Raw genomic sequence first — 140,223 nt, 5'->3', positions numbered from 1 at the left:
TTGAAGCTGGGATAAAACAAAATGGTTCCCAGGGGGTGGCCCACTGTTTGTTATTCATGTGGGTCTGAAAACAGCAACAGTAAATCCTCTAAGTTGTTGTTAAGCTGGGGATATTACCATATGTGTGCCATTTCCATAGACTGACAGCTCCCTCTGGATCAACTGGGGACTATTGATCTTGCAGCACTCCATTTCAAGTTAATTGTGCTTGAAATGAGGTCCACACTCCCAGGCATACCTTTGTTTGAAAGGTGGATATTCATTTTTATTTGGCAGGATGTTGATATCAAAGATACAGGATATATTCCATATTTAGTTTATGTTTATCCTGCAGAAGCTATTTCTCTTGCAGTGATTGGTAAAACACTCAAACACTGATAATAGGCAGAAGAACGCCAGCGCTTGGTTTTAGTCGTGTGATTTTCTCAGTTGTGATTGGACAGAAAAAATGCTCCTCCTACGTTGATAAAGTAGGCAATAGAATGACCACAACATCCTTTTCATCATACAGTAGAAAACATCAGGTCCTAATGCTCTTTCCGTGAAACAGAGGGAGTGGAAAGTCAAAGTTTTGATTTTTCTATTGACCAGTCTTGGAGAAAAAAAGGATGAGAAAGATCTTTTAACTTGATACAGAATCATGGATGATTCTGGGATAATTTTTTTTGATACTGTATAATAGTGAAATATCAACATACAGTAGACACATTAATTCTTTTATTTTGGGTGGCAGGTTTATTTTGGGTTAAAGTGACAATGTGCGCATTTGCTTTATCAAGTTTTATGTTTTATTGATTTGTTTTTTCTATCTAAAAGAGTTTGGTATAGGTATTTATTTGTGCGTAAGTGTTTTTCATTTCCTATTCAGATCTGTATTGTTTTTGTATTTTTTTCTTTTGTCATTGAAGTAAAATTCTTTTGTGTCACACTACTTCATGCAAAGAAAGCAGACTTTCCCACCAACTGGCCAATGCACAAACAAACACTTGAGCCAGCATTTCATCTACTCATTTGCGATCATTATTCAAAGAAAAAGGCTTAACAGGGAACCTTGAAAGCTACTTATGCAAGAGTTCTTAGGATTTTTCTTCACGTAGCCTTGTTTCCTTTTAATTCCTAATCACAGAGAAATTGTCTGCCCTGCAAGCTTGTGCCAGATTCACAGGAAGGTGAACTTTGCTGCTGGAAAACACCAAAGAAACACTAAAAGTTTCACAGCTTTGTGGCTACTGTACGTACAGTATAATCCCTGTCATGATTAAGTGCAAATCGGATTAGCATATGTGGCATATGTGTGTTTTTACAGCTGCTTTTGACAACCCAACAGAAACAGAGTGGGAGAGGTAGACTTCCAAGGAATGAAGCAAAGTACGACCTCATTATGACAAAAGAGAAAGTGGCGAGGTAAGCTGTGTTACAGCCCAAATACTGCCACTCTCACTGATTAAACCTCTCAATCTCAACTGCATCATAATCCTGCCTGGAACTCATGAAGGATTCTCATGATTCTTTAAAAGGAGAAAAGAAAAAAAAAAGCATACAGAGAGGAAACCAAACCAGTGTCTCAATCTGAAGACCATTTTAGAATATTCCCTATGCTCGTTTCTCCAAGGCTAAGAGCACTTTGTTGGGATGAGAAAGGATGCAAATTCCATCTTCCCCAGTAATCACTCCCCATACCAGTCGGACTGATGCTGGAACCAAATCTGTTTGCAATATCAGATCACAACAAATAAAAGGTGTGTAATGGAGGACATTAGAGGGGCCACAGTATAGAGGCAGGATTTAATTTGCATGGCAGATTAGCCCTCTAGTCCCACTAGTGGGGAGACAGCCTCAGGGGCAAAGTCACCCCTTTTCTCCTTTCCTCCATCTCTTTTATTCCTTTATTAATAGGATCTAGTCTCTTCAAATCCATTAAGTCAATTGAGCAGGCCCATATATAATCTGATTTCAAATCCAGCATGAAAATGCTTAACCAGTGGCCCTGGCTCCCTGCTGGTTTTCTTCTTCAGGGTAATGTGAGGTCCTGTGAGGGAGGAAAGCGATTAGAAGAGACACAGAGAGGGGTTTTACAAATCTCTGTCCACGGAGAAGATGCAAGAAAAAGAGCGATTATTTATGGAGTGTTGCTTTAGTATTGAGAAATTGGATAATCTTACAAAGTTGATGTTTTTTTCTGCTGGCCACTGCAAACCAATGTACTGCATGTGCATTTTACAAAAGGGCATTTATTCTGTATACTAAATAAAAAATTGTAACATCTTCCGGGCTACCTATTTCCAACTCCCAGTGGATGAGAAAGAGGTTGAAAGAGCAGGAGAGAGAGAGAGAGAGAGGGAAAGCGCGGCTGGAGGCTTTTTGGTCTCTGCACTCTGCGCACTGGCCTGACTGGGGCCAAGTTACGCCTCAGTGCCCCGGCGAGCCTCAGCTTTACACAGGCAGACAAATACACACACACACTCACAGCTGGGGTTACCAGTTATTAGACAGCAAGAGGAGAGAGCCAAGTACACACTTTCACAAAATCATGCATTCATAAATACATTTACACACCCTGAACTCTTCTCTCTACAACACGTAACTGAGTGACATGAAGTGAGCAGCTTGACAGCTTGAAACACTGCATAAAAGGAACAGCGATTACAAATACAGAGGGCTTGTAATGAGCTGCAAGAGCTTTCTGTGTCAAAATATTATTGAATATATTTGTTTTATAAAAAGAAATAGATTTCCAAAACACCATCTTTGATAATAATATGAAAGATCAAATCTAAAATCATTTTGTCATCATTTATCCGAGCTGCCTCATGTGAAATCATCATCTGCGAGGGACTGTAGGATGTCCTCTGTATTGACTTTGAAAGTTCACCTAAGGTCTGCCAAATGTATGATATCCAGCACTATCGGTGCATTATGAATCTTGTGATGTCAACCTTGAATTACATCTGTGTAACCCCCCGCCCAAATCCACATCTTATTAACATAGAAGGCAACAGCAGGAGCAACAGTTCATGCATTACTACTCAGGGGAAGGTTAGCACCATGCATCTCAAACACACACACACACGTTCCCCAGTGTGATTCACTGGGAAAAAAAAAAAATCACACAACCCTGCAGATCAGAGCTGCTCAGCCCGCCTGCTCTGCACACGGGGCCCCTGACAGAAGCAGTGATGTTTGAGATGCAGGGAGCCCTGAGTTTGTCCATCACTGATTAGTAAAAACTCCAGCTCTTCCTGCCCGGTTGTAGCTGATGCACTTGTCTGTGTATCTTGACACAAGCTCTGAACAAGCTTATTTTTACAATAAGACACAAGTGAACATACACAAAGGCACATGTAAACAAAGACACACACACAAAGACACGTGCATGATAGTCATGCACACACAGACAAATGCTCTGCAGTGTGCAAGAGCTGTTGTTTAATTTGTAAAACACTGCCCAGCAAAGCTGGAGCAAAGCAGGCAATTACAGGCTCTTCTTCCTGAGCACTTGACTGTATTCCTTTAACCTTTACACAATGATTTATGTCAAAGGATTTGTGTCACCTTCGCAGTGGGGCCTTCACACATAGCTTTTCAAAACACACAATGGGGAAAAAAAACTCAAAATCCTCCTGTGAGGATTTGGGAACTTATATAACTCCCAATTATCAAAACTTCTTCTTGCAGCCTTTGCAGGCCTCCCATCTGTTTGTATGATTCACAAAATATCTACAGTGCCACTGAAGAGTGTATAATGCCTGTGTGCCCACATGACTGGTGAAAACACTCCTGCTCTTTCTGCCCCGCTGATTCGTGCTGCATAATGGGGGTCTTGAAGGCTCTGGGCTCAGAGTAGGCCTGCCTAACAAAGCCTTGGTGGCTTGCAACAGACAGGAGAGTGTGTTTGCGAGCCAGTTGCCAAAAACTAATTTTCAGGAGGTTTTCTGTGGGATGCAGTGGCAGCGGCATGACAATGTGAGGTTTAGATATCTTGGTGAACGGGGAGGGCTGGGGTTGAGATATGTAGGTCTTTTGTGAAGGTCCAGAGAGTTGGTTCAAGAAGAGGAAGTTCACAAATTGGTAGTTCTGAATAAATTTCTAAAGTAAGTAAGGTTTGGTATTTTCTTCTTTTTAACTTTTTCATTTGTTTCATTGCAATTTATACATTTCCATCACCTCATCAAGAAGTTTTTGATAGTAATTTCAGAGTAACCTCACTAAGATATCCGCTTTGACCAATCTGCCAAAGTAGTCTCATATTTATTTCATTCACTCTGTGTCCATCTCTCATGAGTATTTTTATACTCTATCCCCTCAACACTCACTTGCTCCACAGTAATGTACCTGTTTACCTGTTGGGTGGTCTTGAGCTGGGCTAAACTAAAGCCCCAGTCCCTGCAATCTAAGTGTAGAGTAGCTGCTAATCCGATTTCAGGAAACAGCCAAACCCCCCCCCCCCGCCTTCCACCATCCCAGCTTACCCCTTCTCCTCAGAGAGGGGTGGAAATGAAAGAAAAATGACTGACAGTGAAGGAGTTGGAGGGAGGGGTACTTAAACTGGAAGTTTGGTTATTGGAGTCTTTTTCAGTGGGTACTTAAAAACTTCAGGACTACATAACCACGGCTCTCGTATGTATCTGGCCCTTTAATAAGGTGCGACACTAAGAACATATTACCTGCTGGTCTCCCCTCTCAGTCCACTCTGCCTTCTCTGGGACGTTACCGAGGCCAAGCATAAAGCTGTGTTTCATGGCGCTGGGGCTTATCTGGCCTCTGAAAGTATGTGAGACATGCCAGGAAACAAAGAAGCGTCTCTTAGCCCACTAGCAGGGTGAGCATATCCCTTTCACAGGCCACACATCTCCCTGGTTTTACTTTATATGACAGGGCCATGGTGGTTCTCACTGGAGAGGGTCTGTCTATGGACCACCACTGCTGGAGGATAGGCAAACATCAACTCGGTATCACTCTCCAACATATAGGGCGTTTTATGTCTGTCATCCATAAACATGTCATGTACATAGATCTTATAAAAACAGAGTATGAAGTATGTATGTGCTGTAAACGTATTTATTTGAAGCTGCAGAAATGACTAATACTTAAATGGTCATGGTCTAAACACCAAGGCCAAAAACTGAATTTTAATAGACTCAAGTTGAAATTTGAACAAATAACTAATCATAAACTGGTAAGTTCTGGTTAAAATGTAGAGATTATTCAGATTTCTAAGCTTCTTTTAAATGTTATTTCCTCACAACTTCTTATTTGTTGGAATGATCTATGTACTTAGCAAAGGACCGCAGTGAAAAACATTACTGAATCATTAACGCAAGTCAAATTAACAATACAGTAACAGAAAACACTCCAAGACCTACATTCAAAATGTAACTAAAGTAAAAGTATAAGCATATTTGCAGTGAAATCTAAGTAAAAGTACACACTCTAAAGAATGGCTCCCTATGGATTGTTAAATTGTTCATGTATTGCCCTGCCTAAAGTGTTTTAAGGTGCAAACAATCTTATTTTACAAGCCCAGCTTAGAATATTTTTCAAAGATAAAAACATATTCTACAAAGTTACTCGTAACTATAAACACAGAGGAGAAAAAAATCAGTGAAATGTAAAAGAAAAGACACATACAATGGTAATACTCAAGTAAAACAGTCAGTATCCTAAAAAATTTCAGACAGAACTTGAATAAACTTAATGCACTGATCTACTTTCCACTGCTGCCCAAAGAGTATAGATTGTAAGATGATTGCTTAGGTGCATCCTTTTGCGTGACCCATACATACAGCTTCCTCGTGAGGAGAGAAGTGGGCCAGAGCAACAGTCTATGTTGAGGCTGGAGACAGACTCTGCTCACCCTGAGGAAAGCATGTCCTCAACTGGCCAAACATGAGCAGTACAACCCATAAAAACTCACAGCCTTCCCACTGTTGGTACAGACACTGCCCAGATAGTATGAAACCATGTACTTTATACAAATAAAAAAAATTGTTTTGATGCATTTATTTCTCAACACTTTTATTTTGAAGCGATGAAAAGAAACAGGATATTAGTATGGCAGACAAGTTGCCCTGAGTATCTGCATACAGGCGCACAAGGCAATGTCATAATACTGACATGAAGAAATCTGTTGTAGTATATTTGTAGCAACACACACACACACACGAAAATACACACACTTACACAAAGAGTGGTGTTAGGACAGCATTGTGTGTGACATGAGGGGATCAGTGTCACTGTGTCACAGCTGATCCCTGGTGTACTGTAAGGCAGCAGAGACCCTCGGGGCCCTCCTTTACTGCCGAGAATACAGCAGTCCATACGGCATCTGTCGTACCCACTGGCACACAAGTGATTGTGTGTGTTTGTGTGTGTGTGTTTGCGTGCGTGTCTGCATTTTTACATGCATGCCTTTGTATGCACATTTCTGTGTCTGTTTGTACATGCATGCTTTTCACCCTACACCCACCATACACACTTTTTTCCTGCTCAACCTAACCTGCCAGCCACCTGCCATTGTGGCTACCTACCTGATTAACCCCATTCTCCAGAGTTCCTCCTGTGTTTATTTGTCCCGTCTTTAATGACAGGTCACTCTAGTTGCAGCCACTGATGACCTTGGTGTAGCACTCCTGCCACGGAAGGATTGCTCCATAAATGGTCAGTAAAGACTACGTGTCTGGGGGTTAAAAGCCCCCACTGTCACAAACAAAGGTAAGTAACAGTGACTAGGTTGTGATTGTGGTTGGGCCTCTGTTCCTTCTGGTACAACTCTTTCCTCAGGTTCCTTTTAGGGAGAGTGAGGCTTTATTGTCTGATTCAGAGAGTTACTTGGTGCTGTAAAATCAATAATTTGCTTTCTCTTTATAGGCTAGAGTGAGAATTGAACACCATAGAGGTAAAAGAGAAATAATTTATTTTGTCCCTTGTTTGTTTTTGCAGTATTTGGTTAGAGTGGAACCAGTGTTTTGTGTGTTCTTACAAAAGTTTGGAGTCTGAAATGAATTTCTAGTCAAATGGGGTTTTTAGCTCCAGAGAGAGCAGTGTCGGTTGGTCCACACTTTGGTCCAGACTGAAATATCTCAACAACTACTGGATTGATTGCCATTCAATTTTGAGAGATCCATATTCCTCAGCCGATGATTTTTACTGACTTTGGTGATTCCGTGGCTTTTCCTCTAGCGCCACCAGCAGGTTGACATTTTTGGCTTTCAGTGAAATATGTTTACAACTACTGGATGGATGCATGGCCCACACATTTGCATTCTCATCAAGATGTTTATAATGACTTGGGTGATTCCTCAACCTTTCCTCCAGCATCATTATCAGGTGAATTGGTATATACTAACGACATTCCCATCAGCCTCAGCTGGACTTTGCATTTAGTAGTAATTGGCAAATGTTAGCACACAAACACGCTAAACTAAGATGGTGAACCTGAATTTGTCGTGTTACTTCAATACTTGACTTATCCTTAAATTTGAAAAATTTGATAAGGCTTTGGCAACTTTGTGGAAGGACATATAGTAATAAACACACAATATACAGTATATGGTGAATGTTGTGCAGCTCATTTATTAAATCAGCGACATTTTGACGGTTTCAAATTCAATAAACAATGACCAAAAAGGCTAACCAGTCATTAATTTAACCACTGTGTCTTCTTTAGAGCGACTGAGAAAAGTGCTGATCTGACACTTCTATAGTTGCTGTGAAGAGAAGCCTCTTGAAAAGGCACCAAGGAGCTTGGTCCATTCCCTGGGCAGACACAGACAGACTGCTCCAGATTAACTGGTTTTCTTAATGTCTCCTCTCTGGTGAAGTTTCTTTCAGGGGGCTGAGAGGCAAACAGGCCCCAGTGAAAGGCTCACTCCCCATTAGTGGAGGTAAATGGCTCTTCTGTGAGCAACCGGTTAAAGCAGGGCGGGATAAAGGGCCTCTCCACACACTTCTTCAGCCAGATTAGAGAGGGGGCTCTTGTCTCGAGCATGTAAAATGTTTATATGCGCACAGGGGGAGCGCTCTACCGTAGGAACCTCAGAGTGTCACTTTTGCGTTTATCATCAGGAATTCACGAGGCTCTTGTCATCAGCAATGAAACAGCTCATAATGATGAAACTCTACCTTACATTTAATCATGCTTTTAGTGCAAGCTAGACCTTGAAGCCTGCTTGGATGCTATTATAACTACTGCTTTAGGAGTAAATGTTAGAAGAAATAAGTTAATTAATGCCGTGCTTTTCTCCGTTTGACGTGTTCTGCCAACACGCATAACATAATTCTTGGAAAACATGGGAATGGAAAGATTTCAAAACAAAACACTGTTTTTGATAGTTTACCACATATTTTTATTAATGTCTATATGATATTACTTTAAAAAACTCACGATTTTTCAATACATTTTTTCCATTCCACTTTTTCAACTCAAACTCTTCCTTACTTCTTGGGGGGGGGGGGGGGGGGTTACTGCACCTAATCGCAGGCTCATTGCTTCCTTGCCAGCTACCAGCCCCTGATTGCATTTCAGCCAAGAAGTAAATACTACATGCTCAGTTACCAGTTGAAATCAAGCAGACAGATGTGTCTGCAGCCTCAGTAGACACTCGCTGGACCCTGCCTCTGTCTACCTGTGCCACAGAGTTTCTAGCCAAGTCAGCTGCTGTTGATCCATGTTGCTGAGTAGGTATGCGTGTCTGCGTGTGTGTGTGTGTGTGTGTGCGTGCGTGCGTGTGTGTGTGTGTGAGAGAGAGATGAGAGAGAGAGAGAGAGAGAGGGAAGGTAATTTAGCTGACTTTTTGAGAAATAAACTTGGAATTCAGATCTAAGGCACTGAATTTGTAAGATTCTCGAGGCCACATTTAAAGTGACAAACTCCACCTCCTTTTAATCGATAAAAAAAGAACTCAAAGAAATACAAATAGCTTCAGATTTCTAGCCCCTCTCTGCAGAATCCATCAGGGCTGTTTGTTATGAAGAGTGCAGAAAGGAAGAGAGCAGCAGAGGTATGTTTTGCAGAGAAAGGGTGAGAATACAATAGCCCTCCTTCCAACGGTCTGTAACCATAGACTCTGTGGTTAATATAATAAAGTCACTGCGTGCAAATAAAGAGCCACTGCTCAGCTCATCTTACAACTACAACAGCGGCATTATACAACTCGGCTCTGTTTTGAAGCACATCACCAAATGTTAGAGAGCAACAAACAGAGCACAATGTACATTATCTAACATTGAGGTAATACCCTTTTTTATTGTCTTTTGTAAGAAAAGCTGACGATGAATTTGTATGACTGATGTGACTGTGTTGGAAAGTTTGATTTAATATTGTCTAAGGTTTCTCAATGACTGGCCGTAGACCGAGAGTGTGAACTTTTACACCCATATGCTGTCAGATCTGAACCAAGGAGCATAATCTGTCCTAAACCAATACTCAGTGTCACTTTTATTAAACTTTTATCACAGACTTTAATTGATTGTTTTGTTAAATTTAACAAAAATTAACTAAATCACTACCTAACCATGCTTTTAAAAATAGGTTCATTTACATATTTAACATTCAACATTTTGAAAGAAGTAAAAGATCGAACTGTATGAGACTGACTCACTGATTTCTTCATGTCTTTTGTATCAACTTGTCAGGACAGTTTTTTTAAACGGATTACTATACCACAATGCTGGACAGACTAGCAATAAAAAAAATAAAAAAATAAAAAATAATGAAAAATCAGAATACATGCTGGTAATTAACCTGCAGGATATTGCAACATTTGTTTAAATTATTAAGACAACAGTAAAGTGGTGTTCCTTTTAATGGTCTACATATGACACTGCAGCAATTATAACAGAATTAATCTAAAATTAAACAGGACTGTTTGAGGTAAAATACTAAAACTTAACAGTTGTGAGATTTCCTGGATTTTTCTTTAAATTAAATCTTTCCCTCATAAATGCTTGTCTGTATTGTGTCAAAAGTTGCATCCAGACAAAGTTTAATGGAGCCTCTCTTTGCAAATTTCAGGCCTCCCTGTTGCCTAAGGTTGTGACCCCGCTTTTTATTTTTCCCGGGGCTGTTGGGTTAATGAAGTAACAACAAACTGCGCCTGCAGCTAATTTGGAGTGGCACTTCCTGGCCCCTCCTGTCTCCACGAAGACGTATTTCATTTTCTCTTATCTCTGCCTCAGTCATGTGGCTTTCCGCATGGACGCCCATGTCTCCCCCAGTTGCACGACTAATGGAAACTTCGTTAATGTCATTAATCTGCAGACCAGGACATGAACCAAACACGTTTAACCTGTCTGGGCAGGCCTCTGCCACTGAAGCTGTAGTGACTGTCCACACACTCTGTACTTGTGGCTCAGTGTGACATGTAACAATAAGAGATTCTCTTGTCCACGTCAATTTGAGCCGCTGTAAAGCCATTTCAAACTATCATGGAACTAGCAACCCACATGGCAAAGCCTTGTATAAAATTCATGTTCTAAAGTTGGTTTTAATTGATATCAAAATGTCTTCAGGAAAATGTCCAATGGATGCTTTCTGAGAAGATCCCTGCATCCCTGAGTTGATACTGAATATCTATCTTTTCTAATCAGCCTCGCATGAGTGAACAGGGTTTTCTTTTTTGATGACAGGACTCTCACTTCCACCATGCACATTTAAACAATGGTATTGTCAAAAGGCTGCTTAATGACTAATCGGGTGGCTGTGATTCATGCCTCATTCATGCCTTATTCACACATTCCACCAGCTCCATGAATGGACACTCTCAGCCGCACATGTCATATACTTTCATTCATAAAGAAGAAAACAGGAGAGGGGGAGCGAGGTTGAAAAAAAAGGAATCTGTCTGGTAGGATGGGTAACCCAGGGGACATTTTCTTTTGTGTGGCACTCAGCTTATGGGGCCAAATGCCAGCAGGCTTACCTCCACACTGTCTGTCTGTGTGTGTCCCCCTTTCCTTTGCACACAGTAATTAGGAGGATCTTAATGGAGAGGGGGTTTATTAGTGTCTGAGGAAGGCTTTAAACGTCACTTTAATTAAGGGGGATTCGGCAGACAGCTTGTGTGGCGATGTCACCCGTTTTATAAAATCCTTGTTTGGGCACAACAGGAAAATAGAAGTGGGTCTTTAAAAGGAAAGGGGAAAAGAGGTTTTGCAGAGGAAGGCCGTCTAGACCTGCGGTCACACACAGAATGGATAGTCTGACCCTGGCTGAGCATTAAGATGACGGTCATTATCTGCCAAGAAATTCCACGTGTGCATGCGGGGAGCAACACCACCACCACCCCCCCTCCCCCTGAAAAAAATCAGCCACATAAACCGTCCGCCCCTTTGAAACTGTTTCATTCAAAAGATAACCTCACTGCTAAAATTTTGGGGGGATTAATTTATTCTCAGCATATCCTATGGCCATTCATGCAGGATATAAAATCCTAGATTATTTCCTGCTTGGTTAACCCGCATCCGGCCAGTCCCTCTCACAAAGCCATTCTAATGTTGCCATTAGTTATGCTCCTCTGGTGGCCAAAAGATTGATCCCAGAGACTTGGAATCCAATAAATGTGTACATGAATGGCAGAGGGAGATAACACATTTCTCACAGATAGAGCGAGAGGCCGATCAGTGCTGAAACATGATTGGAAAATGATGATTAACGATATAACATTTTAAAACAACCTCAACATTAAATTTCGGCATTAAATTCTTCAGTAGGCTTTTCTTTCCTCGTCCTTTTGTTTCTTTTTTATGATCTTATGTTTAATATATTATTCGCACTTTTAAGACTTTGTGTAAACACCACTATTAGCAGCTGACAATTTTTAAATAAACTTAAACACTGACTGAAAGGCTGGAATTATATATTTCTTTACATGTTTGCAAAAAAATGTTAATTTAATTAGTTAAGCATGTTGCAAATGTTAAAAAGATTTAATAAGGATTTTTTTTAATGAGATTTCACTTGATGAGAAAAAGAAAAGAAATAAAGGGAAGCTTCTATGTCAAAACAAGAAAAAAAGGAAACTACCATCCCAATGACCACAAATCGGCATGTACCCACTCATAAAAGTAGTGTTGTCACAGACATCATGAGGCTATAAAAGTAGAGTCTTCCACAATAACTGCAGCTGCTGGGAGCCTACAGAGGGGATCTGATAATGGGCCTGAGGGGAAACGACAACATGCTCAGGGACCAGGGATTGTCTGGAAGACAGATAAGAGGACACAGGAACAGGTTATCAGCTAGTTTATGAGGTGTCACTCAACTCAAACACTCACCTGTTCTGCAGGAAAATCATAGAATCACAAACAGGCATCCCATTGACTCGTGCAGGGATCTTGCTGTTATGGATCATTTGAATCGAGACATCTTCTACACCTTTGAAACTAGGTCTCATACCCAATGTTTAGATTCTTTTATTTAGAATTTGCTCTATTTTGTTTTTTTTTTTAAAGTAAAGGTATTTTACAAAAAAGCATATTTTGTGTTGTTTACATAGTGGGGTTTTATGGAGCAATCAAAACTGAAAATGGAAACCCATCTGACATTCTGGCTTCAGCCATTGTGTTAACTGAGAAAATGCCTCACGTCTAACATGATCAAATATTGATGCTGCACTTCAGAACAACTCAGCGCAGGTTCTTGGGATTCACAGGAAATATCACGTCCATCGACAAATGTTTTTTTTTTTTGTCTAACAATGTTATGATGTTATGAGAAGAAATTGTCAATTAGATGTTTAGGTTTTCTGCTCGTCACCTCAAGATATATAGATGCACAGTCCAACCCTGGCTCTATTACTCAGCTGTCACAATGAACTTTATTGACTAATTTCTTAATTGGCCCTAACGATTCACTAATTCAGTAATTCTTCTGTTGTTTGGGGACCCTAAAACACTGAACAACACACAAGCATGGAAATATCATCTATTTAAAAATTGGCCTAATGTATCTAAATGACACCTTTATAATTTTATTAAAAACAGTGAATTATTTTGGACTGAATTTACATTGTGTTGCGCAGTGAAAAAAGGAATTAGGTGAGAGAGCTGCTTGACTGAGACAAATGGCAGCTGACCTGGGAGTACACAGAGGTGATGTGCCTTGTGGCACTACTGGACAGGTGCTCTCAAGACACTTCCTGTGTAGGTGGAGAACAGTCGTGAACGGAGAAGTTAGTTTTGATGCAAAAAGAAAATTCTTTTTCCACAACGAAATCATTCTAAATAATAAAAGACAATGCCAGGCTCTCTTTTCCAGTGACTTCTTCCATATATGATATCGTTCACCTCATCATGAATAATTAAAGAGTATTTTTTGTTATCATCTTTTAGCAGCTTTTCATAATGTACAGGGATTGTATGCTTACTGAAATGGTTCATTGCAAATAATTTCTAAAAACTTTACTTTGTCATATCACTCACGGTGTACTATAGTTTACTTTTACATTAGATAACATAGTTACATAAAATGCTTCACAGTGCAGACCACGATGCCACTAAATCTCAGGGAAATGTTCCTTTCCATCAAAAATAAATACATAACTCAGCCCAACTGTAAACTGATCAACTGCATGGGTACGTTCTCCAGATTTTTTATCATAACTCTTTCACCCACATAAGTGATCAAAACAAATGACAATCTCTGTGCAAAGAAGAAACGGAGCCCGCAAAAAGGAGTCTGAAAGCCATTTCCACAACAGATGTTTTTACAGAGGGGTGTCTTCTCTCCACTGAGCAGTCTCACACATGAGAGACCCCCAAAAGCTTCAGAGAAACGTCCAGAAAACCAACATGTAAATTTGTAACTGCCATGTCTCAGACTGGCGGGCCCTTGCCAATTTTATTTCTTTAGAATAAAAAAAAAAACAAGGAAAATGAGAAATGTCCGAATGTACATATCAGCATGGACGATTTAAAAAGGCAGAGGGACAGAATTAGAACTTCAATATCACAAAAAGACAACAGACAACATTGTTATGTGCTATCATGAAAAGATAAGTCGCTATTGATCCAGGTTGTGGGCAAAAGCTGCACTATTGACAGGAAGACAGAATACATCGAAGGGGCAATATTTCATACATTTGGCCTGTTCACTCCATCACTGTGAGAGGGTGTTTTTCTGGGCTGTATATAATAACACGTGTGCTCTTTATTTCCCTCAGATCAATGGTAATGCGAGGGGGGCCACATAAGATGGATGCCACGGGCAGGTTAACCTATCGACTGCTGAACAGAGACACGAAGGCCAAGACAAGGGACTCCAACCCATTTACTGAGATGAACCTAAGCCAGGTGTGTTTTGAATCGCCCTGCTTATTGCATCCATTTTTTGTAGTCTAGTGCCTAACAAAACTTTACTTCTGGAAAAATGCAGCACAAAACGTAATACTTAAAACGTACTTTTATAGGTTTATCTACTGTATATACATCTCTAAGGTTGTGTCAGTGTTTCTCTATTAAATATATAATTGTTCAATGTGATTTAGTGACAAATATAAACATTGGGCTGCCTGGTGACCACTTCCTGGAGACAGGACAGGAGGCAGACGGGAGGGCAGGCTAGCCCTCACAGGTGGCCCGGATCTGGATCAGGTCGGCCTCGCCCTTGGACAACCAGCCAGCTAATCTCACGCTCATGCTCCAAGTCTCTTAAAGTCACTAACCTGCAGCTCTTGATAAAGTAAAATGTAATTGAAAACATATGCCAACTTTGATTTCACAGGTGTTGTTAATACTGTACTTTTGTAAAAAAAAAAAAAAAAAAAAATCTGCACAATAATGCTTTGAATCAAACGACCTTCAAAACCAAGCAGAGAGAGGTGAAATGATTTGTAAGTCTTATATTTGATTAAAGATGGGCGATGATTGTGAAGGAGGTCTTATATTGTAAAAGTTTCAATTAATTAAACTGCACTGTGCTTGAATTCACTCTGTAAATGCCCCTTTTGTAACGCCTTGGAACAGATATGTTAAGTGTGTAAAATTTTTAACAAATTCTCTTTCCAAATAATGTGCTGATCCCATCTCTGCAGCACAGGTGATTCAACTGAAAAATATCAGATAATTCTGTGCCTTTCTATTGTGGATGCAATGCTACACATTCACTGAGAAAATATAATAAAATCTAAATATGAAGTCACTCTGGCTGAACTGCAAATCGAACGTTAATAGAATAATACTGTTCCGACAGAAAGCTCTGAGCATTATTGTCTAAAGTTAGGTAAGGGGTAATTAATTTGGCAGTAAATCATTCAGTGTTTTGGTGGCTCTGATGAGAATTGTAAAATAATTTTTTTTTTTTTTTTTTTGCTCAGACATCCCCCCAGCCAACCCCCCATCCCCACTGTCTGTGTGAAAATGGAAATCTGTGCCACCAGTACAATATCCACATTATGTGCCCTGACTCAACATTGTTGAATGACATGCTTGATTGTACCCCAGCATATAGGAACAGAAATGTGTAAACATACCATTAGCACATATTAAGGTTACTCTTCCACTTGCAGCAGCCTGCAATGTATGAGTTTATAAGTTTTGAAATGATTTCTTCTATGTTTGAATAAAATACCTCTTAGACATTTGTAGAGCAATCTTGTTCTTATGCCTAAAAGCAGAGGACATACAATCATTTCCAAAGTCAAACTTGTATTAAATACATTTTATCATTAATATGCAAATATATTAAGTCATCTATTTTACTGACACACACATGCACTTAACAGTCACAAGGATATCATATTTGTTTGTGCCTCCCTCAATGGAAATTATAATAATAGTGTTGCTTGCGGCTAAAGGTGCAGTATTGATAGTATATGACATTTGTATACATTGATTCGGCTTATTGTATGTGTTTATATGTGATTATACAATGATTATACAGCTGGATGGCTGCATGTTTCTCTGGATGTTTGTTTCTTGTGTTGCAGCAATAGCAGGAGAGCAAGACAAATTACCCCAAAGAATATTTGAACCTTTTATCATTAAATAGTTCTATCTTCAAAGTGAGGAGGAGATATTTGATTTTGTTTTCATTTTAGTGTAATATAATCTTAAATTTTCTCTTTTGCTGTGTTTTTACACATTAATTTATGTCTCGCTCGCTCACTCACACAGAAGCATGGACTTATACACCAACCGCTAACCACTGCGTGCACAAAGATGGTAAGTCCTCGCTCAAAAAGCCAAACCAGAAAAACTGAAGTCTGACCAAACATAAATGACTATAGCAATTGGAGTTGTTGTCCCCAGATGGGACTAAAGTAAAGCTATAAGATAACAACCTTCCTCCACAACATCAGCTGCACTTACTTGCTGATAATGCTGACAAACCAAATTTAATCACGGAAATGTTGCTCCTTTACTGGTGAACTAATCACAACTTTTGTGTTTTGATGTTGAGGTGTCTTATAGAATGAATTGGGCTGTTTTAAAAATGACAATTAAAGTATTTCACCCCAATATGCTGTAAGCTATTGCAGATCTGATATTAGCAATGAATTTCCTTTGTTGTTTGGTTTCTACTGGAGGGTCTCAAGAGCAAACCCTCTCTCAGACAAGTGGATGAGGTCCTGCTGTCACTAATAACTCAATGCTGCCACCTAGTGTTGGGACACTTGTTCCTTTTAAAAGAAAAAACCTGAAACCCTAGTGTCAGATCTATTAGGTCTGTCAGCATGAGTTTGTATTTACCACTGAATTGGAGAGGAGGAAAAACATGATTACATACAGGACCCAGGGTCGCTTTGAGAGCACTCAATGTTGTTTGGGGATAAATGTGACACTACAGTTAAGATTTTACCTTGCTGGTAAAAGTGTAAGCAAGTGTTGCCTGAAGATTGAGTCTCTACAATTTTAACACAAGCGTGAACATAATATTACAGTATATTGATGTTACTCAGTGTGTGCAAGAGTATTAGTATGTGGTATATGGCTTGGAGGCTGTTCTCAGCTGTTAAGACACATGGAGAAAAATAGAGATGCTCTCTTCTGCTGTAGATTTTACCCCCCCCCCCCCCGATACCTCAGCCCCACCTTTCTAGCCATGAGCTCAGGGTTGAAACAGAGTTCAGCCAAGTTGAGAATTGTTCTTGCTTGTTTTATCAGTAGCGTGTACCATATTTCCCAATGAAATACTACAGCCGGCAAGAGATACTGCCAAGGGAGCAAGAAAACAATTGAACGGGCATTAATGATTTACATGTACATATCTGCTATAATACCAACACAGGCGGAGGTAACTGAGAGCAGCATCTGATGGAATCATCGATGCTGCCTCAGATAACACCTTGATCATCAACTATGTATGGATCTGGCAAAAGATTTAAGATAATGTCCAAGTGAGAGTCGACTATTTGCTGGCCTGATGTAGGCTGGGCCAGTGTTGAGACACTGAGTCAGAAACCCAAGATGGGTCACATTTATTGAGAAGGTCTTAACCAAACGTGTATGATTAACTGCAAAGTCTTGGTTTTCAGTGGAACATAAGTAAAAAGGGAAGGTGATCTCCCAGAGAAAAATATATAACCAGAAATGAATACATGAAATAGATTTCACTTTTCTAGCTTACCAAAACAGAGGCAACCGGTTAATAGTTTACTAGTCATTTTTTTATTGCTTTAAAATATCAAAGACATTGTTGTACTCACAAAAAACTTTATATGTTAGGTGTATGATCCCTTTCATGAGTTTGTCACGGGTATGATGTGTGATATGGCTTAATCACAGTTTTATGAAATATGAAATATTGTTGACAAAATACCTAATTTCTATGATGTGGACAAGTGTTACCCATATAATAGCTTCAATTTTAATAGCTAAATTTAGTTCATGCAACATTATTTTAAAAAAAGATTTGGGGATGAGAAAATGGTTTTCAGGGCATTGCAGATGTCCATTAGTCCTAATAGCACTCTCCTTTTTTGGTCCATGTAATGTAGGGCATCAACTAACAGTTACTTTCATTGTCAATTAATCTGACAGTTATTTTCTCAATTAATCGGTTAGTTGTTTGGGGTAAAAATGTAAGAAAATTACGACAAAGGTCCATCTAAGTTTACCAGAGCCCAAAGTGATGTCTTCATATGCATTGTTTGATGATAGAGGAGCAGGAAAGAGCCAATTTTGGGCATTTTTGTTTTAAAAATGACTCAAATGATTAATCGATTAGCAAAATAGTTGCTGATCAGCCACTTAAAAAAAAAAAAAGTTCTTCAGAAACATGTTTCAGTTGTGAAGGAGTTTTTCTGTCGATCCACCGATCAACTCATAGGCCAGTCGTTTCAGCTCTACTGTAATGCTCCAGTGTCCAATCGTAGTATTGAAATTGTGCATGTTAGGGTTTATGGCTTTTGTCTCTTTTACATTTAAACTAACACATGTCTTTGCTGTTAAAAAAAAAAAAAGTTCATGTTCCGTACAAATCCATGTTCAATAACAACATATACAGACATTCATGACAGACAATAGCTGCATTTGACCAGGCTGTTTACAATCAGAGGAAATGACGTGCCAATGTTTTGAATCGTGCGGGCTAACGAGCAGCACGGATAGAAAGCCTGTAACCACTGCACCGACCAGCCTCCCCCTTCTACATTTGGGGAAAACTTTGAGCTTCATGTCCCCATAATTTCTGCCACAGTAAGATTTATTCCATTAAAAGTCGCTCCGATATAAATAGCCGAGGACGGTTTGGCATCGAGCGTTAACCGTTAGCTAGCAGTTGTCCGCTGACAAAAACCCACTTAGCTAGCGCCAGATCGCTAACAACCTACCGTTATTTCTCTCAGCGCATATGAAGATGCGGGTTTAATGTCGTTGCCGATGAATAGACACGGATAATGTCGAGAAAATACGTGCGCGGAACAACTGGCTGCACGACGCGGGCAATAGCACACGACGATAGCTTAGCCCTAGCGCTAGTAATTAACCATTAGCGGATAACCAACGTCCGAGTAGCTGTAATGCTAACGCTGGGTTACAAAACCAACGTAGCAAGGTTGTTCTGTCGCTCTACGTGAGTGTGATGCAAAAGAATTGTTTGACACTAGTTACATAGATAATTAAGGTAACTTTAACATTAATCAAGACGAGAAGTAGCTTTCTCAACGATTTTAATGTTATTTAGAGCTGCACCCTGGCTAATCTTTCTTTTTCGGCGATCTTTGCTGAAATTAATCGTCTACCAACAAATGTTAGCGGTAAAAAGTCATAACTGGCCACTACTTGCGTCTTGTCGCGACAGCAGTTAGGCAAGATGCTGCGGCGGCAGCAAGCTTTCGTAAGAAATGCTTTGGTAACATCTCTATGTCTGTCTGAGCTGGCGGTGCACCATATTTGGTGCATGGATGACAACTGCTCTGTCTGGTTATTTAAGGTTTGCAGTCACTGCTGCTCATAATAATACCCTCGACCATCTGCTGTGCCCCAACTCCAGCACTTCCTCCGCTGCGCAGTAGGAGAACGCAATGGACCTCCACAAAATTATCCACAGTGCGATGCACGAATTTATTCAGACTTACATTCCTGATGCAGATCTCAGGTAAACAATTCCCTGGCTTTTTTCTTTTTTCTTTGCATCCTTACAGAAAGGTCTAGTTCAGTCAGTTTTGCAGTAACTTCTTTTTTACCATTCAATGCAGCACCCTGGATGATGTTCTTCTGTCTTACATTACTGGAGTCCTGGAGGATCTTGGCTCCCAGCAGAGTGTGGAGGAGAACTTTGACGTGGAGGTCTTTGCAGAGATGCTAGAAGCTTACATACCTGGCTTTGCTGAAATTGAGAGGTAAACAGACAGCCACACTTTTTTCTCTATGTCAGTGATAAACAAGACCAGATAACTAGATTAGTCTGTCATTTGTTGTTATTAAAAAGGTGTTTCATTTTATTTTGCAGTGTAAAGGTCTGTGAAATGATGTTCAGTCTGGCATCGAAACTAGCCACTGCTCGAACCTCAGGTACTGCCTTTATTATTATTTCTGGTACATACAGTGTTGTGGCAGTCTCATGCTTTCCAAATGTTTCTTCATTTTCATAATATTGCCAAAAGAGTCATTAAAAAAAAGGAATTTTGCTTGGCAGTTACGCTCATTTTAGATGAGGATCATCAGTCTAACCTTTATACTATTGTGTGCTGATGTTCATTTGTTATTTTCCTTTTTAGCTGATGAAGAAAACAGTGTGCCTAAGGCAAGGACACATGATATTTCATTGAAACTCACAACCCTGCCCAGTGAACCTCCACCAGGAAGAGAAACACAGTGCCTTAAAACACAGACAGAGGGCGCCACTGCCAAGGTGATCATTTCAGCACCTTATTTTCCTCTTCTTCATGTGTTTGAATTTTTGAATTGGATCGTTCTGTGTCAGATCAGACAGAATCCAGGAAAGTGGATTCTGTCTGATCTCGGATTTTGTTCAAAGTATGTCTGTATTATATTTGGGTCCCAGAACTAAGGCCTATAAAACATCTTTGTTCAATTACAATTTTTTCATTTTATTTTTTGGCCCTTTAAATTTTTTTAATGTTTGCACTCGCCTTATCTGGGAAACCACATTTGGGCATTAATATCTTGAAAAGTATTCCTAGCTAGGGATGTGCATGATTAGTCAACTAAACAATTAAATGTTGCTACCCTTGCTAGTCGGCACCAGAAATACAAGTTGGTTACACTAATTATTAATATTTTATTAATGTACAATGCCGGTTAACTGTTGCATCAAAGATGTTACGCAGCTGGCCGCCACTAGCCCCAGCAGACGGCATCCCCAGATGTTGTTAACAAGCAAGGTGGAAAGTGGAACAGAAGACATCCAGTAAAACCAGCATGGTTTGGCAGAATTTTGATCTAGAAAGTGAAAATAAGATTTTATTAAGGCTGTGTCAGAATAAACTGGCATGTAACCACTGAGATGGTGCTGCAACACCCTTACCTGATTTGACACAGAACGACCCAATTACTATAATTTAACTTCTGTTCCTTGGGTGTCCTACTGTTGATTATATTGTTTTAATCCATCTGAGTTAGACGTAATATAAATGTGTATATGTCCAGCTACCAGTGTCTGAGTGGGAGGCCCAGGAGCAGCACCTGCTGGAGATGTTTCCCAAGTTTAGTCTGTCCGAGGCTCGTAGTGCCCTGTCTATTGCCAAAGGAGACATGGAGGAAGCTGTGCGCCTTATCATAGAGGGCGATGTCCAACTCAGCCCCACTCCTCTTAATGTGAGTCTCTGCAACACATTGAAACACTGTCAGTGTTTCATGTCAGCCACTGCCTACCTTGTGGATGTTTACAGTCTGTTTTGATGATACCCTTTTGACACAGGTAAACCATGGGAAAAGTATTTCCTCACTGGCAGACCAGAAACTTAAAGAGAGCATCCTTGAGAAGTGAGTGAGATTGCTATTATACTGTGGTGAGCAGAACTGGCCTCGCCTCTTTGTTTCAGTGTTTATGGCTATGTTTCATCTCCACAGGTACATGCTGGTGGACAGCGAGGATGACAACAAAACACACCGGCCTGTCGCCCCCAAAGATGTAGGTCTCTGGTTCAATTCCACGTTCACAATGTAGCTTTATCAAATGTGTTTCATACCGTAAAACTTGTCCATTCTGGTGTGATTTCTGCAGGCTCCAAAGAAGCTAGTGCGTTACCACGGTAACCAGGTGGTAACCACAAAAGGAGAGCGCTATCAACTTGTGAAGAAAAACGAGTCAGAGGACATGAAGAAGACATATGTCAACCTCAAGCCTGCACGAAAGTACAGATTCCATTGATGATGAGCACAACACTGTAAGAGCAGCTACTGACAATATTGTTTACACTATTATTAATTTATTGAGTCCATTTAGCCTGAATTTGTTTTGTTTTTTTCCCAAAGTAAAGGAACATTTACTTTATTCGTTAGTTAGTGTCAGTGGCTTATTTTTTAAAAAATGTTACCATTATATGCCTTTGTTAAAACATAAAGTTACAGTGTTTCAGTCGCATCACTGTTCATTTCCTTGGAAAACTTAAAATTTTGTGATATTTTGGTGGGGATGTTGTAACTTGTGTTCTAGTTTGTGTAACAGCCTAACCTATCTACGCCATCTCAGCAGGACTGTTGCACTGAAATTATAGTCCTTTTTATAACCATTTAATTTTTTTTTTACATTTCTGCTCCTTTTTTAATTTTCATTTTTTCTTGCTATTTTTAATTTGTATTGTTTTTAACTTAGTACAATGTAGATTCATAATTATTACATGAAATTATAGAGATGAATCTGTTTTAATTTTTGTAAATAAGTTCTAGTGGTGCTGTTAAATTTTTTCTGGACATTACAAGTCTCAACTTTTTTTTTAATTTACATATAAAAATCATTGATGCCAATTTTATTTAAAGTTCTATTTTTACATCATACGGGAATAGTGCTGTGAAAATGTTTGGTCAGGCCTTGTGTTCTGGACAATTTGTTGTGCTACAAAATGTTTTTGAGATGAAACTCTCGTCCGAGACGTATAGATTTTTTAATGAATATTAGTACAGTGGGCAGCTGCAGCAGTCGTCACGTAAGGGTATGATATATGGTCTCTCTTGGTTGGATACCTTTAGGGCATGCTAAAACCGTCCAGTATATAGTACGTACAATTCACCTACAGCTTTGTTTACTTACAAAGACTATAGTGTGTACAGTACTGAATGTCAGTTACAGAATCTGGCCTGCATAAAGCAGGATAGCTGAGTTATATTGCTATCTTTGCTGAACAAATCAGTTTTTATCTCAGCCCATGTTCCAGATTTGAGCAAAATTATCCAGATAACTTTGGATAATGGAGGAGGTTATATGCTTTTGAGGCAGTTGAGCATCACCTTATTTGTCCTCTTAACAGGTACATAAGAGAAAGACCGTAGTCCTTTTTTGTTTTTATCACCTTCTATCATACCCCTTCGGACAAATAAAGGGTTTGTGATAATATGCAAATTTTTACACTACATAAAGTTATTTTTGTTGTCATTTCTAAAATGTTAAAACAGATAAACGTATAAAAAAAATGTAAAAATTGACACATGATGACTGGCTCAAAGCCAAATGTCAGATTTAACCTGTCACTATGACCCGACAGACCTGAAAGTCCAGGCAGCCTAAGAGGATATGTTAATATTTGTCTGTGACGCAGCTAAATTAGCTAAGTGGATTAAACAAGGGGTACACTCTTTCACACACCTTAAAAGTAATATATTACTCCACTATAATGGAAAGTGCTATAACTATCAATAAAGTCTTTGTGAATTATTTTTCCAGCACAACAAATTCAATTTTCAAGGCGTGCACTCACTATTACAGCACTATAGATTATGGCATAATGAAGTGGAGGACTGTGGTTGCCCCATAAATGTCAACCGAAACAAGCTGCTGGAGGACTTGATTTTAAAGTTCATTCCAACAGCATTATCCTTATTTTTGATATAGACGTTTAGATTTGCAAAGTCTCAGATCATGCATTTGTGAGGAGGCGCTGTTGTTCGCTTTCAGGGTCAGTTTACATGATGTTACTGAGGTTGTCCTCTATCATTGCTCCTTTCATCTCATTTGTATTGTGTGAATGTTGCCTCACTTGTGATTGTTGGTTGTGGATTTTTTTGATTATGATTGGATTCCTCTTTCTTCGCAATTGTATATTAGGATAAATGGATTGGTCAGTTTGCTTTTTTTTGTTTTGTTTTTTTACTAAAATATACCAGCTGTTAATTTGTGTTCCCCTCTGCATCCATTCGGAGCAACTATAAGCAATTGTTTTTAATTGATGGTATAATATAGTTTTCCTGAGTATAGGTGTAACACAATCAAGTGTTGAAAAGATGTTGTTACTGATACTTGTCCTTATCAGCAGCAATGTTGTCTTTAATTAGTATATGATGGTGTTACTGTAGAGCATGGATTGGATTTACTGAGTTTTAACCCCTCGCTTTGAGAAACCGCTGATGCACAATTTATAGTAAATAAATACTAATTTTTGTAGACTACCATTCACATTGGCTTGTGTGACTTATTCACTCATGTTACATAAGGCACTAATGCAAGAGCATCGTGGTAGAACATTATACTTCAAAGCTACGACTAGAAGAATTCACCACATCAATTAAGCAGTCATTAAAAACTCAGCAGTGTAGAACTGTACAAACAAACTTTAATCAAAGGAACAATGTGAGCACATACTGTATGTTCAAAACAGAAAACCGGCATCCATCAATTAAAACATGCTTCAAGCTCTATGAACCCTCGTCATTCACACCTTTAAAGCTGTTTAATGCCAGAGTGAAAACAAACATTTGACCATAAAATAAAAGTTTGTTTTTTTTTTAAATCGAGTTTTTGCAACGTTTAGTGCCATACCCAAGTTAAGCAAGGCACATAGAGTAAACAGGGTTAATCTAGCAATAGAAGAGAGATGAGACAACAGTTTTACATAAAGTAAATTTCCTTTACAGAGCAAGTAGCACTGTTCGATCATTGTACAGAAATACATATGCATATTATCGGCGATTTTAAAACCTTAATGAGACAGAACAAACCCTTTGAAAACCTGGTTACCTGGTGAATTCAGTGCTTGGATGTTCCTATTTTATAGTACACCACTGACTGATTCATCCAATGTCACAGGCAAACAGAGCTCTCTGAATATGAAGATACCCATCTACTGGTTTGTATGTGGGTTTTGCCACGTGCAGCACAAGATATGAAATGACCCCCCCCCTTTTGTTTAATGTACATTTTGACAACAGAGAGCACTTTCAACTTGCACGGCGGCAGCCATGTTTCAAGTTGCCCTCCCGTTAAGGTCTTCGAAATATGGCTGCATGAAAGTAAAAATGAGTGCATTTCTGAGGATTGTTAACCAATAGTAATCATTAGAGCAAGCTGAGGTTTCCAACTGGAATTAGACTTTTGTACACACTGCGGTGTAATTTAATCTCAGATCTGCTGCATTTAATACAACATATTGAATATTTGTAACGCAGACGTATAGTGCATGGACCAGATACATCAAGCTAAACACACGACTGCAACTTGAACACTAGATCGTGCATTATGTTGCACTGCAATGGCTGATACATAAGCTACATTCCAGTAAATGGCCCTGCTAGTTCAGTCAGTTAATAACATTTTAACAATATCATTTAAGCTGTCCACTTAAAACCATTTTCACACTCATAAGAGTTTTAACTATCATATTCCCAAGAAAACATCACCTGTGGTTACTCTGAAAAGTTTCCCAAAAAACAGTTACTTGTATTATCTTTTGATTCTTAAAGTTGACTGTATTTGAAACTAAAATTGCAGTATGTAATTCATTTACAGAGCTCCCTGACCTATTACTGGTGCACAGGATAACAAATCCAATAAAGTCCTTGAAATATAAATCAAACAAGCGAGAGCATAAATAAAACAAAAAGCAATCACTCTGCAAAAAATAATTTAGCTGCAAGCTGTCACATATTCCTTCAGCTGAATATATGAGCCCCCTTTTTGCACATCCATTCATATTTTTGATCATATGTCATCACTGTTTTTAAATCATTGTATCCTCTGTCCTTTATTTCTGTGCCTGTGCTGTCTTCTTTTCAACAGAAAAATTTTGCCGATTACTCCCTGAAACCATGTCATTAGCAGGCGTAGAGATAATGTAGATTACACAGATAAATATTCCAAAGACACTTAAAAGACCTGCCATCTTTAGAGATATAAACCAAATCAGCTGTAAAGCTGTCTTTGTGATAAAGACAGAGATCAATATGGTCATTCCACATTTCCTAATCAAGCCACAACTGTGTTTTTACATGTATATGAGAAATGTCCTGTATTTAACTGATGTCTACTTTTTATCTAATACCCTTTGACACATCCATTAGTGGTCAACGTTTTTTGAGGTTGCTCCAAAAGGTACCGATCTCACACATTTACTGACTGAGTGAGCGAACACACCCAAATACCCACTGGCTTGGATTGTGAGACTGTTGACAGAACACAGAATCATATACATATATCTAGACTTGAACCAAAAGATAAAAGACCTCTTCAAGTAGGGCGAATTCCCATGAGTTAGTCGGATGTTTCTTCTGCAATTGTCGTATTTGCAATAACAATGGCACTCGGTGATGACTGAAGCAGAACGGTTTCAAGATGGCCGATTATTGCCATGCACTGATACACAGCTCCAAAGTCAGAATGCGCATTTCACACCAGGCAGTCTCACTCTCACACGCAGTTACCGAAAGCAGTCTAGTTAACAGTTTTAAGGGCTCTAACTGAGATCCTGGTCGTATCGCCCCTTGATCATCGTTTTCAGTAAAGGTCCAACCTACAGAAAAAACAACGTATTCTTGGTTAGGATAAGCTGCTTCATATAGACATATTACATTGTTTTACTGGTTGTCCCACACTGCATATATCTTTCCTTTGTACTAAATCAGGTAAGCCATAAATATTCGCAGTAATTGGGTTGCTGGAAGGGTCAGCATGCCCCGAGGATTTCATCTAACAGGCGACCTAAATATGGATCTGATCTGATGTTCTAGAAACCGGCAGTGTGACATTCATGTGCAACTTATGCAATCAGTACACCAATGATATGAAAGAGTTTGTATTGTTAAAGAGGATATAAAATCAAATGCTTTTACCTCATGTGGGTCCCCAAGTGCTTCTCCCAGCATCTTCTCAATATTTCTCATGATGGCCACCTTCTGATGAGCTCGCAGGGGGTATTCTATCCTCTTGGGTGTGGGGGCGCCCTGAACAAATGAGTCAGACCGGTGAGTGGTCATGGAGAAAATACAAACATGGGAAAAAAGTTAAAGTAAACAGAGTCCTAGTGATTCAAATATACCTACTTTGTACCAGAAGTTTACAGTGATCGTCACTCCGCCACTCAGCAGTGATTCAATGTGATGCCACCTAAAGAAAAAAAGAAAAAAAAATACAAATAAATAAACTCAATTTAACATTTTTCAGCTGGCTTTCAAAAACAAATTCTAGTCTAAAATCTTAATATTTTTCACCATACCTCTGAGGAGTCATTTGTTTCTGAAAATAAGTTCATATTTGGGGATTGGCCCAGAAACGTCTTAGTTATGTTCTCGGTAATGGTGAATAAAGCTGGACTTTTGCAGATTTGGGCTTAGTCACCAAACCAGTATCCGTATGGCTTATTCTAGAACCGAAGCCTGTGCAAGTAGGTTTTTCATTTCTAACGTGCTCATTAAGTTGGACCCCACCCACTAAACAACTTAAAATCGTCACACACACACACCGATGACTATTATGACTATTTTTTTTTCTTATCATTTAAGAGTAGTCTAAAATAACACCAATACACTGCACACGTTGTGGGTTCATGCTCAGCACATGAGCTTTATTATAGTTATAACAATTATGACTGTATGATAGTAACTTTTGACAGCATAAATGTCTACCAAGTCTAGGCCAGTCAATAAGGCACAGTAAACACTCAATAATAAAAAATAAAAAATAAAAAAAATCACTGACAAATAGTTTTCTAACGACATACTGAGCTGTTTGATAAAGAGCATGAAAACACATCAGCTGGCAGTGCATCCAAGAAACTAAATGCCCAAGAAATAACCAGCTGATTTAGTATTAGAGCTTTTATTTCTAGTACGTTTCTAAGTATATAATGGAAGTATATATTCTTTCTATACACAGGCCACATAGATGTACTTCTTACCAATACATAGGGATGTAGAGCACATCTCCTGGGCCCACAACAGCCTCATAGCCAACAACATTTTTAAAATTGGGAAACCTCTCATAGTCAGGCTTATCAAAATCGACCTGTAAATGAAAAATATGCAATCATTAGAAATCACACTGCTCCTCAAACAACAGTATTTATTAACGGGAAAAGACATTTAATTCCTCCCTACTTTTCAGACATTTGATGAAGGTAACTGAACTGAACTCATCTAAATCATTAATATGCTATTAGATAAATAAAGTTCACATTATCAAACCTAGGTGGACTTGTGCATATCTATGGCTTACTTGGCTCTGTCTGTCACAGGGGTGATGCACAGGGTATGGATAGAGGCACTCAAACTGGTCTGGAGGGAAGAGGATGCATCTCTTATGTCCTTTGATCTGCGCAAAGAAGTTCTGCTGCTCGTCGTAATGTGCTGGTGTCACATTGCCTATGTTGAGAAAATATTAACAGAAAATGTCATGTGGAATACAACAAAAGCAAAAGCATCTATCATTAGAGAGGTGACCTGTAACACCTAGACCTGGCCTGCAGGCATAACAATTTACAGCAGAGACTGCTGTGAAACTCTGTGACTACTGTCAAATTTCCTACCCTCCATGCCTATGAGCAGCAGGTTAGATGTCAGCTGTCCCCAGTTTCTCTTGGCTTGCTGGTTGTTGATCCAGTTCCAGTTGAAACCGAGGAAGTCAACAACAATCTTCTTCCCTACTGTGTCATTCAGGGTCTGCTGCAGATATACTCTTGAAATTCATAAGAGATGTGCAAAATGTAAGAGACACTTTGTTTTACACTCCAAGACCTGAAACAAGTCGCAGTGCAGCTAATTTTCAAAAGCGCTGTAAATGTGTCTGCAGGATATAAGCTTGTTTACAAGGTACTTCTGTTTCAGTAGTTTACAGCTCCTTTAAACTGAAGAACAACATGACATTGAAGGAGGTGAACAGTGTAAATTCAAATACTGTAGATAACAGCCACTGTCAGAGTCAGTTCACTTTCGTAAGTGATCTGTGCGTGTGCGGCCGAGCCAAGTCAGGTTACAGGAACAAGCTTCTACCCTGACTCTCCTGTGTAACTGCTTAGTCATTTGCACCACTTCCCTGCCCTGCATTATATTTCATGGGAGAAAACACCCTTCAATGTCAACACACCTGCAGACACACAATCACATCCTGATGCTCGGGTCACTGTTGGAGCTTCAAAGAGTTTGAATTACGTTTGTTTAGACTGAGCACAGCCCAGGCAGGGTTGATATAAACATAGCCTGCATCATATATTCCAGTTAAATACAGCAGTGCAGAGCTTCAGCTAAAATATCCTTATAATTTAATCTTACCTCTCCTCGCCTCCCATTTCCTCCGTTTCATGCATTTTATCCACAAATTCGGAGAATTTCATTTCCATTCTTTGCGACTTGGGGACAAAGTTCTCAAAGTTGGACATTTTTTTCTCATCATAGTAGAGGAATTTGTGGTTTTCTGCGATGTAAACAGAGAAGTCTCCATTTCCAATGTTCTCCTGGAGGTATGCAACGTCCCATTTGAGAGCTGGATACACAAGGTTTGTATCTGTTAAAACCACCGGTTCCTGAAAACAGATAAAGGACATTTCAAAAACAGTAATACCAAAAAAAAATTGATATGTATTTCAAGTGAATTAGCCTATACAGTTGTAAAAACAAGTAAGATCTCTCTAAGTAATAATGCACTAAGGCATAACTGCAGGACATCTCAAAGGGCGGTATCACTGCTTGTTGACACTAATTTTAAAGTGACTGCTCTTTGTGGTATTTTATAATTATTTTATCATCTCACGATCATACTGTAAAATGTATTTGCTTTTCAAATCTACAGTTGCATAAAACTGCAATTAATAATTTTACTCTAACATAATCAACGTTATAGCATTTAATTACCCTGCAGAAATGTACGTTTTATTAGGTTTACATAAACCGTTACATTTGCCGCATTGTGCATCATCTTAATTGTGTCACAGTAGTCCCCCACACACACACACACAGTTTAGTATTTATGTGTGTGTCCTGGATAACCTTTTAACCGAAGAGGAACATAACCCCCAACACGCAGCAGCGCAGTGCACCGAAAGCGCGGTGTATTGGCACCGGACACACTGAGTAGCGAGGGCTACGTGACTGACTGAACGTAGACCGCTGAGCGCGCTCCCGCTGCCAGCCTGTCTGTCACTGCACCGGTTCTCGGTTTCACTTTCGCCGGAGGTTAAAAAAAATAAAAATAAATAATAATTTAAAAAAAAACCCCAAAAAATAAAAATAAAAAAAGCAGGTTTGAAAAGCCCAGTGCCGTGGACTAACTTCGGCGCGTTCGCATGCAGCGACTCTGGGCTGCGGCGTCCTCTTGCACTTTGCTTCTCCGCGGCTGCTTTGAAACGACATGCCAGTGATACCGCGGGTATCGGGCTTCTTTCAAAAACGTATAAAACGTGTCTAAACGTCTTGATACGGGTTTGCAGCCATACCCTCACACCACCTTGTACGTCCACAGGGTTCACGGTTTCCATAGGGATGTCGGCGTTACCTACTACAGCTACAGTATGGACAAGCCGCATTTGGCCTCTACTCGTGCCAGACCAAAAAAAAAAAAACAGTCGGTTTTTAGCCTGTTTACATTTCTAAATATGCACCCATGCAAAGCATTACTACTGTAGTGAATAAAGGGATATGTGGGTTTCTATCTTCCACTTTTATGTTCAGCGATTTGATCTTAATTGTCATTGTGCTCTGAACAATGTCAACCTGTGTAGCAGCTCTTCAGCAGTGTGCAGCATTTAAAAAAACAAAACAAAACAAAAACACAGTCAAGTTCAATAAATAAAAGCAAAATATATACAGAGGTAAAAAGGGACCTAAACAGTACGGTACAGTGGTGAAGTAGCAGCATATGGGGTGGTTTGTGTGTGTCGGTTTGGGTTATTGCTCACGGCAGTCAGTGTTTTCCAGTTTTTGGCAGTGGGGGGTAAACAGAGCTTACAGACTATGTTCTGCTTATGCCTGTCCTGTATCTTCTTTTGGGGGGGGGGGCAAACAGACATTGTGCAGGGTGGGTTGGGTCTTTTATGATACCGCTCGCTTTCTTTTGTAGTCGACCAGTGTAAATATCCTTCAGAGGTGGTAGTGCAGTGCCAATGACATGCCGCAGATCCCTCTGGTCTTCCACAGCACAGCTGCCGTACCACACTGTGCAGCGGCAGCTCGGGAGGCTCTCATCGTCGGCACGGTAAAAAGCTTACCAGCAGCTGCTGTGGGAGGTGGGACTGTTTTAACCACCTAAAGAAGTATAGTCTCTGCTGGGCCTTCTTCACCTGGTCAGAGATGTTTGCAGACCACATGAGGTCTGCCGTGATGTATACTCCCAGGAATTGCCTCAGTAATATGAATTAAATTAATAATAATATCAATTCCACATGACAACAAATTATTATTATTCTGTTACCCATGGCTGATTTTGTTGCCCATCATAACCTTTTTTCTCTGCATATTCCAGGTCTTGGAAGCAGACATTAACTACTCAAGCACTGAAAATTGTATATCTCACACAAGACATTTTAGTGCAAATTATCAATCTCAAAATATTTTTTTTCCCCTCAAAGTTTCAAAGCAATGCAAGAAAAAAGTTCCAATTTAGTCAAATCAGCACTAGTTGAGCGTATCACTGCATAAAACAACTTTAAGATATTGGTTTTGAAATTGCACTGAAGAAATATTCTTTCCTTAACATCTTACAAAGAAGCTACAGGTTCAATTGTGTGTAAGAATGTTTTTCGCTTCACTTGAGCCACATTTGAACACCACAAAGTTCAAATGTGACACGTGGGATTATATTAGAAGATTGTTGTTTTACTATTTTTGTAAACCATTTCTCAAGAGCCGAAATTTGTCATAGGTTAGTGTACAATAGTCTTTAAAAGCCGAGCAGAGAAAGGGAACTTAGTTAATTTTGAGATGACATCTCTCTAATCCTGTGTACACTAATAATGACTAAACAGAGCTGAATGGTTCACTTCCGCTAACGCAGAATCTAATTTGCTATGGTGATACACCTTTTTGGTCTATGTCCTGGTGAGAAACACTTGAATGAACAGGGAGGCGATCCACCCTGCTCTCTGCGAAAATGCGATGCCAAGAAAACAAGCTGATTCTTCTCCTAACCAGAAAACACACAAAGATACCTGTTAAGCTGTTGTTTTATCACGAGTCAGGGATGCTCACCATGTTATGTCTAAGCTTCTTGTTGCATCCAAAAATATCTCAACAAAACCAAATGCGTCACAGTTTTCCTCCAAGTCTTCCAGAGTATTTCCAAAGTAAAAATGGTTAAAAAAAAAAAAATGTCTACAAAATTCACAAGACAAACATGTGCTTTAAGACAAATTAACTTCTAGATATCCCTCTGCACAGATTAAAAATTCTTATGAGATAAAGCCATTAGAATCTTTTATGGTGGAGACTTCTACGGATGCCATGTGTATGATTACTCATCGCCAAATCAGGAGATATCTGTATTGTCCATGTTAAACAAGCAGAGAACCACTCCTGGGAAAGGCTCCACCTGACACAGACATTTAATAAGAATAATAAGAGACGGAAGGAGATTCTTCTCCCCAGGTGAATAAAATACGGTCATGCATTTATTCCTCTTGTGCATCAGAGAAGCTTTTCTACCAGCCTTTGTTCACTGCTTCGTGAAAAAGTACCACTCTTAAATGTAATTATGTCATCCATCCAGAAGGTTGTTACCTTCTCAGTTTGACTACGTGCACATTAAAACCCACACGTAGCCAGCATTTCAGTCATACTTGTCATGCTTAGGCAACAACTTACAGCTGTCTCATCAAATGAGGGGGGGGGGATCTACATTAAACCATATACAGTAAAAAAAAAAAAAAACTGCAGTTCACGGATCTCTATTGACCACAGCTCTGTGTTTCTTTCATTTCTGAGAAAGCCACAGTGATATCTGCAGTTGTTTCCAAACAGATGTCAAAGGCAAACTACCTGATGTGACAAAACTGACTGGATCAACCTTGAGCTTGAATACCAGTGGGCTCTGCAGTTTCGTTATGTTGTCATTCCCCAAAGTAATCCTTTTAGTCATTTTGAAAGCAAAAATGCCAATAATTTGTTGGTTCCAGCTTCTCAAACGTGAGAATTTGATGCTTTACTTTGGAAAAACATTTTTAAACTAATATGTTTGGGTTTTGGACTGTTGGTCCAAAACAGGATATGTGGAAACATCACCTCGGGCTCTATGGTATTATAACAGGCATTTTTAAAATGTATATTCCAACATTTTATAGACTAAACAAATAATCGATTAATCGAGAAAATAATCGTTAGTCGCAGCCCGAATATAGCTACAATTTATTTTCACTTAAACTTCCTCAATAAGATACTGTTCAATTACGACTGTTTTGGCCTAATATAGTTTCCAGGCTGCAGCTTCTTGAGTCTAACCTTAGCTACATCTAGGATTAATACTGATTCATCCAATTGAAAAACTGATATTAAAAAAAAAAAAAAAAAAAAAAAGGTCTGCGATCCTCTAACTGATCGGGCAGGCAGGGTTTGCAAAAAGTTTCAGCACGCAAACTTGTCAGGCTTACCTCGTTATTAATCAGCATCTCTGCTCTGGGGTCCGCATGAGACAGTCTGGGAATGGGTTTGGTGGGGAAAGGATACCTTCGGAGCTGAGATTCATCCCAGCCCCTGCTCTGGACGCCGGAGCAGGCGGCGCCGCCTTCGCTCGCCGCCGGATCAGCCTCCACGACGGTCGCTGCTGCCATGGTCGTCGACTAAACGCCGATGGGCTGCCTCCGTCCTCCTTACAATGAAACGAGCAGACTGGCTTTTTCTTCCGGATTTTCACCCCGCTAGGCTACAGAGTCGGCAGCGGGAATGTCATGCACGCTCTCCCATTCAGACTTATTAGACGACCACGGGGGGGGAAACGTGCGCGGTCCTGCCGCCCGCAGTAGGTGTAGGTGTTTACACACCGTTTTATACACGGTCCGTGTTGCACACCGTGTTGACAGCCAGAAAACAAACGACACAAACTAAAACAGCCAGGAATACACTTCGAAAATTTATGTCCAGAATATCGGACAGCGACACCTAGTGCACTGGGCGACTCAATGCCCGCGTTGTGATAATTAGCCTCGACCACTAGAGAGGGCGATTGCACTTGCTTTTGCGGTAGTCTTTCAGAAAATTGATGGTCGGACAGGCAATGAAATCATCAGAGATACATTTTAAGTCAGAATAATATGTCATTCTTTAAATATGATATGCAGTAAATAGTGTTAAGTATTAACATCATACCGTTAAGATTTTTAAAACATTTGCTTTCAATGGACTGCAACACTAGAGAATGGTGAATAATGCTAAGCAGTGGTGGAAATGAATCATTTGTAAAGTAAAAAAGTAAAAAATAAATAAATAAAGTATTGACTTTATTCTTCTAGTCCACTACATTTCAGAGGGAAAAACTGCACTTTTTATCCTACAACATTTATCTGACTGCAACAGACTTGGCAGATAAATATTTTTCATGCAAAACATATGACTATCTTATAAGGTACGAGTAAAATGTCCTATAGTGTAAAGTGTAGTTGGAATCAGCTGCAATTGCACCAGCTGCGGCTTTAAAATGCTGCTAGTATCTCTCTGCATGAATGATAATAAACCAACAATATAATGTGGAGGCTATATATTAATATAGCACTCTTATAGTGCCCATTGTACATAATAAGTACTTTTCCTTTTGATACATTAATTAGATTGTGCTAGTAATACTTTTGTAGTTAAGAGATTTTTGAATGGTATTAGCTGGTGTCAGTGGTATTAGCTGCTTTATTTAAGTAATGATATAGGAAGTATAGAAAGTACCTTAAGCTTAAGTAACATTTCAGAGTACTTCTTCTAAAACATGCCACAAAGGTCCCTGGTTGGACTCAAACACGCAACACTGCAGTTCACCGTTTTGCCTTGGCATGAAAAGACATCCCAAGTGACATCTTTAACATAGTGGTTTCCTCCATCTAGAAATCAGAGTAATTGGCAGGGAAATACACATACTAAATGCTTATTTTAGAGTCAGAATTGTATTTATTGGGCAAATAAGTGGGGATCTCCAGGTCACATTACAATATAAAATCATAAACATCATAGACATAAAAATAACAATTTCAATTGGGAATTTGGATTAGAATACAAAAATGTATAAGAAAAAAGAAGTAGACCTTTAAGAAATAAGTCAACAACAAAATAAAAATAGAAACACCGATTGCACTGGAAGCGATTCACACATTTACGGGCAAGGGTTGAAATTTTATTGAGAAATTAACTAAGATGTTGACCTTGGGTACAGTTTTGAGGCACTTGCATGAGTATTTCCATCTTGCTACTTACACTGGACTTCTAGTCCACCACATTTCAGAGGGAAATATTGTATTTTCTACTCACATCAATAACGTTACGACATTTATTTCACAGCCATAGAGACAGATTACATAACACGCCAAGATTTTACATACAAAACATATGCCGAGTTTATAAAGTATGATGCATTGTTATAGATTAAACTACACAGCTGTGTGTAAAGCAGTAAAAGTCAGCTCCACCACAACCAGCTTCACCATTTCAAGAACTCTTTACATGTGAATGCATTAAATGATCCAATAATATAATAACTAATATAAAAGTGGCAGGGGCTATTCTGTAGTTGTCTTTGTCTTTCTCTCTACCAGGAGATATGGTAATGAAAGACTGAGCAAACACTTTTGAAATCCTGAGCCAATATTTAACTATCATCATAGCCTCAGCTTTACTGCATTGATCGCTGGGCGATCATTCTTCATTAGATAGCAGATAGCAATTCACACTGTACCTTGCACAGTGGACTGATCAGCTGACGGAGCCTCACCTTGATCATTGTTACTTTGTGTTTTTAACCTCTTGGTGACAGCTTTTTAAAGCCACAGACATATCTTTAGCTCAAAAATACAAAAACATTCACTAAAATGTTTGCAAAACCTGACAAATCCGGTATGTTTTCTCCTTGGGTCAAGCTTCATCAGCAGACTTCCACCTCAGGGACTATTTTGGGCTCCCTGGTGAGTTCCCATGCCCTGTGTTTCCTGTGTAGATCGGTGGGTTGAGCTGAGCTGAGCTGATCCCTCTGATGCTCTGCTCCTCCCCATTCTTTGCAGATACCCAAAGCCAGGAGGTTGACCACCCTGGTGAGCCCCGAGAAGCTTGTATCTCAATCCTTCTGATAGCAACAAGCACATCCACCACTGCTGTCTTCTCCCCAATAGATGGACCGCTGTCGAAACAAAGACTCTCTTGAGTGGCTACAGTTACAATGCAGCAGTTTCCTGATGAGTGAATGCAGCTGATAACTGCTGCAAACATCCAGTTTATTGCTTAATTATTGCATTAGCTCAAAGCTAATGCAATAATTACTAACAAATCAACATAACTATACAGCACAGATTTCAGAGTTTTGTCTTTCACTTGCAGAGTGTACGGTGGACACCCCGTTTATCTGTATCGGCCTTCCCTCACATTAATTCTGACCCCTCGCCCCTCCAGGTGTTGTAGGTCCAGAACCCCTAAGCCATAAATCATATTAGTCAAGGATCCTCTGAAGCATTATAAGTGGTTTTCCTAGCTGTCAATGATTGTATTATCACTCACTACCTGAGAAAACCAGCCCCCTTTGTGTGATTTTTTTTCTCTATATTATCTATAAGTTGTAGTGGCATGTTGCAGAGCCACACATTTAAACAGAACACTTTTTAATTATAACAAAACACTCCTTTTCACCTCTAACTCAAAAAAACAGTTCTCTTTTAATACTGCCACTACTGTACAGTAAAAAACATGTACACTTTTCTTTCAGTGATCTCTGGTGTTTCTGCAAGAGTTCAAATTGATTATTTAAGAGAGAGAAAGAGAAAAAGTGAGAAAGAGAGAAAGTGTCTGCTTAAAACTCTTCCTCTGTGGTGTGTCACCTTTCTCCCCGTCACCTCGGGCTCAAGTGCTATTGCAAATTGGACGTGGCAGGGCCAGCCTGAGAGACGAAAGTTCAGAACCCTCGGTCAGAGGTCGTGTCTCTCTCTGGGCGGGGAAAGAAATTGTGTGTCTGAGTCACGATCAATGTCAGGTGCTGTTTCACACACCATTATAACATGTGCACCATTCAGTTCATGCTTCTGATGTTAGGTCTCCAGGTTAAGCGCAATATTATCCTCATATTCTGCCTCCCAGAGCAATGCCGTCTCTTTCGTCTCTGCTGCTGATGCACAGCTCATCTTGACCGAATAAGCGAACAGTGTCACAGGTGTGTGGAACTGCTGAATTTTAAAACAGCCAAACGTGCTTTTTTGTGCAGGTTTCCCACACATTAACTGATTGCTTTGTCAGCAGGCTTTCCCGTGTGTGATTATTTTTACATGTGAGTGTAAGTAGGAAATTTACTGCTAAGAGTGAACCACTGCATAAACCATGACTCAGATAACTAATCAAAGTCCAAATAAGAAACGTGGCATTCTGCACACCGAGGTTAAAGTGCCTTTGCTAACTTTAATCCAAATTGTACTGTATGTCCTCGTTCTAATTTTTTGCATTACATTTAAAATATTGTGAATGAACATTTCGATGTGCCCCCGTTGTACTCCCAATCAAAGTAAATTGCAGAACTTCCACAGGGCCGCGGGGCAAAAGCTTGGTATGCTGGTTCTTTTGTTGGTAAGAGGGTTTTGCTGCATGCCAGGCAGAGCAATCCAGCCAACCCACAGGGGTCATCAGAGGAGGGAGGAGTTTTGATTATCATCATTATTTGGTAAATAAGATGTCAACAAGGTGTTTCCTTGACACTTTATTGTGTAAAAGGAGGAAGGTGCAGAAATGAACGCCCCCTTCTCAATGAGACCTCTAATCTCCTCTTTCATGTCCCATCTCTTCTGAAGGGTTTCGGCTTCAGCTGCCATGTGCTGGTCTGCCTGGGCCTGGCACTTCTTACTTGCAGGTGGGGTGAGTATCCTGGCAAGCATGTGTTTATAAAACCCACTTGTTTGGGCACAATACTTGAACTAACTTCTTTTGAGCGAACAGTGTGAATCTGTGCAAAGCCTTTTCCCAAAGTCCTTTAGAAGGCGACAGCCCATTGAGAGTCGAAAAGAAGGGATTACCTTCCTCGACAGTGGCGCATTTCCGAGAGAGCTGATTAGCTCTGCATTCATTGTTAAATCGAGCAAAGGAAGGCCCTAGAGGAGTGAAAGGATCCAAATAGGTGGGCCCAGAAATAAAACAGCCGCAGGAAGCCCTGTACAGGCAACCCAAAGTTTTCCCAACATTTCTTTTTCCCATCCCTAAGGAGGTGCGGCGTGAAAAAGGAGATTAGCATACAAAATTAGAGGCGGGATGATTTTTAAGGGCAACTTGCCTCATGCCCTCCACCCCCATGGCCCTACTCTGTCTGGACAAAGTTAATTAAACTAGTATTAAACAGTAAAGAAACTTCCAAGTGCTTGGGAGTTAGGGGGCTCTTTGAGGATTACCATGATGAGGGCGAGAACGGGAGGTATTTGTTGAGGCGAAATTGAGAAAGATGTGATGGAAGGAAGAGTACGCTGGAAGGTTTTCCATTGTTGTTGCTTTGGCCCAGAGTATCCTAACCCCAGTGTTAACAATGAGGAAAAAATTAGGTTGTGTTTAATGCAGGCCATCAGGTAATACTGTCACAAAGAGATGTTAAAGGATGAGCACTTTCTTCAGGCTGTATGATATATAAGATTGAGGGATTTATTATTCTTTCATTACATTTTAATAGAAAGGAAACCACAAAGGCAACTAACAATCAAGCAAAACTAAGAAATGCTGTGCAATAAATTATGAATGTACAGTACAAAGTGCTTCATTTTATATACAATTAAATACATCAAGAGGGCAGCAAAGGTCAGGGCGAGCCAGACGACGGGAGAGCAGACTGTGTCTAATAATGTGAAAATGTTTCTAATAAATTCAAGACTTGGCAGTGATGGCTGACAGTCTTTAGCATTCATGGGAGTACAACCTGACGCTTTCTTGAAAACTGTGATTTTTAAAAGCTAATTATGCCATTGCTCAAAAGTCAAATCATCCATCACTCCAGAAATGATAACGGTTTCCTTTTTCCCAAAGCTTTTTGCGTAGATTTGAAAATAAATAAATCATGTTGTGGAGAATTTTTAAGTCAGAGAAAGTCTCTTCAAATGCCCGGTGACTTATCAAAATGTTGTAAAAAGTATAAAAATATATCTTAAATACATTTATACCAAAAGTTGTAAAAACCTCCCCTTCTCATGGGCTCTATCATGTGGCTTTGTGCACATCCCACTGTCTTTAACGTTTAATACAAAATTGACAATGAAGATGGTTGGGAATAGTTTTTTTGCTAAGTTTTTGTCCATAACACACATTATCTGAGCCTGCACAGAGAGTCTGGGTGTTGACGGGAGCTGCAGCGGTACAGCAGGGGAAAGGTGATGAAGATGCTCAGTGCTTCTTCCTCAGTCTGAGGTTCTTTCGGCGGCTGCCGGCACTCTCATTCCTTTCCCTCTGACCTCCTTTCTTTACACAAAAGTACTTGGTCACTGTCTTTCTGCACTGCTCACACTTCACCGCGCAGCACCAGTGGAATTTACAATTACAGCTCGACACCATCTCAGCTTTGCGCTCCTCCACAGCCAGCCCGCACTCTCCACATAGCCTCTTGCAGCTCCGTTTCTCCCATTTGCTCAGGTTCTTGCCCTTCTTGAGGCACTCGCGGCCTTCGGTGCCTGGCAGGCCCAGAGTGCGGTTTTCCAGGCAGTAATCGGGGGAGTCCTCGAGGTGGACCAGCTCCTTACGAGAGATGGAGCTAAAGGTCTCAGCGATTGCCCCCCGGCTGGCCGCACTGTTCCCAGCTCCTCGGAGGAGATCCACTTTCAAAGCCCTGTGGTACTTTTCCTTCAAATAGTTCCCCACCTCCCTGAACTCTGGCAGCTGCAGCCAGCAGGTCTGCGTGGTGCAGCTCCCTGACACCCCGTGGCACTTGCATGTCCTCTGCATGGTCCCTTTAACAGCCTGGAGAGGTAAAAAGGGAAGATTCATTTTACATTACAACAGTGTTGAAGAATAATATGTTTTCATATGAAAAATATGAAAAAATATGTTTTGCATATGAAAAACGGTGTCAAAATATAAAGAAAATGATTCTGTAGTTGTATTTCTGTCTATTTAGGTATAAATGTGCATAAGAGAGTGTGTGTGTGTGTGTGTGTGTGTGTGTGTGTGTGTGTGTGTGTGTGTGTGTGTGTGTGTGTGTGTAAAAGAAAGGATGTCCATTGTCTCTTGACTGATGTGTAGTCGAATTAACTGCATGTATTCTCAAAGTTTTCTAGTAAAGTAAAAAAGGGATGAATACACTGAAAGGAAGAAATGATAGTTTCAAGGTCCATTGCTGAGTTTCTTTGTCGTTCCTCAGTGTCTCCTGACTTTACCCGACGCAAACAGCTGTCAGTTGAAAAGGAACGTTTTCTTTTCGTGAGGAGGGGATGAACTTTCTGCTGAGGTGAGGCTGAATCAAAGTTTCACATTGAGTCCAATTGTGCCCCCAAAAGAAATAGGAGTATTTATTTAGCATGTTCATTATCAACATGTTTTCTAGTGTGAGAAGACCCAATGGAGAGTCCCATTGAGTGGAGAAATGAAAAAGGAGTTTTTCTCTCTTTCTATCCCCATTTTTTTCTGTTACAATGATGCTCCAGGTGCCATGGGGATCCTAGGGCCCAACAGGGGGGAGCAAAGGCACCACAAACAAAGAGCATTTCAGCTGCACGCCTGTGGTCCCCTCAGTCTCCCCCGGGGCCAAACAAAGACCAACATAAATGTGGGATCCTTATTGCAAGAATAAAAACTAAACACTTATTTTAAAAAGCAGTACAATACAGAATGCTGTGCAATGTCTGGCGCCCCAGGATCTCTAATTAAGCCTGCACCAGTGATCCTGAGATTCTTGAGCTGAGGTATTGTCATAAGGGGCATTCAGCACTGGTAAATAGGCCCTTCTGGTACACCGAGCACACTGTTATTATTGGGGACGAGTGGCACCTCACTTATAGCCACGTCAAAGGGATGCTTGGGTGGCACACTCAGTGTAATTCTGAGCGGGGAAAAATTATTCAAAAGGTGCTTTACACTGTGCAATCAGTTGGAGGGCCGGGAGGGATTCCCAAAATTTCAAGCAAGGCGCCACCCAGTTTTAAATACTGTATGGCTCAAATCAAGGTATTAACATCTCATAATTGTCCTGCATGTTATAGTAGGGGCTCATCTCTGATGGAGTGTATTAGGAGCACCTACTGTACCTTGCGCCCGGCCTCGTTATTATGGAGATTCATGGCTGCCCGTGCATCCTGCCCAGTCTCCAAGGCATCCACAAACTGTTTGGAGATGGCCTCCCCAAACCCAACATTGTCACTGCAGCCACCCCAGAGCCAACCATGACCACCTGGGAGAACGTGAAAGAATAAAATCATCTGTTCTCATTGCTATTCAAAATGTACCCTCTGACATGTCAGCTCCGCTGTGGGTACTTATGCACAGATTTGTGTCCGTATCTTACCCCGTTGTCCGTTCCTGCTGTCATCGCAGCCACAGTTGTCGAAGTCTCCAAGACTGCAGTTCCTGGTTAAAGTGTACATGACTCCAGCAGAGCTGATGGCATGAACAAATGCTGTCTCCCGATTCGCTGTCAACAGACAGACTCGTTAACTATCGCATAGATCACTCATTGTAGGTTATTTTATCACCACCCCCTTCTCTCGGTAAGTTTAATTACCTGCATAACAGGTCTCAATTGACATATTACATATTTAGGTGTACTTTTCATGTATAAGTGGCTTGAAAAAATTTGACTTGATCAGTCGGTTTCCCATAGTCTGCTCTAAAAATTTAAACCAGACTGAATGGTATTTGCATTTCTAAACTGTGCCTAAATTAAGCTGATTTTGTGTTGCCTAACACATTTGACTCTTTGTCTTGTGAATCTCTGTAAATGCTTTCATAAGCTGCAAACAGAGGCAGTTCTTCTGGGGGATGTTGTGAAATGGATTAGTGTGTTTGTTTTGCCTCTAGTGACCGTGGCTGCTGTAACTATCCCAAAGGATGATGAATGTCTTTGTTTTGACTAAGCAAACATCTCCATTTCACAAAAGGACAAAAAAAAAAAAAAACTCCCCCCGAGAGATATAACAGAACTTGAAACACAGTTAAGAAACACTTTTTGAACATCTTTGACAATCCATTAGCCATCTTTCCCATCCAGTTCTGGAGCCTCTCTCTGCAGAGATGTTGTTTGAGCTGGTGTTTGAGGTGGGCTGGTCTCTGGGGAGTCTGGACTTACCGCTGCGCAGGCTGCTGTGCGTGGACAGCTGCAGAGCTCTCTCAGGGCAGTTCCAGCGGTCCCATGCAAACTGGTATTTGCACTCCTCTATGCCACTCTGAGCTCCTGCTGCCACACTGCTGGAGTAGATCAGGTATGCCTTCGGCAGCAGAGACAGGGGAAATATTAAGCCCAAAAAATAATACACAGGCACCCCACGCCATGCGAAAACGACAACATGATTTAAGAAGATGAGATGGTTCTGAAGCATCTGGTGTGATTTGATAAGCAGATATAGCCGCTTTATGAAATGAAAATTAGCATCATCTTCAGCAGAGATTTACCTGATGAAAAAAAATGTGAGACAGATTCCACTTCAAGAGAGTCAGTAGTCATAGATCCAACAAAGTGTGAGAGCACTTCTGGGATTTCTGAGCTGACTCTGGGTTCACAAAATCAAATCTTGTATATGAAAGAAAACTAAGAACAGTGGTATGAATCAGTGTCAGCGTCTTTCACATTTGTATCTTCGTACCAGTGTCAGATGTTTTATTCTTCACCTCGAGATAAGTCTCTGTCGTGTAATTTCCTTGACCGGGACAAAAAGGCCACAAAGGAATACTTTGGAAGTTTTAAAATGTGTCTTACCACTAGCCTTTTCAAGAATTAAAAAATATATCAACAAGTCCTCAACTTTTTGGAGATCGGGATGAAACTTATTGTCAGTGTTATGACAAAAAACAATCTGAACTAATTCAAACAATATTTTACTTTTTAAACTCTAGTGAATACAATGCATTGCAGAGCTCTCTTAAACCAGTATGGTCTGTCCTTGGCTTTCGCCCGCCACTCCGCTACTTGTTCAGGCCGTGCGAATGATAATATAACTAATATGTCTCAAGTGGCCTTTGGCAAGATGGAGTACCACCTCTTTCACAGGGGTCTTGCTCACTAATGATGACCACCCACTACAGCAATGCCTGCCCCCGCCTCTTAACACATTCAACCCACAGATACACAGAGCCTCTGAATAAGGTCAAGTGTGCGGAGGGGGAAAGAAAATCACAAAGGGCCAAGAATATCACTGATATATCATTAGTGCCATTGTCGCATACAACAGGCACCAGAGCTTGTCCATACACTTAAGGTATCACGAGGGAAAACAGGCCGGCACTGACAAAAAAAAAAATGCAGAAACCATGTCTTCCCTCCTTCGCTCTTTTGGGGGGGGGGAAAGGACAGGGAGAAAAGATCAAAAGAAAGTTAGCTTACCTTGGGTCCAGTCATCAAGAAATTATTCACTGACCTGGAAAAGGAGACAGCTTATTCACTCAGGGAAGCTCAGTGTCCTTCACAAATTCCTCTGCTAACATCTCTCATTAGTGCGCTTTGTAACATGTTAAACCGTGACACCAGTGGGCATCCAAACCTTGGTGAACAACATGCTGCTGACTTTGTAGAAAGAATCTAGAAATATATGATATGAAGCACACTGGGGGCAATGTCTATGTTACTAACACTTGATTAACTGAAACTCTGGGTTGCCAGGTTGTGTAAAATCCCACTGGCTGGTGTTTATCCTTTTTATGTGGACATATACAAAGGATCTTGATCCTTTTTATTTGGAGATGACTCAGTTATAAATGTCTGTAGTCCATTTATTAATGCTCATGGGTTTCTAATAATAAGCCATCCAATCTGCTGTTATAAATGTTAATAAGTTATTAATAGATAGTTTGAACCCATCAAGTCTGCAATTTCATGTGTTGCTAAGTTGTAAATAAATGGACTTTGGTCCAAATCATCTGCTGCCCTTTTCTAAAAATAAGCATTCAGATGGTCAAACCAGCCAAAAGGAGTTTTAACAACCTGCCAACCCAAGAGTTGTTCTTACCAATGAGTACAACTGATCTGTATCACTTTACTGAATGATTTGGTCACCATTAAGAAAGCCATTTGTCACAACTTGTAAACTCTTTATTGCCTTATTAAATAGTGGTACTGGTGTAATTAATCAAACAATCCAGTTACCATTTCTGTAAAAAAAAAAGCAGGGTGCTAAATTAAGTAATTTACTAATTTCCACTTGCCAAAGAAGAAAGAAAAATAAAGAATAGAGAGAAAAAAGAAATAATATTGCGTAATAAATCAAACTTACCAGCAGCAGCACGACCTCATGTGAGCCAGGAGAATGAAAATGTAATAGAAAACCTCCAAATGCATGAACATCCTGACAGGTGAGGGGGGTGACGGTAACTCTGAGCCCGTCCAAAGCCTGCAGAAAAGTCTAACGATGGAGAGGCAACTGAGCTACCAGTACATCAGACTAGACCAGGGCTCCCAAGATTCAAGGAGGGGGCTCTGAAATGGAGCTGCTCTCGTCCCAACAAGAGATTATCTGCTTAATTAAAGATTTTCCCCCTTCTTACTCTCTCGGCCAATCAGAAGTATTGCACCAAGGAGAGACTGAAATGATCAAAAGGGCACCCTGGGCCTTCAGGGCCGGGCAACGGTGGGTTCCCTGCCTCCATTCAAGAGCAGAGGAAGATCTGTTTAATCCTACGGGGAAAGTGTAACACTGATCCCCTGAATTTCTGGTCAGGAAAAAAAAAAAATGTTTATTTAAGCTATCTAACGCGCAGATGATTGTCGGGGATTAGTGGAGGATAGTCCTCTGGGTGACGAACTGTTAGTTTGATAGGACTGTAAAAAAAATAAATAAAAATCGGTCCATACTATTTGTTCTTGAGGAAGTAATTCGTGCTTTAACAAAAGTTTGATTGAATCAGTGATTATCATCCTGAAACAAAGGGACTATAATCAGACGGAAGACGACGGGGCTATAACAGTCTCGAAAGTGGCATTTGGCCGCTTCATTTCAAACTGCTGCATTAAATGTACAAAATCGGCGACATATGTATCGGAGCATAATTCATTTCCACAAAGGGGGTCAACTGCATGTGGATGCGTGGCTGTTCCTCAGTATAATCATCAAGAAATAACATTTTACACTTTGCCCAGATCTACGCAGCTACTGGATGATGATTCCATGAGGTTTTAAGTTATTACATCGGACAACTGCAAATTAAAAAAATTGGTACAGTGTATGGTAATCAGAGGTCTTTGTTCCACTTGTATGAGAACTTAATGAGGAATCAATAATCAGTCTTATAGGTAAATTCCGTATGGGATACGAGTGTTTTGTGGATTTCACTTCACTGAGACTTGGCCTACCAGATGATATTTTTTCCGCATTTTTTTCTCGTTTTAATGCGATATTTTAATCATCTAAACTTCAGAATAAGATGACTTTCATTTGTTTAGGTGCGTCAGGGGAATTTAAAAGACATGCGATTCCCCCATCAGACCATAAAAGGTGGATTGGGACGGAGTGAAGGCCTCGCTATTGATCAGATACGGGACATTTGCATCGCTAATCCAGACCGTCCCTACCCAACACTGGATGAAGGGTTATTCCCCAGTAACCCCGTCTGACCCGCGGGTCCCTCTCCTTTGGCACCGGCAGCCCTTTAGCAATCTTCTTGTGTGCATATTAGGATTAGAGAAAAAGTGATTTGGAGCGGGGAGGGGACTTCTGAGGGATGTTTTTGGATTAAGATTTAAGGAGGAATGACAAGTAAAAGGAGACAAAAGCGGGATCCATCCTGTTGTTTTAGTTCTTTTAATACGGGATATGAGTCCCTCACAGAGCCCATCACCAGTGGGACTGTATTTCATTCAAACAAGTTATTTCCAATAACCAATAACTATATCAGCAAAATTCCATTATTATCTTAAGTAGCTAAACTATTTGCTCTAAATGAGAAAATTAGCTGATCTTGTAGCTTTTGCACGAATGAAATCGTCTGAGCAGGAATGTGAGTGAAAGTAACTGGACATGATAGGAAGTTTTTATATATAAATATCCCATATATATATTTATATATATATATATCCCAAGCAAATGTGTGCATTACAAACTGCTTGCAGCAGCAGGACCATAATCTAAGTTCACAAATCCAGGTTGCACAAGTTTGCAAGTGCCAAGCTAACCACAGTGAAGTGTCTGAACTCTGACTGGCTGTGGGACCACACTGAGGTGTTACATGCCGTGAAGAGGATGGCCTGACAGCCGGCAGCCAATAGACAGAGGGCTGATGTCACTGTCGGGGCAACAGAGATCAGCACTGGTGGGACCACTTACAGTACATTTGGACCGGACTCAGACTGGTGGCTGCACTCTGTAGCAGGCTGCGGAGGTTTTCTGCCAAAACCGCCAACTCCAAACCAACAAAACACATTTAATACTTTACCCACAGAACAAAAGGGGGGATGCACGGCGTTGGCTGTGCTGACTTGCCATAAAATAATTTTCCAGCAGAGGGACCAAGTGCACAGAGCCTTTCAAATGGCTGAAAGATGAGCTGATAACAAAAATTAAAGCCTCTTTCTAGGAGATTCTCTTTTTGTTTGCCCACCTCTGACCAAATCATGCTCAAATAGTGGGGGCCGGCACGAATTTGCTCAAGGGCAGTTCAACAGGCCGGTTACATGGTGACAGGAAAAATTTGAACTCAGCCCACCTGACCGCTCTGCTGCTCCCATCAAGACATACAAACATGACCACAGCGATAACTAAAAGAAGTCTGCAGAAGTGGAGACGTAAAGCTGCGAGAAGTACTGTGCGGTATCTACAGAAATCTGCCCTCTAGGAATCCTCAAGGAATGTTCAAACAATATCTGCACACTTTTTAAATATGTACGGTGATGTCACAAGTGCAGCGGTCTCACAGCATTGTTAGATTTGGGTGAGACAAGTGAGCAGAGCATGAACAGCAGAGGTAGATCCCAATCAGTACAGGCATGTAGACAGGAGACTTTCAATGAACAAGCACGAGATATCCAGAAAGGAGAGGGAAATGCTAGAGTTGCTGCGGCTCCAATATGTCAGCAGCAAGATGAAGATAAAAAAAAACATTCAGAGATCCTTAACCCGTTTGGCCAACTCATGGGGGATCAGTATAGAAATGTATGTCGTGCAGACAGGCATATCAGTAAAGACGCCAAGGTCACCAGAAATGTCAAATACCACATGTCACTATACAGCACTAAGGGAAGGTGTATAAAATAATAGCCAATGAAAAGAGTTTTTCACATGGTGAAGTGATATATAAACTCATGTGCTTTTTGGACATTCTTCATATGAGATACATTTTCCATATGGATTTTTTTTTTTCTTTAGAAGTGCTGTTGTCAGATAATTTCTGAAAATACTTTATGTCACAGTGCATAGTTTGTCAACAACGATTTCTGCGTTATGTGTGCAGTTATAATAGAATCTACATTTTCCATTTAATAACTAACCAACAAGTTGCTATGATTTTTGACAGTAGCTTCTTTTTTATTTTTTACATCACAATTTTTTATTAAGCACCTTGTTGCTTCTGAATAGTTCTCTATATTATAGTCAATACAATAATTTAATAATAGTTTGTTATCACTGATAAAGAATGTAACAGGAATGGTATGTTCATATTTTTTTATTCAGTATACGAATAAGGAGTATTACAGAATTCCAACAAAAACAGCAAAACATATTTTGTCACAAGTAGAAAATTTGGTTTATTTATGGTACATATTGTGGGCAGAAACATTCTTTGAAAAAATGTGCCATTTTTTAAGGCATTCAAAATTCAAGAAGTTAACACTGTAAAAAGATTGTTGCTCTGTAAAAGAGGAATTGTGACAGATATTACAAGAGTATAATCATAAGTTTGGATCTTGTTTTAGGAGCAAAGTCTTTGTTTGGTTACACAAAAGTTCAATCATTGTAAAGCATAACCTTTTTTTAGGATTTCTTTAAAAGGTCCCTCTTTTTCATTATAAATAAAGGGATTACAGTTTCTCAAGTTTTCCTTCAAAACAGACACTGCACAGCTGTAATTAGACAGAAAATTTAAGCCCTAATTTAGTTCCATAACTTGAACTTTTAATTTTTTCCAACAGGTGTGCAACCTTCATAAGGCATTTGGGCAAGAGTCCTGACATATGTTTCAATAATATCACACAGCTCAAAAAGTAAATGCACCGCCTAAACACACCTCATTGGCCTTATCTGAGGGAGAGGGAATCCTCATATGTGAGTGTATTTCAAAGTGATAAAACAAATGCCAATAGTTCTCTCTTTTCAGATTAAGAGTGAGAAAATCTGGTTCTACGTTTCAGTCCGGAGGTGTCTAAACAAAGAGGGTTAATGATGGAGTCTGGGCCAGCTTCACTACTCAACCGGAGGTATACACGGCTTTACACGAGAGAACTTCTTATCAATCCCCTTTAAGAGCCCCTTGTACATTTGGAGACGGTGGGTGTGAAAGCATCCCAAAAGTACAACACACCTGAACTGTATTAAGCCAGGGATACTCTAGTATGATAAAATGGGGCCTTGAAATGTTGGCCTTGAAAAACAGCAGCTTCTGTTTCAGTAAGACTACTAGCTTACCAAAAATAAAGAAAACCTTAGCTTAAAATAGATAAACAAATATCAAGATTAAGCTCCACTCCCTGTGGAATGAAACAAAGCACTGCTGACAGAAGTTAGAGCGAAAGGCCCTCAGTCTTGCTCGTACAAAAACCTCACTGTTAAGGGTTTCAATGAAGCTTTCAAAGTGCCAAAGACTATTAATAAATAGTACATTAATAAATAAGAGATACGGTAAATTGTCCTGTAATTACTGCTTTTACACACTGCTCACACAGACGTGTTTGGCTGTCCTACTGCTTTCAAAAAGAGACCTAATTCCCAATTAGTCTTTTTCATTGACTTTGTGCCTGTTTCATATTATGGATAAAAAAAGCTGTGCTTGCACATGTAGCCAAGTCTCTGGCTGTGGCTAATAGTCAGTGAGGACACTTCAAAACTTAAAGGAGACCCACACAATATATGGAAAGGTCTAAACTCTTTAAAGCCAGGATTAATCTCAGGAAGAGGTTTAACTTAGAATCAGAAGCATGGTAATCACCACCCCACCACTGAAATGCTGCTATACCTGTTGCTACGGTCTGTCTGGTTTGACATGTCTGTATCATTTGCAGAGTTTTATAGCTGGTGTGACTCAGCCACTTTTGTTGCTGCCATCACCCGTTCGCTGAATGCGAGCAATGATCAGTTCCTTCGAAACCCTCTTGCAGTCCTTGGCCAAGCCCAGGAAGCACATGAGGTCTATAAAGGCAGTGGTGAGATTGAGCTTGCAGCCAAACTCACTGGTGGCGTAGTCAAAGGGGAATGTGTGATGGTAGTTGTGGAAGCCTTCCCCTGAAAACCGAAAAAGAAAAACTTAGTGTTTTGCCGAATGTTACACAAGTTCACAGGCATAACTTGAATAAAAATATGCATGGCTACAAAAGAGTAACATACTTTATTGTGAGGCTGGTAACAATCATATGGTACATTTACAATCTCTCAAACAGTCCCAGGCAGCAGGGATGCAAAGTGGAGAGAGTGAAGTAGAGACTTACTTTTGGATCTGAAAATCTTGAAGGCTGACTGTCACATGATGTAATTTACATTACACTACCAAAATCAGATTTGCTAAATTCGTTTTTGCAGTCATTAGGGTGCTGTTTGGTTGTCATGGTAACAGCACAGATGTTCCCACATAAATCCAGAGACCATCTTGCGATAGGATCACACCAGCCGTTAAACCCGCCAACATGTTGACGTTCTGACCCACGAGTACTCAGTAGTTATTACATGAGTATTCAGCAGTCATGGGATGGCCCACACCCATCTTCCAAGTCAGCCCTCATTTTGATCTCAACTACACACCTGTAAAGTTTCTGTGATTGTATCTTTAACAGTTGTGACGCTATTGCGGTGACAAAATCTGTCCACAGATGAAGACACCTGCCAAAGTATTCAAAACCGCCTCTGTGGTAGTTCCCGCTGCAGTAGGTGTTTCCAGGATTACGTTTGCCACGATGACACGCGCACACACACACACACACACACAGGGTGAAAACACTGCCAGCCACACTCCTGGTAATTATTCGAGTTCTTTTCATCTTTTTTCATGGATGAATAAACACCACAAATAGTGAGCAAATACGTCGAAAAAAAAAAAGAAACTGTGGTTCATGAAAGACAAAAATATGACGACTGTGAATCCCATGGAGAACGGTAGTACAAAACATCCAATCGGCAAGTCTAAAATTCTGCGGCCGACACAGGTAACATTGCTGTTAGCAGGTAATATTGCTGCTAAAGTTACAGGCTGAACTCTGTAGAACATGTTGGATAAACTTGGATTTTTTTTTCAGGGCTTTTTGGGATCAATTCCAAAACTCTAGCGCACTACTTTTCTTCCAGATTACAGTGGCAAAGCATTCTGAATATATTTCAATTTCTGATTCGCAACTCTGGTACCAAGTGGAAAACAATCCAGAGGGCTATTTTTGTGTTGGGGAACACTGAGGTTATCATCAGAAACTTTCAAATGTGAATTTAAGCGTAAAATGCTTCCAAAACGAGCAGCCGCATTCTTTACTTCTCCATTTACTGACAACTTGTGTACTACAGCTGCTCTGGCTGATTAGGAACAAGGGAGTAACATGGGAAAAATCTGTTGGAACCAAGCAGCCTGACACAATAGATGGGACTTAAAAGAAGGTGAAACGTACATCAGAGCATAACTGTTTCAAGTAGTTTTTTTCCATTTCCTCTCACTGTGCATTGCTCAGTGCCGTTTGCAGCATCGTACTCCCGTGGTGTCAGCCACCAGAAATAAAGTCTTGACTCATCAGAAACAAATATACCAAAAATAATATCAAGATCCAGCTCTAAAAAATGACTAAATACACACTCTAAATTTCAAAGCTAAAACTGTCATAGCCAGGACAAAATACACATCAGCCACTGGATTAGCACATTGTCCCGCTACAGATGCCAGGCTAAATCAGCTTTGAGAGAGCCCCCACTGTGGTCGACTTGTCAAGACCAGCATTCAAAATGTGATGAAAAGATTATTGAGATATCCCTCAGGCAAGACAGTAAATTACACAAAGATGTTTATGCACTCACAATACAACATAAGCACATTACTGCAGGACAAATAATAGTGAATAATCAAGGTGCTGTTTCCTTACCTATGGCACTGAAAGCAACCAGTGGGTTTTCCCTCGGGTTAATGGTCTTGTCATAAGGCCTGTTGCCCCATATGTGTGCGGCGCTGTTGACCAGCCAGGTGGCATGGAGCATTACTGCGTACCTCAGGAGCCCGGGGATGAAGTATCCCACAAACAAGGGTTCACCCCAAAAGTACCAGGGCACCAAGGTGGGCACGACGAAGCAAAGGATCACCACAGAAAGCTTATAGTGCCTGAAATGAAATAACAAAGATCCATTCTCACTCAATGCAATCTGAGTCTAAATTAAAAAAAAAAAAAAACAGATTTTTAAATAATGTAAATGATTTTTTTATGGTTAAACTGACATGTAATCATTTTTTTTCTAATGGCAAAGGTTACACGATACATTCTATAATACATATAATCCCACAACACACTCTAAATGGGGGTGAAAAGCACTGTTGCATCTCATTTGTTTAATTCACACAATTTGATTGCTAAAGCAACATCAAAATCTGTACCCGCGTCACGGTAAACGGTCCCATAAAGGCCACAAATTTAATCCTTCACTGTTATGAGAGCGATTATAAACATATTAACAAGGTTAACTCCAGACAATTTGCACATTAGTTCACTGTACACAGTTGACATGGCCTTCTGATTGGGTTGCGCTTGCCAGTGTTAATCCCCTTTGCCTGAGAGCACAAATGAAAATCTGGGACTGCTTCCAGAAGAGTAGAAATGTTGACAAATGACCAGAGAGTGGACACTGCATGGGCTCGCTGTGATTCAGACCCTGAAACCATCCCTTATCAGCAGATCTGCCACTAAGAGGGCCACATCCTGTATAGCTTGAGCCGGAGGGGAAGTGACTTTCACTGGCAACACAGAAAGCTACTAACAAACCCTGCAAATACATTTATATGTAACTGTTCTGCATTAACGATATATTCAGTAGTGTGACATTCATATACCACTTGGGCCAGTAAAGGTGTGAAGGTCGAGACAATCGATAGATAAGGATTGTGCCCTTGACATCTCATGGTGCGGGTTCATGGTCTGTCTCTGATTAACGGTCAGTGACATTTTTATTATTATCATTTTTACTATAACTGTGACCATGATCTTTTTTTCCGAAGTGGTTCTATTTCGATAACTTGAACCACAAATTTGTTTTGACACTGAGATGTGAAAAGGAGTATCAACATGAGAAACCGTCCCAGTTCGGCAAGCTAGTTTGTATAAGCCTTTTGCCTGGTAACTTGAAGAAAGACATAATGTACGTAGTATTAATTTGCTAGTTTTATTGCCATAATCCAGGTGGCATTCCGTTTCCCCCCAATAAACATATTTTGCTAATGCAAAATAGCTGGACAGGAGACGAGTTTACTGTGAAACAATGATGACATAGCAGCCCCTGAGAATCCAGCAAGTCTCAGTAAGTAGTCAGCAGTGACAGCAGTGCTCACCGTCTCTGAAACATGACCACACGGTCTGCCTTCAGGTCCGACAGCTCCAGTTTCCGTCCCTTTTCGATGACATCGGGATGTTTGCGAACCAGCAACCAACCGATGTGGGCGAAGAAGAACCCCCGCGTTGCGTTGTGGGGGTCTGCGTCTGTCTCGGAGTACTTGTGGTGGACACGGTGGTCCCTCGCCCACTCATATATGTCATTCTGCTCACACAGAGAAATGCAGAGGTAATGAGGATGACATGGGGAACCCACAGATATGCATGGAAGTTTTAGATCATCAGATCAAAGTCAGGGATCATATGGTAACAATGCATATCACTCAGATTACATACACAGTTATGTGGAAACCATACCTTGCCACTTTCTTTTTGATAGTAAAGGTAATGAATATTAAACAAGATCCCAGCCTGGTATGTTTTACGGCATGTAGAAATACACTGCTTTAAGTAAAACTTTCTAATATGTTTAAATTTGTGAAACTTCCGCCTTCAGCAGGTGAATGTAAAAACAGCCTTCCATTGTCAAAGCCTGCGTATGCATCATTCTGCACAGTGAATCGTGGAATATTTACTTTTTTTTTCCCGGTTTTACCTGAAAGGCCATTGAGTTGGCGAGAGCCAGGAAGACTCGCAGGGGAAAAGAAGCCTTATAGGACCTGTGGCTCCATAATCTGTGTGCTCCAGCAGTCACGCCGAGAGCACTGATGAGGTAGCACACTGCAGCTGGAAGAAAGACAGGTGGAAAGGACGGTTACCTTGGGGAAGCTGTCACCACTGCACTGAGATTAATTTTACACCCCTGAGAGCAGAGTCAATGGGACACCACGTTCTTTCCATTACACCCAGGCCTCTTTGTTCTGAGAAAAGTCGTCTATGTGGGGAGATGGGACGGTGTGAGCGCGCAGGTCTGCCCTCACAATTTTGTTGTTCTAAAACTGCTGAATGTGTTCCTATGTGAAGCCCAGACAAGACTACCCAGGATTTGAGAACCGGGGGCTTCTGACTGGCAAAGAGCATTCTGTTGTGGTGCCACGCAGCTCACAATGGGATGTCTATGGGAATGGCGATTGTGCTTTGTCTTCCCCAGTGAAATAATATGCAGCTCAGCATTGCAAAGAGAGGGGAAAATTATGCAGTGCCAGAGTGGAAACAAAGTTGAGACTGTTCAGGAATTCGAGTCATGCCTCAATAGTCTACATATATATATAAATAAATATATATATATATATATATGTTGGACACAACTTGTAATTATTCAGCTATCAGTATGGCTACTACCTCTGAAACTCAAATACTTCTGATTTGGGACATGCAACACAGTCAAATGAAGTCCAAATAGTTAACAGTCAGCCACAGGTTTGAGCTCTTAAAAGAAGGGACAGAATAGATTTGCAGGCCTACAAGCACGGATGTGTATAATGAAATGTACCAGGCCAGAGTGACTCATTCTCCATTACTCCCACTGACATGACCCCTCAGGCGGCTTGTACCGTAGTTAGCAATGATCACACAACATCAGCACATTCTGTTCAGTGACTGTGGCCCGAAAGCAGGAAATACCAACAAAATGCTGCAGAGCTAAGCCTGCTACTGTCTTTACTAGATACTTACTCCATGCAAGAGTTAAACCCGATGCGGAAGGAAGGACAACCAGTCCATAAAGCGCACCGATATGAAGGAGGATCATCAGAATTATATTTCTCCACACCAGGACCCTCGGCGGCTTGGGACCCTCTTTCTCTCTATAGGTGTCGTCAAAAACATCCTCCACCGTCGATGTTTCTGCCATGGCATCGCCGTTCTGCTGCTTGCCGGCGTGATGACTCCTGGTTTCCGTTTCGGTCATTTTGCCGAGGGGGGTTTCTGTAAAAAGCGGTGCGCAGCAGGGTAAAAGGGAGAGAAGTTGCTCAGTTAAAATGCGCACAGCAGGATGCAGAAACAGAGAGAGGGGAAGGTACGGCGGCTGGCTGTGTACATGCGGCACTTCGCGGTTTAACTCTCCAGCTGCTGCGCCCTGGCCCGAATAGTGGCTGAAGACGTGCCAGTCTGGCTCTAGTGGCATACTTGGCTTAAAATGCCCGTGGCATGGACACATGGTAGGTATTCCCGCCTTATTGGCACATCCCAGAGCCGATCGTCCTATGCCGCCGCACTGTGCGACTTTCAACCGTTTGGGCCACTTACGTTTGACTAGATACCACTTTTCACCACCACCGCTCGTCCCAGTGTCATGTGCCGATTCGCGGCGCCCAAGGCGGCATTGCCAACTGGACCAAGTGGGCGGCTGCCCAGGGGCCGCAGACCCCCCCCAGGTGCCCCAGGAGCCCACGCTTCGCTCCATATTATTTGGGGCTCATAGTTTGACTGATCGCAAACTTGTTAGAAGTTTGCACCACTTAAGTACAGTGTCATATGACGGGTCATCGATCCTCCAGCTGGTCATGTAGCGGGACCTTGTGTCAAAACCTACTTTTAAGACCTAAATTGTTTTAGTTTAAATTGTGGCAACTTCTTGCAAAGTGTTTTATCAGAATGCTTCCATTTTTGTGTACAGGCAGCGATTTACACACAGAAATCTGACTACTGTAAGGCTGCAACCAATATTTTTTTTTAATCAACAGGTCTCGCAATTATATTTCTTTAATAATCAATTGTTATAGTCTATAAAAATGTCAGAAAACAGTAGGAAAGGCCAATCCTTATTCCCTGAAGCCCAAGGTGGCATAATCAAATGGCTTTTATTGTCCTACCAACAGTCAAAAACCCAAAGCTGTTGAATTACTGTAATAGAAAACTGTGAAAACTAGCACACGAGAAGCTGGTAGCAGTGAACTTTTTTTTAAAAAAACATTACTTAAACTCTTAATCAGATGTCAAGATTGATCCCAATTATTTTTCTGTCCCGACTAAGCGAGTACTCTGGAGAACTGGTTGGCCTCTGGGTGCCTGGGGAAATAATGAAACTGCCATGTACCGAGGTGGTCAATAGGGACCCAACAAACGTTTGCCCCGGGCCCCCCTCCCGCTAGGAGGTTAATCCGGCCATGTGTGCGCCCGCGGTTACCGTGCGAAACAGCGATGCCATTTTCCCCGTGTCTCGCCGCAGCCGTATGCCAATAAGGACTCGCCAAAAAACCGCTGGGGAGTGGTGTGTGGCGGTGGAAGAGTAGTGACGCACCGTTTTTCGTTTGCCGTTGGCCGGTGCAGCAGCGGCTACATAACAGTCAGTCATATCTACCACACTCGGCGTCTCTCTAAAAACGTTCATTTAAAAAGTCTCGTGTTTCTAGCGGCCGCTTACTCCGGTCAGACCTACTCACTGTGCGCTTTCCAACCGCGTTTCCTTACAGAGGAAGACACCCAAAGCCGCAGGGGATCCGGGCGCTTTGCGAGATGCAAAGATGAACGGAACGAAGATGCGGTGCGTTGATCCCCGGTGTCTGAAGTCCTATTCCGAGGTGGTTTTAAAGCAGCTGGTCGATGGGCAAACTGATGGCATAATACCCCATTGGTTGTTTGCTTAACTGATGTTAACCGCCCTCCGTTTTTTTTTTTTCTCTTCATCACCAGTAAGTCTTATCATGTGAGGAATCTATAGCTGTTGCCCAGTCTTTCATGTCCAGTTCTCGATCTGAATATGACTCGTTAATCTGATGAAACATTTCAGGAAGTTGCAAACGCATGTCAGTTTATATGACACCATGATCTTATGCTGCAATAACAGTTTTCAGCATGACATAAGCCATCAGGAGATTTGCTGTCTTATGACTGTGCCCCTAACCCCCACTTACATGTCACCCATTTCCAAAGAGATGCAGAGACTGTGGAGTTCAAATGCGATTTCGTTGTTTTTCCAGCTGCACCTACCAAATTTAAAGCAAGTCTAATTTGGGATGGTTATGAAATCAAAATTAAAATTATTTTCCTGTGACCTCTGACATCAGCAGTGCTCTCAGGAGCAAAACTGGGCCACTCACTCTGTCTTTGGGTGCTGACATCAGCAGTTCAGATCGAGATCCAGCAACCGCACAGAACCCTCACCAGACAAGTAGGCATGAGGTCGCAAATGTTCGATGTTGACAAGAGGCTTTGAGAAGATGGAAAATACAAGCACACAAAGTAGTTTCATAAAGCACAAGATATTTCACAAGATGTTCTCTGACATCAGCAGTCAAAGATAGAAAAAGGCAGAAAACTTGTTATAGAAAATGAGAAAATAAGTGGGCGTCTGGGTGAAACTTTGCAGCTAGGCTGATTACTTGGATTTCTTGCTCCCAAGCGCAAGACACCACAGAAATGTATTGTGAACAAAACATTTCTTTCAAATGTTCAATTTTGGTAAAGCCTTCCAGAACAGAGAAGCAGAGGGGAGTAAAATATGAAACAGCTCACTGATATGAGCCCCAGAACTTTGGTAGTTGTTGTGTGTGTGTGTGTGTGTGTGTGTGTGTGTGTGTGTGTGAGTGTGTGTGTGTGTGTGTGTGTGTGGGGGGGGGGGTGGAGAGAGTTCATTTGCCCCGATGCACTGCTTACCTTGGCAAGGCCTAGATGATTTTGTGCACAAGAATCATCATCCCATTACTTCACTCAGGAGATAAAAGAACATCCAGGCTTCAAGCCAAGTGACGCCTTGTCACAATCTATGACCTCAAATAAATGATGGTTACCTGATGGTATGATGGTAACAAAACTGGGGCACTTATACTGTACACACATTATGTTATGACCTTTAGTGAACTGGATTGAATGGGATGAACCTACGCAGGAGTTATGCAAAGGCTGTCTGAAGCCCATGTTTCCTGGAGGGATGCAGTCACGGAAGTTGTAATGGCACCACCTACTGCACAAACACAGCTACTGCAGGGCAGACAAACAAAAAAAGCCGTACAGCAGGGGGTGGGCACAATAATAAGAGCGTCTAATATAATATCGTGAGATCTAATGTGACAGCCTTGCAGTAAATGTAGCCTTTGTGAAGCTTAAAGTGGACGAAGACTGTTTAACAAACTTTATAGACCACAAGACAAATCAAAAAATAACTGACAGATTTAATCGATAATCAAAATAATCATTTGTTGCAGTGCTACCACACAATCATGAAGGGAGGTCTAATCAAGAAAAAAAGTCAAAACATCTTTGTAGGTGTAATATTACTGTAGGTGGTTACAAACATTTCCATTATCATCTAGCATATATACATCATCACTCAACTCCCTGTTACCTTTCTAAAGCAACCAGTGTTGTTGGTGAAGGGTTCGAGGCCACCTTTTAACAAAAGAATATTTGCTACCTCTCAAAGAGTAGAACCAGTTCACAGTGAGGAGTATGTGGGAACATGTCCACTGGCACAGCCAGAGTTGGAGAGAACGCTTCTCCTGTGAGTTTTTTCTGCAGGTCGGGTGCACAACAAAGCTCCCTGAAGTTCCTCATAGCCTCGCCGTCTGGCTTACAGGAAACATAGACCAGACGGCGGATAGAAGGCTGGTTTCGTAAAGCTCGCACCACTTTGTGGTGCATGCCAGCCCGAGCAGGGTTTACCACAGCTGTAAGGCCTCCACCGGCAGAGCTCAAATTAGACAAGAGGCCAGGGAGCACCACCTCGGCCTTCCCAGGGATAAACTCACAGTTCAGTACATTATTGAGAGCTGCATTGTGTCTGGCATCTTCTACTGCCTGCTCTATGAGCTCTATACCAATAATTCTGTCCACTCTGGGGGATATAGTAATGCCAATAGCACCTGTCCCACAGCACACATCTAGAAAAGTACCACCGCCTTTCGTTCTTCCTCCACCTCCCTCGGTGTTTGGGACGCACAGGTCTCTCACTGTGCCATAGAGCACCTCAGCAGCAGCCTGGTTCACCTGAAAAAAGGCATCAGCAGAGATGCGGAACTTGAAGCCCAGCACCTGTGGAGAACGAAACAACATAGGAACAGAGATTAAAAAACAAACATCATGTTGACATACATGGATTTTGTGCTACCTGCTCTTCTCTGTCTATCATCATCACAAATTCAATACTTATAGGGACAATCACCAGTTTTACATGCAGAAGTTATGTCACACAGAGACTGAAATGGGCAAATTTAAGTACTGCTGACATGTTACATTCTAAATTATGAATTGATTGATTTTTCTGCATATTAGTTGATAACAGCTTTAAAGGGAAATGTCATATTGTTCCAGCATTATTTTTACTGCTGATAATTGGTTGATTTTAGGGAAACTGTTTCTTCCACTCTTTTTCTTAAGCATTACATCGCTATAAATGCAACTATTAAATTAGCAAAAGAGCAGAAATATCATCACCTTAAAAATAGATAAACCTATTTTTCACCTGAATTTGTGTTGAGACAAAAATGTACAAGTAATTAATTATCAAAACAAGTGCTTCAAAATTTCCTGCTGCAGCTGGACAAAAGATTATGAAGTTGCAATGCCGATTTGTCAAGGCTGTATGCTATGTCAAATAACTTAGATTCTCTGTGATTTTGCCCTGATGGTTTATATTACCTCCTCGTATATGTGTGGCTGACCATGCAAGAGTTGGTAAGGGGATTCCTCATGAGTGCAGCGAGTCATGTTGCTCTCCTGGAAGAACAGTGAGTCCAGCTGGCAGACCGATCCAGGGCCCCGCTTGAAGTAATCCACCAGGTCGGCCTTATGGACCGCAACCTCCTCTGGGGTGAGTGTCTGGGGATGAAAGTGCACGATAGCCATGGTGTGGCCCTCTGTGTTGGTCCTCACTGTGACCTCTCTCCAGTGACCCCCAGTGTGGAACAGCAGGCAGGGTTCCAGGGAAGAGAGGCGGATGAAGTCCTGGTAGCATCTGGCTACTAGTTTATGTTTCTCCGGCATGTTGAGCAGGTGGTCTCCATTGACGCAGACAATGTTCCCTGCCCTGCCTGTGCCCACGTAAAATCCAACTGTCTTTGGATTTCCATCCACTCCCCTGTTGACAGAAAATGTAGACTTGTTGCGGTAGCCATCCCTAACTGGCGATGGCAGAATAGGCAGGACAGGGAAGCTGAGTTTACCTCTCATAGGTGATAAGGACTGCGACTGGAAGCTGCCTGATAGATACCCGGAGAGCTGAGACAGTATCCTTTCCTGATGATTTTGCTTGAGCTCAAGTTGCTCATCATAGCTCAGCCTCCACAGAGGGGTGACCGCATCAGCCAGCCTTTCCTCCCAGGACAGGTCATCAGTCCAGGGAGGTTTCTTGGGATTTTTTCTCCACCGTTTCTTTGATGGTGGTTTCCCCAGGTCGGCTAAAATGGTGTCATTAGTTGAAAAGAACAGACGGGTCTTCCTAAAAGAATACAAAATCTTGCGTTTCACAGAAAGGACTGACTTGCCGCATGTACCTGCCAAAGCCATTTCGTCTTTCAAAGAAGTAGCTACTATGGCTACGAACATAAATAATTAACCCATTGACTTTAGATGTCAGTGTTTAAAAACGCGTTTTCAGCCGTGTGTTAATGGACAACATGCTGTCGGTTCAAGTCAAACTGTTATGACGTGTGAATAACGAGCCAACCACCTACTTTACGTCATCTCCGTGCGCCTTGGGGCAAGTAAACATTTCCGCTGTGTCGCGATGGACTCAAACAAGGACGAAGCGGAGCGGTGCATCAAAATTGCACTAAATGCGGTCAGAAACAACCAGCCAGACAAAGCCAGGAAGTTTCTGGAGAAGGCACAGCGCCTCTTCCCGACAGATCAAGCCAAAAGTACGTCGAATAAACGTCTGTTTCGTCGTTGGTTTTATGTCTGACGGCGGGCCATCGCTTTGAAACTGAATCAGCTAACGTTAGCATAACCGTCTTAACGTTACACCAGCAGCTCCTAGCCGACACTGGTATTTGTAGTCTTTTCCTCCCCAGCCGCAATCTTTCTGATATTTGGTTACTTATTGTCTTAAAATTTGTACTTCTTGATTCGCAGTTAGGATTTACATCCTCGACGTCGTCGGTATCCGCTAAAGTGCTAACCGTTAGCTAACTGCTGTTGAATTAACGGACTGGTAAACATGTGGAATCTTCGAATAATACGGCTCTTATTTCTTTACAGACTTATTGGAGTCGCTGGCGCAGAATGGAAAGCCCTCAGAGGAGAATGGCAGTCCTGTGAATGGAGATGGACCCACTATGAGGCACCGCAGTCACGGAGACGACGCTGATGTGTCGGCACAGGGTGCCACAGACTCGGCCAAATCCTACACCGCAGAGCAACTGGACGCTGTCAGAAAGTCAGTGCACATGTGGATCTGTTCTTTGGTTTTAGTAGAGCTGGTTGACGCTGACAAAATTGAATGTCACTACGTGTTTTACTCACTACTAGAGCTGCGACGGTTAGTCCATTACTCGCATAGGCGGTCTACAGAGAATTACTCGAAACCTATGTTGATAATCAATTAATAGTGGAAGCTTTTTCCAAGTACAAACTCCAAACACTATCAGGTTCCTGCGTCTAAAATTAGATGATTTGCTGTTTTTATTTGCCATTTATGACAGTAAGTTGAATATCTTAATAGCTTTTGGGCTGTTAGTCAGACAAAACAAGCAATTTAAAGACATCACCGTGGCCTTTAAGAAATTACATGTAGTTTGTAGCAATTTTCAAAATTCCATAGATTAATCTGTTAATTGAGAAAATAATCATTGGCTGCAGCCCTACTCAGTACCCTGATAGCAATCAATAATGTGAAGGTATATTTTATAGTATATTCAATCTAACCTAGGGGTTGGGGATATTAGTACTCTCAGGGTATGTTGACCAAGCAGGTGGGAGCACTGATTGTTAATGGCATTCAGCTGGAGCAGTCAAATAACTTAATTTTAGTTCGGCTTTTAACACGAAAGGAGAAAAATGCTTCTTTTGTACTGTGATTATATGACAACCACAATCCACCATGATATTTCAGACGGTAAATAGAGTTGAATGTAGTATACATAATTTTTGTTAAAGGATTGAAAAACAAGCATTTTAAAATCAGTCTACATATCGTTAAAATGCCTTTGGTCATAGAGGAGTATTTGAAAATTGCAAAATCAAGTGCACAAAATGCATCGAGATTACTCTTTTCTTTCTGCTGACAGACCGCTCGCTGTGTGACCGCAGTTGTCTGATGTTTATGGAGATCAGACAACATTCCTAGAGTACTATAAGAGCGAAGAAGAATTATCATATGGTTAGCTCATAAATTTATGAGTGTCTGTTTGTGTCATTACTTACAGTTAAATGAGGATGTATCCGTATGTTCTGTTTCCAGTGTTTTCGTTGGTTTGTTTTTCCCGCAATCTGCTAACCATCTCTTGTGGGTGGGTGTTTTGTTTTGGGGGTTTTTTTCACTACAGGATTAAGAGTTGTAAAGATTACTACCAAATTCTGGGAGTTGAAAAGACTGCCTCTGAAGAGGATCTTAAAAAGGCTTACAGAAAGCTGGCTCTGAAATTTCACCCAGATAAAAATCACGCACCTGGAGCCACAGAGGCCTTTAAAGGTATATTAAAAGTACTCTCCACTGCTGTTCTATGGAGAATATGTAAATATAAGTTTACTAAGTGTGTGCGTGTGTGTGTGTTTCAGCTATTGGTAATGCCTACGCCGTTCTGAGTAACGCTGAGAAACGAAGGCAGTATGACCAGTATGGCGAGGAGCGATCGCACCCAAGCAGACACAGACACCATCGTGACTTTGAAGCAGACATTTCACCTGAGGACCTCTTCAACATGTTCTTTGGTGGAGGCTTCCCATCAAGTAAGTAAAGGCCAGATGAATATAGTCAGTCAGGATGTTGTAATTTGTGAGGTACTATCGAGGCCCAACAGTATTTTGGTTTTCATTTGATATAAGCCACCAGTTAGCCATCAGCAGTCGGTGGACCTTGTGTCGCCATCACTGGTAGTTTTTGTGCTTTGTCTCGAACCATTGGCTTTACCAAGCCCTTATCAGCGATCATTGTCTGATCGCATCAGAGAGAGAGCTGCCTAGCTGGCTGTTCAGCCGTATGAATCTCCTTCTTTTTCAGCCGCGCCTTTTCTTTATAGCTCCCACAAGCAAAAAACCACAGGCTTCCCGCAGGCTGGTGCCAGTGCAAAGCAAGGCTAACTTCATAGTGCTGTTATCTAAACTCCAATATGGTTGGGTATTTGTTCTGTTTGCCTATCTGTGATGTTCATTGTAGTGAAAATACAAACTTTAGTTATTTCCTCGGTAATTACAACATCCATTGCACTGCTGTATGATGTAATGTATACGCTATTTGGAGTGAACAGGCTAATACCAAAGGTGGTGTCTTGGAAATGGATCAGTCTGTGTGAATTAATTGGTTTGCTTGACCAGCATTTTTATAAATTAGAACTCTGCCTGTAAATAAAAATCGTCATTACTTGGTTTGAAATCAGCTGTAGTAACTGATTGGACTGAAAACCTGCATTCTTTTAGGCCTTGTTTTCACATGGCTTAGAGTCACAGAACTACTGAGTGGCACATTATCTTTTTTTAATCTTTATTTGGTTAAATTCCTTTTAGGTAACGTACACGTTTACAGAAATGGAAGAATGCACTTTGCACATCATAATAGGCAAGAAAGACGAGAACAACAGAGAGATGTAAGTTCTGTCTGTCATACATCATTTACACTTGAATTTTATACCAGCTGATGCATTGCTGTGTCTGTAATAAACACTAATCAAATGGTTTTCTGTTTCTCTCTGGACAGGGAGGTCTGGCTCTGTTTGTCCAGCTGATGCCCATCTTAATCCTCATCATTGTTTCTGCTCTCAGCCAGATGATGGTCACCCAGCCTCCCTACAGCCTTAGCTATCGCCCGTAAGTGCTTCGAACACGCAGAGAGCTCTCTGAGTTTGTATGAAAATGTCTCGACATCTATCTCACTCTGTTATTACTTCTTCTATATGCGTCAGGTCAGCGGGACATATCCACAAAAGGCATACATCCAACCTGAAGGTGCCTTTCTATGTGGGCGACCGTTTCAATGAGGAATATTCGGGGAATAACCTGAAGAATGTTGAGAGAAGTGTGGAAGAAGACTACATCTCCAACCTCAGAAACAACTGTTGGAAGGAGAAGCAGCAGAGTAAGTTTCCAGTAGGGCTGCACATAGCAAATATATTCGTTATCTATTAATCTGCCGGTAATTTTCCTGTTTAATCACTTAACCATTTGGTCTATAAAATGAAAGAAAATAGTGAAAAAAGCATATCACAATTTTTCAGAGCCCAAGTTTACATATTTAAATGGTTTGTTTTGTCCTACCAGCAGTCCCAAACCCAAAGCATTTAGTTTTCATCATAAAAGAAAAGCAGCTACTGCAGCTGCACAGAATGCCACCTTGATTTCGGCTGGAAATACAATGGCACCACCTTTTGAGTTCATTACAACAGCTTCTAAAGGAATCTATTAACATTTGAATTGTATGATTTCATGTTCATAGAGTAGCTGACCGAAACCAAGTGTACTGACGTACTCTCCTCTCTTGCTTTCAGAGGAAGGCTTACTGTATCGTGCCCGTTACTTTGGGGATTCTGAGTTGTACCAAAGGGCACAGAGAATGGGCACACCCAGCTGTTCCAGACTATCTGAGATTCAGGTTATATTGGATGGCTAGAAACCACTTGCACACACATGGGTAAGTTGCCACAAACATCACAGTGGCATTAGAGTATAATTGCTAATGTGTACAATACATGAACTGCAAAGACTTAAGTGTTTCACATGTTTTTGATTGCCAACCTTCCAGACTGCTGTTGCCATTCATTTTAATCTAATACAGCGCACATTTAGTCAGCTTTATTTTGTTATTACTGAATTTTTTGGTTGTATGTGCATGTGTAGGAATCTAGTTAAAGTTTTTGCACTGCAGAGTGACTGCTGCATAACTATCATGGATTCTTTTTTTTTTTTTTCCTTAGGTTCGTCGGTACTTGAATCTAATTAGAAGAAATCGGTCGGAGCCCACTCAAATTGGAGTATATTTGAACAGCAAACCAAGAGAATCAAAAATGCCTTACATGCAGTGGGCAGCAAACCTCATCAAGGAACCTCTTTGCAACTTGGTGTAGATTGACTTCCTGTAGACCTGTGAGAAGCGTTGAGTTGACTGCTGACATTTTCTTACACTAGTGTCTTCAGGAGGGTGAGAGTTCGCAGGGCATCACGGAGGAAAGTAAGAGCATATTTGAACAGTAACAAAGCTGCTAAGATTAGCTTTCTCTGTCCCAATCTTTTTGTTTTCATTAAACATTTTGAGAAACCCAATGGCCTTCTCATAGACAGATGTCTGAGCCACTCATGAGAAAAGTGTGTAATTTTTATAGTTCTTACCAATGTAAATATTCATTTTACTTTTAACAGTGCAGGGTTTATTGAAGTGAATATGTACTATAATGTTATTATGTGGATATCGCTTGTAGTCTGTTGGATCATAAGTACTGAAAATCATTGCACAAATAAAAGTGAACCATATTTATTAAATTAACATGCTAAAATTGTATAAAGTTTCTTTGAATTAAATTTGTCCAATGATTGATGGGTGCCTATTTTCTTTTTTAAAACACACAACGCACATTCTCTCTCTCGTGTACTTTTATAAAAAGTTGATCTGTGTCCCAAATTCACACTGTGGACTACTTCCAAGCAGCTTTTGCGTATAAAGTGTGTTCACACTGGAACAGTGACAAAATGAAGAGTGTGTGTGTGTGTGTGTGTGTATGTATATATATGTGTATGTATATATATGTATATGTATATATGTGTATGTATATGTATATATATATGTGTATGTATGTGTATATATATATGTGTATGTATGTATATATATATATGTGTGTGTATATATATTATTTATATATATATATATATCTAATATATATTATATAGATAGATAGATATATATGGATATATATAGATAGAGATATATATATAGATATAGATATAGATATGTGTATATAAACACACAGCCAATTTGTTGAACTTTTGGTAGTGGTGAGACAGCCCCAGAAAGATCTTGAAAAATGAAAAAATATTACATTTTCGGAGAAGAATGGATAAGGGACACAGCTATTGATTGCTAGAAAGTTAGAAGAAGATCGCGACAAAATATAATAGAAAATAATTTATTTTTTCAAGTTCTTCCAAGTTGTTAAAAATACAAAGCACAAGTTTCAGGTGATAATATTTGACTATCAAATACATAAGCCATTCCATCAAGGGTATGACTTTACATTCATAGGAAAGAAACTGACCCATGTTCAAACATGAGTCTTCACTGTTGACTCACCCGCAACCGGGTGAGTAGCTGCCATGAGACATGAGTTGGTTCCAGGGAACCCTTTGATACACACGTTAATTTACCAACAGAGACACATACGTGCTATTTCAGGACCATCTTGTCAGTGCCATTTGACATCTGTGTAGCTCCGTTTCACGCTCCACATGAATTTAGTTCAGCTTGTCAGGGACAGGAGCGCTTGGTCAGCAGCACTCCTCAATCAGCAGCTCCCCTGAACAATACAGTTTTCTTTTGATAGCTCTGAAGCCCGTACTCAGCCTCAGAGTGGTTTGGTGCCCCAGAGATGTTGCAGGTGTCTGCAGGGACTTGCTCCCCTTAAAGAGCTTTTGAATCTTTGGCCACAATCCACTGGCCTCAAGTCTCAGCACCAGGGTCACATGGAAGGTCGGGACCAGGGTGGCATCCACTGCTATTTGGTCCACGGTACATAGGGAGCCCTGATCCCCCCTGTCTACACACAGGTCGATGAGCGCTCCCCTGAGGCCGCAGGGCTCACACACGGCCAGGTGGAGCAACTCCTGGCTGATACTGTGTAGTAGACAGTCAGGTAAGATGAGTTTGGAGCAGCCCAGGATGTGTGAGGCGTTGTTGAGACTTTGTGTCATGGTTGCTACAACTTCTGTGGCTAAGGTTTCCTCCAGGGGCTCCCAGAAGAAACTGCTGTCTGACTCCGATAGAGACATGTCTGCCACAGATCCTAAAACAAAAGAATACAGCTTAAAGTCTTGTCTGGTAGTGCAGTACTCACACTAAACGTTTTATTCCGTTTTCTGGTGATTAAAAATTTGAGCAGGTTATAAGTAAAAAATCTCTGTCTCCCCCTTTGTACTTTGTCAGTTCATTTTCGCTTCTTTTCCATGTGCAGGTTAACAAACTAATTAAAAAAGGCTAAAATGCTTCTTAGTCACTATTTGCATCAACCCAAACAAAAAGATTAATAGGGCTTGCTCAGACAAAAGCCGGCAACACTCACCAGTTTCACTCCTGCAGCCCTGATCTGCTGTTACCCTCTGGTTGATCCCCTTCAGCTCGGCCAGCCTCTGCAGCAGGCTGCCCCAGGACAGCCGCTTCGAACCCCTGTCTTCCGCTGGGGAGGGAGGAAAGCTGCCGTCCAGGGAGTGATTGCAAGAAAGAGACATCTCTACAAAACCAACCCCAACACACAAAAAAAAGATGGGGGATTGTGCGACACAGAGGTGCGGCGGTGTCCTGCGACCGTTGGGGCCCCGACCTCGCGAGCCAGACCAGCTGGAAAACACTGTAACAATGGAACAAAGCAATAAATACCCAAGCCGGGACGCCCCGCCCACTGCATTTGTTAACCAATGAGGTCGGAGCTCACGTCCTCAGTTCTCTACCCTGCCTGGTAACATTTTTGGAGCCTTTGATGAGGCAAAGGCCAGGCCTCCCGACCCCGCAGGCGCCTGACCCCCCGGCCAAGCTTCTACACAAGTTTATGTCTTTCTAAAATAATTCGACCCTCGAATGTGGAGCCAGACAGCCAAACCGAGAGGGCCAATCAACGCCCGTCTGTAAAACGGCGTGGGACAAACAGACAAACAAAACAAACAAAAAAACACACACACACACACACACACCGGTTTTGGACAAAAAGACATGATGAAAGAGCTGTGGAGTCATTGCTGTGCATGCCTGCGCAGAGCGACACGTAGCGCACGTAGGCCTCGTGTTTTTTCAGTAAATGATCGGACGCGTGAGTGCTGACCATGAATTTTTGAGCCTTTTTTTTTTTTTTTTACATAAAAAAAAATCAATGCATCCAAAGTAGGATTCTGTTTAAAAATGTTAATTCAAGTCTCTGTTTACGATCCGGACGGAAACTCAATATATTTCGGCTTCAGATACAATTAAATTTGTGTCATTATTGACTTTTGAGATCATACCCAAATACAAGGTATCGGAGAGCTGTGGCCCTCCACTTTCAAAATAAAAATTAAAAAAATGATTACAAAAGCTTGATTTTCTTACCAGAGGTTGTTGTACTTACTGCGATGTATCCAGCTATTTAGACTACACGTGTTAATTGTTTCGCACAGAGACAATACTTTTGTTAAAAGTGTGTTTATTTTGTGTGTGAGAGTGGCCGTGGTTTTGTACTCGACCGCTGTGATCATTTAAATGCTTTTAACCATCCTCCAAACTCTCATCTTCTCATTCCTGTTAGAGACACTGAATCCCAGAGATTCCCAGTTGCGGCCTAGCCAGTCCCAACTTTGGGAACAGCTCCTCTGACTCCTCACTTCAAGCATGTGCACACACATAGACCATCCCCCACCCCTAAAACTATCACTCTTGCCAATATTTACAGTGTTTAGTTTTGCTTTTTGCATTTAAAGGATAATTTAAATTAAGTTGTATTTCAGTACCATTTCATATAGTTCATTGCGCTGAACTCTTACTTTGTATGCCAAGTTTGGTTTACATGGGAGTATATAAGCCTATTGTATGCAGTTCAATGGGGTGCTGGTCAAGCGCAGGCTATATAAAACATCCAAAATGAATGAGGATTGCTTCACACTAACGCTCAGCTCCTGACCCACTGAGCAAAACCAATTTATTTGATCATTTTTTTAAGGAAAACTATCTCCGATACCTGTAAAAAAAAAAAAGTTCTAACATTCTATAAACCCACTTATCAAAACTTGTTTATACCGGTAAAACTGTTCTATATAAGTGGAAGAAGATGACATCTAGAATATTTGCAGATGGATTTTGATGGATTTTTACTTACGTGCCACAGATGGTGGAACAGCGGGACAGATAGTCCTGCTGAGTCTGTCCTAAATGGTGTAATGCACTGCATTTCCAGATCATGGCGCCACTTCATAACCTTTGATTTACAGACAATGAAGAAGCAGCAACCAGTGTGGTGTGTGTGTGTCTGCGTATGTGTGTGTGTGCATTTAAAATGTTTACACCCGAGTGCACCTATTGTTTTGAGTGAACGTAGCTATGAACACACTATCTTTGACATGCATTCATTCATATGCATGTGCACTTTAATGGACACAACTGTTTTTTTCCCCGTCTACTTCTTTAATGTGCCCTGCACTCACTATATGGACATGCAATTTATCATTTAACTAAGCTTAAGCTTCAACACTACAGTGTTTGGGGTAAAACATTATTTGTGCCATGTCATGGGAAAAAAAAGCAAAATGGAAAAGAGGAAATAAAGTGTGACAGGCGCTGTGTTTTACAATTCAAACAGGCCTGAGAGAGCTGTTAGGCCGGCCAGCCTCAGGCTATGTAATTCATGTATAATAAATCTACTACCAAATGGATTGTTAAGAATGGATTTTATCTGGAACAATTTGCTTTAATCTGAGGTGCATTAGAGTGAATCACAAAGAAAAACCTTTGCTTCCTTTATTTTTTCATTCGAAAGAACTATTTGTTTCAGTAATTGGTGTGAAAATGAGGCACTTAAGTGGAGAATACATTATATTTTCACCTGAGCTAGATCAAAAACAACCTTCTCCTTCACAAAAGCCTCTTTTGAATATGCTCGTGTTGTTAATTAATTCAGAAACGGGTAAAAGGGGTCCTTGGATTGTGTTGGCTGTAGCTGTAGCTATAGCAACGACTAGCTGTTGAGAGCAGGGTCCATCTCACTGAGATGGTTGAAATGTTTTGCCGAAGCCAGGGTGTAACAATCTTGGATGCCTTGTGTTTTCATCGTTGTTCGTGGCATGAAAACTGGGGCGGTGTTAGCCACTCTGACAACATGTTTCCAACAAAAGAAGAAGCAGGGTATCATTGCATGTCGCTGGTAAATATTCCAGCATGTAGCCTCTCAATCGTCTGTCATCTAAGCCCCGTGTTTGGCTGGAAACCCTTCAGCTCTGAGTGCAGGACTCGCTGTTTGGCTTCATGTGCCTGCCTCACCCGAAGTTGGAGCTGGGACAGCGTTCCATTTAGGTTTTGATTTATTGCTGGAGGAAGCAGAAACAGACCTGCACTCTCAAGGGGGGGCAGGAGAAACTGTGATGTGCGGCAAGTTTTGCTGAGACGCGCTCTTCTTTATCAAAGCGTTAACACTTTACACACCGATTTCAAATAGCCTATACTTTAAGCATTATCTTAATGGAGCATTCGGTTCACTTTGAATTACAAATAATGAGAGAGGGTTTCTTTACATTTTGGGTACATTTGGGAAAGAGAACAAAAAAAAAAAGCCTCAACTCTGTCAAGCAGTTGCTTTTGTTTTTTGGGTTTTGCTAGGTTTAAACCAACTGAAATGGCCCTTTGACCCAAATTTAGTTTTTAAAACAAAGCTTCCCCAAGGATCTACAAAGAAACTCTAATACCCATTTAACAATGTAAAAATTAGCCCAGTAGAGCAAACTGCATTTGACTACAATCTGAGATATATTATAGTCGACTAACTGCATGAAAACTATATGACCTTGCTCATTGCTTTCAAAGGTACAAGCGTTATCTGGGACTGTATCTCATTTGTTTAACTTGATTACAAGAAAGTTAGCTGGAGTGCCGTATACTGTAGCTTAGACAAAATCTATAAATTGGTAGCAACTTAATCACACAATTAAACAAGCCGTACAGTAACTCTAGATAAATGTGTAGTGCATGAAATCAATACACTTTCTCTACACCCTTCCTCTTCTGTATGCATTTCAGGAGATTCATATATTGTTCTCATTGGGGTTTTTCAATTGATTTATTCCTGTTGTCAGTCACAGAATCCGAGCACTGAATGCAAATGTACTTCCCCTGAGGTATTATCGTCGTTTCCCTCCACTGATTACCGAGATGACATAAAACACCCAAAGGAACTGGATTATTTGTATTTTCCAGTTGGCATGATCACACCTTTGAATGAGCCTTATTATTGATATTGATTGAGTGTCATTAGGCGGAGAGGCTGCATTGCTAAGTGATAGGTGCAGGGGTAAGAAAGTCAATGCATACATGATGAACTGGGGCCACATGGCATCAGACAGAGAAAAGGATCCTGATCATTATTTATAAGTACTCTCACCGTGACTTGTCCCTGAGTGAAACTATCTCTCATTTTAGAACCATGTGCATTATTTAGCAGCGCTGCCAATGTTATGCTTTTTGTTTTTGCTTCTGAAGACTCGTTGTTGCTGTTATGACTGCTCTTTAAATCTTAAATCATTCTGGAAATAATCCGCATTTACCATATCTTCTAAAGCCTGCTAATGGTAATTGCACATGACTGTTTCTGTTCTTTTAGCTTAGAGGAAAAACACAGAAAAGCAATTTTTGTTTCCAAATTGAAATACAGAGTGTTATGAAAACACTAGCAAATGTAGAATAAAATAATATGAATAGTAGTGTAATATAAAAAATGTTTGATGGCATCAAATCTTGAAAATGTGTTTATCTATATGAAATGTAGTTATTACCTGATTGGGGTTTTGTTAACATGACACACAAAGCATTTTTTATAAAGGTAATATTCTTGAGGATTGTAAGCTTTAATGAAATATACAGTTCCAAGTAAATAAAACATTCAATAGATAAACAACTTTGTGTGTAAGCTCAGACTCTGTGAGTGGCCCATGGATACAGAGCATTGTCTTATGTCTACGGTGTCTGTTTTGTTAATGAGCATCATCTGAGCTTTACATGTCTCTGTCATGGAACCCCCATTGGCTCTGCGATTATTGGGATTACTCAGCCTTTTTTTTTTTTTTTTTTGTCTTTAACCGGCTCCAATATATGAGATGAACATTGTTGGCCTGTCATGTTCTGCCCTCCTCTCTCTGGAACCCATCTCTGTGACTGTCAGTTCTCATCTCTCTGAGGGTTCATGACCGGCTCTGTGTTTGACTCCCAGCAGCAGCACCTAAAATGTGCTTCAAAGGGCGTGTAATTTTAATAACACTAGCGTTTTGCTTCATTTGACTCATTGCTCTTAGTTCGTCCCTGAGAACGAGAAGCGGGCTGATTGCAGCAGCTGCAAAGCACTGTGTTAAAATGCGTCAGTGTGACTACAAACAGCATTAACTACAAACTGAGGACAGTCCAGTTCAAACCAACTGCAGATCTGTTGTTTGCACAAATCAGTGTTTCACCAATCTGAATGTATAGCTGTATTGTAAAAAATGAGCACACTTGTGTCGCGCTTGCTGTACGCATCAATATACGGGTATATGTGGATTAACACATGCTCTGCTGCTTTCAGACACTGATTTCCTGACATCCCAGTTTCTGCATTACACTGTGTTTCCGTTCAGTTTGAACAGCCTCCCCTCTCTTTATCTTTCCTTAAAAATTTGACTGCATACAGCTGAGAGATTAGATGGCACCCTGTGTTGTGCCTGCCTTCATTAATAAGGCCCCAAAGTGACTCTTTTCAGGATGAAATGAAGATGGCATCAGTTAATCCAGCACTTCGGTTACAAGCTGTCATTCAGTGTGCCTCTCTGGGGACTGGCTGAGGCTGCAGCAGAGAGAGATGCAGCAGACGGGGCAGATACCGTCAGGTACTACAGCTGTGGCACAATGCGAATGCCCTACTTCCCAGTAATGTACCAGAAAACACTGCCGTTATCTGTGGGCCATCTGAACACAGCAGAGCAGAGATCAACAGCACTTGTGTCGTCTCTTAATCAATGAAGGTGACAATTCTGGGGCAGAGCAGCAGCACAGACCTCACTTTTCCAGCTTCATGAAGTCTCACTATCCAATTTTACTCAAGTATATTTTACTGCTATAGTGGCAGTAAGGGTGAAAGGATAAGTTTTCCAAGGGATTCTCTTTTTATGCAGGGATAGACGTACTGTAATTAAAGTAACCCCTTTATAATCTCATGGAATTAACAATCGATTTACTTTATTCCAGACCATAGGCTCATAGTAACATAACAAGCCAATACAACAGCCCTGCAGTTAATACTAACTAATGTGTGGCTGATTAAAGTTCCGTTTCTGTTGATTCAGCTCAATGATAAGAGGCCTTTTTCACAGTATGTGATAGCTTGAATAGCACAAGTGCAATTAATAACATTACTTATGGCTGCATTGCATTTAGGCGTCCCAGTTCCCGGGCCCTGATATTATGTCCGCTGGCTCACTGTCATGGCTCACCAGGGCACTAATATGGAACAGGACCATTTTTAATGTTATTAGTGGCACCTGTGCCTCTCCTGCTATCACAAGTCCAGATGTGTGCTGCGAAAAAGGCCTATTTCAGAAGCCCTACATCTTTTTTGATTCTGCATATTTTGATTAAAATTAAATCATTATATTGGTATGTATGAAATCCCAACAGCCATGTCAACAGATGCATCTCCATGACAACTGAAGACCACGTGATATGGTTAAAGGCTTGGGAAAAAACTAGTAGGTGGAACCTAATTTGGTATTGTTTTGTCAAACAGCGTAATCTTAAATGGGAAACTGGCTTAAGTAAATGTTCATATAAATGAAAGAAATTTACATAAGACAACACAACAGAGGAAAATAACATGGACCACAATGCCTTGCTGTTGTTGAACTGATTATTAGGCGAATATGTGTGGTATCCACTACAAGAAAGTTGTTTTATCCAGACTGGAGATGAATTGATTAGTCAAGCAGTCGATTAGTCAGTTAGTCCGAAAAATTACTGATTATAAATTGATTTATCATTTAAGTCAATTTGCAAGAATAAATACCAAAGATTCTCCAATTCAGGTGTTTCAATTGTGAGGATTTGCTGCTTCTCTTCGCCTTAATTTATAGTACACTAAGTATTTTTAGGTTTTGACTTTTGGTCAAGCAGTTTGCTGCCATTATCTTGGACTTAGGAAATTGCGATAGGCATTTTTCATGATTTTCCAGAGGTTGAAAGTAACTAAGTACATTTATTCAAGTACTATGGGCTACTTAAGTACAGTTTTGAGATACTTGTACATTACTCGAGTAATTCCATTTTATGCTGCTTTATACTTCTACTCCACTACAATTCAGAGGCAGATATTGTACTTTTTACTCCACTACATTTAATTGATGGCTCCAGTGAGTAGTTGCAGATTTTGCCTGCTAATACAAAATATAATTGACAAACAAACTATGATTTATTATCATAGACAATTACCAACCTCAACAGTAAAGTGATAAATACATTAATGCATCAATAATTATAATCCAATACTATAATATATAGTTGTTCTGAAAGGGGCTACTTTGTATAGTGAGTTCTTTTACTTTTGGTACTTGAATTACATTTTGATTCTATAAAATTTTCAATGCATGACTTTTACTTGTAACAGAGCATTTCCCCATTGTGGTATTGGTAGCTATTTTTTACTCAAGTAAAAGATCCGAGTACTTCCACCACTGCAATTTTCTAGCATATATATTGATGTGATAGATATTTATAGAATAAATGATTAATCAAATAATCCTTAAAGAATATAGTCCTTAGTTGCGGCCCTATGTCAGACTGTCCCAGCCGAGCTAGCCATGAGTGGAGGGGGTGCAGGCTGTCACCTGACATTTGAAGGTGCAGCACCTTTAACGTGAAAGTTCAAATACATCTGTGGTGTAGTCATGTAAACATAGCCACCAAACACAGCCCCAGGAACGGAATACTATCATCAAAATAGGCTTCTCTCTCTCTCTCTCTCTCTCTCTCACCCCCCCCCCCCCCCAGCAGCAGAAGGAGCATCCTATAGGCTAATCCGTTGGTAGTTTCAGTCCAGTCTCAGCATCCTCCTGCTCCTGCGTGCGAGGTGTTTTTTTCTCCGCTGCCATGGTGGAAATTACGGATATCGTGTGCCTTCTCGTCCCGCTGGCGATGCTCGCCGGCTCTAGCCTCCAGGCCGACGTGAAGGGCGCCAAAGAGGCGGAGAAAACGGGGAATTTCATGGAAGACGAGCAGTGGCTGTCCACCATTTCACAGTACAGCCGCAAGATCAAGCACTGGAATCGCTTCAGAGACGTAAGTCCGCCGCGCCGACCGGGAGATGCGCGGTAATGCGGTAGCCTGCTTAAGATGCGCCGACGGGGAAACACGCACAAGGCCGTTTGGAGACGGCGCAAATAGTTATCACACACTCTCTTGGCCCCGATAATGCCCAGAAACTTGGTGCTGCTGTTGAAACGTAGCCCGCACCGGTGGAAACTCTTTAAACGAAATGTTACAAAAAACAAGAAAATGTTCAAAAATGTAAGGAGCATTTTGCTCTGACCAAAATATATATTTAGGGCATAGAGAATGTAATCAGATGGATTGTTTTACAGTATTGACAGTCTTTTTTTTTTATTTCAAAGAAGCGTCATCTCCATGAACATGTTAAGCCTGATTTTGTTTTTATGTTTTCGAAAGAATTACTCAAAATATGTTGCATATTATGAGTGAAATGTATAGTTTTGGGGGGGGGGGGGGTGTCAAAGGAAACGGGCCAACCTCATGCCAAACACTGCCCGGACGTTTTACTTTTCTAACTTCCTCCCCAAAATTCAGGGTGTCCAAAGTGCTTTTTCAACGTAGCTTCCACGAGTGGAAACTAGCTGGGTCTGGATAAAACCACAGTTGGAAAACACAATCTGTATGTAGGCTAGCACTCTTCCCACTTTTAGTGTGGGGGCTCTTGGTTAATTACAGGCAATTAATGTCTCAGTCCCACCTGTACAGCAGGTGCAGTGCAGACCTGCTCCCATCACGCCGCCCCTAATATGGGTTTTCCTCAGATGTCTGTCCAGACGTGTCCCAGGAGATTTCACAAACAAGAGAATTAAGCATTTATAGCAGAGGGGCGGTAATTGATTGATGTGGACATTCACCTACTGAATAGACTGAACTGGGTTGCAGGGATTGATCAAAGCCTGCAGGCTACGCTCGATGATATATTGCTGTGTCTGTGAAGGTATAGACGTGGTTTTCCCTCCAGCTCTGTCAAATGATTACTAATGATCCCAACCGGATTTGGACGGTAGTGCCGTTGGATTATGTTCCAAGTGTCTCCTGTTAATTGAGTTTTAATTGAGTGGGTGGTTGTTTCGGCACGTGACAGGTACCATTTTTGGATTCGTAATGTAAGCAGCTGGCTTGAGCGTCTATATGAGAAATGATGCCATATCTTCTCAGGAGGAGAAAGTGAGCCTTTCGAAATAATAACCAAACCAAGAGGCTGTTTTGATCCAAATTCGTACACCTCCTTAAATTGCGTGTCATGGGCGTCCCTGAAGGAAAAGGTGAATGTTTGTGAAAATTGGCAGCCGCCCCTCCTGGGGACGGATTAGTTTGACTGTGATTACTTAAAGAGAATGTCCTCTGGAACTGTAGCTAGGGAACTAATGAAATTGTGGCCATGGATAGATTTAGTCAGTATTATTGTGGGATTATAACTCACTGAATGATGCTCTATATTTACACAGCTTTGATCCAAAATGTTAGTTAGAGCAGCAGCTTCACTCTTAATTCAGGACGTCGTGGTTGACTGTGCAAAAAAACAAAAAAACAAAACAACAACAACAGCAAAAAACCCTCCTTCCAAGATTGAATGAAAACACAAACACACACCTGGAATATGTAGCGCATCCCAAGATATAAATGGCTCAGGGAAAGTGGGATCATCCTCTCTACAACGCTTAAGGGTTTTCCATCCACTATGAAGACGTCGGTTGCTCTGCTTTCCCTTTTTTCCTCCATTTAACATCAAAGCCGCTGTTTGACACAAACAACCCCTACAGTTACTCACTGTATCTCTTTCATGATCATTATTCCCCGGAGTAATTTTCTAAATGTGTGAATGTGTGCATGTGCATTTGTGTGATTGTGTCTATACTTCTGCAGGCGCATAAGCGAGATTTTGTTAGGGCTGTTTGCGTGTGTGTGTGTGTGTGTGTGTGTGTGTGTGTGTGTGTGTGTGTGTGTGTGTGTGTGTGTGTGTGTGTTGGTGCGTTTGCGTTAAAAGGTAGGAGTTCTGGTGTCTCTGGTGATGATGATGATGACAGGAGAAACATCAGAGATGCGAACCACTGAACCTCCCGGGGGAACCACCAATAGAAACAGCTTTGATTTCAGCTTGCTGCCGTAGCAACAGCAGTCGGTGTCTTACAGTGTTGAAATGGAGCCTGTATCACTGGGAGTTTGATGACTCTATCCCCTCATGGGTCCTGCCTCTGGGTGGAGGAATAGGTGGAAAAATCCTTTATTATGATTCTTTTAATATCATTAAGACTGTAAACTTCATCAACTGAAACAGCATTAGTGCACCAGCTAGTATTTTCTTGATGACTCTTAATGAGAGCTGCTGAATATTGAAGATACTGAACATTTAATTGGCGTTGCTTCATGTTTATCTTTGAGCTAAAAAAAAAAAAAAAAATCTGATCTAGAAAAAGAGTAAATTCAGTCTCTGGGAATTATTTGGTTGATGTGTAGAGGTTTGCCAGTGACACACTCATAGGTATTCAGATTACACAAATTGATGTTGCCTCGCACAGTCCTCTGAGAGCTGAATGTTGAATATTAATCCAACAGTGGAAAGCAATAATCAAAGCTGAGCAACATGAAAGACGAGCGCTTTCAGTCGCCCCTCCGCACAAACACACACAGAGATGAACACAAACCCTTGCACACATAAACACACAAAAATGCATAGGCTGCAGAACGCACAATGTAAATATTTCATATTCATTCTCTTACAAAATGCTTTCACCTCCAATAAAAATAACTCCCACACTTCAATTCAATCTATTTCGCACGAAGACAAGGCGATTAGATTTAATAGTTACAGTCAACAAATAATAGAATGGGATACCTTCAATCCTTTAATCTGACAGGTGCACTCAACATTTCATTCCACTAATGCACCAAATCCAGGAAAAATAAATAAATAAATAATTAAGTACAAGTGAAAAACTGGGGAAGAGGTAAGGCGGTCATGGTAACTGAATGCAGATTTGTTATTTTAACCCAGAGACTGACATCCTTGCTCAATTCTTAGAAATTAGTCACGTTGAGTTCACATTTAAACCGGAAAGTTCTGACTAATAATGAAACTTCACTATGATCATAAAAATGCATCCTGTTGTTCATCACATGAAGTCATTATCATTTTTAAGCACCATTTCTAAGAGCAGACACTGAATAAAATTTGTTCAGCACACGGAAATTCAGACTCAGTTATAGGGATTAGATGTCAATTGGGATCATCTCAGTAGGCAAGTCTGTCTGTGTTTCAGTATGAAATTAAATGGCTGGGGCGGCATTACACTACAGCATTTTATCCATAGCAGATCCAATCTGGTGTGTCTAATAAAGGCAAATCGAGAGTAAATTCAATTTTTTTGGTCAACTTCCCTTTTAAGATGACTCTGTCCATGAAATCGCCAAGCCATGATATTGGTCTGATCTTTTACTCCTGTTGATTTAAGACAAACTGAGATATGTGCCTTAAAACAGATGATGATTAGGGCATAGCAGTTCAAGTTCACCCAGAAGGAGGATGTTTATTATCAGCATCCATCGCAGAAAGGGGTCAGGGTTTATTATGAGATTTTTGTTTAATATGTCTCTCATTTTTTTCTGCTTTCCCCTGTCCTACCCCGCGCTGTCCGTGACTGGTAAATCCTTATCTTAAAAACACATGCCTCTACAGTCAGGCAGCTCTCGACCACGAAGAACCAAATTCTGCCTGCACCTGTTATCCAGTCGCTTCATTTTTAATGAAGAGAAAACACTCGGTGCCAGCACAAAAACATCACGTCCCTTGTCGGTGCCAGCGGATTAAATATGCAGAATGGTGAAAGCACTTGCTGCAGGTTCTGGCAATCATTATTATGATGTGATGTGTTATGGTCTTCTGCCCCACACTGGTAATCTGTAGAGAACGTTTGAGGGGAAGTCTGCCTTAGCTACCTATACTGGTCTGCCTGATTTTAGCCTGGCGATCTCTTAATCTGGCTAGAGTCCAGCAGAATTTTAACGCTTTATGATTGGGTGCACCTGTCATTGCTCCTTTTTATCATTTCACCATAGAATACGAAGCATAATTGTGGATAATGGCAACTGTAACACTGGAGCCAAATACTCCATTAAAGACTATCCAGACAGTAAATTATCATCACTAGCCGAGCGCTCCGTTTGGCTTTCCTATTGCACAGCCGCTCGACTGCCCTGTGCTCTCTGATATTAGAATAGACTGCTACTGATGCAATAATGCTATGAATGATGATACCAGCTAATCAGAAATCCATTAGTCTATCTAATCATGCTTTGTTCTGTCATGAGTTGTTCCTTATCACACTCCAGATCCTCTGTGAGGCTGCAAATGTCCAGAAGTCCGTTGGCAATGCAGATGGAGTGGATCTCGATCACCTCCGACAGTTCTGAGAGAGGTGGTCGGGTTGTTCAGGATTTGGACGCATTACTGGTGCGCTGTGGGGTGTCTTGGCTGGCTACCAGAGGCTTAGGTGGGCTGTAATTGAGTAGAAGAAAAAACAGAAACAGCCTTTCATCATGCCCTGCTTGCACGGCCACAGCTGCTTCCCACTGCAGTACAATAGCTGAAGGGCACAGGTGCTGCAGAGAGACAGGGAGAGGATTTGATAAGTAGTAAAGAGAGGTGATAAATATCAATTTTCCTAGCAGATGCAATTGTGTATAATATTGAATAAATGTATCTTCGCACAAAACTCTACACACAGGTTTGACTAACATCTGCAGACAAAGACTCTGGTCTTTAAGGCATCCTTTTGTTCAACATTCCTCCTTACAGATGCCAGAAACCCCTGCAAGCATTTCACATGCTTGGCATCTTCGAGTGACCTGATTCTGCACCTGGGAGTCGGTATGCCAAATAGGTTGCTCGCTGCAAAAAAACACCTAAGATTCAGGAACTTGCCTGTAATGAGCTCTTAATGGGATACTTCCAATGTCCTGCTGTAGTTACAAAACAGTAAATAGCCCATATATTAGCAATTTCAAAAACCCCAAGATAATTTTTCTTTGAAGAGTTGTGCATCATGATGTTAGTTCATACGAATTCAGATGTGAAAGAGGAGAGTTTGAGGCTTAAGTGTTGTATTTGTTTCATAATGAACTCTCTTTTGAACATGCACCTCACCCCTTAAATTCACATGTATATGGCTTTTGAGATTCTGCAAGACAGGTTCACTGAATCAAACCTTTTTTTCCCTTTTAAAAACTAACAGTAACTCAGTAAGTGGCTGCGGCTGTCCCCATATAGTCATTGGTCCCTACAGTAAATACCACCCCAGTGTTATTGCTTTTGGGTTTTAACCAGACTGAGTCACCATCCGTGTGAGATCAAGATAATTTGACTGGAAATTTTTAGAAGTGGTTGAAAATAACAGAGCAAATCCGGGTGTTTTTGCACCTAAGAGCAGCTGAGAGAGGGGTTACTGAGAAAATGTTCACAGTAATCAAACTCAAAAGAACATACACACGCATACAGATCTACGCACACATAAAAACCCAAAATGTATGGAGTTGAGAAGCTTGTTTTGAAAGGAGCCGGTAGCTGAGAAGATCTGATGGTCAGACTCAAGATATAACATGACCAGAAGGATTTAACTTATTGTCCATTCATAGCTTAGCAACTGTAACAAGGCATGGCAGGTCTGTCAAGCTTCAGATCTGTACACATGTTGAAGCAGTGAGTATAGGGCTCTAGTAAGAGAGATACTACATTAAAAAAAAAAAAGAGTTGGGGTCGCTGGTTTCCTTTTTCCCTCTCCAAAACCAAAACTACAATAGCAAAAGTTCAAGGAATGGATTAAGCAGTGTGTTTGTCCGTTCGTAAAGCTGCAAGTCAAGCTAACTAGTTTACTACACGGGCCTGCAGTAGTAGCCTAATCCGGCGTTCCTTCCAAGGTCACAGGGATTTTATGCTTCATTGTTTTCTGGAAAACAAAACAAATAAATAAATAAATAAAGAGAAAGAAATGACTATGACTAGCACAACCACTGCCAGAATGGAAAGCCTGACATGTATAGCAACAGAAGGCTAAGGGGGCGTACAATGTCATACAGTGTCAAATAATACAAAAAGGAACACAGTGACCACGTGAATCTATTTTTACGTAATTTTAGCAGCAATCGATATGGGTAAGCCAAGTGACTGGACCTGTTAGGCACCAGAAATGACAACCAGTCGACCGATTCCACAAAACCAGCCAGGTTTCCAGTCCATTGTTGCTGCTTATCTGGTTGTGACTCTCTTATTCGACAACACTGTTCCAGAGTCCCCTGTCGTAAATCATTGGCTGATTCCTATCCGTCCCGTAACCCCTAGCAAGGAAACTTCATTGATTTTCCATTGTCGTACAAGTCTGTTTTTTAGTTGCGCTGGGTGTTTTCAGTGTAGTGTGAAGGTTCTCGCTGTTTGTTCTCAAGTGAGTTGCAGACTGGTTTCTTATTCCCTCCAGGGCCTTGAGAGGCACAAGGGCTGATTTTATTTATAGATAGTGAGTACAGGGCTGGCATGAGTGCACAGAGACTTTGTGGACTAAGTGTGATTTTTATAGCTGTTATTTTTTGTGTGCGTGTGTCTGTGTGTGTATGCTGTGCGTGTGTGTGTATGCCGTGCGTATTGCAAAGTGAGAACGTTTATGAACTCAACACTGCCTCAACATTTCTGCCAAAAAAGTCAATTTTTTGTCCTGCACTTTTAATATGTATATAGTGAAAAAAACAAAAACAATTCACGGTTAACATACTTGAGTACAATTTTCAACCAGGCTTTGTATTTGATCTTTTATCCAGCCTTTCCTGTCACAGTATTTCAGATGTCACTCATCTCTACTTGAGTGTGAAGAGAGCCTTTCTTGAACGAGGCAGGGAATTATTATATATAATGCACGATATCTATAGTTCACAGTAAGTGTCTTGCCATCAGTGCAGTTGTAAATGAATGCCTTTTGTCCACCGCCTTCAGAGTTAAAGAGATTACTCATGTATGAAGCAGTAAGGAGAAGTGCAATGGAGACAGTACGTCTATTCATCTGTCAAAGTATGTTTTAACATAGAAATGGAAATCTCTCTGCAAACTGAAGTATAAGAAATGTGTAAATTATTAATTATAAATTAGACTTTCAACAGGCTGTAATTGGTTTTTTTAATGAAACCTGGTACATCGGAAAAAATGAGATTTAATTTCTAAACTTTTTGTAATTCATTCCATTTCTGGGAGCATATTTAAAACCAGTTTTTCTGTTCACTCTGTTTGAACAGAGGGATTATTAGAAAAAGGAACACTGTAATAATGAAGCCAACCTTGCAGTCACTAGACCTTCACCAGGACAAATCTCAAAGCATATAATGACATAAAAATGAGCACATCCTGTGTTTTTACGTGCAGCTAGTCATAGAACATGCAGTTCAGAACTATAGTCCCCAGAGTCAAAATACATCAGTGGTGTGCAAATAGAGTATATCACAAAAACTGAGGATAATTCAATGCAGAATTCTATCAGAGTAATAATTCTCAAATCAAATCAAAGTCTACGTGTAAACCAACAGAGAATAGTGAGTCTAATGTAGCACCGGTCTCTTTTTTCTCTGTGTCTGTCTTCTTGGCGAAGCATATTCAATACCCTGAGAACGGAGAGAGGAAACACTGAAGGATCATAAAAATGCCCCCAAATCTTTAAATTTTATTTGAATATTTTTTAGAGGCCTTAAGAGGTAAAATTATCTAGTGCTTCACCTGGGGAAAAAAAGCACAGATTAGAGGAAAGGGAAACAGAAAAATAAGCATAACGTTGTTTGTAGAAATACGTTTGTCTTATTTTCTTCATGCCATTTTCTGACACCTCTGATTTATTGTGCAACTGTTAGTGGGGAACTTATTTTTTTAATCGATCTGCTTCCCAAAAGTACTAACCCCCACTTCACCTTTTATTCACCCAGTCCTCCTAGCTCCCTTACATAAGCCTTGCACTTGACTCCGTCCTGTACGGGAAGCAGACAAGACTTCCAGCATTTGATGCTCCGCCTGCTCTCTGCAATCCTTAAGCATCAGCTCAGAGCCCTGTGTGCTTGCAGAAATACAGGAATCAGCAGGCTTGGTTCTTATGCCCTGAAGCCTAATGTGCAGGAAGATAAGAGGAGAACGTACGGGATGAGAATATTGTTGAGGGGGTTTTGTTTCATCTCAAGCATGTCTCATGTAATCTGTAAACCAAAGCTGAGAGGCTGTGAACAGCAACAGAGTCTTTATGTGATTCTCTAGGTGGGAGGAAGTGATATGATGCTGTATGCAGCATCGCTGCTGAAGAAAACCTCAGGGCAATGTCATTTTTTATTTTTCAGCTTCATTTCATCAGATTTGGGGTTATATTTTCTGCTGCAACAGTATCTAGCAGAGTTTATTTCAGTAGTGTGCTTTGACAAGATTATCATTGATGTAAAATAAAACATCAGTGCATCAATATGTCTTGTAAAGATACACTGCTTCAAAAAAAAAAAAGGAAGATTGCGCTTTTTGAATACTGAACTGACTACAAGTCTCTTTTTTCAGTATTTTAAAATGAAATTAGGATTGATGCCAGGAGGTTTGAGTGGGCGTTTTGTTTCCCTCGGTATACACCGGGTGCAGACCTCTAATGTATCAAGTATTTCGAGTATTTCGAGTTTTCCAGTATCAGCGTTCTTCAGCATATGGGTTAAAGATGGAGAGCTGGTATCAGCAGCAGTCGAGTAGAGTATAAAGGTTTTTTTCAGGTTTTTAATGCTGATCGGCAGTGAGCACACACAACTGCAGTAAGCTACAGTAAACCCCGAGGTCAGTCAGTCACTACCTGCACTGCTTAAAGCAAGCTAAACTTTATCACACAGTACTCAAGTGAGTTTTTAACACTATTTAAGGTTGTAATGCTTTGATATAAAAGGCGAGTAGGTGGGAGAAGGCCAAAAGTTTTTTCAGGGTCAGACTCAGAGTGCAGGCCTACAGCGATTTCCTGGAGGCAGTACATACCAGTTTTAAACTAGAAAATTCTCGGTCATTCATTTTGGGCCAGCAATAAGGAGGATGTTTCGATGCATACTGATCAGTTAATTGATGCTTTCCATCTCTGAGAGAAATGGTCATTGTATATGGTCAGCCTCTTGCCCTAATCACTCTCGTCTTTGAAGTGGTTCTTGTATTTGTTCAAGGACCTATCGGTGTCGACAGAGTTGACTGAGAAGAGAATGAAAAAGGGGACTTGAGCACCAGAAGTGGTGGGCATGCAGCCCAGTCCTCAGTGGAAGTCTGGAGGGAGATTACGGGTGAGCCGGAGCGTCAGTGCAGAGTGGCGCTCGGCCTCATTGTGCAAAGCAGGCGATTTTGTGATCGAACCCTCAAACTTCAGCATGAGTCACTTCAGCAAGTACCAGAAAAACTACATATGTTTACTCTCGAGTGACAAAGCCCTTGAGAGGCCGTAGTGATCATCACCCTTGTCCGTTGAGAACAAAGGAGGGAGCAGTGTGGCGTTGTTACGGAGCCACAAAGTCTGTCCAGGGAGAGGGTTGGGGTGGATGGATGGGTCAAAAAAACGTTTGCAGTTTAGCACAGGAGATCACCATTAGTTTCCTTTTTACTACTGACAGTCAACGTTGGTTTGTTGGGACAACAAAGGTGCCCCAACCTTAAGGAAGAGGTCGTTTTAAACTAGACCACAATGTTTCCTAACCAAGTAGTTATTTTACCCAAAACCATGATCTTTCTCTAAACGTAGCCAAGTGTTTTTTGTGTCTGAATCTAACCAAACCTTAACCTGCTAAGTGTAAGATAAAGAAACCTATTTTTATTTTTGAAACCCCGATGTCATGCAGAATAGAAAAATGCGTAAATGTGTCATTCTGGAGGACATGGACCAACAACGTATTTTGCCATTTAAATTGGAGGACTCGTTGACATTTTTATAGGATATACATTAAAAAGCGAGTGGAGATTTATTTCTGAAAGAAACTACACGCTCAACAGCCTTCCTTTGATCAAACCTGAATGACTGCTTGGTTTCTCATCAAGGAACAGGCACACCGAAATTACTTTTCTGCATCAATAGGTTGGAACCGGCTTACATTTACAGACTGGGATCTCCCTTGATGCTTGTATTTACTTTGCAGCAGCTCTGAGGCTTTTTCACCTCACTCATAGGGGGCTGAAATTGGTTATTGCGTGAATTTTATGACCTTTGGTGCCTTTTTTGATCCAGAATCTGGCGCGTACACCTTAGCTCTGAGCTGTTATGCATGAGTTGACGTATCTACTGAGGGCAGATACAGACATTAACAGTAATTTTGAGAAAAGGTCAAGTATGAGCCTGCACAGGTCTCCACATGAGAGTGTTATCACTGTGTTACTGATGAGGCAGTGATGCCCCCCTCCACTGTCACCATGAACAAACCCCTCAGGATAACCACAGTGAACACAGAGTGCATCTGACAGCTGACATTTACCCAGAAAAACCTGTCAGTCTCACACACGACCTGTCAAATAGTCACATAAACACCCGCGCATTCATTTCAACAAGTTTCCTGTTTGTTCCTCTTTTTCAATCCGCCCAACAAGTACAATGTCTGTCTTTCACATAGTGTTTTAGAGTTCTCCGTGACACTGTTCAGTTCCCCTGGAGTTGAGTCCAATTTTACAGAGGCTCATCGGGTCATCACCCTCACCCCACAGATATGAGGGATTGTGATTTGTCAATCAGTACTGTGGAGCTCAGCAGCAGGGTGATTACTCTGCCTTGTTTGATGCAGAAGGTAAGCCTTACCGCTCTGTTTAACAAAAGGAGATCTGATCTGATGTTATCAGGTAAATCACAGAGCTCCCGGATACAGCTGAGTGTTTTCAACTCTCATCCTGCTTCCTCTTATCACTTCTGTGTAAAAATCAGCAGCCCTTTTGTCAGAATTTTGTCATATTTTCGAGTCGTGTAACTTTTCTGCTGCATGGCAAACTTGTCGTCGTGCTCAGCTTTTCATGCTCAATTTCATTGTACACTCTGGAGAATTTATTTTCCTCAAATACATTTTCTGCAGCCTTTCTTTTATGAAATCATTGATTTCCAGTACTGTCAGCACAGCAGGACACTTTCCTCATCAGTCCTGGCAGAAACACAAATACAGAGAGGCTGCTAAATAATGCAGGAGCTGAAGTATCAATAAAGGAGACATGGGGGGGCGTTAGATTAATGGCTAGGTTGTAAACTCTTTGATGTCTTACCCTGCGAATGTGTGACTCCATCAGGCCCAACAAGGTTAAAATGCAAAACTGACAATCATTCATGAAGCTCAACTGGAGTCTTGAGTTATAATCCAGACACACGGCAGTTTACTGGAAGTGATTTTACTGTAACTGAGGAGGGGAAATGAGCTTGGCACTACAACAAGCGAAGGATGAGCAGAGCAGCAGTGGTGCAGTTTGGTTGATTTCGACGTTGACGTGGAGTCCTTGCCATTGATGAAAATATTTACCCCTGTGAAATAAAACTGTGAGAGTCAAAGAAGAGGGTCCCAGCTTTCACGAGGGCTGCTTATCTCACGTGTTGTGTCAGGATTTATCGTCTCCCGGGGAGCTGTTTGGCACGCGCTTCCAGTATAGTAAATGTTTACGGTGATGAGTAACTCATCGCTAGAGGGGGGGGGTGTAAGTATCTTCGAATGACTCACGTTTATTATTTCAGACACAGCAATATGCTCAAAAAGCTTTGAATCTGTACTTGATCCTGTGGGATCCCCTTATATCTGAAGAAAATACAATCAGAGATGTTTCTGATATAATGCGCTTATACCATTATGAATTTTGGGGTTCATTAAGACAGAAAATTAATCAGAAAGGTCAATACTGTCAGTGTATGATTTTTCTAAACTTTTTCTATATTTAATTGGTATTAAAGGCCCTGATAACATATATTCTTAATCAGCTCCTTACTATGAGTGATGGGATCCAATAAGAATATGCAAATATCTGATAAAGCTTAAACAGTTTGGCTTATGTTTTATCTGATTTATTTGTGTCCTTGCTTTTCTCACTGGCTTAAATTGATTTCATGTATTTCCATGCACCAATCAAATTTTTTAACATTTGAATAAAATGTGATGACAGTTGTAGGGTTGTTTTCTTATGTTTCCAGGCTGCTGTCAATCAAATCTGGTTACATGACATCCGATGTCGAAGAAGCATATGATTTGACATAAGGAAGTTTTTCTGACCTCTAATGTAATTGTTGCTTAATTAGACATGAATATTTAAGGTTCTAAAGAAAAATACTAACGTTTAAAATGAACATTAAAAGTCTTTCTTGTGGCCTGATTGAATGCAGCTTAATACCCTGCATTTAAGTTTACACTTTTCCTCCTCACTAATATTGGCTCTTTTCTCTCCTTTTGCTGTCATTTCACCAGGAGGTAGAGGTCAGTTCTCTCGGTTTTTTCTACAATGCTCCTCCAGCTGCCTTTGCACAATGTCTTTTACATTCACGACTCATTTCCTTCTCTTTTTGTGTGTCCTTATCTCTACTTTTCCATCCATCTTCTCTCTCTTTCTTTGTTACCACATCTCCTTCAAGTTTTCCATTTTAATTAGAACGATTAATGTACTAATTAAGTGGGGAGAAAAAGGCAGAGCACTTAAAAGGCAGCTCACCCCCAATTTTCGTATGCTTCACACACAGGCATTCGGTGCAGATTTGTTGGGCTCATTTCCACACAGATGTGTGTAAATACCCGTCTGTCTCTGGTGTCACTCACTTAGCTAATTATCATGCTGCAAAACTAATGTACACATTATAGTCAGTGTGAAATGATAATGTAAACTACTTCCCTTCTCCTCTATGGAGATGACAGAGTGTTAATGCATTATGGTACCAACAACACTGTGCGCTCAGGCCTGCAGTATAAATTACCCGGCTCCTCATTCCCTGTAGTTGCTAATAAATGATTGTTTTCCTCATGTTTCTGCAGGATGATTATGTGCGTACCTGGGATGAAAATCAAGCTTCTAATGACAGTAAGTGTCACACCATCTCATCTCTTTCTCAATGTCTGTTTAGTTAAGTCCCTGAATGCCATTTAACAGAAATGTTTTGATGGCTTTTGCTAGTTTAATAAAGGTTCATATATATCTATATCTATATATATATAGATATATATATATATATGGGATTATATTTGTGCCTCAATCCTGAGGATGTGATGAGACATTTCAAGCACAGAAAACATTTTTTTGTTCGCAAGCAAATTAATTATTTTTTTAAAAAGAAATTATTATCATGCATGGAACAGTTTGATTCCAGCCAACAGAGAACTAATCTGTACTCAATCTAATCTTTATTAACTATAATGAACATGCAAATATATTTATTGAGCACAAAACAGATTTTTGTTTGCTCGAATTATATTATTCTCTCTGCTTGATAATAATTTCTCTATGCAAAATATACCATATACCAGTACCAGTGATCATAAAAAAGCCTGTTTTTGGAAAAATACTTTTTTCCTGGAGAAAGTTTGAGATACTATTAGTCTTCGAACGACATTGTCCTCCTCTGTGATGCTTTTTTTCTCCTGAAAGTGAAAAACAAACAACATATAATCCAACATTCCCTTAAGGTACACGAAAGACAAGGCCAGTGGCATGAAGGTGACAAGTTATGCTAAATCGAGAGCATGAGTTATCCATTCAAGAGCACTAATTATTAAATTGATTTGTTAATGTTTTGTTTGTTTTTTCTCTCCATGACTCCTCCTGGGCCCTGTGGAAAACAGTAATGTATGTGTTTTTAGAAAATCGTTCAAAAATGTCTGCTCAAAAGGTTTCATCACATGCTCAGGATTGAGGCACAGAAATAATTCCATACATATAGGCCAAAAAACAAGAAGCAAATTTTAGTTGAACTGCATGGGATGATTGCTGAGGCAGTGAAAGCAAAGCCACATGATTTATTGAAACTGAGTGTCATTAGTCTGTACTGCAGCATGGAGAGAGAATCTGTGGCCTGTATTTGAACTCTGATGCTTCCCAGACCGTTGCTGGTTCATCGTCTCAGACAGCAGTGTTCTGTGTTTGTATTCTGGGGTCAGCCGCTCGCTCTCCTCACTTGTAGTGGTTCCTCAGCAAAAAGGTTGAGAGATGTTAGCGCTCTGTTTTATCTGCTTGAGTGGATCTGATGTGCCTCCCCCAGGAGATGCTAAACATTGGCTCGACTTCAACCCATCACCACTTTGTTCTGCTTCTTCCATTTTCTCTTTCTCTGCCGCACTCGAGTAGAAGCCATACGAAAAGGCTCACTGTCTGAGGTCTCCCCCTCGAAACCTTCAACTTTAGCCTTAATTGAGCCTCTGCAAGATGAAGTCATGACACAGAGTCGTGTCCCCAAACACTGTCGCTTGATTTGCAGCATAAATGAAGTCAGCTGAATGGCAGAGTCAATTAGCCCAATTTCCAAAGGCTTAATGAAGGACTAATTATGGTTTTCTAATGAAAGGCCGGAGTTAGAAGTAAAAGCATGAGAAGTGAGTGAGACAGGGGTGAGGGCTAATGTGCTCTGACGTAGTGTAAAGTGACTGACATCAACATTATTCCTGCCAGTTCTAAGGCAGTTTGGTGATGAGGAGATTGTGGATTGGAGGGAGAAAGCAAGTTAACTAGTGTGGGAGAGTATGATAGAACGAAAATTAAAAAAAGTGAAAGGATGTCTTTGTGCTCTGATCATCTGTAAAGAGGAAGCTGTTTGTTCGCTAGGAAGAATACAAAGCGGAGCTCAGTAGGCTGAGAAATCACATGCACAAAACCAAGATACGCTGAAACTATGAGACAAGATACAGATAAATAAAATTTGCACTGATCATAAACCTGGGTTTCGCGGAATCTAACAATACTGACGTTCTTGTACGGCAATGGATTGAAATGATACACCAGCTTTTGTCTGGGCTCAGAGTCAACCTGACTGACATAGATCAACTTCACAAGTGGCATCTCTTTAATGCAGGAGTTGAACTGTGTGTGCTCAGCTTTTATGAAACTTTACCAAAGTTTTATATGCTTGCCTCAGGTTGTCAGATGAATAGTACTTCAGTACTTTCATTTCACACAGCATAAAGCCCTTCATCTATCTACATCCCTTTCTCTCGTTTTGACACGAGTGTGTTATCTCCCTCCATTGATCTGCCTTCCTTTATGAGTGGCCTAATGAAGCGAATGAGCGAAAAGAGAAGATTTTTTTTCCTCTGAGACATGACTAAATCAGTGTGATATCTTTACTCCCAAGCTGGGGTGAGCCTTCAGGCCCCATTTCTCAGCCAGGCAGCCCAGACCGCCGCACCGCCAAATAGAGGAAGCCAGAGCTTTTGAACTTCCAACACTCCTAACACTCAGACAGTCGACGCCAACAACAGACCGAGGTGGAAATTTGCATTCAGACACCGCAGTGGCTGACTCCACTTCAGCAAGCCCTGTGCCGAGCGAGGGAGGGGTCATGGTAATTTGCAGTCGATTTCTACAATCAATTCATCAATCCAGCAACTGATTGAATCACCTCGCTCTTAAGACAGTAAAACACAGCAGGAGAACAGTTGTAATTTGGACTTGTAAGAACAAAAAAGTGTATATGCACACTCACACATGCACAACCACACTAGTGTATGTATTTTTACACATACACTTTCAAGAGTATCTCTGCTTGCCAGAAGCTTATCTCAGCCAGAGAGTACAGGTGAATGGTGAATGGACACTTTCTGGCAAATCAATGGTTTCTGATCAATGGCAGACATTAAGGAGATAGGAAAATACGCTGAGTCCACACTCAACAAGGTCTAGAGTTTAATACCTCTTCAAGGTATTGATAGATACTGGTGCTTGGGCAGCCCACACACGTGGTAGATTGCCATCAAACACCTTGTTGAAATCTCAGGCTAGATGTGTGCCCCCCCACCTCAAAAGAACAAACAAGACGATGGAGGAGTTCTTTTATTTTGTTTTGGAAAAATGTTGCCCTCTGTAAGACCTTTCCAGCGCTATTAACATGTTTTAAGTCCACAGTAATTCAACAAAGCAGACTCTTCCCCCACGAGGGAGTCCGCCCAGCTCTTTGTACACGCTGTAAATATCTTGTGTCTGGACTGCTACAACTCTCAACCTCCAAAAACAGCTGCTATAATCCTCCAAGGACTACTGTTGCCATTCTCACCTTCACACTCCTCAAATTTGTCCAGTGTCACCCCTTCCCGCTCTCCCTCCTTGGGCCACCTGAGGCTGCTTCTTTCAAATTCAAAATCCCACATACAAGGCTGTGAAGGGCTCAACATTACTCCAACTCCAGAGGGCCGCTGGACTAGCATTCCCCCATGTATTTAAAACATGCCTAATATCATCTTGCAACTGCAAGTCCTCTATTCGTCATTCTCTAATTACATAAATATATTTGTCTAATTGTAGCTTGAATTTGAGCTTTTTCCCTATTAGTTTTTACTTACGCAATCATTCTATTGTCACAGGGATCTTTTCAGGAGATTTCAAAACAGCACTAATGACTATTTCTATGTTAAATGACTATTTCAGCATTTTGGGAAATACACTTATTCACATTTTGTGCCAAGAGTTCACTGAGATGATCGATACCGCTCTCATTTGTCTATGCTAAATATGAAGTTAAAGCTGATTATCTTAGCTTAGCATAAAGGCTGGAACCAGTGGGAAACACCTAAACTGAGTCTATTTAAAAATTCCACCTATCAGCACTTAAAAATCTTACTTCTTATTTCCTTAATTTATGAAAAAACAAGTGTAAAAGTGACAGGCTGCCTGCTGGCCTCATCGAACTCTCGCAAGGAAAGTGAATTTCCGAACATGCGGAACCATTCGTTTTAACAATATATCAAATGTCGATGTGTAATTTGAAATATTTCACTCATAGTGACAAAACCACAGAGAACTAACACTGAACTGTGCAGTTTTCCTCGGCTTGTCTGAGCTTTTTAGCATCTTTAGCATTGTTTTTGTTTTAAAGCCCAGGTAGAGTAGGCAGCTACTGTGGCTTTTTGATCAACCCACCCTATGCTAATGTTACCTGCTCAGCATCACACTGCAGACCGAAAAAGGTAGCAGCTAGCGGGTGAACATAGTGGAGCATTTAGCTGCTAAAGAGCCAGATATTTTGCAGCCAGACAAAAAGCAGAGCTAAAAGAGAGTGAATATTAGATTTACATTCACCAAGTGGCCAAAAACATGACTCCAAATGAATGCTGTGTGGTGAATGTGTAAATAAGCAGTTTTCACTGTAAACGGTGATTATATGTCAGTGTAGCATTTTCAGCTTGTTGCATCGCCCGCAAGTAGCCAAAAAATAAATTAATGCAGGTTTAAGTTTAGACCTTTACTCTCCTATTCTTGGCTTGCTGGTCATTTTTTTGTGGCTGTGCGGATTCAAGCCAAGACTAACAATTGCAGGCAACAGATACATGACTGGCTTCGCTGCTACATAGAAGACAAGATAACACTGACGATATTAGAGTCTGAGTGTGTAAACAGAAGATAAGAGGGTTGATGATGAGGATGTTGCCTGAGCTCTGCTTCAGTTATCCCCAATCTGCAGGGATAAACCTCGTGCAAATCTGGATTGAATTTAGAATGAAGTACAGGGAGCCTAATTAAGAGAGGTTTACTGCTGCAGGCATTAGTTTAATACCAAAGGAGAGACTTCCAAGAAGTAAAAATGGAAGTAGGTGGATGAATCAGGGTTTGAATAGAGAGAGAGTTGATGTGAAGAAGGAAGTAATCAACATGCAGGCAGAGCAAGAATGACAAGATACAGTGAAGATATATCTGATAGGGGCAGAAGACAAAGGAATGTAAAAAGAAGGAAGAAAGGTAGATTGATAGACATGACCGCACAACAGGGGTTTCAGAAACACCCGATTGAGCTGCAAATCACAGTCAACCCAGAAATGATTCACGGACCACGGAGAGCCTGTTGCTATGGAAACGTCATCATCGCAGGCACTGCTTTAATCTGTGGAAGCCTGTTAAATTAACATGAGGCTCAGGCAGCCACCTTATGTTTCTGTGCTCACTACACAACTCTGTGCCAGCAGATTTATTTACAAGTTTACAAATGTTTTGCTTTTAGAGGGCAGGATTATCTGCTCTATGTTTGTATTCTGCTTCTTTTAATTTCTTTGATGTAAGTACTGGTGAAATCTTCATCGGATGGATTGCAAAATACATAGTCTCGCCCCCATACCGAGTGCTGTATCCCCATTACTACCTTAATCTCCTTGTTCTTTGTGTCAGAAAGTGTCCTAAGGATTGAATTGGCTGCTGCACCCTGATTCTGCTGATCCACTGGTGGGAATCAGACGAGGGGGGCGGTGAAACATCAAGCCTGCGTGGACAAGAAAGGCAGGCAGTGAGGGAAGAGGATAGAGTTGAGAAAGAGCAAGAGCAAGAAAGGCAGAGACAGACAGAGAGAAAAGCTGGGAGATGTGCATGATACTGTACAATGAGATACTCTACACAATCATTGCCAACTGGGATGCGGGGCGAGCAGAGAATAATGCTCCACTGTTGACGGTCTAAATGGATGAGGAGTCTGCATGTGGGCATTAATGCCTCTGAGCCTCACTGTTTCTCCCCAACAGCAAAGCAGTCAGTCAGTCAGTTATACAACCAGCTCAGCCATGACAGGGGGGTGTATTGTTTTGGATTTGCTTCTCAAATCAGATATCCGTCGGTTCGCTTCAATAATCCTGTGATGTAGGCTGCATTAATGTATTCAGCCACTGGAGAGGACAAGAGGGGAGATCCTAAGCCTCCATGCTAAATTATAATAGTGCCATAAAACAGTAAGAGCAGGGGATGAATGAATGCATGATCTACAAGCACCTCTGTCATATGCATGAAACCTGCAATAGTAGTCCGTGAATTAGCCATATTGAGGTTTACTGTACTGATGGGCAGTGTAGGTGAATAAAGGCTTGGGGAGTTGAAGAGAATAGAGTGTGGCATCCAGGTCGGCCTCCAGGAGGCCTGCTAGGAACAGACAGCTGTGACATATGAGTGTGTTCGGGGTGCCGACACACGGACCAGCTGCTAGGAGAGAGTGTGATGGATGGGGCAGAGTGAGCTAGCCATGCAGGCTTTAGCCTACACTGCGAGTAATATTCATCTTCTTTAGGTGACCTAAAGCATGATATTACAATCATATTTAAATATGTCAATTTGCCAGTGAGGTGTGACAAATGTACTTTCTTCCAGCACAAATCAACTTTTTCTTGATTGGAATAACACTATCTTGAGACGAGTTCTTCATTATGCCAAAGATAATTTTACACAAACTCAAAACAAGTGCAGCTGCACTAGAAAAAAACTAATATACTTCATCTTGTTAGAAGGTCTTTTGATTTTCATGTTCAGAAATAAGATTCTCATTCTGCCCTCAGTAAAGCACAGAAAGCCTCAGTACGCATTTTGGTTAAGTACAAGACCAACAGTTCTGCACCGCTCTAATTATAGACTGACTCTCAGGTTATTCTGAGCAAATAGAGGGGAGAGGTTTGGGATTTGACACTGAGAGCAAAAAGAAGGATGATGGACAGAGAAGATGGAGAAAAGGGTAAGAAGTGAAGCAGTGACAATACAGCATACATCTCATTTTCTGTTTTTTCCCACCAGATGTAGACACCACCAAGGACCCCTGTCAAAAGGTTAAGTGCAGCCGGCACAAGGTGTGTATTGCCCAGGGCTACCAGAGAGCTGTGTGCGTCAACCGCAAGAAACTTGAACACAGGTGAGTGGGGATAGCCCCTGGGCAAGTACTGAGTAATTCCCAAAACACACATCATAAAAAATCTTGTTCATGCACAGTAACACGAGGCCAACACAACCGAGTTTACACTCTGTGACTTGTGCTGGTCTGGCATGTGTCTCCCTGTCGGCCACAGTGGTAATAATAAAGCTTATTTGTGCACCAGTGCGGTGCCCGCTGTTTAATGATAGGCTTATACATTCAGACAATGTGGATGAGTGCTGTTTGTTTCATGCTCAGGCTGGTGCTGCTGTGTCTGTACTCTGAATTAGCAAAGCAGTCGCTCTCTCAGCTGAACTTAGTGAGACTGAAGTGTTTGTGTGACCTCTGTCCTGCTGCAGACTGAAGCAGCCTGCTCTCAGGTCTCCCGATGGAAACTGTCAGCCCTGTCCCATCTCCTCCACTGGGCCTGTGTGTGGGTCAGACGGACACAACTATGCATCAAAGGTACACTGAAACAAATACATACCCAGAAGGCTGGGAATGAATTCATTATTATCGGTTTATCTACTTTCAGTGGTTTTGTGTCTCAACGGTACATTTTACAAAATTCAACTTTATGGTCATTTTGGAGGCTGTAGTTTGTGTTACTGTTGAATTATGTTGAATCCTACTGAGAGGTGTTATATTACGTCCTACCCAAAGTAAATAATAGGGAAACCTGTCGGTATAATGCAAATCAATTAAACAGCACCACAAGCTGCAGCCTCCAAAATGGCTATAAAGTTACATCAACACCTCTCTAAAACAGTTTCAACAAAAACTGAACATTATAACCTTCATGAAGGGAGGATTTATTGCAGGACTGTTGTAATACAGTGCCTTAGTTTGAGCTAGATGGTCCTAATAAACTGTCAACTGAGTGTATATCGATAACAGAAATATATTTTTATTAATATTGTGATATTGATTTCAGGCGTATCACCCAGTCTTACAAACATACTCCCCTCATATACAGTATCTGTTTCTTAAAATTATATAAGCTAAAATACTAAAAAGGATAGGTTACTGTTACACATCCATGTGTCGTCTTTAGGACGATAAATTGGGAGACATTAAATGACCCCTCCCACCCCAAAGTTGTTGTTTTGTTTTGATTTTTCAGAAAAACATAGTTATAAAAAGAAAAGAAAATAATTGCATTAGTCTATCTGCGTGATATTTTTGATTAGTTTAACCCTGCTGGTATCCATCAAATGTCCCCGTCTTCGCTCTAGTCAAATCTTTTTATTTTAATAATTGATAAATTGACTGTGTAATGTCAAAGGGGTCGCTAGTAGTAATGAAAAGAGAATTATCACTCGACTCTACAGTTCACCTCCGCTCTGTGAAGCATTTGAATGTCTTTCAGATCTTTTGGGTTCTGTTTGTGGTCACTCCCACTGCAGACAGAGCAGGCTGCTGTTTTCAACTAAAAAATCTCCGATAAAACCCCTGTACAATTACCTGCCTAGCACCAAACTACGGACAGACCAAGTTAGCAATTAGTTGCTGGGGCATTTAGCAGCTTAACAACCAGACATTTCCCTCAGGGGTTGATGGGGCGCAAAACAGAGCTAAGAGGAGAGTGAGTATTCAGACATTCGCCAGGAGGCAAAGAACTCTAAATGAAAAACAATCAAGGCGGATTTAAGTTTAAACGTACAGCAAAAATACCTTCTCCTGGTTTTAAGAGTGGTGGAACTGTACAACATCCCCCTCATGAGAGATGTGAAACATATGTTTATGTATGTGTGGATTCAGTATCAGATATGTACTGTACTGTACTGCGTTGTATTAACATATGTTGTGTTAATAAGAATTACTAAAATAGTCTTGACACCTATTACCAATCTGGGTTGTAACAGCTACTTGTCAGAATCTTTGGGTTGAAATACCATACAATACATCTATATATAACAAATAATTGCACCAGCCATGTGCTGGTACATTTATTCTCAGCTTTAACTTTGTGGTATGTACATGCTAAAATAATAAAATATGCATTTGTGGGGTAAATAATGACATACACCTTGGACATTCAGAGCTGAGCGATGTGAAGAGACTCTCCGGGGAAAAACTGAGACAAAGAGTCATGGTATATGGCCTCAGGAGGACCAGCTGGTGGCTTTTGGTGACAGAATCCCATGTGTTTATGGATTTATGCTTTGTCTTTTGATTCACTATTCTTGACCTTGTGTGCATGCAGAGGGAGGTTGGAAAGTGCATTCAGGAGCAAGTCTCAGATTTGAATTAAGGCGTACAGTCGGTCACCTCATGAATATTTGATCCGTGTTTGGGCAATAACTCATTTTACTTCACCTTTGTGTCCCCTTGTCGATGTTGCCGTTGTGTGTGTGTGTCTGTGTTAATGTGTGTGTGTGTGTGTGTGTTTGTATTGCAGTGCAAGCTGGAGCAGCAAGCGTGTCTTACAGGGAAGGAGCTTACCCTCAAGTGTCCAGGTCTGTGTCCTTGTCCAACTGCTGCCCCCACAAACAAGGAGAGTAAACATGGTAAGATCAAACACACAACAACCATTACAAGAAATAATCGAGCGAAATATATTTAATAAGAATTCACTGGTAATCAGGGCAGTACAGTGCTTCCCGTTTTTCTTTTTTATTCTTTATCTCTCACACACAATAAGCACAACAATCATCATAACAACATGAATGGGTGCAACAAATATCACAGTCTTCCTCTCCCTCTGGCCTCCATAGAGAGCTGTACCGGGCAGGATCTGGCTGATCTCGGCGAGCGTCTGAGGGACTGGTTCCAGCTACTGCAGAGCAATGCCAAGCAGAACAACAACAGCAAGCCCGGGGCCAGAACCACTGCAGCCAGCACCACATCAGGTTAGAACTACTGCTTAACGAATCCTGACCGCGTATGGCCGAGACATATACAATACTTTAATTATAAGTACTGTACTATAAAAATGTGTAAACAAGTCCTAATCTCATATCTCAGTGAAGACAAAGGTTGTTGATGTCCTGGTGCCACAATTGCCAAGAGCTGTAGTGCCACTGCCTTTGGCAATTTTGCAGTACACAATGCTGGATACGTAAATTCATAAATCCATGCAGTGACTGCAGTTGGAAAAGCAAAAAGAACAGGGAGAATGAAATCCTCACAAATTTAGCATTATGGTTCTGCTGGTGCTGCTGCCACCTTCATGTGTTCTCCTACTCTCACTGGATAGATCTTGCAGCGAATTGCTGGATATCATATGTTTGAAAATATTTACGGGGGTTGCTAGCATTTCTATCATATACAGGAGCAAGCTGTGCTTCAGAGCAACAGGAAGTAAGCCTCAGGATGTAGTCGGCCACAAGTTAGTGCTTGACAAGCACCAACTCTTAACCAGGCTGTAAAGTCTGTGGTGGAAAATTCTTGTACTAGGTTGCTAACTATGAGTTTGATTGTTTTCATAGAAGGAACTATTTTTTTTGTTGAACATAATTAAGAAAATAAGGAATCAGGTGGATTTGCATTGGAAGCAGGAGATATTTCTAAGCACACTGGCATTGTTTCATTCTCCATTTGTGCAGCCCTCCCGATAAAAAAAAAAAAAAAAGAGATTTTTGTTTGTCTGTCTTTTTGTTTGCAGTGCTGGACAGGAGCCTGGTGGCCAGCTGTAAAGACTCCATAGGCTGGATGTTTTCCAGGCTGGATACCAATAGCGACCTGTACCTGGACCAGGCTGAGCTGGCTGCCATCAACCTGGACAAGTACGAGGTCTGCATCCGGCCCTTCTTCAACTCCTGCGACTCTTTCAGGGACGGCAAGGTCTCCACTGCCGAGTGGTGCCTCTGCTTCTGGAGAGAGAGTGAGTGTTCTGGGGCGGCATGTGTGGTGTGGTAGGCTGTGCATACACACAGTCATGAGCCCGTGTGCTGACATATTCCCCTCGGCACATGCATTCAAGCTAGAAGGCACTCAACTGCCCTCAGGTGTATCCCCCTCTGTGTCGTGTGCTGGTCCGTCACTATTTGTCTTCATACTCACCCTCCTGTTCCCCCTATGGGGCGAAACGGCCACTGCAAGGCACTAAAAACATGCTTGTTGACAGCCTGGTTCTCCCACAGCTCTCGTAGATTGCGTCTGTCAGCCAACCAGCCAAGCAGAAACTAGGTCTAGGTCCCAAGATGATACTGTTCTTTGTTTGGGAAGGAAATACATGGGAATTGATTTTAAAATTGCAAGAGGTCACGAGAAAACATTGATTACAAGAGAATTCAGTTTTGGTTGTTTTTGTTAGATTTTGGGTAGTAGTCTGGTCCACGTCTGATTGTCCATAGGAGTGTGCTTTATTCCTTTATTTTCTCATGTAAAAATGATTTTCTGTTCTCTTCAGAGCCACCCTGCCTGGCTGAACTCGAGAGGATCCAAGTACTAGACGGCGGCAAGAGAAAATTTGGTAGGTATCCGACTTCTCGGAAGAGCATTTCAGCCCATGTGAATCTGTCTTTCTCGTCGAGGGGGTTTCAGGGAGCAGATGACAAGGAGGAGGCGGGGATTAGTCCCTGATCAGTCTCGTGGATTAGAACTTGATACTGACAGACGGCAAAGGAAAGCAGCCATCAGTGTGTCTTACACGTACGTGTAAGCGGATGAATATGTGAATGTGTGTGTGTGTGTGTGTGCGCGTGTGTACGTACGCATGTCCACACTGCATATTTTTGGCTGGCTGACTGAGCTCTGAGTCAGGACTCTCCAAGGACACAGAACGGCGAGCAGGGGGCAGTCTGCCAGCTCGATGCTCAGATGTTCCCTTGAAAGACTGGACAGACAGTCCTGTTTTGCCCTGTCTCATTTGTGTTACACCACTTTTCCTTCTTTTACAAAATTATGAAAATAGCCTCTGAAATATTTGACGTCATGACAAATACATCCATCTCTGAAGAGTATGACAGTTTACTCTGCTTGAGAAAAGGTTCAATTTCGCCTCAGTGGCCTTTTTCTTGGCTTCCTACACTCTTATTTTCGAATACGGGGTTGTATTTCATATTCATGCAACCTTTCAGAAATTGAAAACTTTCCAATCTTGTGTCCTTCCTTATTCCATGATGATTAGCCAGCTACCCCCACAACACGCCCACACACCACCCCGATGTGCTGCAATATGCTGACTTAATACTTATTCCTCCCTATCTTGCTCCATGAACATATCAGTATTCATGGAATATGGAATTGGCTGCCACATATACTGCATGCATTACATTCTCACTTGGGCCGGGTGCCATGTGTGATGAGGCGTGATGCAGGATGTGTTTATCTGATTTTGTCGTCACAGGGTTTGGAGAGATTATACCGTATGTAAGGTCAGGGGGCTTTACCATACCTGACTCTTATTTATTTTTGTGTGTGCATGTGAATGCCAGGTCGGTTCATCCCTAGCTGCGATGAAGACGGCTACTACAGGAAGCAGCAGTGTGACAGGGGAGAGTGCTGGTGTGTTGACCAAAACGGAGGAGAGGTATCTGGATCTAGGCTTCGTGGCAAGCCGGACTGCGGTAAGTCCTGTAGGTTTCAGCTGTCAATATATTAATAGAATCAGAAACCGGAAAGCTGAATGTAGCGAGAGAAAAACTCTGCTGTGGATTGGCCCACTTCTCCACAGCACCCCCACATGCATGTTGCACAAGGCTTCCTTTATGTTAAAAGGACTGAGGCCCACTACAACATAGCTCACTGCAGGGACCAGTGCCACATTCATGTGTCCGGAGTCATTTGCATTCCAAAGCGCTGCTTGTCAATGTGAGAAAAGTCTTTCAAGATAAATGAGGAGTGTTTGGACTGAACCTGCACCTGATAAAAATGGTTCCCCTGGCAAGGCTTAGAAATAGCTATTAAAATCCAGACAAAGTCAAACACATGACCCCTTTTTTTTGCTACTGCAACCAGTGTCTTTAAATTGATTTCAGCATTTCTCAATGGTATGGAGGGACTCCATCAAAATTGAGAGGAAGACATGCTGAACAGAATTTATTGCAATATACAAGATGACCACAGTGGATAATTCAATCTCCCTGCATCCCCCCCTGCCCCTCTTGTTTTCTCTCCATCTTTCTACAGATGATGAAATGGCGTATTCAGGTGATTTTGGCAGCGGGGTGGGATGGGAAGACGAGGAAGAGAAAGAAGCCGAGGAGGCTGCAGAGGAGGCTGAAGAGGAAGAGGGAGAGGTGGGAGAGGTGGACGATGGGGGATATATCTGGTAAAGGGCCGACGTGTAGTCCCGCTTCTCTACAGGAGCATCTTGATGGTTCCAGATATAAACACACACACATGCAGATCCTTCAAAGAGATGGACATGGTGAAGCTGTCACACTCAGAACAACACTGGCTGATGAGAAAAAAGCGAGGGAGAGGGTTGCACGGGTTGGGAGAGGGAAGATGCATATGTTATGGGAGCATTTAATGTTACAGGATGTTCTTAAAATGGGTAAGGGAGGGGGAAATATCACTATTAAGAAATTATGGGTCTGGAGTCAAGAATTTTGTCCCTCATACTTGTGAATCTTTGTTCTCTTCTGTTGTATGTCCTTTGAACTATCGTTGAGCAGTTTTTAGCTGATTCATAATGGAGACTTTTAAACAGCTGCAGGTGTTTTTCCTGTGCTTGCATTAAAAAAAAAATGGAGAAAGATTGGGTGCATTTCAGTTGTCAGAATTGGCCTCTTTCATCTTTTCTTTTTGCAGATTAACACAATTTAGATAACCACTTTTGGTTTTAGGCAGGAAACAGGCGATAAAAAAAGGAAGCCAAATTATAATACTGAAAACCACCCTTTGACTTTACTGTTTACATGTCATACGCTTTGGCTCATATGTGACAGTAGTGCTCTGTCTCATTCATGACTTATTAAAAAAAAAAAAAAAAGTTTCTCACGCGTCACTTAAGCTTGTATATGATGTGTGTATCAGAAGAAAAATTGTCACCTATTAGTCCCGTTATCAATGCCTTGAAAGACTAGCAGAATATACTGCTTAGTTGACAAGTGTACATCGTATCATAATGTGGATCAATTATTGTGTTTAATAAAAAAAAAAAAAAATGAATTAAATAAACTGGTCTATGTGGCCCAGCTGGCCACCATACATCTGCGTGTGTGCTCTTGGTCTCTGTTTATTCTTTGTCAGAATTATGATAATCGAGCATTTGTGTTGTGCACAGAGCAGCCAAGTAAACACCATATAGATATTCTTTTTCAGTAAGTGCTGGCCATTCTTAGTTCACCAAATCTTTAAAAGAAAAAGGAAGGTCTCTACACTCACAGTACACCCACTAGAGCCCAGGCGATATTGGATTTTTGATACTGATATCTAAATTTGAATGTCAAGACTAAGAGTGCACAGCCATGCCGGTGAGCCTGTCAGGCTGTGTTTAGGCACAGTGGTGCATTGTAACATGCTGATGTTTTCGTAGGTTTACCGCATTCACCATCTTAGTTTAGCCTGTTGGCATGCTAATATTTACCAATTAGCACTAAAAAGAAAAAAGGCAGCAGAGATTGATAGTAGTGTCATTCCTTTTTTTCCAGGTATTTGGTCATAAAGCAAATTTTAACCTGATACTGGCACTAGCTGAAAAGTCAGAGTGCTCGCTGATGAACAAACTAAGGCATTGTTGGTGACCTGCACCATTATTTCTTGTTACATATCAACCAACATGTATACGCCAATACGTCTGTGATAAGCTAAAACTGTCAGATAATATCAGCCATGCAGTACAGCGGTTGGACTCTTACCACATCTTCCATCGTCACTACACCACTGACCCCCATCAAAAAGTTTCCTTCAAGCAATATCTGCGATCGATGATGCACGAATGACGAGTAGGTCGGAGTTTTGTCGATAGAAATGAAATGCACATATCAAGTATCATGCACTAATAAAATCAACCAGTTGGGTGACATGATGGATATTTAGTTGACTGTAATCTAATCCACATAATGTCCATCTGTCAGTGTAAGAAAATGTTTCAAATAAAATAGTTCAATTTTTTATTAATTTTCTGAAAACATGCATAATAAAGAACATGTGATGCACATTTTATCAGTCCATCTTTTTAAGACTTGTTGTAATTCCATTTCAAAGACATGAACCTCCACTGACTTTTTCTCAGAGGAGCAGACATTATTGTTGGGTCACTTCTCTCGTCTCACCTCACTCTGCAGTGGCCTGTAGCTTACAGCTATGGGAAAGTAGCGGAAATGAGATACAGACACAGGTCTGCATATCAGCACTTCTAAAGGCACAATGTCTATAGAAAACTCTCTTCACGGCGTCTTCGGGACATTGCTCAAGCCTCTCCACTGTCAACAGCTCAGTCCGGGAACAGTGAAATAGAAACCTTCCGCTATGTTGCAGTGCACGCACGTCCTCTGGAGCTCAGGCCAAGAAAGCTTGTCTTAGCGTTGTAAAAACTGACAGTTACCAATCCTCTGAAATGTCATTTCTCAGTTTCAGGTTTCTGTGATAATGGAAATCATTAGCAGTAATGTCCCAGTGGGTGAAATCTTAAATGTGTTAGCTGCAAGTGGGTATGCCTGCCAACAGATGTCTGAATACCTGATACCAACAGCAAGTCCTTTGGCTACCCAAAGGGACCAATCCTTTCCAGCAACCTGTCAGCGTATTATGCAGCATATATATATAAGAGAACCAGGTGTAAACTGTCACACATGCTTCCAGGAAATGTACGGTCTTCTCCTGCCGCTGGAATTTTAAAATAACTAAGGCTTAGAAGTGTTAGATCTGCCATCATTTTATCTGATCTTATATGATTTACATACAGAGTATGTAAGTATGGATAATTAATCTTGCTTTATTCAGCCTTCAAGCTCTATTTATGTTCTTTTGGTATTTTAGTTGCCATAATGTGGTTAATTTGTAATTATTGTGTACGGAAATATACCCAGGGTACACTTAATATCACCAGAATAAACTACTTTATTAATGTAATTACATTACATTACAAAATTACTAAAGGTATTAAAGTTATTTTAATTTGGCTGTTAACATTACGTGAACTTTTAAATATTTCACATTGTTTACTGCATGATTCTGGGTGAGCCTATCAACATTAGGAATAATTTATTCCTAATCTCAATTTATGAATTGAGGTATGAATCATATTACAATCCGTTTTTAAAAACACCAGTTTTGTTTGAAAAGGATACACATAATTTTAATTTGATTACCTAAAGCGATTTTGCATATAATTCCTTTCGATTTAACCATCCAGCTGTTTCCTCTAGCACATCTCAAGGTGCAGTTATAGTTTGCTTTGAGCACCTTGTAATCTCCACACCCTTCTGACTTCTTTGTCTGTGGTGTCCAATATCCTGAACACATTAACATCCTTTGTCTGGTGAAAGCGCTGCAACAATCTCTGGAAAACAGTCACTGGGATGCTGAAGTTGAGGTGTGGGTAGGTCACTTTGGCAGCCAAGTCCCTTGTGTTGCTGGACACGATACCTGCAAAACAGCAAATAATCGCCATACTCTGTTGAAACTGCAGAAACAGCAGTGCAGAAACGGCAATCTGATGTGCACAGCTACATTTTCCCTACTCGCATGTGGTGCATTGTTGCCGTTTTCTGTGGTCATCATATGCCCCCCACTGATCAAAGAGTGTAAATGTTTTTGTAATTGGAGGGTTTCTTACCGAGCAGTTCCCCCGAGTGTGTCCGCACCACAGCACCCCCGCTGGCCCCTGCTTGTACGGCACAAGTGGTCTGAAGCATGACGGGCTGGTAATTCAAGGTAATAGCTTTGGAGAGGACACCACAGGTGAGGGACGGACCACAGCTCCGACCCAACCCACCATACCCCACCACAACTACAGATTCCCCTGTATGAAGAGACACCGAGCTGAACAATCAAACAGTTTCCTTAGTGTAAAGAAACAGCAAACTCCTCTGGCACTGAATATGAAGCAAAAACAGTTTTACTGTTTCCGCTAAACAAATTAAATCAAACCTGAATTGAAACTCTGAGCCATCCGAGGGACCAAAGCCTCTGGGACAGTCTCTTTCAGCTGCACCAAAGCCAGATCATAGGGCGAAGACACTTTAGTGGAAAACAGCACACCACCCACAATATCATGGACTCTGTGAAATAGAATTCTAAATCAGTTCACGCTAAATGTTACAGCTTGCAAAAAGGCCCTGAACCCCCATAGGTGTTTTCAGTTATTCTTTAAACCTCCAAGTTGGAAGTAGTTTCTTTTAATTAACGTAAGGTCACCAAAAGTCCATGTACTAATAAAAATGGTAAAGGTGTAAAACCAAACATTTTTCACACCACATAAATAAACGCATGTGATGCAGAATCACATACGTCGGGAAGACACATGGGGATGAATTTCACTGTGCAATTTTCTGGTGTGACAGGCTTTAGCCCTAAGTACAAGAAAACTTACAGGAGACTGAGGGAGATGTCAATCGACACAATGCACGTACGAGGAGTCCCGAGAAAAGTTACAATCAGGCAAAAAAAAAAAAAAAAAAGTGAAAACACCTGTGGAGGTGAATTAAGGGTGTGTAGGGCCTTCCCCAAAGGGAAGCAGCGAAAGCGGTAGTTAACCCAAAAATACAACAATACAGTTTATCCAGTCTACTACTGGATTCATAGCTGCACTATGTTTCACCAAGGTTTGGAGCTATTAACTCCAGCTCACACCGATGCACTGTTCTCAGTGCCCTTTTGCTGGTAATTCATGTTGCAGCAAAAAAAAATTATGACACAGCAACGTCTCTTTGCAAATATACTGAAATGAAACAAGTTACCCATGATGACCCGCCAACCTTGTGACAAAATGTTTTATTGAGGAATGCTGTCTCAAAATACACCTGCAAACTATCCAGTGCCATGAAGGCGGAAAAACTGGGATCACAACATCTATGGATTATTGTAACTTTGGAAAGAAGCACTGCTATTAGGATTTTTTTTTTTTTCTGTTTTCTGGGTCTTGGGTCTGAGTTTGATGTTTACAGCAAAATATCTCAAATCTTTCCAAATGTCAGAGTGAGAAAAATACAGATGTAGCTAATAACATTAGCGACAGCTCAGATCATTCAGGTGTTCCAGGGTCAGGCTCCTGGTTATGTGCGTGATGGCTTACCAGCATTGTTTACTAGGACACTTAAATAGAACAGAGCCTTTATTAATGTTATTAGTTCCACCTGTGCTTTTCCTGCTAGAAATAGTCAGTGTTTGCTGTGAAAATAGTCTATCAAACATGTTTTAATGTGTTTTTGATTAATTTTCCCTTCCTTTCTAATCAGATCCCATCCTGTTCAGAGAAGGATGGACATGGACGTGAAGACAATGAATGTGTTGTCACCTGTCCCTGTGATGGAACCTGAGGGTGACCGTAGCCTTCCCGTTGACCACATGACGGCAGGTTAAAACCAGCTGCGAGGTGACAACAACACCTGAGCCCCAGAACTGCCCACTGTCCACAAAGCACACAGTGGGGTATTTAAGTGCTTTGGACTCATGGGCTGTGTTGGACATGTGGAGGCCTGCCTCTCCCGGATTGAGCCAAGCGTCTCGCAGTGGATCTTGAGCGCTCATGCAGCGGATGAGATTCCTCAAGATCAAGTGGACTGAGCAGACTAGGGTCAGGCCTATCCACTCATTGGCCTTCCAGCCAAACGGTGACACGATCAGCCCAATGAGACGTACTGCGACTGCACCTTCCGCCACAAACAACCCTCCACCCTCTGTGCCTGGCAAACAGCGGGCATCCGTGAGGATGACAGCGTTTTCCTCTCCAGCGAGGTTACTGATGATACCTCTGCTGAGGGTGCTGATGAAGAGGTCTGAGCAGAGGGAGCCGAAAGGTGAACCACACGCAACAACCGGGCAGCCCTTGTCGAGAGACGAGCTGCTCTGCCAGGGGATGGTCCCCGAGTCTGGGCGGCTTTCGGCCACCACACCTGTCCTGAGCACGGCGAACCAGCTGAGGAAGTGGGCGTCTCTGATCAGCTCCTCATCCTCTTCATCAGCGTGGAAACGCCAGTGGTCAGCCTCCTGGAAAACTGCCTGGAAAGCCTGTTTGAACTCCAGGCAGTTCACCAGCATCAGCAAACGGGCTGCAACTTGCCGCTGCCGCGTTGTTTTGGCTCTGGGGGGTGTGCATGTTTCTCCCTGCGCAGACCGGTTGGTGTCCACATCTTGCTGAGTGGAGAAGCTGACGCGGATTGTAAGTTTTCCACTGAAGCTGCGCGGTGGCAAGAAGCTGAGCCCGCGGTCCGAGGAGAAGGGCTCTTGGTCGGTAATGAAACGTGAAAACGGCAGGCCTGTGCAGATCACAGTTTCAGTCGGAGGATGGACGAGAACTCCGCTGCAGCTCACGGGTTTCTTGTTTGAAAAAGCCTCTGACACCTTGACTACACAGCAGCACCTCTCTATCTCCTTCACCTGCATGCTTAGAAATGTAGATTAAGTTTACCCATGTGTCGATAACGGTTTAGCAAATTGAAGACACAGGAAACCCGCTGAGAAGCAGCACATTACAAACAGCTGGATGCCGGTGGTGAGACGAGAAAACAAACTTCCATAGTGGGCAGATACCGCAGCCCAGCAACGACCACTTTAAACTATTCTTCGTCTAATGGCGTTTAAGAACTTAAAATCTGTTTTCTTGCTTCCTGGTTGTGTCTCATTGGTCCACGAAAATAAATGAAACCTACTGATTAATGTGATTGGTCAAATTGCAAACACGAAAAGCCCCGAGCCAATGGGAAACAAGGAGGTGAGTCTCCCTTAGAGCTATAGTTTCCGTATGTTCCTTTTGATATTCCATCTGATAATAAGATGTTAGCGTTTATTTTTTACTTTAACGTACACATTAATTGTTTTAGGAATCATTTCAGTAAAGGTAAATCCGAAATGGACTCTCGATCACCAGTTTCAGTTAAGTGTAATGTGTAAAACTAGGGAGTGTTAATGGGGGGGAAAAAAAGTGGAAATGTTGAATTGTTGCCTGTTAACAGTTTTTATTCAGTAGTTCAGTTTTAAGAAAGTGCCTAAAATCCCCTGGAGCAGCCCAATATAGTTCCCAAAAATTATTTATTTCCTGATCAGACCTTAATTTTTTATTGTGGGTTGTTTTTTTTTTTTTTTCGTTTTGTTTGATTTTTTTTGTTTTTTTAGTATTCAGCTTAATGTGATTGTTATACTGTGTACAGCTAATGAATGTTAAATTATATTGAAAAAAATGTTTGGATTAAAAGTTAAAGAAATTATCTCTTGGCAGTACATTTTAAGCCTTTTATTAAATTTGGAATAATATACCTCATCCATTAATAATGATTAGAATATATTGTAGTAATAACAGTTTGGTTTAATAATGTTTGTAACTGCTTGTATCAAACCTTTTCCCATTTAAAATGAAAAATTAGTCACACAAGAAAGATTTAAAGGTTTGTCAAAAATATTTATTATGCTCAAACTTCACACATTTAATAACAATGTGACCTTCATTTTGTAACAGATATATTACTTCAGAGCTCAATGCTTGATGTAACAAGGCAAGCCAATTTTTATTGCAAATATAAATAACAGCTTATATACAGAATAATGTATAATATTGCACTAACAGGTAATTTCATGCATATCTCTTGCATGCCCTATTTTTAAGCACCACCCAAGTACTCTCATAATATCACTGCAGGTTGTGGGCAGCAACTAATCACAAAGTACTCAAGTCATTTCACAGCAAATAACCATCATGAAAACAGGTAGTTTAGCATCCTCACTCTGGACAAGTATGAGTTTGTTACATCACCTGGCTGTGCTGATGCAGATAACATATACTGCAATTATTTAACACTGTTCTGTGGTATTAAATAAAGCTCCTCACAGCAAAATGTCAGTTAATGCACTTGTGGTCACATTCATATAATTGGTAAGTGGTAAACCCATCATTGATTTAAAAAAAAAAAAAAAAACATGCAATCAGCACAAATGTCAGTAACCTTGGAGGTAGCAGGCTACTGTATTAACACTTTTCTCATTAACAGATACGGCACCAAATCACTGCAGCACTTTCTAGAAAAACTATTATGTTCCTGGAAAAAAAATTGATGGTATTTCAAGATTTCCATTACTTTGAAAGAAACTGGATAAATATACAGATATCATGTTTTATCTGTGCCAGGAAAAGTTTTTTTTTTTTTTCATCCTCAATCAAGGTAGAGTAACTCCAAGCACAGAATGTTAACCCGATTGACCTTCACTGTAAGTCAATACCAGCACCTAAAAATAAACCCGGGTCAGAAACTGGTTCACAGCGATGACATATTCTATATGGCAGACAGAATTTCCTACAGGCTTTAAGTGAAGGTAGGAACCGCAGCATGAAGATTGTTCTCCACACTCAATCTGAATAACACAGACTGATGATTCATAACTTATCTTTGACTTGCTGTGGAGTGATTGATATGAAACACAGATTTCTTTGAACGCATGAAGAAAACAAGATATAGTAACACAAAAACACTACCTGATATTTGACATATTTCCTACTAGCACAGTCAAAGTCCTAAATACAGTTTATTCTATCTCTCTATGGCAGGTAGTTTTGTGTGGAACATGTTTTTGTGTGCACAGGCAGCATGGTAAGTCTGGTTAAGGTTATTAAAAGAACATGAATCAGTCAATATACTGAGAGAGCCAGCGGAAACCGTCTCCATATCCTTGTCTCTTCAGCACGCTACACATGAAAACTTCCATTGGCCTCAAATTCAGCTCCTTCAGTGACACTTTGCCCTGAAAAGAAGCAGAGACACATCTAAAGGCACCGAAGCCCAAACATTTCAACATCCTTTTTCACGGACCATGAATGTCTACAATCATTATTTTAAAACTGTAACTTTCTGCATGTTGTAAAACAGAGGGTGGAGTATAGTGTGATATAGCTGTGGTCAGTCTCAGTGATGTGGATCACTGAGACTGACCACACAGACAGGCATTTCTAAAGGCTCACCATCAGCATCCTGCTTCCTTTTGCTCGCCTTTCTTGTCTCTTTTGCAGAGAAACAGCAGGTGCTTAACAAGATGTACACTGACCATGAAAAATTTGCATAAGACAGGTCATGTGTCAAATGCCTCTCAACAGCATACTGCCCCCCACTGCCACTGTATTTAAAAACAGCAGTGGTGAAATAAGCACCTTTAAGTCTGCCCTCGGCAGTTCAGATTTGTATTAAAAACTCAAGCAACCTGGAATGTCCAACTATCTCAGAACAGTGGGTGCAGTGATACTTTTCTTCCGTGCTGAAAGGTAGGTAGGTAAGGCCTTGTGAGATTCATGAGGCTCACTGTTGGACAAATGGACAAAAATGTACTGTTTCTTAAAGTCATAAAGCAGACTTAGTGTTTCCAACACTTTCCACCATACAGATCGATGCATCAGCAGTGTGCAAAATAAAAAACACGATAGAGTTCAGCTTTCAATCACGTTATGCGTGCAATACCTTTCCAGTTGTATGTCCATGAAGACCAAACATTCCCCTCAGTGCATCCTCACTAATGGCCTCTGGACGGTCTATCTTATTCCCCAGGATGAGAACCGGCACATTGGAGATGGTTTCATCTGTTAACAGGGCCTACACACAAGAAGTCTCATATGTTCAGCAAATAGAACATTCCTACCAGGGAAATATATAAACAAGTGTGTTGTCGATATCTAAGTCAAATCGATATACTTACATCCAGTTCAACCTTAGCCTCTGCTAGTCGCTCATGATCAGCACAATCCACCAGGTAAACTATACCATTTATGGCTGGGAGGTAGTTCTTCCAGATCCTTCGTGCTGTGAGAGCAACACAGTTTCAGTATTTATGTAAAAAAACAAGTGGTACAGTAGCTGCAATTGCCTCAAACTGCATTTCCCTCTGTGCTACCTTGTGTATGACCTCCGAGGTCAAATGTCGTAAAGGTCATTCCAGCTATGGTCAACTCCTCAGATGCTGAGAACAGAGGAGAAGCACTGACTTTAGATACGTGATGAAGCACAAAACACAAAGCTGATTGCTGAGCTGACAACATGGCAAATCGCTGGATGTACTTGGATGTAGCGTTGGCACGTGCTGTCCCAGCCTGTCATCTCTGAGCATGTGCAGGAGTGTTGTTTTTCCAGCATTGTCTAGTCCAAGGAACACCAGCTTGCCAGTCTTCTTGTACAATCCTGATGATAAAAAGAAAACAAAATGATGTGGATTTAATATAAACTCACTGTAAACTTGTATTATCTTTCTACCCCCCCCCACACTTATCACAAACACCATGGAATTTTATTTTTTGTCAGCTTCAGGAATGCCATTGAAGTTACAATAAGTCTGTGTTATTATACATTTATGCACATTGATGGGTATAGAGTTGTATAAATATAGATAATACTAAAATACAAATTGAAAATCTGCACCGTTGTAAGTATTCGTGCTGGAATTGGTGGAATATACCAAAATGGAAATGGAAATACGCTTCTAATGAATCACAATAACACAATAACAACATAAAATAGCTGCAGCTATTTTAGTTTGAGTATGTTATTTAAGGCATTTTTGTTCCAAAACAGGGCTGAAGTTAGGAATTATAATGTCAAATAACACAATGTTGTTAGGACTGTATGCCAAATTGCAATTTATTTTTGAAAACCTTGTGGTGGTTAAGGTTAGAAAGTACTATTGATATTTATTTACAGTACTCTACCTAATAGTTGTAAGACACTGCTGAAGCCCCTGTAGATCCAGTCAAATATAAAAGACATGGCTCCTGACTGCCTGAAATACAGAAAAATTAAATTATTTATTATAGCACATTAAAGAAGAGAACAGCAATGTACACACAAGGTATCTGTCTGTGATCTGATCATCTTCAAATTGCTGACAGACCTCAACCAAGCCCCCTCTCCCTCCTCTCTTAGATAACAACACAGCACATACTGGCAAACCATAGAATTTAATATATTATTACCAATGGACATGGTTGCATTGCAGAATCTAGCACTAAAAGCCCATTGTTGATCATTATTCCTTACCCTGGATTACTCTGCTGGTATGTGTAAGATCCGTGTAATCACACAAGCTGAAAGGAAAGGAGGGCAAACTAAGCAACAAACAGGCTTTAGATTTTTCTTTTTTTCATGCAAGTTTATTCAGTGAGCTGCTTCACTGGGTCACACTGATCTCCCTCTAACTATTTTTACGACAAGTTATGGCACAGACACTTGATCTCAGTAGTCACCCCCTGCTTCCCCCTCTCTTAAACACACACACACACACACACACACACACACACACACACACACACACACACACCTGTCACTCTATGGAACTTGATGTGCTTGTTACGGTGAATAATGAGGCCTTAAAGCAGGCTTTCAGAAATTAACCAGTTGTTAAGAACTTTATCATACAATGTTTCATCTGGGTCAATTGTCAGCACCAAACTCCATACACAAAGTATGGCATTTAATTCATATGGCGTGTATGGGTTAAATACTATAACACAACAGGCACTGCGTGCTCAGTAAACGCTCAAAAATGTCGGTAGTCATGTAATAAATGTTTAGACAGGTTGTCATGCAAATCTCGGATCAGTACTCCAAAATAAATACATGAATAACACCATACAACACGCCAGGCCGCTACACTCATGACTGAGCTCCACTGTAACGATTATTGCCGTGATTTCATGACTACTGCCACACACTTCGGCTTGTCACATGTAGCCGGTAGTAACAGCTGGTGGTAGCCGTCCAAGAGCAAGCCATGATAAATTTAGTAAACAACATGCGCAGAGGGGTCCACAGTGACAACTACACCCGTAACTTTATTATGTCGCGAAGGTGGTTCAACAAGCAGAAAAAACAAAGACGGTGCCCTGGAAAGTGGGACCTTCATACGTAATTTGTGTTATTACCTCGGTCTGCTGAGTTTGTGAGGCCCCGTCCGTTGTTTTTTTTTTTTTTGTACCAAGCCGGTGCCGTCGTCTGGGATGTAGCCTGCAACTTTGACAGTTAACCGGAAATCGCGTCACTGTGGCTGGTAACGCGGGAGGGGGCGGGGGGCACGCGCCGGCAACGGTTTTTTTTTTTTTTTTTTTACTAAATGTGAACGTAGCCTCGCTCTGATATGTTTCATATGTGATTTATCACAATATTAACGGTCACGTCGTAAGTGAAAACGCTTTGCTCAAGAAAATAACCTTCAGACTCTTTGTTTTTTAAATTGTTGAACACTGAACACTTCGAATTGACTCTGTTATATAAATAAAGCTGCCTCACCCCTGATGACCCCCACTGTACATGGCAGCTTTTTTTTTTTCCCCCCCCTGGCGCCCAGAAACTCACCAGTACATTAGAGCTGAAATGATAAGTTGATTAATGAGTAGAAAACTGAAAGAAAGTGAGCTGGTAATTGATCAATCATGTAAGTACTTTTTTTTTTTAAGCAAAAAGGCCAAAAATTCATCTTTACTTGCTAAAATGTGTCTATTTGCTTCTTTTCGGTAACAGTGAACTTAACATTTTGGGCGTTTTTGGCTGTTTTGGTCGGACCAAACAAGACATTTTAATATGTCAACTTGGGCTTCAAGGAATAATATTTATTTATTTCCATTGACATTTTATAAACTGATCCATCAAATGATTATTAAAGAAAATAATTGTCAGACCTACTGATAATGAAGATAATTGTTATTTGCAGACTTACAGTTCTCCCGTGATGGACTAACATGACTTCGCTCGAAGTTTTCTGTGTTAATTACTTAACACTCAGAAAAACTGAAGCGGTTTCATCAATCACATCTTTTACAACAAATGAGCTCAGTATAAACTAAAATAATGACAGTTGTAAAGGGACGCGGTGCCACAAATGTGCAATTAATCAAATTATGTATAAATGATATGGAGTAAAACTGGGGCTTTTGGGGCCCCATAGGCCTGGGTTGCCTGGGCAGTTGCCTGCTTTGCCCAGTTGGTAATTCAGTGTTGCTTCCAACAAAAATATTTGTCAGAGTAACAAGAGTTGTCTTTTATATTGCCTTTTATAGTTTGCATCAAATTTTTCACAAATCTACCGTAGATAAAAACATAAATACAAGGGTCATGTAAAGCCCAATAATTATCACCTTGTAGCATGTAATTATTATCAGAGGTTTGCACCTCAGACACAAATAGGTGGCAGTCTAACAGACGAGGTCTGCTGACGAACATTTTTTTTTTTTACAGCATCAACAACAGTACAGTTCCTTCAACCATTAAATGAAACTGGTCTCTGTTTATCCTGTGTGGATAACCCATCAGTTACATTTTAAGCCTCCTAATGCAACACAAAACATGCATTTGCCAATATAAGTCATTAGTAGCTCAATGAGTATTAACATAAGCTACGGAAAAAGACATCTGGTTATATACATCCAATTTTATAAATCTATTCTATTCTGAAAAGAAACAAAATACTCAAAAATAAAATACTCTAGGGGAAAAGAATGCATCCCCTCTTCACCTGTAAAACGATGTTGCAACAACAGAGAAACTATACTGATTTAGAGCTCCTAATGCTATGTAATTATTTTATTTTCCATTGATTGGGAGAAGAAAAATCACAGTTTGTTGATAATTTAACCAGATAAGCTTTATTAAAGCATTTCAAGTCTCATTACAGGGCACAAGTACCTACTAAGCACAGCACCTGTAGTTTTGTTCATGACAGCACATCTCCAAAGAGATCTTTGTTAAATAAGTGAAAATTCATTGGTCAACACATTAGTAATTTTTCGACTACTCGCTTTCTCTACAGAATCTAACCATTATCTCGCCATCTACAGGAAAACCGCCAACCCAGACCCAAGAATTCATATCCCATCCTGCCATCCCACTTGTTCCTAATATAAAACCATCTTCAAGAAATCCTATAAGAGATGAGCCTTTCACTCTGCTCCAATCCAAAAAGCTCCTGGATTACTTCCTCTCATAGTAGAACCATTTATCCACTATAAATGGAAACAAAACATAACAGTCAGTCTCACAACAGGTAAGAAAAGAAATGAGACGCACTTTCGATAATCTAGACATTACTGACACAAATATATATTTCTACCTGATGAGGGGATAGGTTCCTCTTTTCCACAAGGACATGTCTGAAAATAGAGTGAGACATCAAGTTATGACACAATAATAAAAGGAGGAATGGGGCCGGAGTTTTGAAAGTTGAAAGTTATGTTGCAAAAGGGGATGAAGAGAAGGTTACTTACTTCAACAACAGCTTTAGCCTCATCCGCTGAGCAGCAGTAAGAGCTGTCGCTAGCCGAGACACACGTGTTTTTGCTGTATTGTATGATAAGATACAGACATTTATATTCAACAAGCCATATACAGACAGTATATAGATATTTATATATTAACACATTTCTGACAACATTAAATTTGTTCTAAAAGCAACTGTATTCTTTAAGCTGAAGTCAAAGCAGTAAGAGAAGTGCAGTGTGTACCAGTTCAGTTCACCAGCATTGGTCTGTTGGGAAATAAGGGCTTTCCAGAAGTTGTGAGTGCTCTTGATTACGTCAATGGCAAAGTCCTGAAACACAAGAAACAGTAACTGCTTAGTTCAAAGTAAGGTTTAATGTTAACTATAACATTCATGCACGAAAACAAAATCTGTACGTATTACTAATTTAATTGTAGTATAAGTTTTCCAAGGTTTGCAGGGACCTATATGACTGTAAAATTATGCCATCATATCTTATTTATTGGATTACAAGAAATGCTTTGCTCATTTTTGTTTGACAAAACTGCAGTTCCTTGAGGAAGTACTTTCCCACTGCACAGCAAGTTAATTGTTAGAAAGGGGGCAAGGCGACCTTGACAAAGCAGACAAGAGCTTTAAATGAATCTAAATCCATTAGTCACAGTAAAAAATAATAATAAACAAGTTGTGTTAGGTGGAGACCTTATCTTTCAACTCCTCATTGAAAGCAAACCGGTTCTCTGATTTCCCATCTGGCACTTTGTACCTCCTGAACCAGTCGACCGTTGCCTCCAGGTAGCCAGGTTTCAGGCGCTGGACATCACTGATGTCTGAAAATAGACAGATGAGTATGACTCTCATGCAGGAATGCTGAAAAACTCAAACAGAGGAAAAAAAAAAAAAAAAGGGGTGCTTACTGTTCAAGTTGTTGGCTTCGGGGTCCTCTACATTGATTGCAATCACTTTCCAATCAGTCTCACCCTCATCGATCATGGCTAGGATCCCGAGCACCTTCACTTTGATTACCTCCCCACGGGAGCACACCTAGAGAGGACATTTCCTTTTTCCATGAAATGAATGTACACGAGGCACAGTGACATCGATAATCCCTGTCACTTTTAGACCTAGTGAAAGATGAACAACATTTATCTAAGGGTGTAAAATCATCAGCCAGCGTTGTACCTTGCTGCCGATTTCACAGACATCGATGGGGTCATTGTCACCACAGCAGCCAGTGTCTCCATCTTTGTGTGCCGGATCTTCCCATGTCTGAAACATTAGAAAACAAGGCACGGCCGCTGAATGGAGGAAAACTATTAAACAATCTAAACGCTGCAGGATGGGACACATCAGTATCAGAAATGTTTACTAACCTGAGGAATGGCTCCATAGTTCCATATGTAGCCTTTATGTGGAAAAACATTGGCAACATACCGCAACTTGCCCTTCTTAACATCTTGCTTTATTGGGTTTAAGAGGTCTTTTGTAGCAATCTGAAAATAAATTGCATTGCTGTTACTTTTAAAGACACGGTCAGTGATAAAAACACAAAAAGTACAGAGTAGTAACTGAAGAACTTCACATATGAACCCAGTCGCGATAACATAATTTGCTTGACTAAATTCATGTTTTATTCCCTCTGAACATTTACATAATTTAAATAATGGCAAGGCTAGAAATGTCTCAGAATCTCAATGTTTAACCTTATTTTAACTTTCACCTGAAAGATTACATGCTCCTCTGTGGGTTGAAGACATTATATGAGCCATGAAAACCTTTAAAACCTCTTGGACAAACTAATAACTACACTTTGGTCGAACCAAAGCTGCTAAAATCTGATTCAAAAGTTGATGGTGGAATTTTTTTTTAGATTCATACCTCCATCTTTGCATTTGTCCACCTTGGTACTTCAACAACCATGTGAAAGATGTTCTGTAAGAAACAAGAATCAGCCATAAGTATCTTTCAGTTATTATGAAATAGTATATGACACAACTGAGAATGACACAATTTTAAAGCACATCATCCTTGAAGAACTACATTGTAGCATGTAGTTCTTAAATATTGCTTTTGGTCAAAAGAGGATTCAACATAAAGAGGATGAATTGTTCCAGAAAGATAGTAGATAAACTCCTGCAATCACAGGAGATATTGACACAGAATTGAGAAAATAAAGAGTAAAGGTCACTGTCTTCGCAAATAAACTATGACTTTGCTATTCTGGAGATCATTACCTGCTGCAGTTCAGTACCTTTAGTTTGCTACAAAACTACATACTCACGGCAGCACCACAGGTGGAATTTAACCAGTGGGCAGATTAAAAGGGTACACACACATTTTTCCAAACTTAATGAGGTAAGGGGACAGATGCTACATTACCTGACTCTCATCAGCAAATATGGATATGTCATGGAATGGTGAGATGTACTTTCCGTCTGCATTTTCTGCAAAACAGTCATATATATATATTAATATGGCAGGCGGATACAAGCTGCTCTCTGGTTTGTTTGCTGTCTTTGTTAATCCAACAACAGAGTGCTCTACACCAGGGAAAATTATGCCATCATGTCCCACGGGGTGGCAAGAGAGTACAAAGGTTTTCATTATGGTTTACCTTGCCTTCTGCCCGCCCAAAAAAATACAAAAAAAAGAAAAAAAACCCCACACATATTACTTTGCATTCTTGTCTGTACAGCAAGAATTATGAGAAACAGTACACTGCTAATTGTCTTGGTCCATTTATGGTTCAGTGACCAATCTAGGACAGTGCACATAATGGGCCAGTTTATCCCAGTTAAACACTCATTATGTATTACATCCCGGTAGGCATACAGTTACTGTCCATACCCAACCGACCGACTGGGCCCACAGGCTGATGATGAGCTGAACTTAATCCCGGACTTGTCTTTAAACGCTATGAACAAAGACAAGAAACTACGAGAGCGCTGCGAGATCTCATTAAACTTTTCAGTGTGGATAATCAGTGATCGACTCGCAGCCTTTTCCTTTCACTATCACTATCAATGGGTTTTATTAACGTCTTATCATCAGGGCGTCGACCCACCGGCACCAAGTCCTTATGATTGTATGCCGGACAACCGGTTAATCACATTGCGAGATTTTTCTCGAAATAACCAACTCTCTTGTGCCAAGTTCAGAGAAGAACACGCGGGCAGGTCGACATCAAATCACCTTACTCGAGGTGTACCCGGAAAAACCGGCAAAGCTGGTTCAATGGCTCAAACCGTTACTGACACGGTGAATAAACCAGCGACGTCAAAATGACACGTGGGAGGTTGCGGTTGGCCTGTGGGGTTTGTGTAGAGTCCCCGAAAGTGGCAAATAAAGACAGAACTTCATTATTTCTGCTCATTTCTACTCTTATACTCTACTTACTGAAGAACAGGCGGTAGCTCAGGGAGTTGGGGGCTCCTCTCTCTTCCACTGTGAAGCTCATGTTTACCTGCGGGTTTGCAGCTCGCTGTCTTGGATGGAGGATGGCGGCGGAAGGCAACGTCTGCGCCGGGTGGTGGGTAGGTTGCAGAAAGAGAGGGATCAGCGCCTGCGCACTTTGTCCATGACGCCTTCAGGGACTGTCGGGCATATTGGCCTTGACAGTAGAGAAAAAAAAAAATATGAGAAAAAAGATATGATAAATTCTGCGTGCAAAAGTATGAGTCTGCATTTTTAACCAAAACCGAACTCGATACAAACCATATGGATGAACAGCAACATTACTGTTGTAATATGACACAGGATATCGTCTGGTATTGTGGTTATGAAAGTATTAGGCAAGTATTGTCTCTTTTTTGGTATTGAAGGTGATACTTGATATTTTCCAGTGAATGTCGATAGTCTGCATTTCACCTTATAAATGTGTGTGTGTGTGTGTGTGTGTGTGTGTGTGTGTGTGTGTGTGTGTGTGGTGGTGGTGGTGGGGGGGGGGGGGGTAACTAAGTACATTTACTCAAGTACTCCACTATATTTCAAGGGGGAAATTATACTTTTTATTACCCTACATTTATCTGACAGCTATAGTTATTAGTTACTTTTCAGATTAAGATTTTACTTTAAAAAAAACGATCATTCTATGAAATAAAATGCATTTTAAAAGATTAAACCAGCTGTTCCCAACCTTTCCTGCTTGTGATCCCTCACAAAATAATCAGCGTCTAATTCGGGCCCCTTGATGTCTGTGAGTTGTTATCAGTTCTAGAGAGTGATTTCCTCTGTAAATGATCTGAGTACTTCCTCGACCACAGGGATTTCTTAATATGGCCAGTATGAATTTTGTCCTTTTTACGGGTGGAACATTTTACGAAAAGCACTAGAATGCAGCACTGAAGCAGTGATTGATTGAAAGTTTTTTTCAAGAATTTTATTTATAACCTTGTCAGACATAACAAGGTGACATGGCAACTACAAGCATTCATCCAGTTCATCATTTTTAAGAGTACAGTACATTTAAAAAAATCATATTACCATTGTTAAGTAAGAAAAGTTTGAATATACAAAGATCATACATTAAGATGCATTAAGACGAGAGGTAAAGTATAGAGAAGTATAAAGAAATGAAAATAAATTAAATGAAGAATATTGAACTTAAATTCAAGCCAAAAAAAATATAAATCAATATTAATATTAATTAATTAAAAAGCATTTTTTTAAAAATGAGAAAGTAAAGAGGTATTCTACATTAGATCTTTTTAAGTAACGCCTGAAGCTTGCACACATGAATTATTATTAATTATTTAATAATTAATAATCATTATTATTAAGTTTAACAGACTCGGTGTTCTTTCTAAATTCAGTAATGAATAGTTCAATAGATGGGTGACATTTAGAAAAGTTTAACTTATGAATATGCAATTTACCCAATAAGTGAATAGGTTAAGAGTCTGTTGTAAATTGCGGTTCCCGTTTTCATAATGTACAATGATATCTGTGGCTTCCAAAATAATTGCGAGGCTTCTTTAATTGGCAAAATATTCCTCTAATTTTTTTACACAATACCCTTGCAAATGGGCATTGATAAAATAAACGTTTCCTCCTTTTTACACACATCACATCTGAGAGGTGACCTACGTGGAGCCGGCCGGCAGCGGCCGCTGGTGACGCGCCGCGCGGCGCCGCGCCGCTGACCTCATGTCCGCCCGCAGCCTGTCGCGCTTCCTGCCTTGCTGAGGGAGGGGACGGTGCTGACGGCTGGGAGGACGAAAGGAGAAAGAAAGCTTCGGGACGATAAAAGAGAGAGGGGAACGGCCCGGGTTTCCACCGTCCGTCGGGAGATAAACACCCCGGTTTTCTGTAGCTGCTGGATTTGCCACCGAATCGGCGCTGAAAATGTCGACCAGTCGTCAGCTTAGCGAGAGCAGGGCCATCCCGACCAGGACGGTGTTGATCAACGACACAACGCAGCTACCTCATGACTATTGTACCACCCCCGGAGGCACTTTATTCTCTACCACTCCTGGAGGTAAAGGGATATGCCGTCCACTTTATCACATTTTTGGGGAAACAAGGAGGATAATTAGCTTTTTGTGTGTGTGTGTTGTTTGCGTTCTCACCAAACCTCCCAGTGTTGCTGTCACTTTGGCCTAGGCTGCCTTGTCATCCTGATCAAAATAAAAACAAAGCTTAGCCCCGCCCCTGAGCTCTCTGGCTGCGGTCTGATTGGCTGGTTTGCAGCGCACAGATTCCGATGGATGCATTGTTGCTTGTTACAGTTATTACATTTAAAGAATGTGAACAAGTTTGGGTTTTTTTCCACCCTCGGCAAACGGGATGGCCTGTAGCTTAAATAAAATACTGTACATCAGCTATGAATCATATTGTTGGGAGCACAGCCAGGTTGCAACGTACGATTCATTGCAGTGCAGATAAGGCCCTTCCACCTAAAGAGGTACATTTAATCTAGCAAGGGTTCTGTACACATATCACTGCAGGACACTGTGCGCAGCTGACATACTTGAAATCTTTACAGAAACTGTGCAAGGGTCTTTCCGTCAAGGCATTTTGTGTGTTCCTTTCATCATCAATTAATCAAACAGTCCACATAAGATATTCACTTTACAATGATATTAAAAAGAGGAAAGCAGCGAGAGAAGCAGGAACCAAAGAATTTTTGGCATTTTTGCTTGAAAAATGCCTCAAATGATGAGTCAATTATCAAAATTGGTCACGGTTAATCTTCTGTTAATTGACTAATCATTTCAGCTCTAGTTCAAGTTCACATTTTGTTTGAGAATATTTAGATTAGTATGATTTTAAAGCAGGAGTTTCAAACTGGAGGCCATAGAGCCATTTTTGGGGCATCACATATGTACTAACACACAATGGCAGCAACAGTCACCAACAAGAAGGCTGAGCGGATAGACAGGAACAGGTTTATTCAAATCATCCACTAAACAACACCAATAAATAACCTCATAACTGAGAAAAACAAAACAAAGAAACAAAACAACAATCAATCAAAATAATCAACCAGTGGTTAAAGTAAATCTGTGTGATTACAGACCACCACTCAAACATCTCGCATGAAAAAGGAGGATGCACGGACCCAGAGAAAATAATCAGAAGTGAAACTAAAGTTGAAGAGACCTCACTCACAGCAGACATTTTTATCTGTCAGACACTGGTGTGGCTTTGCAATAACTGCTGGAACTGAGGCATCGTTAATGTTATTATTTCCACATCTGCATTCCTGCCATGAGAAGTCAAAATGTCTGCTTTGGAAAAGGTCAATGAATCATAACAATGAGAAGAACCAGTAAACAAGAGTTCTGCAACGCCAGCAAGGCTATCAAGATTGAGGTTGAAAAGATTTACTCAGAAAGCAAACAACGCGTTCAGTACAGGACAGACCGATTTTCAACAGAAAAGACAAAACTCGTAAAGCTCATTAATCAAACTCAGTCAAATCCAACTTTCAAAGATCTTGCTCTCACTGTCAGTATAGCAGGAGAACCTTGTGCCTTTTTATGTGTATAAACTCTGGCAGTTTGAGTAGGGTTTTACTTTAGCACCATAAAATGAAAAAAACATGTTTTAGTTGAATCATCATATACCTGGGAGTTTTCTGGCTTCCTAAGAGGGGCTTGAAAAAGTTCGGGAAACACTGACTCAGGGCAGGTGCAGTCACGCTGGCTGTCTCATGACTCACACCTTTCCTTTTTTTTCTCTCTCTCTTTTATGTTTTTGCTGTTTTGGGGTTGAAAATTTGATTTCCAGCTCAAGTGGGGTTTGCATTTTCACTGCCAAATCCAAGACTGGGGCTGATAATGATTATTGTACGAAAGGAAGGCAGGCCTTCATCCAGCCTTTTGATCCACAACATAATTGATAGCACCCACAGTAGATGTTTATATCTTCAGAAGGAGCATGAGTAACTGAAACTATGTGTCCTGTTGCAGGAACCCGGATCATCTATGACCGCAAGTTCCTACTGGACAGGCGTAACTCTCCCATTGCCCAGACTCCCCCAGCTCACCTGCCTGTCATCCCCGGAGTGACCAGCCAAAATGTCCTGAGTGAGAACCAGAAGAACGAAGCCAAAAACCACATCAACAACCATGATGGCAAGCCCACAACCGGTAAGACTTACAATATGAGTAACCAACTTCTGTAACAGGATTTGTTGTATTGGAATAGTCACTGATCCGTCTGTGCTCAAACAAGTGACGCACAGACTTTGTAGTTCTTGATAACCGTTAATATAATAAAACAACCCAGCCTGTTCCTCTCACACCTTGTTGTCTTTTTTGTTTTCAAGGTGATGATGCCCAGTTTGAAATGGACATCTAACCGACTGGAATCACACCAGCAAAAGCAAATGACCTGGCATCACACGTGTCAGTGGCTTGGCTTGTAGAAAAACCAATGTTGTGAGCCCTCATGGCAGCCATCTTCTTTAGCTCTCTGTCTCGCTGCTGGATGTAATGTGTGTAAACCATGGGGATGCAGTATATCATACATACAGGTACATTGTGGCCAACTCTGGAAGCTAGGTTTATTTGAATAGATGTCCATGGTTAACAGTTACTGTACAAAAATCAACAACCGCACGACAAGGAAGCGGGCATGAATATTATATACTCAGACCCATTGTCCAATTAGTAGATTGCAGTGCTCATTTTACAGTTGTCTGAGTCAGGATCCTTAACAGAGCACACTTTAAAACTGATAATACTAATAAAAGTTAATTGGGGGAGGAAGTGGTCATCTTTGGCCTTTGAATCAGTCAAAAGCTTTGATATTCATCACACTCTTTGGTTTTGAAAGCCGTTGTAAGCATGTTATTTAAGTGATGTTTTTAATTTTCTTTTTGGTTTTTGGAACTACTTGAAAAGATCCACAATCTATTATCGGTTGTTTGGTCAGTTTAGCTTCCCCTTTTGCTATGTAAAGGGATGCTGTGTTTTTAGTTTCCAATTAAGTGAAGATTTCATGCCATTCCAAGATTTTAGTTTCCATTATCAACACAATCCAGTGTGAGTTTTCAATATTCAGGGGAAAACATTTTTTTTTAATATAAATTAATCTTAGGCCGTGATTTAATTGTTTTGTAATCAATAAATGATTGTATTTCCCACTGTTATATAAAGATAATTGTAAATCCGGCAACTGAAAACGAAAATTTAAAATTAAATTTCAGTATAGTAATAATATTAGGCCACTTGGTTTATCACTATCGTGATCTTGCTACCAATTTTATTTACACATTTCTCTTCTGCCACGACAAGTGAATACACCATCAAAGCTTACTTTGACTTAGCTGGTTTGTTGTGTTGGCAAGAGCTTTGTGTTCGTAATTTGATAAATCTAAGAACAGAGGTGATACTTGGCAACATCTGTCAGGTGTTTTTGAATATCCAGACTAGATAAAAATTTAGAACAATGTGGAAATGAATAAAATGCCAGTGTTCATTTTTTTGGGTGAAATACAAGAAGATTTTTGAAAAACTTGAAATAATCCAGATGTTTTATATGCATTTTATTTTTTAATACAGTTTCTTAGTATTGAGGGTATTTGTTTGAAAGTAAGCACAGTCAAGCCTTTGGATTTGTCAGACATGTCAAGGAACCAGAAAACATAGTTTGCATCAAGCTTGATAGATGCTTTCCCTTAATCTACAAATCTATCCTCAGTGTCCTTAATCCATTTTACATTACCTTATACTTTTCATGTGTCACGTCTACCCATGCCTTACTTTACATGAAATGCAGTAACTAAAACCAGGTTCCTTGTCATCAATTTGTACTTTCCAACAGAAGTTTATTTTTTCACTGTAACATTGAACAGGTAACATTGTACTTAGCAATTGAGCAAAACAAATACTTTTTTATGTTTTTTTTTTTTTTTTTTCTACATACTTTCCTTCCTCAAGCAGCTGTGAAGTTTGAAAGTGTGAAGGCATGCACGTTATTTTGGGATTCTGAAGTCCACATAGTGTGGTGGTGAAAATAGTGCCACATACATGCTCATTTAGTCCCCCCTTTTTTTTCCCTTTTTTTTTTTTTAACACCAGTCACCATAGTCCTGTCTGCTAATTGTACTCTGTCCAAGTAGCAGCTCTGAACTTGGCAAATAAATCACCATGAAGTTTGTGTTTTTCATCCAAAATTCATTCATTCAAGTTTGTTTCTCTGTATGACTGGAACCAACGAATGACTGAAATTATATCTGTCAAAAGATTTTATTTTATGTTTTTCTTTATGGCTTTGTAATTAACTCTGGCCATGTTTGGTGACATCTACATTAAGGGGTCGCTTGAACCCAATTTGCATTGCACATTTTTGGTGATAAAACTCTTTATATTACAGCATCATAATCCAGATTGCCGATTTATATCAAAAAAGTTTGGTTTGACAGTGAGGGCTTAACATTGTGTGTTGAACGAGATGTGAAACGAACTTACTGTAACTTTCTGTTCTGGTTTTAAACAACTTTATTTCAATTGAAACTCCAAAGGCAGTGGACACTTTTGCTGCAAGATCAATAAAGTTCCGTAACAAAGAAAATTAGATGTTGTGTTTTTATTTGTATCTCGTTTTGTGTAGTTGTTTCATAATTCTGACGGTGACAGGAAACAGGGATGGCATCATTGAACGTTTTTCCTGTATGCTCACCGGGTTTTCACCACGGTGTTCTTCTGTCTCAGTAACACTGATTCATGCTGTGCAGAGTGGAGCTCTATTTCCACATCACAAGTACTCATTAAAAAACTAAAAATAAAATCTCTTTGAAATCATTTTGTGTTATTTCTCCCACACATTTTCTCATTCATGGGACATTATTTCCTCAGGCAACTTACTTGTTGATATATTATTAGTAAATGCTTTCTATGAAGAAAGTAATGTATGTTAATGTTAGGTGTTTAGCTTGGGTATATGACCCACAGTCTATGACAGTAATGTAAAAAAAATTGGATATGAAGTTATGAAGGTCAGGGAGATCATTTTTAAACTGGTGCACACACAGTATTTTATCCTGGAGACAATATTTTGAAGGGGATGAAAGTTTATGAAACACGTGTCTATTTTGGAGTTGACCTGATAGGAATTTTTTAAATTTCTTATAGACAAAACCAAACAAATGTTTTTCTTTAAGCCCAGCGTGATGATGATGCACTCCTTCTTGTAATTAAACTTGGAAAAAGAATTCCCTCTTGTTAATCAGGATTTTGTAAACAACCTCTTCTTCGTGTGCACGTCCAAGCCTGGATTCCCAACACAGACTCTAAGGAGCCTCAAAAAATCCCAGGTTCACTGCATGTCAATTGGTTTTAGTAATTTGATTAATTGCACATTTCTAAGGGATTTTATACATCTAAAGTACAAAATCAGCTTTCTTGTAGATTGGCCTTATATCAAAATTTCGTTTTATGTCCTTTATTATTGGCTTAAAACTGCTGCACATTCCTACATAAAATGGTGTTTAATAAAATTAACACAAACTAACATGGAAAACCTGGGGTCAGCCGCATGAATCCAGCATTGTGGTACTGGTTGGTTTCTGGGTGTCTGAGCAAATTAAGAAAATGCCATTTATAGTGTACCCTTGAGCAGTGTACTTAATGGGAGCTTAAAAGCAACAGGGTACATAATCAATGTACAGAAATTGTTAGGTGAGGGGTGAGAATATGGGTTAATGGAGGCCTAACAGCTCATTTTAGCCCTGAGCCTCCCAGCCCAACAGGTTAATCTGGCCACGTGTACATCCAAAATACTGTGCAACATCTATATACGTATATTTTATTCACTTTTTACTTTTGTTATTACCATTATTTATCTTAATAGTATTCCGGAGATTACTCTGGCTTTTGCAATTCTGATGTGCTGTGGATGTAAGAGGAACTGCAGTTGGTGTTTGCCCAATGTCTGTTATATGTAGTCCATGGTTTACCCTCATGTTTCATCATTTACACATCGTACAGCCTTAGCCCGTGATTTTACTTCAAAGTGTTTGCGTTTTATTCATAATTACTTGAAATCTGACTAAAATTGATGTTGATGTTTTGATTGAGAAAGAGGGGCACCAAGCTTTCCCGACACACATATTTTCTAATACAGCAGGCTAGATATGTATTTGTTTACTGAGACAAAAATAAATTGTTTCCGGCAGTTTTTTTAATTTTATTTTTATTTGTATTTTATTTTTTTCGTTTTTACATCAGGCAACACAGGTACGTGCCCGACCAATTTTCTGCAGGCATTAACCCGGCCGTCTGCTGGTCCTTCCTCCTTTTCAACGTCCCTGAGCGAGGCCGGCGTCAAGATGGTGAGTGTTGTGGCGAAAATTACAAGTAAAATCCGTTCACCATCGAGGCCATCCATCCAACGACACACATTTATTGCAGACTAAGTGCTCGCTAAAGTCTGCCTTATAATAAAAAAATCAATATTGACGTTGTAGGAAACTCTGATAATAAATTCACCGCTACCATCCAGATGCTATCCTGACTGTTGTCGGTCCGGTTTACACACACACACACACACACACACACACACTGTCGCCTTGGGGCGGCGTGTACAGTTTCCACTCTGTTTTAATAACTTTTCAGTCACTGCAGAATTTCTTTCACCTGCACAGCTTCTCAAAAACAAACACCGTAGTATTTAGACGTAAATTAATAATGTAGGGACGTGAGGTCCTAGCTTCCTAGCCGCTAGTTTTAGCATATACTACGCTGATAGCCGTGGCCAGGCCCTTACTTTAGGCGAACAAGGATATTAAAATACTGTTGTACTACTTATCTTTATCAACTGTCTCGTTATTGTTGAAAACAGGGTCCATTGAGGCTGTAGAAGCATTTAACTTCCCAGGTTAGCAAGGTATCTAGGCCAACAAGCTAGCAGAGAAGTCCGTCGTTAATTTTGTGTCACAACATAGTAGTGGTTTGGGAGTAACAGCCAAAACTTGAATTTCAGTAGATGTTTTATGAAAAATAATATAACGAGTATGATCTTTTCCTCTTCCCTCATCTTCAGAATGACACAGTGACAGTAAGGACCCGCAAGTTCATGACGAACCGGCTGCTTCAGAGGAAGCAAATGGTAAGGCTTCAAATCCAGCTCCACATCAAATCTCTTTTGCATCATCTGTCGCCCATAACATTTAGCCCCGTCTGTTCTTTCTGCAGGTCGTCGACGTCCTGCATCCCGGCAAGGCCACAGTCCCCAAGACTGAAATCAGGGAGAAACTTGCCAAGATGTACAAGACCACCCCTGATGTCGTGTTCATCTTTGGCTTCAGGACTCAGTTCGGTGGCGGCAAGACAACAGGCTTTGCCATGGTGTACGACTCCCTAGACTATGCTAAGAAGAATGAGCCCAAACACAGACTGGCCAGGGTGAGTTTTGAACCATTATATGAGTGTCTAAATTAATGTTTTTATAGTTTATGGACAGACAGTGATTTAATGTGGTGTTAATTGGCAGAGAGCTTTTATTTAATGTGTTTGTCAGCAGAAGGCATCATTTTATCCCACCTGTGTTATAAATTCTGCAACAGCAGGCAGCTGCAGTGTCTTATGTTCTGGACTTCAAATGCAGTATTGAGCAGGTGGTCTTCGCTTATAATGTAGAGGCTCTTAACACTCCCCACAGAGTTGACAGCCACTGGGTCTACCCCATTTTACCTGACTATCAGGTAGCTTGCAGGAGCCAGCAGAGTAGCGATTGACAGTTGAAAGGTGTGAAGGTATGAGAAGTAACAGTAAAATGCAAGTTGATTATCCATAATTTACACCAGGCACTGTTGGGGGGTTATGTTGGAACAGATGTGCTCCACTAATTTGGAGGCAGTTTAGATAATCTGTTGGGGTAATGTCAGATGTGTGCTGTTTTTTGTTGTTTTTGGTCAAGGACCACTGTAGACTCCAAACAGTTTGAAAGCTTGGTGCTTGTCAGAACTTTCTGTAGTCCTTAAATATATTGTAACATTTGTGCATATTCTGATGCAGCACGGAAACAATTGTTCATATGTCTGAAAGGCTACTACAAAAACCCTAATGGGTTGGCAATATTAATGGAATCGATAGTGTGATCATTGTGAAAACATCAACATCTGTAGCTTATGATTAAGTTTTGAGTATAACATGGTAAAAATGAAATGCTTGTTCATTTGTGTTCCTCAGCATGGTCTCTATGAGAAAAAGAAGACCTCAAGGAAACAGCGCAAGGAACGCAAGAACAGAATGAAGAAAGTACGAGGCATCAAGAAGGCCAGTGTGGGCGCTGCTGGCAAAAAGGTATTGTTACTGTTTTATGAACTTTGTGCCAAACAGTCACTGACCACATTTGTAGTATTCCTGTGGTAATATGCCGCAGTGAAATGGAACTTGTCCATTTTAATCGAAGCAAAGACAACAGAAAAGCTAAGGAAGACATTGTTAAATTCAATGCACTTGATTCTTTTTTGATTTTCATTTCACTCCTGTTCTTTTCCTACCCTGCTATCTGTGTTATTCAAAACTTTTACTGTTTTAATTTCCTTTGTCGTCTTTCCAATCGTATCAAATGTTCTTCGGGGACTGTAGAAGGTAAATGTTCATAAATAGACTAACTGCAGTGTGCAGATAATCCAGGAGTGATAAATATTGGCTAACTCCTCCCTTTACACCCTCCCCTATAATCTGAGAGCCAAAGCCTTAGTGCTTATCCCCCCTGGATGTACATGATGCATCCAAGATAAAATTATGTGACCCACTGGTTAATACTTACCTGGCCACTCCTGCTCCTATTACTAATGATTATTAGCTTAAACTGAAAACTAATAGTGCTGTAGACCCTGTTATGGAAACCTGATGACAGTGTGAGGAGATCCTATTGCCAATAAAGGAAAGTACTTTTAAAAATTCAGGACTAATCAGTGAAATCTGCTGGTGGAGTTTTATCTCAACAAAACCCTGCATACCCCTATACCGTCTGTGGCACCAGCTACTGGCTTGACGTCACCTAGAATAGGTCTCTGAATAAAACTGAGCTGGTCTACGTTTAATATTATGCAGTTCCATGTATAATGGCTGCAGCACAACTGGCTTGTAAAAATATTGATGTCCAATCATGTCTACCATTGGTTTTCATAGACTTGGTTCTGAATGTTGTACATAACCAGTTGAGTACATCCACTAAAAATCCATTCAAAGATCTTTTCTATTTCATGTTTCAATTTTCAACATGTTAACATTATTTTGTTCCACCTTTTGTTCTTGATTTTGCTTCCCATGGATTTCATTTGCAGAAATGAAGTGTCAGTGTGCAGGTATAGAAACAGAACAAGCATGGTGTGCCACTGTGTTGCACATCAAAAGTTGACAGACCTGAGTTGTGCCATGCATGTCACATCCTACTTTCCCCTGCAGTTTTCCTTCAGTTTTTTCCCTCTTTCCCATGTTGTTTCATAGGTTTCCCCTCTATCCCTGTCCTTTGTACCGCTGTCTCTGCTATAATGGGTATATCCTCAAGGTGTTGCCCACAGGCTTAAATTTAAATAGACGAGTGCTTTGACAAGGCTTTATATCTCTAGTTGATAGAAGCAGAACGTGATTGTGTCACGTTCTGTAAATCACGTGTAAATTTTTTCCTTAATGTTTTATTCGAGTCATAACAATGTGGGTTTTTAAATTTTTTTTATAATTAAACACATTTCTAAATATATATGAAATTTTCAACATTTTCTCACCAAAAGTACTATTTGTTAACATTTATTCTCTCAATTTGCCATCTTAAACTTTAGATTACTCGCATTGTCGAGTGGCAGGAGGGGTAGTTTTGTTTTTGTTTGTTTTTATGTTTAATTTACTTTTGTACTAATTTTGCTGTTATCTCCCAACAGTGAGTCCGGACAGCCAGGGAGGGTCTTCGTGCTCAATATGTTCTTGTATATTCTCATCAAATAAAGTTTGGAAAAAAAAAAAAAAAGTTTGGTCCTTTGGTATATTCATTTGAGCAACCATTTTCTGACATCCCGATTGAAATGAGCTCATCTTTTTAAGCTCATGACTTGAGTTTCCGGAGCTCTGTCTGGAGTCTGTAAAAGCCTGAATACCTGTTTGTTTACACCAAACTGTTTGCTGCCAGGTGTCTTGTTTTTTTTGTAGCTGTTGAATGACAGCTTTCCACAAGCATCTTACAAGGCTTGACATTGGTGCATTGAATTTCTAAGACATACAGAATATTTGTTGTAAGTAATTTGGTTTTGACTCATATTTAATTCAAGTTACACAAACTTGAACTTTGTTGATTAGTGACATCCAGTGGTTTTGCAGTTACATTACTTAAAAGCAACCAAATAACTGATCTTCATCCATTCACTGTTGGGCTATTTAAATAGGGTTTGGTAATGTCAAAATTAATTACTTGCTGATGAATAGCTCCTGTAATTTTATTTATTTTGATTTGCAATTTCTTTTCCACATCTTCAGAACATGCTGACCACTTTGAGACACATTTTCTGTTTTGCACTCGATCATTTTAATGTTATTTATTTACTTATTGGTAGCTTTTTCTCCCTTGTGCACCAGCCAAATTTTGCAAATGCGTTACTGTTAACAGTAATAGTTTTAATTTTTAAAAAAGTATCTGTAGTAACACAAATGGCCACAGGAGGACTCCCTTCATTGAAGAAAATGTGTAACTAGTTTGATTCACTGAAGCTGTCACTTGAAGTATTTACCTGTTGGATAAAGTATTCACTATAATTCATCCTAGAAGCAAACCCCGTGGTGACTAAATTGTACTGATATGCAGATAAACCCTTCTGTGTGTGGACTTTTGCCTTTTTCCTGTTTATAAACACCACTCAGAACAGAATAGATGTCCCTCTTTGCTGCGTGACCTTTTCAGATAATTTGCATAGAAATACCCTGAGAGAGTGTGGAAATGAAGTGATTAAAATGCCAGGGAATGGTCTGTCCTCAGGGCAACGTCCCCCCCCACCCCCCATCCCACGCCTGCCCTCCCAATGTCTCCCAGTCTTTTATGTATATCAACATTTCCTCATGTAGTGGATGCAGGAGCAGCAACCAGGTTTGCCTTTGTGGAGAGGAGAGAATATACGTTAATGGAAGATAGAGTACTCATGTTATCATTAATGAAGAGAAGCAGCACGCAACAAGAGAAATACTTACCCTCGTGCGCTGAAATGTTAGAAATGATAGCTTTCAACCTCCAATGACCTTCACTTTCTTCCAGGTAACACCCTCCCCGGGATTGTTATCCAAAGTGCTGCTACTAATTTGCCTGACTTAATGCAACAGCAGCATTCTAGGTACTGCGCTCAAGATCTGCTATACATACTGTATTATATATAATTGTCTTCAGCCCTATAATTTGACATATTTTAATACCTCTACAAGCTCCTGAATATAGGCCAGACGTTTCTGCACCAGAGTGCTCGGTGCCTATACCACCAGGAAAAAAAGAAGGGAAAAACAGTAGCTCGGAGGCACTTCCATTGACACATTTTGAGTCGTGGGCTCTTTTCTCCCAGTAGAAAGGCCTATATATACCCAGCATCCCCTGTGGGCTTTGCTTCAATCGATGCCACCCGGCTAAGATTAAACACTGACAGTTTATCAAGAAAATTTGAAGTCCAACACAAAGAAAACAGGAGTTGCTATATCAAGATCCCTTTGATTAAGTGGACCGTGAACTGGTGTAAAGGTAGTATTTTAAAGGAAAATTCTTTTTCCAACAGAGCACAGGGACATGTAATATGTTGGCGCCCAAATAAGTGTGTTTGTTTTTTTTGTTTTTCCTCAACAGAATCCTAAATGCACTATAACCCAGAAAAAAAGCAGGCAGATTGTGGAGCAGAAAAAGGTGCAGGGGACAGACAAGGAAAAAGGCAATGGGGTCTCTCACGGCTCTGCGGTGCTCTACTGGTGTGTGGTTGTGGGAGGTTTGACATAAGTGGAGCTTTCAACCCAGGGACTGGTAACAGATGGTGTTGGGAAATTAAGCTCCTCTCTCCACAGCCCTGTCGGTCCGTCCCAGGAGTCTCTGCCTCCCCGTCTTTGTCTCTCTTTCTCTTTCTTCTTGCAGCCCCTGTTTTCAGTGTCTCACTCATTTTTCTTGCCGCCGTTTCTTATCTTCTGGCCCCCATCCTTTGTTTCAGTCGTTGGACTGAGTGAAATCGGTTTCCCTCCAAGCTCCTCCTGTGTTTTTGTTATAACAGGAAACCAGGATGACATCAGTAGGATAGTTAGAAGGTTAATGTAATAAACGGGATATTACTGAGGGGGTAACGGGAAGATATAAAATGAGGGGAAGGCAAAAAAGATCGGTTGGGGATGTGATGGGCGATAAGCAAAAGGGTTGAAAGGAGATGAGAGATAAGTGAGCGTAAAATTTTAAGATGGTGATGTATGACGCTGAGCTGCGAAGCGAATGTGATGCATGCCGGTATGTTTGCCGGCACGCTGTATGGTAGCTACGCTGTCAGCATAAGGAGTCTGCGAAGGGCCTCCAGGGACCCCCATACATGCCAAATGAAACCAGATAAAGGACTACATTCACCTCTGCCTGCCTTTAGGGCAGGAGGGAGTTCTGTAATGAGAATATGCCTGTGCCTGCTTGTACAACAAAGGTGTTTTTGCAGTCAGGTACATGATACATGGTTATGAGGAACATGTGTTTATGCCCTCACAACAGGTGCAATTTTAATGGCCTGTCTCTCTCCGTGCAGAGAGTTGAGTGGTGGTGTTATATGGAGAAAATGGGCAGAATTCCTGATGACTCACTGTGTTTCTTTGCCGGCACGTCCATGCAGATATCAATAGCTGCAATTGATGTCATAGACAATGGTCTAGCTGTTTTCCCTGTCATAATTGTGTGCGTACCGGTTCATTAATGTGTATCAATGTGGTTCTAAACTGAATATTATAGAGTAGTTCTGTTTAGCGCTGTCTTTCTCTCATATTTGATGTTCTACTAAATATGTGTTCATAATTACCATGCTGGCCTGTGTTTGTTTTGCAGTTATCAGCCACAAACTGTATGTTTTCAGCGGCAGGGTGAACAATTTTGCAAAGGGGCAACTTGGTGGTGTAAAATGTGGCCGTGCATTCAAGGATGCTATGCATCTTAATGAGGTATGTCTCTCTTGTTGGCATCAGCAGGGGAATCATCACAGCTCATTTTGCAGTCCTGCAGTGTCCTATCAGCTTTGGCAGCCTGCACTAAGTTCACTCCATCTGCCAGTTGCTAGGTGCTGATATATAAAATGATCTGTGCCTTGGTAGCCCCTGAGCACCAGGGAAGTGATTTGCTTTTGAGGACAAACTGTGTTTCGTGAATCCTAATTATCCTCTTTGCATCACCAGCCTGACATGGTTTTGTCATTTATCCCTGTCTGGAAACAGCAGAGGGGGAAAAAACCTGCAGAGACTGCAACAAACTGCATCTGCCCAAACAGACAGAGCTCTCGTGGATACATCGGTACAGTCACCGAATTGCGACAATGGTATTTTCCATCCATCCATTTTCACAGGTTCAGGGAGAGGTGAAAAAAATGATAGATGCTGTCGAATTTTGGCACTTTAATTGGTGTGCACATGTGAAAAATCATTTCTCGGCTTCAATCATGTGAGGTGTGTTGAAACTCACTCTGTGGCCTTCTTTCAGACTGCAAACATGCTGTCTGAGGCTCAGAGGACATCAGACTGGTGTAAAAGCTTGTCAGCCCACCTGCCTCCCCACCAAGCCACCTTCGTCCTGAGGAACTCTGTTCATTTTTGTTGGCATGGAAGGCTGTAGAGCAGGAAGAAGAGGGAGCTGGGGAATAAGGTGGAGGGCTGAAGTGGAGGAGAAAGGGAAAAAAAAAAAAAAGGGTTTAACTGAAGGGGAGGTAGAGGAGAGGGAGAATCAGGAGGGTGCGGTAATGAGAAAGGGCAGCAGATGTGAGTGACAGTATGATGGAATGCTCCGTGTGATAGCCATGCTGTACTCCCCAGACTGGGAGGTGTGTGTGTGCAGTCAATGAGGAATCGCGTGTGCATCTGCATGTGTGTGTCCTTGGGTTTTTTGAGAAACTATGCTCGATATGGTCTACTCAGGTTTGCGCAAAAATATACAGTAGTTCTATGCCCTCCACATCAATTTCCATGCAATTCATCACAGTCCACCAATTTGCTATTTAAATTGAATTATACCAAAATGCTATAAAATGCAACATTAGGGCCCTCCAGTTGTAATGTCACAAAGATGTATTTGTTACAGCTGTGGTAAGCTCTTGTTGCCCTGCTCTATTCTTGATATAGGCATAATGTTAATAATAATATTATTGGTAACGACTGGCTTCTTATTCACTTTCTTGCCAAGAGTTAGACGAGCGATCGCTACCGTGCTAAATATGAAGCAACAGCTAGCCTGGCCCTATCCAAAGATAGCAAAATACACCTACCTGCACCTCTAAAACTCTAAAGCCACAATGTGATGTTTTTACACTTTGGATTTTGCATGGATTAAACGAACAACATACATTTATTAATAATGAGCTTTAGAAGTTCGCAGTTCTTCTCCTTTGTGCTAAGCTAAGCTAAACACCTCCTGGCTGTAGCCTTACATTTACCGGAATCACTAGTCAACGCATTATATCTCAAAAACTGGAGATACTGTCTGTGAAACTACAGCCAGCACCATAGATCTATTAGCTTTGCTAAGTTAAAGCTATAAAATGGCAAGTCTCGGTTTCACAGGAGCTGACATGCCAGACTTTCTTGGTTTCTAGTCCCTATGCTAAACTAAGCTAAGCTAATAGACTCTTGGCACAGGCTGTAGCTTCATATTTAAAAGCCTGACAAGTGAGTGGTATCGATCTTTTATCATCTAACTCTTGGCAAGAAAGAGAATAAGTGTATTTTCCAAAATATCGAACTACTCCTTTATATATCTTAGTCCCACTCCTCAAACTTCAATTATAGTTATTTACAAGGGCTGTAGAATGATTTTAATGTGAATCTAGCGGAGATGCAAAAAGAAACAAAACATGAAAAGCTAAGAGAAATTACATACCCACAAACCCAAATGGGGTCTAACTTACCCTTATTTTAGAGACATTAACAGCATATGGACAAATTTATAGATTCAATTTAGGAACAAAATGCTCCCTCGAGCACAAGCCTGGTCCAGTTTTCCTCAATCGATGAAACAAATTTGTGTTTGGGACTTAACGTAGCATCATGAAGCTTCCAAAGTACCAATATGACTGTGGTACATGGTTTTCCAATAGCAGTCTAAAAAACAAATCGTCTCAGTCTCTTGTGGGTACATAGTAGTTTGAAATAGTCTCTGTATATCATCGGAGAACGCGATAAAATTATAATGAACTTCATTCCTTGCGAGGACGGGACAAGGTTGTGATTGGACTTCACACAGCACTTGGCTGTCTGCATGGCGGAGTTTTTCCGACATTTTTCAGCAAGTGCACATTCTTCCACTCATTGGTATTCCTGTTCATATTACCTTCTTCAATCAGCAGCCGAGAAGCTCTGATTAATGGCAACAGTGAGAGCAATCTCCCAGTGATTCATTAAACAGGACTGGCATGAATAAAAAGGGAGATTTACTCATATTGCCTCTCAGATCCCATAATATTTTCTGTCACTAGAGAAATGTATAATTCATGGTGCCGTTAGTGACTCTCAACATATCCACACATACAGTACATAGAGCTATATGAAATAAATGGAAAAATCAAGGTAGTCATCATCATTATATCAGGTCAGTTGGTTAGTCGGAATAATTGATGTTCCCTGTTTAAGCTTGGGACTGTCAATTTACTCACTAGTCTTTTAACACTTGTCCAAGTCATTAAAATGTAATAGATCTTATTATTTCTGTTTGAGCAATCATCTCATCACTGGTACATTTTGTGTTAATCCATAGTCTTGAAATGTCTAGATAGGTCTAGATCTTTTTTTTTTTAGAAACAGCAAGAAATTCACTCAACACATGATAATGTTAAACTAAATATTTATTTGTAGTAAAAATGATGGTAAATATCCGTAATATCATGATATTACTTTGTGTAGGGGAAAGTTTTATCTGAAACTAAGAAACATTTTAACCCATAGCAGTCTCGGGAGACATCTTTGGTTTTTTTTATCACATCTAAATATCCACTGTATAGCTTACTCTTCTTTAACTCATGCTGCCAGCCCAGAGAAAATCACTAAAATATACATTTCCTGCAGGAACTTGCTGGTTGTCTGTTGTACTAAATAGTGAGTATGATGTGACCTGTTATACATCCTAGTAATTTGGATGGTGCTCAACTATAATGCTGTTATATATTTCAGTATTTGCTGACTCAAAATACTGTTGTCAAAATATTTGTGTATTATTTATGTTAGTTTTATAGTTTTACTTACGGCTTAGTGAGCCCCTTTATTTAGTGGACTATTTTGTAATTTTGCTGTATTTATTTGCAATGAATTAAATGTAAAATGTAAAAGACTAATACAAATGACTACCATAACAAGCAGTTCTAAACACCATGAAGCCAAAACACCATAATCTTTCTACTGTGCATTTAAGGGTTATAGGTTAAAAATGCTTGAAAATGTTGCTTGGCTTGCAAGTTGATTTGGAAAGGACATCCCCGGGGCCTGAACTATTCACACAAGACAAAACCCATCTCTGGAAAATCGCCTCAGTGCTCCCATCCACCATATTATCACGGATTGATTTCTATCAAACATTACCCCTGCAAATGTGCATGAGCATGGGCCATCAGGCGAGTGTCATTACTGCTGCTCATTTGCCAGGTAAGAGACGATCAGAAGTGACAGGGGCGGAATTAGCTTTGTGTTGGCTCTCTGTCACTCTCATCCTAAACTGCTGCTGGGTGGGGGAGCATGATTAAAAGGATATATAATACCACCCTGCACATTAAAGACCCCGTGCTCCACTTTCCCTCCCACCTATACTGTATCGCACACAAAGGCCGTAGCCCTGGCTCTCCTCTGTAGTGCATGATGCTGCGATGGAAGCCTCCCCTATTTCTGTCGCCTTTCTTCTTCAAGGTGATTGCTGATCTGAGAGATAAAATGGATGAAAGCACCCAGGTGGAAAGCCAATCATATAGAGATCCCCTGTATTGCTTTTTCATTATAGTACACCTACATGAAATGGATGTAGCAGCCAGTGTAACTGAGCTGAGGCCATTTTTCTTTACACTGGCTCCATAGTGGTATCTTTTGCACAGAGCAGCCTGCTGTCTTATTGAGCAGTGTTAAAAATCAATAGGCTCTGACCTTACCTCTGTCAGAGGCTGTGTTGGAGACCCCATCAGAACACAGTATGTCCTCCACTGCCTCAGTAGAAGCACTAGTCGACTACTAAAGCCACTAGTAAACACTGTGGGCGGCAGTTGAGTGCTTGTGGACACTATGATTTTAGCCAGTCTCCCAGCAGTATCTCAGCAGTTAATTTGTAAAACTTTGGTGTTAGCATATTTACATATCCCACATTACTTTCTTCAGCTTTATTGCAATATTTACACAGTTACTGTTTAAAATTTATATGTATTTTAAAGTGCAAAGATGCGAAATGCTGCACAGAATGGCAATCTTTTCCCGTTTCATACCATGCCTACGACGTGGCTGTAGGGATCACAATCTCCATCCGACAGTAGGTCCACCACTTTGGTCCAGGCTGAAATGTCTCAACAACAATTCAGTGGGTTGCCATGAAATTTAACTAGTTAATATTAGCAGACATGAAGCCCCTCCGGTGTTCATGAACCTCAGTGTTCAGTAAGTGCTTAAGCTCAAGATCCACTAATCATCTGCCCAAGTCCATCACAACTCAAACAAAGAAGTCAACAGTGTTTGTGTACTCAAGTAGTGAATTTAAATTAATTTTTTTTTACAGAATATCCTTATGTGAAATTGATGAACTTGTAGAAAATGTAGCCCAACAACAAAGACTAAATGATTTTTTTTCTGATTTGAATAGGCTGCCAGCCTAACACCATAATTCCAGATGTTCCTGTATTCATTGTACAACCAGGGGAAATTGGGACAGCTTCTAATGTCATATAGAAAGTTACACCTCAGAAAGAGTGATTTCTCCCTGTGTCAGTATTTCAAATTGTGCAGATGGATTAGGCTAAGTGTTGAGATGCCCATTAATAATTAAGAGGAACCCAGAACATAAGTTGCTCCCTGTTGTGCAGTCAACTGCACTGGCACGAAGAAGAGCCGGCATAGAGGAGAAGGGGATGAATGGTGAGAAGTGCTAGTGAAATATGGATACCAGGAAGAAAGCAGTCCAGGAGAGTTAACAGGGATATGCTCATTCATTGGTTTAATGATGCAATGTAGGACTTAAAACTTGACGTCAAGAATCACCTGGCGTCTCCTCGGGAAAAGTATGCATTTCTAAATCAAAGATTGTGGATTTTGTGAGTAAAATCATCTTGCTTTGGTAGTCTGAAAGTCCTTTATTCATATCTACTGAAGTGTGTGATATATGACCACCACACACTTATATGCTCTTGCTCTGTGGCATCCTGTCCATATAAGACAGCAGTAATTGTCTCCATAGACCGTCATCTGACTTATATATCAAAACAGAGCTCATTAACCTTCATTACAGGAGGAACGATTACTTTAAGTACTTCCCTCTGTGTGTTTACGGGAGAAGTAGAACACCTAGGTAATCCCTAATGGCTTTTGTAACGTATGCATGACTTCATGCCTGCTGGCGCAGCTATTCCAAGAGCAACAGCTATGATTGGCGCCCCAGCAGTGATGTTTATTCCCAGCGAGGTTCAACCCACAATCTAAGACATCTGACGCAAAGACGACACATAAATTCCTGATCAAATAAAGGAAAAGAAATTGTGTTGTGAGTGGGGTACTGCAACGGTGGGGTTTATGTTTACTGACAGGGCGACATTATTCACTGAATGGAATTATTGCTTTGGGCTTCTTGGGATATACCTGCTTTCTTCAGTATTTTAGTGCACTGGAGAAAGAAACAAGCATGATCTTGAATGTCAACCTGTACCATTATGAAAAGTTACTCAATACTTCACAAGACTAAAGGCACCGGGATACTCTTTGACTTTGGTTTTATTAACTTGAGATGAGCATTATGAGCTACTTAAGATGTTTTATGCCGAATGTTACGTGCTCTGTTGAGCAAATGAAGGCGAGATTTTCACTGGCCTCCGTTGAAGCCCAGACCACAATATTAAGATTTAACATCAATGCTGACATAGGTTGGAAGAAAAAAGCTGTTTTGTATTCCCTGTAGCCTGGCTGAAGACCAGCATCATACAATCTAGTGTGGAGAGTAGCACGCTATCAATGGGGTGACTGGCCGACCGGCTCTGGCGTTCAGCTTCAAAGAACCGCCTGCAGGCATTGTTTCTAATATTGTCTCAGAGTCTGTGTTTTCCACAAAACTACTGATGCATGAATGGCCTGGAAAAACAGAGGGGAAACATCAAAAGTGCTTTTGAAGTGCGGGGGTTTTGTCAGACCACAGCTAAACGTTCCCATCTGAATCCTGATTGCCATACGGCATCATCCGAGGGAGACGAAGACCCTTTTTAGAATTATGCTTCTGTCCAGATATTATTT

General features: G+C 40.7%; 13 protein-coding genes across 21 annotated transcripts; 5 read left to right on the top strand and 8 right to left on the bottom strand.

Moving 5' to 3' along the window:
- The first annotated feature begins 18,488 nt into the window (after nt 1–18,488).
- Nucleotides 18,489–24,008, top strand: cuedc2 (CUE domain containing 2). 2 transcript variants are annotated; one of them, XM_040139077.1, is made up of 9 exons: nt 18,489–18,633; nt 19,430–19,534; nt 19,635–19,778; nt 19,889–19,950; nt 20,157–20,290; nt 21,049–21,216; nt 21,320–21,384; nt 21,472–21,532; nt 21,626–24,008. In XM_040139077.1, exons 2-9 carry the CDS (start codon nt 19,461–19,463, stop codon nt 21,770–21,772), a joined length of 855 nt encoding a protein of 284 aa, XP_039995011.1. In that variant the 5' UTR covers nt 18,489–18,633; nt 19,430–19,460; the 3' UTR covers nt 21,773–24,008. The 2 variants fall into 2 exon arrangements, with proteins under 2 accessions (XP_039995011.1, XP_039995010.1); XM_040139076.1 differs by having other exon boundaries at nt 19,370–19,534.
- A 148-nt stretch (nt 24,009–24,156) lies between these two features.
- Nucleotides 24,157–33,814, bottom strand: hif1an (hypoxia inducible factor 1 subunit alpha inhibitor). Its single transcript, XM_040139075.1, has 8 exons — nt 33,396–33,814; nt 29,092–29,342; nt 28,350–28,498; nt 28,040–28,185; nt 27,723–27,829; nt 26,869–26,932; nt 26,659–26,769; nt 24,157–26,339 (listed from the first exon to the last, which is right to left on the bottom strand). The coding sequence occupies exons 1-8, from the start codon at nt 33,573–33,575 to the stop codon at nt 26,283–26,285; spliced, it is 1,065 nt and encodes a 354-aa protein (XP_039995009.1). The 5' UTR covers nt 33,576–33,814; the 3' UTR covers nt 24,157–26,282.
- A 5,516-nt stretch (nt 33,815–39,330) lies between these two features.
- Nucleotides 39,331–44,428, bottom strand: wnt8b (wingless-type MMTV integration site family, member 8b). The gene is made up of 6 exons (XM_040139546.1): nt 44,358–44,428; nt 43,472–43,505; nt 42,221–42,359; nt 41,441–41,566; nt 41,184–41,326; nt 39,331–39,900 (listed from the first exon to the last, which is right to left on the bottom strand). The coding sequence occupies exons 1-6, from the start codon at nt 44,426–44,428 to the stop codon at nt 39,331–39,333; spliced, it is 1,083 nt and encodes a 360-aa protein (XP_039995480.1).
- A 3,293-nt stretch (nt 44,429–47,721) lies between these two features.
- Nucleotides 47,722–56,805, bottom strand: scdb (stearoyl-CoA desaturase b). Of its 3 annotated transcripts, none has more exons than XM_040139262.1 (6): nt 56,116–56,805; nt 54,407–54,658; nt 53,388–53,518; nt 52,792–52,997; nt 51,341–51,573; nt 47,722–49,511 (listed from the first exon to the last, which is right to left on the bottom strand). In XM_040139262.1, exons 1-6 carry the CDS (start codon nt 56,357–56,359, stop codon nt 49,312–49,314), a joined length of 1,266 nt encoding a protein of 421 aa, XP_039995196.1. In that variant the 5' UTR covers nt 56,360–56,805; the 3' UTR covers nt 47,722–49,311. The 3 variants fall into 3 exon arrangements, with proteins under 3 accessions (XP_039995196.1, XP_039995197.1, XP_039995195.1); XM_040139263.1 differs by lacking the exon at nt 56,116–56,805 and adding an exon at nt 54,980–56,109; XM_040139261.1 differs by lacking the exon at nt 56,116–56,805 and having other exon boundaries at nt 54,407–56,109.
- Nucleotides 56,806–57,816: 1,011 nt separating this feature from the next.
- On the bottom strand, nt 57,817–61,517 carry trmt2b (tRNA methyltransferase 2 homolog B). Of its 2 annotated transcripts, XM_040139422.1 has the most exons (3): nt 61,398–61,517; nt 59,309–60,107; nt 57,817–58,702 (listed from the first exon to the last, which is right to left on the bottom strand). In XM_040139422.1, the coding sequence occupies exons 1-3, from the start codon at nt 61,457–61,459 to the stop codon at nt 58,082–58,084; spliced, it is 1,482 nt and encodes a 493-aa protein (XP_039995356.1). In that variant the 5' UTR covers nt 61,460–61,517; the 3' UTR covers nt 57,817–58,081. The 2 variants fall into 2 exon arrangements, with proteins under 2 accessions (XP_039995356.1, XP_039995354.1); XM_040139420.1 differs by lacking the exon at nt 61,398–61,517 and having other exon boundaries at nt 59,309–60,389.
- dnajb12a (DnaJ heat shock protein family (Hsp40) member B12a) lies at nt 60,346–65,327 on the top strand. The gene is made up of 9 exons (XM_040139423.1): nt 60,346–60,528; nt 60,869–61,046; nt 62,155–62,300; nt 62,387–62,557; nt 63,332–63,411; nt 63,522–63,631; nt 63,727–63,899; nt 64,309–64,451; nt 64,735–65,327. Exons 1-8 carry the CDS (start codon nt 60,396–60,398, stop codon nt 64,428–64,430), a joined length of 1,113 nt encoding a protein of 370 aa, XP_039995357.1. The 5' UTR covers nt 60,346–60,395; the 3' UTR covers nt 64,431–64,451; nt 64,735–65,327.
- Nucleotides 65,328–65,960: 633 nt separating this feature from the next.
- Nucleotides 65,961–67,546, bottom strand: LOC120796552 (DNA damage-inducible transcript 4 protein-like). The gene is made up of 2 exons (XM_040139534.1): nt 67,087–67,546; nt 65,961–66,810 (listed from the first exon to the last, which is right to left on the bottom strand). Exons 1-2 carry the CDS (start codon nt 67,250–67,252, stop codon nt 66,296–66,298), a joined length of 681 nt encoding a protein of 226 aa, XP_039995468.1. The 5' UTR covers nt 67,253–67,546; the 3' UTR covers nt 65,961–66,295.
- A 7,276-nt stretch (nt 67,547–74,822) lies between these two features.
- Nucleotides 74,823–101,884, top strand: spock2 (SPARC (osteonectin), cwcv and kazal like domains proteoglycan 2). 2 transcript variants are annotated; one of them, XM_040138577.1, is made up of 11 exons: nt 74,823–75,050; nt 87,477–87,485; nt 88,035–88,080; nt 94,741–94,855; nt 95,215–95,320; nt 97,257–97,365; nt 97,573–97,707; nt 98,463–98,681; nt 99,210–99,272; nt 100,237–100,368; nt 100,931–101,884. In XM_040138577.1, exons 1-11 carry the CDS (start codon nt 74,862–74,864, stop codon nt 101,074–101,076), a joined length of 1,269 nt encoding a protein of 422 aa, XP_039994511.1. In that variant the 5' UTR covers nt 74,823–74,861; the 3' UTR covers nt 101,077–101,884. The 2 variants fall into 2 exon arrangements, with proteins under 2 accessions (XP_039994511.1, XP_039994512.1); XM_040138578.1 differs by lacking the exon at nt 87,477–87,485.
- Nucleotides 101,885–102,910: 1,026 nt separating this feature from the next.
- Nucleotides 102,911–107,535, bottom strand: tysnd1 (trypsin like peroxisomal matrix peptidase 1). The gene is made up of 4 exons (XM_040140038.1): nt 106,209–107,535; nt 104,843–104,973; nt 104,529–104,714; nt 102,911–104,338 (listed from the first exon to the last, which is right to left on the bottom strand). The coding sequence occupies exons 1-4, from the start codon at nt 107,294–107,296 to the stop codon at nt 104,136–104,138; spliced, it is 1,608 nt and encodes a 535-aa protein (XP_039995972.1). The 5' UTR covers nt 107,297–107,535; the 3' UTR covers nt 102,911–104,135.
- Nucleotides 107,536–108,311: 776 nt separating this feature from the next.
- Nucleotides 108,312–112,897, bottom strand: sar1ab (secretion associated, Ras related GTPase 1Ab). Of its 3 annotated transcripts, none has more exons than XM_040138550.1 (8): nt 112,800–112,897; nt 111,916–111,962; nt 111,588–111,658; nt 110,944–111,063; nt 110,780–110,845; nt 110,585–110,688; nt 110,350–110,481; nt 108,312–109,642 (listed from the first exon to the last, which is right to left on the bottom strand). In XM_040138550.1, the coding sequence occupies exons 3-8, from the start codon at nt 111,643–111,645 to the stop codon at nt 109,526–109,528; spliced, it is 597 nt and encodes a 198-aa protein (XP_039994484.1). In that variant the 5' UTR covers nt 111,646–111,658; nt 111,916–111,962; nt 112,800–112,897; the 3' UTR covers nt 108,312–109,525. The 3 variants fall into 3 exon arrangements, with proteins under 3 accessions (XP_039994484.1, XP_039994486.1, XP_039994487.1); XM_040138553.1 differs by lacking the exon at nt 108,312–109,642 and adding an exon at nt 109,664–110,193; XM_040138552.1 differs by lacking the exon at nt 111,916–111,962 and having other exon boundaries at nt 112,800–112,872.
- Nucleotides 112,898–114,492: 1,595 nt separating this feature from the next.
- Nucleotides 114,493–118,682, bottom strand: ppa1b (inorganic pyrophosphatase 1b). Its single transcript, XM_040138308.1, has 11 exons — nt 118,523–118,682; nt 117,506–117,570; nt 117,005–117,058; nt 116,500–116,619; nt 116,309–116,395; nt 116,044–116,170; nt 115,829–115,956; nt 115,371–115,456; nt 115,134–115,206; nt 114,980–115,019; nt 114,493–114,872 (listed from the first exon to the last, which is right to left on the bottom strand). Exons 1-11 carry the CDS (start codon nt 118,581–118,583, stop codon nt 114,841–114,843), a joined length of 873 nt encoding a protein of 290 aa, XP_039994242.1. The 5' UTR covers nt 118,584–118,682; the 3' UTR covers nt 114,493–114,840.
- Nucleotides 118,683–120,259: 1,577 nt separating this feature from the next.
- Nucleotides 120,260–125,146, top strand: eif4ebp2 (eukaryotic translation initiation factor 4E binding protein 2). The gene is made up of 3 exons (XM_040139995.1): nt 120,260–120,602; nt 122,539–122,718; nt 122,898–125,146. Exons 1-3 carry the CDS (start codon nt 120,470–120,472, stop codon nt 122,927–122,929), a joined length of 345 nt encoding a protein of 114 aa, XP_039995929.1. The 5' UTR covers nt 120,260–120,469; the 3' UTR covers nt 122,930–125,146.
- A 1,282-nt stretch (nt 125,147–126,428) lies between these two features.
- rps24 (ribosomal protein S24) lies at nt 126,429–130,545 on the top strand. Of its 2 annotated transcripts, XM_040138310.1 has the most exons (7): nt 126,429–126,471; nt 126,802–126,905; nt 127,616–127,681; nt 127,768–127,977; nt 128,764–128,877; nt 129,166–129,168; nt 130,464–130,545. In XM_040138310.1, exons 1-7 carry the CDS (start codon nt 126,459–126,461, stop codon nt 130,464–130,466), a joined length of 513 nt encoding a protein of 170 aa, XP_039994244.1. In that variant the 5' UTR covers nt 126,429–126,458; the 3' UTR covers nt 130,467–130,545. The 2 variants fall into 2 exon arrangements, with proteins under 2 accessions (XP_039994244.1, XP_039994245.1); XM_040138311.1 differs by lacking the exon at nt 129,166–129,168 and having other exon boundaries at nt 130,464–130,533.
- The last annotated feature ends 9,678 nt before the right edge of the window (nt 130,546–140,223 follow it).

This window comes from Xiphias gladius, chromosome 11 (assembly GCF_016859285.1).
Source record: "Xiphias gladius isolate SHS-SW01 ecotype Sanya breed wild chromosome 11, ASM1685928v1, whole genome shotgun sequence".
Taxonomy (NCBI): domain Eukaryota; kingdom Metazoa; phylum Chordata; class Actinopteri; order Istiophoriformes; family Xiphiidae; genus Xiphias; species Xiphias gladius.
The sequence above is the reverse complement of the archived record's forward strand: the minus strand, read 5'-3'. Positions and strand labels throughout refer to the sequence as shown.

Bases quoted from the DNA above. Each gene is read 5' to 3' on its own strand.
- tysnd1 (XM_040140038.1), bottom strand. From the start codon at position 107,296: ATGCAGGTGAAGGAGATAGAGAGGTGCTGCTGTGTAGTCAAGGTGTCA. The intron at 104,974-106,208 runs GTGACAACACAT...TCTATTTCACAG, and splicing joins AGGTTCCATCACAGGGACAG to AGTCCATGATATTGTGGGTG. The intron at 104,339-104,528 runs GTAAGAAACCCT...GCTGTTTTGCAG, and splicing joins ACACTCGGGGGAACTGCTCG to GTATCGTGTCCAGCAACACA.
- eif4ebp2 (XM_040139995.1), top strand. From the start codon at position 120,470: ATGTCGACCAGTCGTCAGCTTAGCGAGAGCAGGGCCATCCCGACCAGG. The intron at 120,603-122,538 runs GTAAAGGGATAT...GTCCTGTTGCAG, and splicing joins ATTCTCTACCACTCCTGGAG to GAACCCGGATCATCTATGAC. The intron at 122,719-122,897 runs GTAAGACTTACA...TTTGTTTTCAAG, and splicing joins TGATGGCAAGCCCACAACCG to GTGATGATGCCCAGTTTGAA.
- spock2 (XM_040138577.1), top strand. From the start codon at position 74,862: ATGGTGGAAATTACGGATATCGTGTGCCTTCTCGTCCCGCTGGCGATG. The intron at 97,366-97,572 runs GTAAGATCAAAC...TGGCCTCCATAG, and splicing joins AAACAAGGAGAGTAAACATG to AGAGCTGTACCGGGCAGGAT. The intron at 97,708-98,462 runs GTTAGAACTACT...TTTTGTTTGCAG, and splicing joins TGCAGCCAGCACCACATCAG to TGCTGGACAGGAGCCTGGTG.
- dnajb12a (XM_040139423.1), top strand. From the start codon at position 60,396: ATGGACTCAAACAAGGACGAAGCGGAGCGGTGCATCAAAATTGCACTA. The intron at 62,301-62,386 runs GTATATTAAAAG...TGTGTGTTTCAG, and splicing joins AGCCACAGAGGCCTTTAAAG to CTATTGGTAATGCCTACGCC. The intron at 63,632-63,726 runs GTAAGTGCTTCG...TATATGCGTCAG, and splicing joins TACAGCCTTAGCTATCGCCC to GTCAGCGGGACATATCCACA.
- ppa1b (XM_040138308.1), bottom strand. From the start codon at position 118,583: ATGAGCTTCACAGTGGAAGAGAGAGGAGCCCCCAACTCCCTGAGCTAC. The intron at 115,020-115,133 runs GTAAGTAACCTT...CTCTATTTTCAG, and splicing joins AGGCTAAAGCTGTTGTTGAA to ACATGTCCTTGTGGAAAAGA. The intron at 114,873-114,979 runs GTAGAAATATAT...TTCCATTTATAG, and splicing joins GGAACCTATCCCCTCATCAG to TGGATAAATGGTTCTACTAT.
- rps24 (XM_040138310.1), top strand. The intron at 126,906-127,615 runs GTGAGTGTTGTG...CCTCATCTTCAG, and splicing joins GCGAGGCCGGCGTCAAGATG to AATGACACAGTGACAGTAAG. The intron at 127,978-128,763 runs GTGAGTTTTGAA...TGTGTTCCTCAG, and splicing joins CCAAACACAGACTGGCCAGG to CATGGTCTCTATGAGAAAAA.
- trmt2b (XM_040139420.1), bottom strand. From the start codon at position 60,214: ATGTTCGTAGCCATAGTAGCTACTTCTTTGAAAGACGAAATGGCTTTG. The intron at 58,703-59,308 runs GTAATATAAACC...CGTTCTCCACAG, and splicing joins AGCCACACATATACGAGGAG to GTGCTGGGCTTCAAGTTCCG.
- cuedc2 (XM_040139077.1), top strand. From the start codon at position 19,461: ATGGACCTCCACAAAATTATCCACAGTGCGATGCACGAATTTATTCAG. The intron at 19,535-19,634 runs GTAAACAATTCC...CATTCAATGCAG, and splicing joins ATTCCTGATGCAGATCTCAG to CACCCTGGATGATGTTCTTC. The intron at 21,217-21,319 runs GTGAGTCTCTGC...CTTTTGACACAG, and splicing joins TCAGCCCCACTCCTCTTAAT to GTAAACCATGGGAAAAGTAT.
- LOC120796552 (XM_040139534.1), bottom strand. From the start codon at position 67,252: ATGTCTCTTTCTTGCAATCACTCCCTGGACGGCAGCTTTCCTCCCTCC. The intron at 66,811-67,086 runs GTGAGTGTTGCC...CTTTTGTTTTAG, and splicing joins GGGCTGCAGGAGTGAAACTG to GATCTGTGGCAGACATGTCT.
- sar1ab (XM_040138550.1), bottom strand. From the start codon at position 111,645: ATGTCTTTTATATTTGACTGGATCTACAGGGGCTTCAGCAGTGTCTTA. The intron at 110,482-110,584 runs GTAAGTATATCG...TCTTGTGTGTAG, and splicing joins AGGCTAAGGTTGAACTGGAT to GCCCTGTTAACAGATGAAAC. The intron at 109,643-110,349 runs GTATTGCACGCA...GCTTCTTTTCAG, and splicing joins ATGGACATACAACTGGAAAG to GGCAAAGTGTCACTGAAGGA.
- scdb (XM_040139261.1), bottom strand. From the start codon at position 55,136: ATGGAGCGAAGCGTGGGCTCCTGGGGCACCTGGGGGGGGTCTGCGGCC. The intron at 51,574-52,791 runs GTGAGCACTGCT...ATTTCATTTCAG, and splicing joins GTGGTCATGTTTCAGAGACG to GCACTATAAGCTTTCTGTGG. The intron at 49,512-51,340 runs GTAAGGAAACAG...TTCGGTTTTCAG, and splicing joins GGTTGCTTTCAGTGCCATAG to GGGAAGGCTTCCACAACTAC.
- hif1an (XM_040139075.1), bottom strand. From the start codon at position 33,575: ATGGCAGCAGCGACCGTCGTGGAGGCTGATCCGGCGGCGAGCGAAGGC. The intron at 29,343-33,395 runs GTAAGCCTGACA...ATCTGTTTTCAG, and splicing joins AGATGCTGATTAATAACGAG to GAACCGGTGGTTTTAACAGA. The intron at 26,770-26,868 runs GTAGGTATATTT...TCATTTGTTCAG, and splicing joins CTGTAAACTTCTGGTACAAA to GGCGCCCCCACACCCAAGAG.
- wnt8b (XM_040139546.1), bottom strand. From the start codon at position 44,428: ATGTTCATGCATTTGGAGGTTTTCTATTACATTTTCATTCTCCTGGCT. The intron at 43,506-44,357 runs GTAAGTTTGATT...CTCCTTTTCCAG, and splicing joins ATGAGGTCGTGCTGCTGCTG to GTCAGTGAATAATTTCTTGA. The intron at 42,360-43,471 runs GTAAGCTAACTT...CTGCTGCCGAAG, and splicing joins TCTTGATGACTGGACCCAAG to GCATACCTGATCTACTCCAG.